The sequence below is a fragment of the Barbus barbus genome (assembly GCF_936440315.1).
Source record: "Barbus barbus genome assembly, chromosome: 23".
NCBI classification, from domain to species: domain Eukaryota; kingdom Metazoa; phylum Chordata; class Actinopteri; order Cypriniformes; family Cyprinidae; genus Barbus; species Barbus barbus.
Genome location: NC_136751.1, coordinates 27,246,358 through 27,365,756, shown reverse-complemented (window position 1 = coordinate 27,365,756; position 119,399 = coordinate 27,246,358). Strand labels below are relative to the sequence as shown.

At 36.5% G+C, this 119,399-nt stretch overlaps 4 protein-coding genes across 6 annotated transcripts; 2 read left to right on the top strand and 2 right to left on the bottom strand.

Moving 5' to 3' along the window:
• Positions 1 to 47,476: 47,476 nt before the first annotated feature.
• Positions 47,477 to 57,393, bottom strand: LOC306842703 (programmed cell death protein 10-A). The gene is made up of 8 exons (XM_079373717.1): positions 57,280 to 57,393; positions 54,129 to 54,298; positions 52,878 to 52,931; positions 51,856 to 51,973; positions 51,141 to 51,267; positions 50,641 to 50,719; positions 50,431 to 50,513; positions 47,477 to 49,520 (listed from the first exon to the last, which is right to left on the bottom strand). Exons 2-8 carry the CDS (start codon positions 54,216 to 54,218, stop codon positions 49,439 to 49,441), a joined length of 633 nt encoding a protein of 210 aa, XP_079229843.1. The 5' UTR covers positions 54,219 to 54,298; positions 57,280 to 57,393; the 3' UTR covers positions 47,477 to 49,438.
• A 420-nt stretch (positions 57,394 to 57,813) lies between these two features.
• LOC306843126 (neuroserpin-like) lies at positions 57,814 to 79,760 on the top strand. Its single transcript, XM_079374412.1, has 9 exons — positions 57,814 to 57,871; positions 69,874 to 70,143; positions 71,040 to 71,270; positions 72,006 to 72,200; positions 74,125 to 74,329; positions 74,432 to 74,541; positions 76,992 to 77,078; positions 77,936 to 78,025; positions 79,076 to 79,760. The coding sequence occupies exons 2-9, from the start codon at positions 69,891 to 69,893 to the stop codon at positions 79,147 to 79,149; spliced, it is 1,245 nt and encodes a 414-aa protein (XP_079230538.1). The 5' UTR covers positions 57,814 to 57,871; positions 69,874 to 69,890; the 3' UTR covers positions 79,150 to 79,760.
• A 7,307-nt stretch (positions 79,761 to 87,067) lies between these two features.
• Positions 87,068 to 102,416, bottom strand: golim4a (golgi integral membrane protein 4a). 3 transcript variants are annotated; one of them, XM_079373695.1, is made up of 17 exons: positions 102,375 to 102,416; positions 101,847 to 102,172; positions 98,898 to 98,972; positions 98,591 to 98,640; positions 98,291 to 98,344; positions 98,011 to 98,161; positions 97,719 to 97,801; positions 95,859 to 95,942; positions 92,901 to 93,056; positions 92,580 to 92,819; positions 91,841 to 92,106; positions 90,741 to 90,817; positions 90,574 to 90,638; positions 90,210 to 90,398; positions 89,960 to 90,028; positions 89,784 to 89,870; positions 87,068 to 88,601 (listed from the first exon to the last, which is right to left on the bottom strand). In XM_079373695.1, the coding sequence occupies exons 2-17, from the start codon at positions 102,127 to 102,129 to the stop codon at positions 88,464 to 88,466; spliced, it is 2,067 nt and encodes a 688-aa protein (XP_079229821.1). In that variant the 5' UTR covers positions 102,130 to 102,172; positions 102,375 to 102,416; the 3' UTR covers positions 87,068 to 88,463. The 3 variants fall into 3 exon arrangements, with proteins under 3 accessions (XP_079229821.1, XP_079229823.1, XP_079229822.1); XM_079373697.1 differs by lacking the exon at positions 102,375 to 102,416 and adding an exon at positions 102,197 to 102,253 and having other exon boundaries at positions 87,075 to 88,601; positions 101,847 to 102,060; XM_079373696.1 differs by lacking the exons at positions 95,859 to 95,942; positions 102,375 to 102,416 and having other exon boundaries at positions 87,075 to 88,601; positions 101,847 to 102,258.
• A 3,134-nt stretch (positions 102,417 to 105,550) lies between these two features.
• LOC306842850 (uncharacterized protein) lies at positions 105,551 to 115,302 on the top strand. Its single transcript, XM_079373991.1, has 13 exons — positions 105,551 to 105,680; positions 106,266 to 106,459; positions 106,730 to 106,867; positions 106,972 to 107,101; positions 107,296 to 107,476; positions 108,624 to 108,765; positions 109,107 to 109,262; positions 109,355 to 109,410; positions 110,232 to 110,407; positions 110,498 to 110,898; positions 113,357 to 113,453; positions 113,533 to 113,707; positions 114,799 to 115,302. The coding sequence occupies exons 1-13, from the start codon at positions 105,555 to 105,557 to the stop codon at positions 114,951 to 114,953; spliced, it is 2,127 nt and encodes a 708-aa protein (XP_079230117.1). The 5' UTR covers positions 105,551 to 105,554; the 3' UTR covers positions 114,954 to 115,302.
• The last annotated feature ends 4,097 nt before the right edge of the window (positions 115,303 to 119,399 follow it).

Genomic DNA, 119,399 nt, shown 5'->3' with positions numbered 1-119,399 from the left:
AGAGAGACCTCTGTTGCTCCTGTAATTATGGACAGCTTGATTTCCCTAATTAAAATCATTTCAGCACTAAAATCAAATTTCATGTGGATGTTTTGATTGCAGTCATAAGAACCCTCATTAAAGCGTCAGCACCGTATGTCTCAATTAGTCTACAAGAATTAGTCTACTGTTTTGTTTTCACAAGAGTTTTGTGTCAGCCATTTTAGCGTTTTGCATTTATTTTCCTTCATCAAATTCAAAAACACTCTCAAATGTATTCATATTTCAAATAATAACACACTTCCATACAATCAACCACACTATATAACCCGTGTAAACAGTGTCACTTTTATTTTAAAATGTCTGCCAATTAATATATGTGTATATATAACTGGCCACTGCCCAAATTATTCAGATGTAATTGAATAAATTGATTGCCAGAATAAATGCTCAGAGCCACATACAGATATTTTGGACCTAGTGTTTATTAAAAATCATTTTCATTCCAAAATATTTTTGCATATTGATGCTAAACTGTATAATTGAGCATCGTCCCAGCAAAATGATTTCTAACACAGCTGTGCTAGTTTCAAGTCTCTCATACCGCTCTGCGCTCTCTTTCTGCTCACATAATAAACTCATTTAAAATCCAATCAATATTTCATGTCCATTTATTTATTTATTTATTTGCAGCCATGTAATAATCACTTGTTATTGAAAACTAAACCCAAGCACGGTGACATGAAGCGTGTGTGTGCAGCCTGCGCCTGCCTTTACAACACAGTCTGTCCTCATTTGTATTCAGCTGCAGTTGAAACTTTCAGATCTGCTATTGCAAAGGTATTCTTCCAGATCTGGTCTTGCCTCTCCGTTCCTCTTTCCTTGCTGCTTCCCTGCCTCTCTCTGTACCAAGACGAAAGAGAGAGGGAAGCGGGCATTGCCCTCCCTTTTTCAAAGCAACACATGAAGGTTGATGGTGGATTTTGCCTTCTCCTTCTCCCTTTCACCTTTCTGCATGAGCCTGACCAAAGAGTTTGTGACACACAGATGGATCCTGTCCTATGATACTGTATATACACAGTATATACACATATATTATGTTATGTAAATGAAATTCCAAAATTGACCAAAAAAAATTCTAAACGCTCTCTGGTCTACAGTAATGAGATTGATTGATTGATTGATTGATTGATTGATTGATTGACTCCTACTTTAGATTATACATCTTCAAATACTATACTTATGAAACATGCAAAACACTTTTGCTGCTGCAGAGGTGGTATTAAGATTATTGGCATTTTTTACATTATTTGGATGACAAAGGTGAAATTCTCTGCAACAAATGGAATTGCAAAAATAATGATTTGTTGTCAGAAAAAAAAAAAAAAAAATAACCCAAGCATTCTCCGGTCTACAGTAATGAGAATGAGATTTATTTATTTATTTATTTAGTAATAAGAAATGGGGGGAATGTGCTGCAATAATGTCACAGTGCAAAACAAAAATCATCATGCTCCTAAAAATTGGCTTCATTCTCTTTAAGCAAAATATAATTTCTTATGAAACAAGACCCAGACATGTTCTTGAGAGTTTTGTGAGATTCACTCTAATATATATTCAAATCTATCCGATGCCACAACTTTGGCTCCAGTCACCAGCAAGATAGTCAGACTAGGACAGCATACAAATGAGCCGGACATCACAATCAGAGAGAGAGAGAGAGAGACAGAGACAGAGAACGACAGAGAGAACGATAGAGAGAGAGAGATTAAAAGCACAGAGGTCATGTGGTGTAACAGTGACAGATGAGAGGTAAAATGTGGCGCATGTGTTGAAATGTCAGGGCTATTTAGTCCATTATGGTGCTCGATCACAGAGGCTGATTCAAATGTCATTTGTTAACTCTGGCTTTCATACGGGACGACTGATTTTAAAATATTGTGAAATCCTCTGAGCTATGACCAGAGGGCGGTTAACAATTTAAAATCATTAGTCTGACTAGGCAGCAATGTACCAAGACGTTCTATTTCTCAGCATTTACACATATTGTGCTGCGCAAATGGTACACATTCACAAAAATGGCAATTATACCTCTTGTTTTAAAAAAGGTCATTAAATAAAAAATATTAAATGAAGTCATGACAGCATTTTAAGGTATCATACAGTTATGCTGCCTTGTAAGATGTGGTCTTTTGGCCACCTTAGTAAGTAATGTACTTTTTGTGGTAAACGTAATCCCAGAAGGAACTGAAAGACTTTTTATTTAAGATAATGCATGAGACAAGAAAAAAATGCTGAAATGAGTACTGTTTAAATACAAAACTTTGTTCACATATTGTTTATTTATTAGAAAAGTATATCTAAAATACAGGAAAGGCATGGATAAAATAGTGAAATATGATTATTTCAACCCATATTTATGCCCGCCATTTATTTTATTTAGAAGTTCATTAAATATATATATATATATATATATATTTATTTTATTTTTTTTATTTTTTTTAGTTATACTAAATAGATTTAGTAAAACTAAATAATATATATTTTAATTATTTAGAAAAGGCTATCCATTTTATCAGATATTTGTGAAAATTATCAAAATTGAAATGTGTACCGAAAAGTATGAATGAAATACTAAAATGTAACTATTTTCTATATAACCATAAATATCAACATTTGTGAATGCTATTTATTTGTTAAAAAAAGTACTTCAAAATAATAAATGCTGAAAATATAAAACTAAATAAAAATGTTCCAGAAAAAAAATGTATGAAATTATTCAGTTAGAGCAACTGTACAGTATGTATTTTTGCGACTTTAGAGGCCCCTATCGTTAAAAGAGTTCATTTACAGTAGATCGCTGTACATGTGCATTTATTTCCGCCGTAAAGCAACCCACCCTTTTCGCGGAATTTCATACCCGCTCACCAAACTTAAATAATCCTAGAACAGACGATTGGAAAGAGACCTTTCGCCCATTCGCCTTATGAGAAGTCAGTGTACCATCAGAATGATTTTAAAACTAACATTTCAAGGTAAAAACTTACATTCAGTTACTTTAAAAACTGACTTTTAACCAATATCTGTGCATGCTATGCATTTCTATGCCTCAGCCATGCAACATTCTAACATCAGTGTCTATGGAAATCAATATGAGGTTTCGTTTCAGTTAGTATGTTGTTTTAGTAGACAGCTGCCTGTGGAGGCAGTAGCCATGTAGCGATGACCTGATCATGGTGCTTATGAAAGGAAAAAGACATACAGACCTTGTAATAGTTGCTGTGGTGACAACATGATGGGTCGATTTGACAAGCTAGTTCATCCCGGTCAGATTTTTCTCACCACTCAGTGACCTCCACCATGCTGTCAGTGAGAAGAGGTCAAGAGGTCGCCAAAGTCCGAGGGTCAGATTGTCAGAAGCGTCAATCTGAGCAGCCAGAGATTAACGTGATATTGGGGCAAAAACGCATGTAGTGCTGACCGCCCCAGGAAAGAAGTGGAAAAAAAGTGACCTCTTCACTCGCAAAGCAGACAGTTCTTTTTGACAGCAGGATTTCCAAACTCACCACTGTTAGCGAGAGGGAGAGAGAGAGCATGGGGTTAGAGAGATAAGCGTGCTATGAGAGATAGACTATAGTAGAGTGAGAGATTATGTTGAGAAATATGAAACTGATGGAAATCAGACAGGCGTGAAAGTTGCTCTGATCAGGGTCTGGCAGCCTGTGGACTGTTGGGCTCCACAAAGCCATGGGCCCAAGCCAAAGCAGCTGTTTGTGACAGGCTACAGCGTTGTAATGATGCTGTCACTGACATCGAAGGGTGTGTTTTCACTCTTCACATTAACACAACACCCTTTCCTGACACTCCTGAAATCTAGAAACACAAACATCAGAGGACATGGTTAAAGTCAATATGAAATCAGAACTGATCCTGTTTACTTTCTTAATACATATTGTGAGCGATTTTGCCTGTATAGTCTTTCATCAAACTTTATCTCTGAAACAACTTTCTTTCTCTGCTGATGTCACTAAGGCCTGTGGTAGTTTTAGGATACTGTTTGTACACTAATGGACTAAAGATTATGACAATAAAAGTAAATAATGATAGATTTGAAAATTAGTGTTACCTTTAATACAAGGAGATGATCTGAAGGGCGAGTTTTGCCTTCAACCTCAACATCCTGGTCAAAAAGCCTCCTAAAAGTACATTCTATTGCATTGAATCAAGTTTGTTGAAAAAAAATAATGGAGGAGATGTGGAAAATGTTTACAGAAAATATAGGAAAATATGGATAAATTAATTACATTAAAATATATTTTAATCTATATTTACTTATTTATTTTTTAAAGGTCATTGAAAAAACATTGATGATAGTGGATTAAATATTTTAAGAAGTATACCAATACATAAAAAAAAGAAAAAAAAAGTGACTATTTTAATATTTATTTATAAAATTAAGGAGGTCACTGAAAAAAAAAACATTGATAGTGGATGGGTCAAATTATTCTGAAAACACAGAAAAATATAGATATTTTTATTAAAATGTGACTATTTTAACCGATAATTATTTATTAACTTAAATGTATTTATTTAAGGTCATTGAACAAAGCATTTAAGAAAGTGGATGAGTTAAGATAAATATTAAAACACAAAGATGATTTTATTAATATTGTAAAATAAAATTTGTTTATTATAATTGAATTATTTGAAAAGGTCATTGAAGAGAATCATTAAAGAGTACTTTTTTTTTTTTTTTTACTTTTTATTTACTTTTAACAAAGGTTTATTTACTGAAACTGAAAAAAAACATTTAAGATAATTTTATATTCTAAACCTATTGTAATTATTAAATCATAAAAGTATACTAAAAATACAGAAAAGTGCTGATAAAATAAATTAAAATGTAATTGATTTACCGTTTGCTTATTTACTTATTTAGAAGGTCATTGAAAAAAATATATATATTTAAGATGGTAGACAAATCGAGAAAAACAGTGTCACATCTCCTAAGGAGTGTCTGCTAAAGCACTGACACAGGGACCTGCCAAAAGTGTCAGGCCTCATCCTGTGTTTCAGAGCTGGCAGACTGACAGACATCTCTTCACCGAAGCCCCAGGACTTTGAGGACACACTTCTGCACTCCAGACAACGTCCATTTCCACCCCGTATAATCTTTTTTAGGGTGTGACCAAACGACTTTGTTATGATGTTCATGAAAATTTATGACGTTCCTATTTCACCTCTGGCGAATTTCAGGTGCTGCTCGGCATCTGAGGGTGTAAATCAGCCCACAGCCCTCGATAAAAGCACTCCGGCACAGCTTCTTCCTCCTGGGATGTTTTCATATGCTGCTCATTATAATCAATGAAAACAACATCATTTGACCTTCAGTAACCTTCCCTTTTCAACCATTTTCTGAGCACTGAACCTGTTTGGGTTACATATAGAGCAATTCAATAGCTTAGAAACAGTCAGATAAATGTACTTCACTGCATTGCTCAGCTAAACTGTTTTAATAACCACACTGCCATCTAGAGGTCACTACTGGAACTAGTAGGACACCATTTGTCTTTAGATCTTAGCAGAAGGACTTCTTCATGGTATCTTTAATGTCCATTTTGCCATTTTTCTAGCCAGAATTGATTAAAAACCTCAAGCCATCCCTTCATTTCTAAGTCAAAGGAGATTAGCATGCGTTTGATCCTGTTTATATATTTATTTGGCCAGCAGGCTGGTTTCTCACCTGAGGTTTGATCTAAGCAGGATTTTTTATTTATTTTTTTCACAACAGAATGAAGATAAGTGTGACGACCTCTTCAGAGTCAGGGCTGCTGTGGGGCGATAAGACACGTGTCCTCATGTGACCAGCGGCCGTAGACGTCTAACACGAGTGACACCATGCACCAGATGCTGATAGTCTAGAAGGTGGGTTTCTTTTAAGAAGTGTGTGACTGTATCTCTCAACTCTCAACTACTCCTTATTAACGTTTACCATGGGTTTACTGTTATAACACTCACTGCAGTTCCTATAGCATTTAGGAAGCAATGTTGAGGCAACAGACATGAACGATTTCTATAACCATGCAGCTTGCTGAGGAGAGGAGACTTATACTGGACGATAAAATGGGAGAATATACATGTGCTACTTATGTGTACAATACAATACTGTCAAATTAAAACTCTAAATAGAACCCAACCACACAGTACAATCTAGTAATCACCTAGCAACGCCCTAGTAACCACTTAGAACACTTGTTTTGTTCTGTAATATAATAATTTTAAATCTGTAATAAACACTAAATTTTTGCACAAAACTAAATTTAGTTTGAGGTTTGATTGTATGAAATTAATTCCAGCAGGAAATACAAATTTCAGATTTTATTAAAAATTATTTATTATAAATAATTTTTTTTTATGTATTTTAAACAAACGAACGAACAAACAAGCAAATAAATAAATGTTATAGCTAGGAAATTACATTTTTCTGGTATTCTCAAAAATATTTATTGGATGGATGGACGGACGGACGGCCGGATGGACGGATGGATGGACGGATGGATGGATGGACGGACGGACGGATGGATGGATGGACGGATGGATGGACGGACGGACGGACGGACGGACGGATGGATGGATGGATGGACGGATGGACGGACGGACGGACGGACGGATGGATGGATGGATGGACGGACGGATGGACGGACGGATGGACGGACGGACGGATGATACTACATTTTCATCATGTTAATTCTTTTGCTAATTAAACTATTCTCTTTTCCTAAGAAAAGCGAGAGAATGTTTTAATTCTATCTCACTGTTTGTGCTGCAATGTATGGTATATTGAAGTTTCAAGCGTCGAGCTGCAATTAAACAGTGAGCCACAATTACTACTAAATCAAGTCTTAGTGGCCCCTGGCACCTCACATTAATTAAAAATGTGTTATGAGTATCAAATGTTCAGTGAGAGAAAAATGTGTTTAGTTTGGAATTGACTATGGAAGCATGCAGCCGTCTCTATCAGCACCGCAGGGCTGCAGCATCCTGCATCTCAACATCCTCTGATGGACCACTAAATGATGCTGTTTTCCTATAAGGTAATTTTTTCATAATGGATGGTTTGAAAAGTGATGAAGTGCCCCTCAAAGGAAAACCTGACACACACCGAGTACTTTTCTCTCGCCTCTGAGCACAGTGATTATTATGGCAAATAAATGGCTTGCATTATTTATAATATGTAATAAAACTTTGGTGATACAATGCATCATTGTAATCTTCTTAGGATAATCTTTTAATTCCCTCATTATGAATTAGCGCAGAGTCTTACCTCAAGAGTAAGCCGGAGGAAACATTAGCTTAGCCCTGTTTTGATGTGTAACTGAGATTTAATTAGTAGAGTATGCATGAGTCAGACTCCCCCACAAGATAAACAAACCCACAATGCTTTGTGCCACATTTAGATGGCTCAACGACAGTGCCGTCCCGCGCAGAGAGCCTCTTGGAGTTTTCAGTCATTCTGATATAAAACCATCTCCCAAAATTTGGAGTCGTTTCTGCCTTGTTGAGTCTAAAATGCTTCGTATTATAAACTTTAAGATAAAGTATGTGGAGAAAACACATTAACAATACAGTGATATACACATTCTCCACAGAGACCATCCACTTTTCCATTAAACTTATGCAGTATAAATGTTTATGATTTCACGGCCGTCTGTGCCGATGGCCTCGTTGGGCAGCATGCCGACATAAGACGCAGTTGTGCTTCAGGTGTCCCGAGTTTGAATCCTGCCTTGTGGACCTTTCCAAATCCTGTTCTCCCCCCCCCCCCCCCTCTCTCTCTCACTTCCTGTCAAATTTCCACTGTCCTATCAAGAAAAAATGGCAAAAAAAAACACAAAAGGCCAAAAAATGTTGATTCCACCCAGTGAAATTTGTTCATTTAGTAGCACATATTTCTATGGAAGCCTGTTTAAGCCTCAGGATAAAAAATAAATAAATAAATAAGGTAATTGTGACTTTCCATTATCTCTTTTTTTCTTGCAGTTCTAAAATTATATTTCAGACAATTCAGACTTTTCTTCCAATTCTGAAAAAAACTCAAAATTCCAAGAATAAAAGTCAGAATTTCGAGATGTTAGCACACAAAAGAAATTCAAAATTAGGAGATATAAACTCTCAAAACAAAAACAAATAAATAAATAAAATACAAAACAGACTTGCGCAATGTAGACTGAGTATTCTGAGGGAAAAAAGTCAGAACTGCGAGAAGTAAACTGAAAACTGCGGGTTTCTATCTTACAGTTCTGACTTTTGTGATAAAGTCTAAATTGAGATAAAGTTACCATTACCTTTTGCATTTTTTATTCTGTGGCAAAAAACGGGCTTCCGTACGTCTCCTCAATAAGCTGTTGAAAAATAATGATAAAGAATAACAAATTACCACTTAACACATGTTGCATTTTACACCTGCAAAACCATCTGAAGTGGAATACATACCAACAATAGACAATTTAAAACACATTTGTCCAAAGATCAAACCCTGGAAAGATCTTCTGTGGCTTTACCACAACACATCGCTATGACAACGGTGAAGCCTGTGTGACACAACATCCCATCAATAGAATAATACAGACATTCAAATACCATTAACAGAAATGAGGTCATAAAATTAATTTGGTTTCGGTTTTTATTTCAAAAAGGGATCCAGTTCTTGATTCCCACTTCTAGTCGCAAAGCAACCGAGACGAGTCGCTTAAAATGAGTGCTTGCTGACAGCACCCTATTTGTGTGCGAGTTTATTATTCAGAGCTCTCCGAGGGTCTCTCCAGGGACTGCGACCGCAGCGGGAACCAGAGGAGAAAGATGGAATGTTCTGTATGCATAACCCTTCTCGTGCCCCTCTGCCCTGTGCCCACAGAAATTGGACAAGGCGAGATATTAGAGCTGAAGTTATATCTGTGGAAGTGGCCGAGGGGCTGCACTGTCACACTGCATTCTGGGTATTTTTCTGGCAGAGGAGGTAAAAGCCATAGCTCTCCTGAATGATTTAACACACTGAAATGACACAGCAGCCACAGAGTAATATCCAGGTGTTAATGCATCTCCTTAATGCTCTCATGTCGTCTGAACGGAAAATGCAGTCTGCTATATCCTCTCTGCTGGCATGAGAGATACACACCGGGCCGCATTATACATTAATGTTGATGCGAAACGTGGTAAACTTGTAGTGCAAAGAGTTCATAGGAAAGTCTCTATTTTCAACTTAACGTGAATGGACGGCATCTGCAGCCCGCTGTCTGTTATCACAGAAAATGATTTCGACTCGTCCCTCAGTGTGTAAAAACAAATGGTAAGCTTTAATGCACAATGCAAGGAGGGTTTAAAAGCCAAAATGTGCCTGCTTGCATTTGTTACATAAAATCTTGAGTAGAAATGTTTATTTAAGCTGTAAAGTGGTTTCATGATCCTTTGGGGACATGAGTAGTTTTTCAAGTGGAACTCTCCACTGCTCTGACTCATTACTGACTCGTGTAAACAATGTTTTACAGACAGTTATATCATGTCCCATTCATGTCTATTTATTATATAATGATATATAAGTTGCTTTAAAAAAGTTAAATAAACTTTATTATTATTAAAATTATTATTATCAGGTAATGCCATCAGAGACAAACAACACGGAAAGGTACAAGTATGCAGACCTGCTAGCTACAAAGTACATGTATTGATATTCATATTGACGTATGAGTTTTAACTTGCCGACTTAGTAAATGTTTTCAGAGAAAAACTGGGCATCATACACTTGAGGATCAAGTCTATCAAAATGACGCACAAACATGTGCCTCGTTACTAGGAAATGCATGACAAAAGAAAATGTATTTGTGTTCAAGATAACATGTTTTATATCCTCCGACTGGATGGAATCATAGTCTGGAGCTATTTAAAAAAAACTGATTCTGAGCCCATCCAGTCTTTGCTAACCATGCCAATATGAACTGAACTGCATGATGGTTGAAAGGCGGCTTTAGATACTAACAAAAAGTATGTAGAAAGATCCATTCCAATGCCCAGTGTTCACAAAATTTAACACATCCCCCAAAATTTGCAAACTCTTTATTTATTTATCCTTACTGTAATTGCATTTCGAAGAGTTCTGCATAAATTCCTCACAGCTCTGCCTAACACATATTATCATATTTCCCCCTTACAGTCAACAGAGAAACTATTACAAAGAGTGTACAGATTCTGTGAAGGGCTAGTTATAACTTTGCACAGCCATGCTTGATAACAGTTATATCATTACCAGTCGCATGCAAACACATGTAATGTTTAATAGTTGCATTATACTTTCAGTAAAACCGTGTAATAGTTGAATATTTTAAACATTCATTTGAGGTGTTTGCGCTGCCTGAGGGCCGAGTTGAAATTATTTTCTTGTTCTCATAATGGACAACATGCCACATAAGTGGTGCATGGAGATTAGCCAGTTTCACACATGAAACCCATTAAATTGTCAGACTACCTTTTCCGGAACGCACCTGTCTTTCCACATTTTTATTGAGATTAGAATTTTTAACAAATTATCTAGAAAACGTATTGTTCAACCAAAAACTCACCATTTACTCATTACTCAGTTATCATTTACTCACCATCATGTGGTCTCAAACCTACATGACTTTCTTCTGTGCAACACAAAAGGAAATCTGGTTGGGTGAATTCAATTCATCTGACAATTAAATGTTTCATATCTGTAATATGAAGAACATAAAAACAGTTAGTCACGAATCCATGACCTTGAAGATGGCTGCTTATGAATGAACCCCATACACACATGCACAATCTATCAATCTCAGCTCACGATTGGTCGGCATAATCATCTGTCACTGTCCTAATGGCCTCTCCCTCACGTCAAAATGATGAAAGTGCCGGGTTGACGAGGGATAGCTTGGGAAAAGAGTGTGTGAGGCTTCGGCTCGGTTTCCCTCCTCATTAACCTCAGTGATGGTCTAACAGACAGCTGTCGACATGAGCAGTTGACTAGTATCTGTAGAAGAAGAATGGCTGGGTGGAAGAATGACAAAGAAGAGATCGAGAGAGAGCAGGGAAAGAGCAATGAGAGACACAGCAGATGAAATCAGCCAGAGAAAGACTGAATAAGCTGCTGACATATGGCTGTACATCATTAGCTTCACAAAAACTATTTATGAAAGTCCAGGTCAAACTCAGCCGACTAATCCCAGAGGCTGCTCTTTCATAACTTACCGACTTAATTGAGTCCTCAATCATCTTTCATTCAAGTATGAAATGTCTCAATGTTCTCTAGACTAGATTTGTTTTGGGGGTGTGCTCTGACTGGTTTTTGTAGTGTGTTGCTAAGTGGCTGTGGTTGGTTACTGTCCAGAGAATGCATCTGAATGGTATTCTGAATTAGATCTACACTTTCCATGAAGAACCTTTAACATCTGTGAAACCTTTTCATTGCACAAAAGGATATTTATAATGAAAAATGGTTCATCAGATTATTAAAATATTCTTACACTAAAGGCATCTTAACACAGCTGAGTTAAAGCATCTCTATGCCTGCTCAAAATTCTGTGTAAAGATATAGTACAGCATAAAAGCCAGACTAAATTAAGCCAGCTCTGACTCAGCCCCTAATATCAAACGCTGTGTAAATGCATGTGTGCCACCTTTGAGCAACATTAAACAGTCTGTGTAAAGACACCTAAATTCTACTTCAGAAGCGCCTCTGTGCCACCTTTGCAGTGTAAATTTGGTATAAGAAAAAAAATGTGCACTAAAAGGTTCTTCTTGCTATAGAATTTCTGCAGGGAACAAATACTTTTGGAACCTTTATGTCTAAGAGTGTAGAAAATTGTTAAAAAAATAAATAATTATAAATGCATACCCAAAATAAATAAACATTTAATGAAAGCTGCTTTGTATAAAATGTACATGTAACAGTACAGTTTGAAATTTCTGCACCTGTTCATCATCCATCAGGAAAAGAACGTACTCAACAATTTAGAGAACATTTTTGAGAAACTGGAGAAATTAGAGAAGTGTTTTTCCTGGATGCCCGTTTCCGCCACTGCATAAAAAAGGTAATTGCGAATTTTAATCTCACAAATCTGACTTCTTTCTCACAAATCTGACTTTTTTTTTCCGAATTGTGTGACAAACTCACAATTGCGAGAAATAAATGTCAGAATTGGGAGATAAAACTTTTTCTCGCAATTCTAAGTTTTAACTCTGAAAAGTCAGAATTGCAAGTTTAAATCTCACAATTAAGAGTTTTTGTTTTTTCTATCACGCAATACTGACTTTATAACCCACAGATACAAGTTTATATCATGCAATTTTGAGAAAAAAAAAAATTTTTATTCAGTGGCAGAAACGGCCTTCCATATTTTTCTTGAGAAACACTTCAGAAGCATAAGATTTAAAAGTAATCATTTGGTTTCCATTTACTGTCATTGAGGTCTAAATCAATAGTTATTAACTATTGGGTCACAATGCCATTATGGGTCACATGGAAAATACAATGTTAGATGTTCTGAATACAACTAACCACATCCATGACATTGATTGTTCCATGAAGAACTTTTAACATTTCATGGAACCTTTCCATGAAAGGTTCTTTAAAGTGGAAAAAGGTTCTTTAAAATGTTCTTCACACTAACACTGTGTCTACACCGGACGCGACGTGTCGTGCCACAACAGCTATAGTCCGTCTACACTGGACGCAACAAAGCAACCTTTGCAAATCAATTTTTTACATCATAAATAGAATGAGGCAGGAGTTTACTGTTGTTGTGTCGCGTCACATCAAGTGTAGACAGCATCACTGATTATAATGAGTCCTATAGTATTTTGTCGCACTATAGTCCAGACAAAATCTGGGTCCTGAGACAAAACCAGATGGGAATCACTAATGTAGGAGAAACAATTGAGATATAATATGGATCTCATATGTGATTTTTAATCCCCACAGGCCAGTCCACTGGGTTCGGCATGAGCGAGTTTCACTGCACACGGTTTCAGACATCTAAGCCGCAGTCCTAATCACTCTGAAGTGTGTGTAAGTAAGTGGGCATACGTGGGCACGGGCGGGCTGTGAGACTCTGGCCACCCCGCAGTAATGAGAGTCAGGAAGAGGGTGATCAGAGACGAGGAATCACATCATTAGGACCACATTCCCTTGCAGTCAAGAGCCAGAGAGAGAAAGAGACAGAGCAGTCAGTCACTCCACCGAACAGATCAAACTCTAATGAGCCTGTCTCTTTGTTCAGCACCGAGACCTCTGATGCACTCCAGCTACACACACACACACACACACACACACAGGGTAATGGCAGAAAGACAAATACTCAAATAAGTCTATACATGAAGAGACTCTCTGTGCATCTTTATTTGTCAGACACTCTGAGCTATGGCAGATTGTATACAAGGAATAATGACTCTGTTCCAAAACCTACTGAGCTGCTTTTGTAGGCAGGATTTTAACATTATAAGTGTGTTCCTGGGGCAAAGTCTGTTCTGAAATGTTGCCAGTAATATTATGCTGTCTCCCTGGCCTGATTCTAAAGTATGTACTTTACCTTCACCAGTAGAGTATGTTTAGTGTGTGAGAAAGTACATTCATTCAATAAAAAATGTTGGGGGTCAGTACAATTTTATTTTCATTTTTTGTTTTGAAAGAAGTCTCTGAGATGTGCACCAATGCTGCATTTATTTGGTCAAAAACACAGTAAAAACAGTAATTGTGAATTATTACAAATTTAAAAAGCTACAGTATTTTATATTTTCATATATTTTAAAACATTTATGTGAACCTTAAATTTAAAAAAAAATGTCTGGATCATAATAAAGTAAAAAATTTAATTAAAAGGCCGAAATTGTTTTGTTTTTTTAATCTATTAAAATCTATTATTTGTTAAAGATAAAACTATGAAGCAGAGCTATATTCATTTCATTGCCGTATACAACATAGTTCAAAGGTTTAGGGTTGGAAATAATTATTTTTAATGTTTTGGGCAATAGGCTATATATTTTTATTTCTATACCAAGGCTATATTTATTTGATAAAAAATACAGTAAAAAATATTGTCCAATATTACTAGAATTTTAATAACTGTTTTTCTATTTTAAAATGTAATTTATTCCTGTGATCAAAACTGAATTTTCAGCATCATTACTCCAGTCTTCAGTGTCACATGATCCTTCAGAAATCATTCTAATACACTGATATGCTGCTCAAGAGAGATTTATTTTAATTATTAATTATCGATGTTGACTAGGTGGGCATTCGGGTCAACACTGATAAAAAAAAGTATTTAAAAAAGCAGATCAATTTGATGATTTTGTCTTTAGAATGGTAGTGTATGCATTTGCAACTTTTATCCAAAATAACTTGCTGTGCATTTTAAGTACACATTATTCGGAATAATAGAACATTCAGTAACTTTGAGTAACTTTGGGATTTAAAGTCTCTAAAATGTCCCACCTGTCATCTCTGAGCTTTGATCCACAGGGTCAAAAAATCCCCCTGACATTCAGGAAAAGCTGAAATGCTAGAAAATAAATGTCAGTTTAAAGCATTTTCATCTGGCAGGTATGCTTATCCAAAGCGAATTACAGTGCTTTTAAAATGATCAGTATATGAATTCACATCCTGCTTTATCAACTGAGCAGCTGGTCTGTACTCATTGCTATCAAAAGTACTACTCTGTTTTGTCCAGACTTCATCAGTGTGCAGGTCACCGCATGAGTACAGCGCGTTTCTCTTTATGCGCCTTCTCCTTGAAAGTGTGTTTTGTTCTTATTACCAGTAAAGGCCATCACTTCATTCCTGAGCCTCTCATCTGCCTCTGCCGGTAGTGAGACGTGAAGAGGCACTTTTGACACCTCATCCCCATCTGTGCTCCCACACAAAAGCCTCCTGAACAAGTTCTCTTCAGATTCCATTTGCTTTCAGTCTGTTTATCTCCCCGATCGCCCGCTGTCCAGGGGAAACCCCGCTCTTATCCGAGTAAAGAGACAGACAAAAAAAAAAGAAGTGTGCTCTGAGAGAAAGAGACAGAGAAGGAAAAGTAGTCTCAGATCTCGTTACCTCTACGCAGAAGTGAGGAAGACAGGCGGCTGAAATATATATCTCTTGACGTCTCACTAATGGACTCCCTCCTCTTTTGTTTCTCCACTATCATTCAGCTTTGCTCTGCGGACCAGAAGCTTGCCAGAAGACTTGCCAGAGCCCCGCTGAGCGTTTACTGTGAAAACGCAAACTGCTGCATGTATTATACCTGAGCTAGTGATCTTCTATGGCTTATAACCTTCGCAGTCTGTAGTTTTTACGCGTGGATGTGTTTCTGTGTGAAATCTCTGGAAAAGATGGCACATACAGGGCCAAAGCAGCCCAAAACAATCCGGTATGGCACCTTTCAAAATCAAAATCAAATCAAATAATAAAAACGTCTTAAACAAGTGTACTTGCTAAAAAAAAAATTAAATTAAATAAAACAATTAAACTTGAAAAATGAAATAATAACATAAAAAATGTCAATAATAAAATAAAAAAGCAGGCCAAAACAATCCAAAATGACACTTTTAAAAATAAAATAAAAACATAAAAATCATTTAAAATAATAAGTTTGTCTTAAACAAGTGTACTTGCTCAGAAAATAAATAAATAAAAATGATTTACAATTTAAATAATAACATTTAAAATTATATTAATAATAAAATTAAAATAAAACTTCCCCAAAAAGTAGGCTGAAAATAGCTAATTACCTTTAAAAAAGTGATAAAAATAAGATTTTAAAAAATATATATATAATTTAAAAAATAAATAATAAAGAATAATAAAATTTAAAAAATAGGGTACTTGTGCAAAAAAAAAAAAAGTTTTCAATTTGAGCGGCAGTCATTCAAAAGCTGCAAAAATCAATGAAAGCATACAAACACACTTTTTGTGTTTGTTTTCCAGCAAACATATCCGTTCTTGACTACAAATAGCACTCTGTGGACTGTTAATAATCAAAAATCCGTATAGGAAATGTATTGGAAAGATTTCATACACCTATTCACAAACAAAGCTCCATTTACGCCTAATTGGTAGAAATCATAGACAGCAATCCTAATATATATATATACACACCAAAATGGCAACTCCATTAGCAACTGCAGTGCAGGAAAGGTTATGTTTACTGGCAATCAAACAGCAAATAAAAATGTGAATCAGCAAACCAATGCTATAGACTTAATGAAGAGCCGTAAGTGCTTTCTGAATTAATTTGCATAAAAAGGGGCAAATGAGGACGACTTAAATGGTCTAATCAGATTATCTTTACATTTACTATAATCTACATCCCTCAGGGGTAATAGACCAGTTGATTTACAAACCACCTCTATGAATTTACACAGTTCACCTTCTTTTTAGTTCATCAATAAAGAAAAACTTGTTTACAGTAATACATTTATAATGGAAGTCAATGAGGTGATTATGCCAGAGGGTTTCAAAGTAGAAATAGTGAGCATGTGCTTATATTTAAAGCATTTAATATTATTTTTGTTTTCAAAGAGGGTAGACTATTGCTTAAGCTTTATAACTGTAATTCCTATAGGGAAAAACAGAATTTAGCTCCATGTGTTAAAGTTGCCGACGTAATTTATGTCATAGATTAAAATGTGAAAATATCTTGAGTTTGTGTTACCACAGACTTTATTTCAGGCATTTATGCCGTATGTAATATTAACAGATAGCGTAAATGCAAATTCAAAATATTGGAAAGCTTTGATTGTCTGACCCCCTACTCCTCAGATTTGAATCTCACACGGGTTGCCAGATTGAGGACGCGCAACAGGAATGAACAGCCATACACTGTTGATGAGCTGATTTATCTGTTTTAATATAATTTTATTTTCATTTTCTGTGAAGATGCTTTGCAACGATTTGTATTTTGAAAAGCGCTATACAAATAAATGTGAACTGAATTGAATTTAAATGTAATATTCTTCTGATCATACAACGCTTGAGATGGATGCTAAGGCTTTTTAGGTCGTGAACAATCTGTGATCTTGTGCTGGCTTCCATGGCTGCAGTACGCTGTGTTTTCCATCAACTGGCAACCTGGTGTGTCGAAATACAATTGGGTAAACTGACAGTGGGCAGAGTCACACAGATCAAAACAAAACCAGACATTCCGACAAAATCAAATAATTTGCTGTAGCATTGTTTTTCAGAGAAACAAGTATGTAAACTTAGCATGTTTCCTAAATATCTGCAGTTTTTATAGACATGGTACTTTTATCCAAAAACCCATTTTGGTAAGATAGAACTGGAAGCTGAAAATGCCAACTCATTTCCAGGTTTTGGCCTACAAAAACATCACTATGCTAGAAGAAAAGAGAGATGATACTGAGATCTACAGTATCTGATTTCCACAGGTTTGCCATTGAAAAAACATCAGCAACTATACAACTGGGCTAAAGAAACAAAACAACTCAACCAATGTGAAACCCGCAGCCCCTTTGAGGAATATCGTCCCAAATAAACTCACAGCTTCGGAGTGTTTTTGACCTCAAATCCCCAGAAAGCTACTGTACATACATATACATGACATTTCACATGAACATTTAATGAAGACATAAATATTCACGCCATTGCATTATACATGCATTGGGATTTCCATATGCACTGTTTTAAACAGAATACTAATATGTGTAAACCCCATGAAAGCTCGGAAATATTTAACATTAAAATGACATTAGGATCCACTGCAGAAATAGAATTGTTCATATACATTTAATTTTCCTGTAGTGCATCTGTGTGCAAAGAATTACATATTCTGTTCCTGTTTGATCATATGCAAGACTAAGTTCCTGGGATTTGTGTGTGTGTGTGTGTGTGTGTGTGTGTGTGTGAGAGAGAGAGAGAGAGAGAGAGAGAGAGAGAGAGAAGCATCTCCTCACACAGAGTAATCTGCATAAATTTCAGCCCCGTCAGCATTGCAGTTGTGATTTGAACAGAAATTCAATTAAAGTATTTTTTTTCTTTCCTTCATATAAAATTGCTTAATAACAAACAACAATAATGGCATCATATCAGCAAGTGCTGTGAGGAATGACAGAGAGTGGGCATTAAAACACCATCTTTGATGCCTCGTTAATGTTGTGACAGTGTAGAGGATCGTTAGGCCTGCAGTAGGCGGAGGAGATCTTCCTAACGTTTATTAATCTTACAGGACATGAAATTTTATTTGCCCAAATGAACCACTTCTGTAATGGGTGTCAGTGGAGAATATTAAAGATGACATGAATTAAAAATGATTTTGTGGTTCTTAGTTCAGGTCTGTTAGCTTTGAGGATAATCTGTATGTTATTGCACACCTTTTGCGTAACTAGTAACTTTAAGAACATATGCATGAATTAAATTTACAACATTTACATCACTATTACAAAATACTGATGACTCACATACCATCGGAATGAGAGTCCAAACAGCTGATAAAAACATCACAATAATCCACAAGTAATGCACACCACTCCAGTCCATAAATTAACATCATGTTAAGCATAAATCTGCATGTTTGTAAAAAACAAATCCATCAAGGCATTTTAACTTCAAAACGTGTTGCTTAAGGCCAAAATACAAGTCCATAATCCATAATAACGCTTCCTCCAGTGGAAAAGTCCATCTCCTGTTGTCCTCTCACATCAAATTCCACAGACACTGATCTGTTTTGTACTGTTTTTGCTTATAAACGGTGCTTGATCTGTGCATCTCTCTCTCCTGATTCAGTCAAGAAGAAAGCAATATTATGGATAGAGGGGTTGTTTAAGGGTCAAAACGTCCTTATTATGGATTTGTTTCTTACAAACATGTAGATTTTCATTTTACAAAACATAATTGATGGACTGGAGTGGTGTGGATCACTTGTGGACTACTGTAATGTTTTCATCAGCTGTTTGGAATCTCATTCTGACGGCACCCATACACTGCAGAGGATCTGTTCTGATAAACAAACAAACTTGAAATGCTAGGACACTTTTGTAAGTGTTCAAACAAACACTGGAGTAAAAAGAGTCCGACTGCAGTTTTACGGTATGCAAGACAAATAGCAGTGGTCTCTTGAAAAGAGCACCAGAAGCGTCTCCACTGCTTGTTTAAGCACGTAACTCAATTTGAAATGCTAATACCGGCACGAGCTCACATGCACAAGACTACAAAATTCCCTTTCAGGCAATTGCTGCTTTTGTATTTCGCCAAAAGCTGTATGCAGGACATATATTATACGCTGTGGATAAAATGAATTGAGAATTTGGGCCTCAAATAATTCGTACAGGGCGAATTTGAAATTCAGATGAGTACAGTGGCGTATTTTCCCCCTTCATGAACATGCTTCTTCAGGCAGCTTGAGGAAGCTCCGAATTTGCAAAAGGGGTGATGTGAGAATGATAATGAGTTTCGCAGCATTCATCCAGCATGCATTACTGAGATCATTTTAGCAGATTAGTTAAAGTGAAACCGCAGCACCCAACAGCCCATCTTATCGGTGGCAAAATGGGGCCAAATGCCAGTGAGTGAGAACGTCATGCGTAATGAGATCGACAAACCCCACGTAATACCTCTTAGAAGAGCCAGAACTGGAAAAAATTCTGACAGTGAACAGAAAATAAGATTAAATGAAGACAAAGGGGTGGTCACATTAGATTTTAGGTGTGTAAAATTATTCGTATTGAATAATAATTATGAATTCAGACTGTTAAAATCAACATCAGTTTATCCACAACTGCAAACCAGTGTCTCTTCTTAATCAAAGTTTGCATCCTTTTAAACTTGTATTGCCAATGCAAGAATTTCATACTTAAGTCTATCTGCTCAAACGTCTTTTTGTTGTGCAAATTTGCAGGTTCGAGTTCAGAAAACTTGAACATAACAATGAATTGGACAAAGTCTAGTGTGATCGTCCATTTGACATGGTTTTTGTTGCCCGTGCAACCTTTAATGGATTTCATGCATTTCATGATGTGAAGATGCAATTAGTCTGGAAATGGTCTTCTTCAAGGGACATTGACTGCATATATAATCTCTCACCTACACAGATGTAGCGCCTTTCAATTTTCATGACTCAGAAAATGGACTAAATCATGGAATGCAGTCAAGAATGGAATTCACTTTATAATGCGGAATGAACTCGGATGAATAAATGAAAGTATGGTTGTACACGCAATCAAATCACAATATGGACTAGCGTTTGTGAATATTAAACTGCAAAAATCGCCAAGGCCCACAGTTCTACTCTATACTGTTCTACTGAAGAAGAAAAGTCACCTACATCTTGGAGTAAATTAACAGCAAATTTTCATTTTTGGGTGAACTATCCCTTTAAAGAACATTTTGTGGAATGTTTGTGGAAGTTTTTCATGGAAGCACAACTGCCAATAAAGGATCTTTATTTTTAAGAGTGTACCCAGCAGGCACAGGACGTCAATATAACATCAAATTGACTTTGGACATGATGTCGGACAGACGTTGCATTTAGGTTGAGAATGAAAATTGGGTTGACGTCAGTTTCTGATGCCAATTTGATGTTGACGTAACGTTGGACTTTGATTAAACAACATAAAAACAACAAATATCAATGTCAGCTTACATCGGTATTGGACATCAAATTAACATTGACATTAGACGTTGAATTGACATTGAATTTTGGTCACCCGACGTCGCAACCAAAATTTAACTAAATATCAATATCTTATGAAGTTGTGTGACTGATGGGTAGCAACATGCTATAATATAGAACATTGTATACTTACATTATATAGAGCATGCATTTACACTGTAGTTGAGTTGTAATCAGCATGCGGGTCATCTCGGGACCGCCTCCCGTCTCTCAGGACTCCAGAAGCAACAGGTGCACACAGCATCTGGAATACATCACACACAGGAATGATTTGGTTAATAATTGGCTTCTATCCTCGTCACTTTTGACTTTTAGCTCCCATCCAAAAGTTCCTCCACTTTAATTGACTCTTCTGCCGGTGGGGGCACAGGCGGCATGTGGCGGCATGGGCGTCTGTCCTCATTTCTCTTGTGGTTATTTAAACCCTCTGTGTCAGCCCAGAGATTAGACGGGTGTACGGAGCCATCAATAACAGCGTTTCTGCACCCGTCTCCCAGGCCGGCACTGATGATGGAGCGAGCGGAACCGTTGCTTGGTAACGGACGGATGGTCTTATTCAAGGCAGAATCACCGCTCTGATGAACTGCGCCCATTTTTTCTCCCACAGACTGGCATACATCCAAACGCCGACCCAATTGCTTCCTGTGCAAAGCCGAGTAGGGGAACTTATCTCGGTTGAGTTTGGTAGCCCAATTGTTTTTTTTTTCTCTTTGCTTTGGAAGCCGTAAAACTCCAGCACCCGAAACCTGCATTGCTTCCTGTTTCAAAAAGATAACTACATTTGTTTCATTGTGCCTGCAGAAAAAAAGACTGTAGTAGCCCCTTTGGATTCCTATATATATTAGAGATCTCCATCCTGAGAACTCATTGCACAATAATGCACAGGTCATTAACTTTATTAATTAACTGCAGAGCTATTATAAATCATTCTAAAGATACTGCAAACAAGTTCTAGTCACAATACAGTTTAATGCTCCGTTCAAATAATTTTAGGGTTACTGTAAGAGTTTCAGACTAGTAAAATCATCCATGTCCAAACCCATAATTACAACTTGGAAACTCTGAATATTTATCAAATCGCTGACTCTATAATGTAAAACCAGCCAAAACGACAGCAGTTTCAACAAAGACCCCATGAAATCAAATCATTCATTTTATTAATCATTTTGTGGCTTTTAATCTAAATCATTAAATCAAATTTGTATAAAGTTTTTTTTATTATTAAGCACAAATATACACATATACGTATGAGTCTAGTAGTAATAATAATAATAATAGTATATAGTATAATATATAATTATTATGTTATACATAAAATTATATAAAGTATAGTATAAAATGTTTAATTTAATAATAATAATAATAATACCCCCACCAGCAACAACAACAAAAATAATAATAGTTATTATTGCTGTTATTATTCCATTACCATGCAAAATAATAATTTAAATAATAAGTGTTTTTGTAGTAGTAGTAATAATAATTATTATTTTATTAATAGTAATATTAATAATAATAATAATAATATCAAGTATTTATTATTAGTATTAGTATTATTATCACTATTAAATGCAAATGGGAAGGTTCCACATAATAATAATAATAATAGTTATTAAAATAGCAAGAATATTAAATAGATAAATGAAAAAAAAGAATTGCTATTTGATTTTGATTTTGATTTCATGGTGGCTTCAAAGCATATAGAGGTGAATTAATGTCACTAATCTCACGCATTTTGTCATCATTACAACAAAGCCACTCATGGATCCATTTTGGCATCATGAGCATCACCACGGAAAGGAATCATTGATGAGTGAGGAATGAACAGATTGGAGTTGACGTGAATGCAGGATAAGCCAAAACCGCTTTCCAACTTATATTAGCATGTCATCTTTACCTGTGTGTTTAGTGAGTGTAAATCAAACTCTAATGCTCACATTACGTGAAAACACTCTCTAAATTGGAATATTACTAATATATGTCATTAAGTCAGCATACCACCAGCACTGGAGATCAGACAGCAACATCCTGATAGCATGAAGCAAATTGCTGCAAGAGGAGCGTTTTAGCAAAGAGGTAAACACACACACACGCACACACACAGAGGACTAGATGGACACTCACACAAACAGCTTGAGAGGAGATCTCAGGAATTCGGTAATGTGCTAACTCAAGGGCAGGGTGATAGCATCACAGTATGCAGAGACACACACACCATGGCATCTGTTTAGCGAGGCTTGCCAAAACACAACACCTGGACACAGACTAAACACACACACACAAACGAACAGAGGAGCCAAGAGGGATGTAAATCTATCCGACGCTGCTGGATTCTCTGCTACTGTTCCACAAAACAACACAATCACTGGAAGCTCGCTCATTCCAAAGAAATATTACCAAAAGTTATTCAACTTTACAAATTGCATATGTGACTACTTCTATAAAACAGCATTTAGGTTGAGCAATGAAATGAAAGTTCTGCATTTGTTGGTTAAAAAAACAATAAAATAATAATAATAATACATTAACCACCAAATGCAGAACTTTCATTCTGGCTCTGACTTAGTCTTTACTTGAAAATAATAGTAAAGCAGAATCCTACATAACCGTCTTGAGTAACCAGGACAAGTGGTAGCCTTGGTATGTGACCTGCATGTCTTGATAATATTCAAATGTGGATTGATGGCTCGACCCGAATGCTCCACATTTTCCAGCATATCTGTCCTCAACGCAGTCAACATACCTGACAGAGGCAAATCAGACATGGAGGACAACACTGAAACTCTCTCACAACGCTTTATGAAGATTTGCTTGATCTCAACGAACAACATTAGTTTAAGTCATCCATCAGTGTGCTGTTCAGCTCTTAAGCACGTACAGTTTACATGAAATACCAAACGGCAGAAATTCACTTCATACTTAAATTCTTAAAACATTTGTACACTCTTAATACATTGCTGGTTGTATTCATAAGTGTACATATTTTTAATATAAAAACCTTCTTCTTTGTAATCTTTCATCAAAATTAAATAACTTTCCTTTCAGCTGATGTCATCAAGGCCACACGGGCTAATTGGTCAAGGTTACCAAAAAGAAAAACGGCTAATTAGACACTGCTTTAATGACTTTGGTATTTAACACTTACGTTTCACAAACAAGCAGGAAAAACAGAAACAGGTGCTCAAGTGTCAGGTTTTTGTTTTTTTTATATCCTTACTTTGAACACTTAACAAGCAGAAAATGAGCAGATACTCAGTTTAGCACGAGCAACAAAATCCCAGATTTATGTAACAGCTAAAGCACAATAACATATGACAAATACATTTAAAAATCAATGATTATTCAGTATTCAGCAACTTTGAAACTTGCCAGTACACAAAACCAATTATAATAGAGGTCATATAAAAACCATATTCTTTAAAATCCTCTTGATTTCTGTCAGCTGCATGTACAGCTAAAACTGAGCAGCTGTTATAGTAACAGACAGAGTATAAAGGACAAACAGGTGACCAGCAGGTCTGTCCAAACATCTGGTGTGACTGAGACACTCATCTGGACAAACCACAGTGCACACAAACACACTTGATTCCTCTAGAGGAGGTACGGATCATTTGGACGCACATATAATACAGTTTGTCTGGGTCTAAGCTGTCTGTCTGTATTAAAGGAATAGTTCACCCAAAAATGAAAATCTGCTGAAACTGTATTCACACTCAGGCCATCCAAGATGTAGATGAGTTTGTTTCTTCATCTGTACAGATTTAGAGAAATGTAGCATTACATTGTTTAGCAATGGATCCTCTGTAGTGAATGGGTGCCGCCAGAATGACAGCTGATAAAAACATCACAATAATCAACAAGTAATCCACACCACTCCAGTCCATAAATTAACATCTTGAGAAGTGAAAAGCTGCACGTTTGTAAGAAAAAAAATCCATCATTAAGACAATCCATAATATTGCTTTCTCCAGTGAAACAGTCATCTTGTTTGAATCAGGAGAGAAATATGCACAGATCAAGCACAGTTACACAAGCCAAAACAGGTTTTAAGAAATACATGGGTGAATTTCGATGTGAGAGGACAACAGAAGATGGACTTTTTTCACTGAAGTGTTATTATGGACTCACATTCTCGCCAGAAGTGATAGTTTAAAGTTACAATGTCTTAATGATGGATTTGTTTGTTACAAACACACATTTCGTGAAGCTTTTGGCTTTAAAAGATATTAACTGATGGACTGGAGTGGTGTGGATTACGTGTAGATTCATGTGATTATTGTGTTTTTATCAGCTGTTTGGACTCTCATTCTGACGGCACCCATTCACTGCAGAGGATCCATTGGTGAGCTAGTGATGGAATGCTACATTTCTACAAATCTGATGAAGAAACAAACTCATCTACATCTTGGATGACCTGAGGGTGAGTAAATGTTCATCAAATTTTCATTTTTGGGTGAACTATTACTTAAGAAAGTTAATTTGGTTTCCATGACAGAGATTAAATGAAAACAGCAGCTACACATATTTAGTATTTGTTCCTGTGATACACACGAAAATCCCTGATTCTCTTACATCTGTCAGAATAATTGATCCTACGGGGATCCTCAGGGAGTTATTAACCCTGATGTAGTTCTCAAGTTGCGAGACGTTCCTCAAATCCGCTGGAAATCACATAAATCTGAGCGATCCATTACCTTCTGCTCCGTCTGCGCGAGAAAGAACTTTAAATGTCACAAAAGTCTCTGCAATCAAACCCGAGATGAGATGAGGCCACTGGATCAAAGGATAAAAGGGGAATATAAATATATATCCAAACGTTGCTGAAGTTACCAGCTTCACATAATGAATCTGGAGGTCATCCTGAATGCTGACTTAAGCTTCCGGCCCCTTATTAAAAATGCATCTGCATTTCAAGTGCACATATTCGGCTCAGCATGATGTAGGAGGTTAATCTCACTATTTGTCAAAAGCAGATTACCACATTTCTCACATCCAGCGCATTTACAGCTTGTCCTGACTCCATATGCGTGTTCTCCAATGCAATGCGTGATGTAAATAAACTCTTCTATATTTCATCACACAGATTATTAACAGGAAATGTACAATTATAAATAATATATGCATTTGAAACAGAAAGCATGAATCTTGCTGTGCTCTAAGTACTCTTAAATTCATTCAGGTAATATCATGGACTGCCCTTTTCTGTAAATTATGGATAAGTAATCTCCTGATGTAAACTTGGTTTGACCGAAACCTACATTTCTGCAAATAATACTCAAAAGTGTTTAATGTGGTTCTTTCAAGAAATGAAACTAGGGGATTTAAAATGCAGTTTACACACAAACAAATAAAATTAAGTTTGTAATTACTTTTTGTAATAAATAAATAAAATGCTGCAGCAAGATATTCCATTCACATGTGTAAATGTTTACAATTAAGAGCAAAATAAATAAAAAATAAATATTTTTAAGCTAAAATTATTAAGTTGCTATATTATTGTATGCAATTTTTTTTTTAAATGCTTCAACCAAATGATTGGTTCACTTGTAAATGTTTACAATTAAGAGCAATAAATAAATAATATTTGTAAACTAAAATAAAGTTGCAAAAGTATTGTATGTAAAAAAAGCAAGCCTAAATATAATAAAATAATCCATTCACATGTGTTAATGTTTGCAATTAATATTTGTAAAGTAAAATGAATTTGCAAAATTGTTGTAGGTAAAAACGTTATTTAAAAAATATATAAAATACTGCTGTAAAATGATCCATTCACATGTAAACGTGTACATTTATTAGCAAAATAAATTTAAAAAATAAAAACAACAAAAATACATTATTATTTGCATAGCAAAAAATAAAATAAAATAAAATTAAATTAAATTAAATTAAATTAAATTAAATTAAATTAAATTAAATTAAATTAAATTAAAATACACACCTCTTTTAACTGGCCATCAAAAGAGAAAAACTAACTTTTTGCTCACAAAATTTTGAATCTAACATGCAAAGACAAAGTATCTATAAAATTCAATAAATAAAAAACGATTTTAAAATAAAATGTTTTGGTTCTATTCAGTTAGCACATATACTACGACATATGAAGCTGTGGTGTGTAATAAAAACAAATTGCTCTACTACAGTTGTCAGACCAAAAACAAACTTTGTAACAAAAATATTATTCTATGTTACTTATGCAAGAAATTTGGTGTAAAGAAAACATGCTGTCAAAGCAATTTACGGTTGCATATTACAGTAGTGGAGAGCACCAACAAACCAGCTTGACCTTTGGCCCCTGTCCACAAAGTTAAGTTTATAAAAGGCAAATAAGTTTGAAACAGGACTTTGTATCTCATCAAAGAGAGACAGACGGGTATTTGAACCGCTGCCACATTCTCCTGGAGAGATACGGTAGTAATCCATTACATGGTCTGTTAAGCCATTACATCAAACAAGCGTGCTGTCAAACAGCTAAATGTGAGGCCACAAATTATCATGAGTTGTTAAAGCAGTAAAATGAGAATGAATATCCAATCCATCCTCATTGGAAGGAGCCGTTATATTTCGGCAAAAGTTATGAGGAATTGACAAACACCCCGCTCTGGAGTCATCAATCACCCTATTGTGATGTCATGCCCGCTTTGTCTCTCAAGGACAAAAGGGTACATCCGACAGTAACGCCGAGGAGCGGGAACATTTCTCTCCCGAAAATATCACCCGTCATGAAGATGGTAATGATTTTTTTTGAGTTGTGCTTACAAGCAGAATCGATGGATTTAACTGAGAGGGAGGTTTATGGTTAACGTGAGAGACGTGCATCAGCTTTCACTATTATCATTCATTCAGCTGACACTTGAAGCAACTTAAAGTAACAATCTCCTGAAGCAACCTGGAGTCAAAGGGACAGTTCACCCCAAAATATGACATGATTTATTTAGTGGGACTCAAAAGAAGATATTTCCTCCACTGGAACTGCACTCCTCTGCAGGTACAACTTTTAGGACTAAGAATTATGGTTATGGTATAAGCTAACTACTAAAAATAGTTGGTCATACAACAGTTTTTGAACATTTACCATGGTAATACCACGGTATTATATGACGTACACTACCGTTTCAAAAGTTTGGAGTCAGTAAGATTTTATTATGTTTTTTTGAAAACAGACGTATTATAGTTAACTAAAACTAAATGATAAAATAAAATAAACATTTCATATTTTCATTTTGTTTAACTACTTAAAACTAAACCTAAAACTGATATAAAAACTAAACAGATATATTTTAAAATGTCTATATAATTAATAAATAACTAATACAAAATGTCTAACCATTTACCTAAAATTAAAATTAAAACAAAAAATAATAATTAAAAACAAATTCAAAATACTAGAAAAAAATCTCAATTATACTAAAATAACACTTTTTATTTGATTTATTTGGCTGCATTTATTTGATTAAAAATAAAGTAAAAAATCCCTGAGGGAATTTTCCATTTTGGTTTTTCTTCATGACTATAACGTCGAAGCACCAGTCGATGTATTCCTGAAGAGTTTCCAAATTTTCCTCGTTGTCCTCGCTGTTCATTCAGTTTTTCTGCCAAGTCTCCAGCGTCTGACGTCACCTACAGGTCACCTACACGTCACCTACAAATCAGGTCAATTCCTAGCGAACCAGTTAAAAATAAATAAAGAAAAAACAACTATATGTGCTGTTAAAGATTTAACTGGGGATACAGTATATGACCCTGAAAGAATAAACAACACTTTCAGGGACTTTTACAAATCTTTATATTCTCCACAGATAAACCCATCTAAAGACGAAATTGACCAATTTCTTGACAATATAACTCTTCCGAAATTATCAGAAAATCAAGCGATGACATTGGATTCTCCACTGACATCAGATGAACTTCAGGAAGCCTTGAACAGTATGCCCAATAAAAAGGCTTCAGGTCCAGATGGCTTTCCAGCAGAATTCTATAAAGAATTCTGGGTAATTCTGTCACCAACATTCTACAGAATGTTGCAGGAAACCAAGGAAAATGGTAGACTTCCACCAAATATGAATTCTGCCAACATTAGTCTCTTGCTAAAACCAGGCAAAGACCCTGTATTGCCTACCAGCTATCGTCCAATATCCCTTATTAATGTGGACACTAAAATAATCTGCAAAGCTATCTCAAAAAGAATAGAGAAGATAACCCCTCTCATAATTCATTCCGACCAAACTGGTTTCATAAAAGGGAGGCACTCCTCAACAAATACACATAGGTTACTTAACTTGATAGACTATTCATGCAATAGAAACCTTCAAATTACAATATTGTCTCTAGATGCAGAAAAAGCTTTTGATAGGGTTAACTGGAATTTTCTATTTGCAACTTTACACAAATTTGGTTTTGGAAACTCTTTCATAAACTGGTTAAAAATATTATATAACTCTCCAACAGCATGTGTCAGGACAAATGGCCAAACATCCTCTAGCTTCTATCTTAAGAGGGGCACCAGGCAGGGATGCCCCCTCTCCCCCTCACTGTTTGCAGTTTTTATTGAACCACTAGCAGCAGCAATTAGACAGGCTACAGTGATTAAAGGCATTAAATGCAAGAATGTAGAACATAAAGTTAGTCTTTACGCAGATGATGTGTTACTTTTTCTTCAGCATTCACAAACCACTCTCTCTGAGGTAATTACATTAATAAACTCTTTCTCAAGAGTCTCAGATTATTCAATAAACTGGTTAAAATCAACAGTTCTTCCAATTAATTGCTCCTTCCAGAATTCCTCCACTCCACTGCAATCTGGAAATATTAAATATTTAGGTATTACTGTTTCTCCTAGGCTGGCAGATTTGATTAAATTAAACCACATCCCACTTTTAAAGACGGTAGAAGATGATCTAACCAGATGGAAGTCTCTACCCATATCACTCATGGGAAGAGTCGCCTCAATAAAAATGATGGTTTTGCCAAGAATTAATTATTTATTTGCAATGATCCCGAGCAAACCATCACCTGACTGGTTTAGATCTCTGGACTCCTCCATCTCTAAATTCCTTTGGAAAGGTAAACCCCCGCGTATTATCTTAAAAGACCTGCAAAAGACCAAGGATAAAGGAGGACTAGATCTACCTAACTTTCACCACTATTTCTTAGCCAACAGGCTTCAACACATTTCAGGGTGGTTAAAACACACCCTCTTAGATGAGCCTTGGCTAGATGTAGAACAGGCATTATGCAATAATATAGAGATTTCGGATCTGCCATTCATTAGCTTGATCATCAAACGACACGTATGCTTCAAAAGCATCAGTATCAGCTCTTCTCTGACAGCATGGTGGGAGTTTCTAAAAATGACTGAGTCTTCACTAATCCCATGCAAACGTACCCCCATCTGGAACAATCCTGACATATTGCTAAACAATAATATGATGAACCTCACAGATTGGAGTTGTAAAGGTATTAAATACCTGGAACATATATTAGAAGGGACAGACTTTATTCCCTTTGACAAATTAGTTAAACAATATGGGATTAACAAAAACAGATTTTTATAATATCAACAAATTAAATCTATTGTAAAAGGGAAATTTAAATCTAATCATATCAAATTACAAATACCACCAAGTGTGGCAGATTTTCTTAATCTCAAAACCCCCAAATTAATGTCTAAAATATACAGGACACTTTCCAAAATAGATGAATCAGTATCACTTCCTATTGCAAAATGGGAGGCAGATCTAGCAGTAAACTGGGACCATAATTTCTGGTCTCAGATATGTTTAAAAACCTTTGAACTGATTAGAAATCCTGGTTTACAATTAATACAATACAAAATCCTGCATAGAGTGCACTACACAGGTCATCGGATGTTCAGGATGGGTCTTACAGCTTCTAACAACTGCTCACACTGTCAAGGCAATACACCTGACAATTACATCCACGCTCTATGGTTCTGTCCACCTGTTCAGAGGTACTGGTACAGGATTTGTGAAGATTTATCAAAGTGTCTTAAATGCTCTATTCCAGCCTCTCCTTCAGTCTGCTTGTTGGGCGACCTAGATGGTGTCACTACAGAAGGTAACACAATCCACATGGCTTTCACTGCCCTATGCATTGCTAAGAAGACTGTCCTCATGAACTGGAAAAATAAAAATAATCTTAATATCAACCAATATAGAAATCATTTGTGGGATTATATTAGTCTTGACACAGCTTCTGCTGCCACATTAGATCAATCTCTCTGGGCTCCTTTGATCAGCTCCATCACCTAGTGTGAGTGGGGGTCCCGATTCTGTCCGGCTGTGGTTTTTGCTGTTGGGGTGGCCATATGGGCTTGGGGCATCTGGGCGTTCCCTGGGGGTGGGTTTCTTGGGGGGTTCGGCGCTGGGGCTGCGATCTTGGCCTGGATGGGGTATTGGTGACTCTTGGGTGCTGTTTTTCTGGCGGCTGCATGCGGCGCTACTGGGGATGCCTGTGCCGGCGGACGTAGGTTGCCGGCCTGGCGGCTGCACTGTTCCAGGGTTGGTCCGGGGGGGGCTTGGGGTTCTGGGGGCGCTCTGCCTCCCGGTTGGGGTTACGGCTGGGCCTGGGGGGCTTGGGTCCTGGTTGGTGTGCCGCCGGGAGCATGGGTTGGTGCATGCGCTTGGGCCCGGCCCTGGTGTGGGGGTCTTCGATACATCGGTGCCTCCGCGGGGGGGATCCAATAGAGGCAGGGAAAACGGGCTTAACCTGGGTGTCTTATTGTCTTATGTAGTCTGGGAGTTGAATGAGTGATGGGGTGGGGTAGTTTTTCCTCTGCTGTGGGGTCTGGTGGGCCGCCCCGGGCTGCCATGGGCCCTGGTCTGGATGGGCCTGGGCCCCCCGCCCTGGGCAGATTTGGGGTAATGGGGGTGCCTATGGGGGTCAGCGGGGGAGCTGGCTCCAAAGGGGGGGTATTTTGCCCCCTCTGATGCTTTCCTCCCCATCCCTAAGGCTTCACTTCTCCCGCTCCATCACACCAACACATAGGTAGGGTTTTGAGGTGCGGGTGTGTCGCTGGGATGCGGGGGAGGTGGTACTCCTCTGTCTCCTCGTGGCCACCTGCATCTCAATCACACATTACAGTTTAGACATTCTCATTACTTACTGTCACATGACACATACATATAGGGCCTTGGGGGTGGGCACACTGAATGGCATCCGGAGGGCAGTCTGTTCATTCAGCCTTCCCTCTGGTGCCAGTGCCCACTTCTCAATTTTAAGTTGCACATAGACATTGAGGGCTCTAGGGAGGGGACGAGCTGACACAAGCTTGTGGAGGGTGCCCCTCCCCTGTTTTAAAGCACCCCTGTTTTAAAGCACCTTAGAACAACACACACCAACACTACATTTGAGCGGGTGAGGTGAAGCATGGGGTCTTTTTTTTTTTTTTTCTTTTATCTCACACCCCTGTTCTCTGTTCTCTGTCCGGGGCCGGGGGCTGTGAGGATGAGCTGGCCGCCCGGTCGGGGTCTGGGCTGGTGGTCTTCTCTGCTGCTGCGGGGACCGGGGTGGTCTTCCTGTCCCCACGCCAGAGCGAAGGGGGTTCAGCTCCGGGATCGGGCGCTGATTACCCCTCTGGGGATGGTGGTGCCTGGATCTAGGAGTATAGAGTGCATATAGGGAGTGTGAGTGTGGGTACCATGTCCATTTTTGTGTGTCTACATGTGGGGCGAGGGTGAGAATATTCGTTGCGTGCATGAGGGTGGGAACGTATGCTTGTGTATATGTGTGCTTGTTCGTCTACGTCTATGTGTCAGGTCGGGCCTTAGACTCCACCTCACTCATCATCTCAGTCGACCCCCACCCCACCACCATGCCCTGCCGGTGGAGGATGCCGCCGGTGCGTTGGTGGTTTCTCGCGCCGGGGCAGGATGCTCGGGTGAGCGCTGGCCCACTCTCGGCGGTCGCTTGGCGGGGCCTGGCCCTACTGGCCTTGCTGGGCCCCGGTTGGGGGGTGGGGGGCCCTTGGATCTCCGGGCCCAGGGCTCGGTCTGCCCTGGTGTGGTCGGCTGCCGGCGGAGCCTGCGGGCTTGCCGCCACGGCACCCTGGGGTGTCTATACTGTGGCTGTCGGATGTCCCACCTTCGGGCTCTCCTCTGCCCTTTTCTGGGTGGGGGCCGCAGTTGTCCCTGCGGTGGTTCCCCTGGGGGTCCCGTGCCCTGGGGGGCCTCCGGATGTTTGGGGCCTGGGTCTCTTCCATGCCTGCTTCATGCCTTGCGGGATGGGGCTGTTGTAATAATTATAATTATTATTATTATTATTTTTATTTTTTTTCTTTCTCTCTCTTGTTTTCTCTGTCCCCTGGTCTTGTCGGTCATAGTATGGTTAAATAAAAGGGTATATAAAATTTAATTAATTAATTAATTAAAAAAAATAAAAAATAAAAAAAATAAATATATAAAAAAAAAAAAAAGGTTGTGAATGATGATAGCATAGCTACACATATGTACTGTCATGTGTTATCTGTGTTACTGACAGGCCGGGTAAAAAAAAAAAAGTAAAAACTGATATTATTTTATATTTTATTTTATTGCACAATATACAACAGCATTGTGGATATTAAATAATGTGAATAAAATACATTTTTTTTATATTTAAATATTTTTAAACAAATTCTTATTAAAATCAATTTTGGAAACAATGCTGGTCAATACAGTTGTGGAAACATGATACTGTTTGTTTATTGCTTGGAGGATTCACTGATGAATATAAAGTCTGAAAGAACAGAATGTATTTGAATCGGAAGTCTTTTGTAACATTATAGGAAGGAAAGGAAAGGACGTGACATGTGGCCAAGTATGTTGACCCATACTCAGAATTTGTGCTCTGCATGTAACCCATCCAAGTGCACACACAAAGCAGTGAGTAGTGAACAAACACACACACACACATACACACACACCGTGAACACACACCCGGAGCAGTGGGCAGCTATTTATGCTGCGGCGCCCAGGGAGCAGTTGGGGGTGTTGAGGGTGGAGAGAGCGCTGGACACTCCCTCCCCCCACGACAATCCCTGCCAGACCTGAGACTCGAACCCTCGGGTTACAAGTCCGACTCTCTATCCATTAGGCCATGAATGCCCCTGAAGCAGGGCATGTCTTTACTATCACTTTTGACCAATATAATGCATACTTGCTGAATAAAAGTGTAAATTTCTTTCAAAAAAGAACAAAAATCTTCTGACCCCAAACTTTTGAGCGGGTAGTGTTTCGTACCAACTTAACACTACGATTTTTAAAATAAAAATACTTTAATTGTACCTTCATCATCTGTGTTCATCTTGATGCTGCTACAGCTTTGTGCTCCTCCATGAAAAAGCTCTGAAGTCCTTCACACTACAGTCCAGGATGAATCAAATAAATGAGCAAAATGAGGACTTGATGAATGGTGCATTCAAGTCACGTCGGAATGATTGTATTTACAAGTTAAGCACGAATTAACGAGACCATAAAGACATAATGAGCACAGGATTTTCTTCAAGCACTGAATATGAAAAATTAAAGAATCATGTCAGAAGCAAATTAGTATCAATCATAAGTTTTAAAATGTGATTGTTGTACTCATTTTAAGTACTTTTAATGAAGAATAGCAATGAAGCTTGCCAGAATACACTACTCATTTAGTCAGTTTATGTACAAGCAAACAACATTTCTCCTCGTTCTCTGTGGCTGATGATAAAATACACAAACAAAGATTCAATTACACACCTAATGTGCATCCTTTGCTCTTCAGTTTGTTAAAGTGCTGCTAAAAAGCTTTCTGGGTTTGTTAGTAACTGATGGAGAGAGAGAGAAAGAAATATGAAATTGTGTCCATAGGTTCTGACCAAAATCACCTCTTAAAGGAATAGTTCACCCAAAAAAATGTGCTGAAATGTCCTCACCCTCAGGCCATCCAAGTTTGTGCCTTCATCAGAAGAGATTCAGAGAAATGTAGCATTACATCACTTGCTCACCAATGGATCCTCTGCAGTGAATGGGTGCCGTCAGAATGAGAGTCCAAACAGCTGATAAAAATATCACAATAATTCACAGTCCATCAATTAAAGGAATAGTTCACCCAAAAATGAAAATTGTGTCATCATTTACTCACCCTCAAGTAGTTCCAAACCTGTATGAATGTCTTTGTTCTGCTGAACACAGAATGTGGGAAACGGAGCAGTTCTGGGGCACCATTGACTTCCATAGTAATATGTCTGTGTTGCGTCTTCTGGTGCGGAGAAAATGAGCCACAGCACTCAACTTCCATTATTCATCTGCCCACTGGCCATATACTTATTCAAGGTCCTGAACAACTGTCCCGTACACACTAGTCATGCATTCTAATCAGTGTGCTAATGCAGTCGCTGAGGTGTGCAGAAAGGCAGTGGCTGGCATCTCAACTCTCCTGAGTGAATATCATACACCAAACCTTGTGCTTCACAATGGTGCGATTGAAGGAGTAGTTTATCTTAAAATAAAAATTCAGTCATTTGCTCAAACTAATGCCCTCGGTCTGAGATCTTAAGATTTTTCTGAATAAAACTAGTTGGTCTTTTAACATGCAATAACAATGAATGGAAAATGGAGCTATAAGCTTAAAAAAGGATGAACAAGCACCGTAAAATGATCCTGCATGATGTATATTTCAAGTCTTTTTAAGTAATAAGACAGCTTTGTGTGACAAACAGATGATAAGATCACTGATCACTTTGACAGTCCGATTTATGAATGATTCACAGATTAGTTTTGTGAACTGGATCAAGAGAATTATTGATCAAATCTGACTCAAAAGAATGATTCGGTCACAAATTGTATAAACGAACTAGCATTCAAAAGTTTGTAAGTGTTTTATTTTATTATTTTATTTTAAAATATTTTCATTCAGCAGTTATGCATTAAACTGACCAAAAGTGACAGCAAAGTCATTTATAGTGTTACAAAAGATTCCTACTTCAAATAAATGCTATTTTTCAAATTTACCATTAATGAAAGAATCCTAAAAAATGCATCAAATGTTCAATAAAAATATGAAGCAGCACAACTATTTTCAAAACTACTAAGAAATATATCTAAAGCAGGGTCATGTGACACTGAAAATTTCGCTTTCAATCACATGAATAAATTACATTTTAAAATATTTTGACAAAAAAAACAGATATTTTAATTTATAATAATATTTTACAGTTTTTACTGTATTTTTGATCAAATAAATGCAGCCTTGATGAGCATAAAAGGCAGTAAAAATCTTTTTGACAACAAACTTTTGAATGACACAGTATGGACTACTTTCATGGCTTTTTATTATGCTTTTTTTGTTTTAATTAAATTAAAAAATACAGAAAAACGCAATTTACAGGGGTTGGAATGAAAGGAAGTAAATAATGACAATTCTCATTTTTGGTTGAACTACTTTAATAGTTCAGACATGGGTCTTTGAGCATTGCTTTTGTGATTTTCATGCCCTCATGGGTCTGAAATTTGGTTATGAAACTTAGAAAAGCTACAAATGCAGATGGACAGAGTGTTTTTTCGCAAGCATAATCATGGAGTCTGATTTACAGTAGAGTCAATGAACACTTGAAGAGCAGTGGAAAAAATGTGTGCGTGTTTGTGTAAAAAAAACTCACTACGGCGGGCAGCCACAGTCCTGATTTGCGCCTGCATCTGTGTGAGAGAAAAAGCCAGTGAGTTTGAATATTGATGAGGAGAGGAACAGTCAAAAGAGGCTTCTCTCTTATGCAGATTCACTGCGCCGCCGTCCATGCCTGGGACGCTCCAGTAAACATAATTTAATTTGAGCATCAGGATAATCCAGACAGGAGGAATGTTTCAAATAGCTTGTTAGTTATGCTCTGTTCACACTGCAGTGCATCCTCTCTTTCAGATGCACACACACAATGTTTTGCATGCTTCTTCGTCTCCACTTTATCACCCTCTAATTGTCCCCTCAGTGTTCGGTGAAGTTTTCAATTGCAGGACAGACTGAACCCTGGTGCATCTTTCTACGGCTTTCAAAACACTATAGCGTGCAGGATATACATGGTTCATTCATTTATGAAAAATATAATGCTGTTAAAACTAGATTTATGAAGAAAATGTGAGTGGTGCTTACCAGTGCAAAACCTGGCAACATGATGTAAGTCTGCTTATAAAAAGCAAAACAAAAATAACAATAATAAAAACATCTCTCTAGACAGACAGACAGACAGATAGACGACAGACAGACAGATAGACGACAGACAGACAGACAGACAGATAGACGACAGACAGACAGATAGACGACAGACAGACAGACAGACAGATAGACGACAGACAGACAGACAGACAGATAGACGACAGACAGACAGATAGACGACAGACAGACAGACAGACAGATAGACGACAGACAGACAGACAGACAGATAGACGACAGACAGACAGACAGACAGATAGACGACAGACAGACAGACAGACAGATAGACGACAGACAGACAGACAGACAGATAGACGACAGACAGACAGACGACAGACAGACAGATAGACGACAGACAGACAGACAGACAGACAGATAGACGACAGACAGACAGACAGATAGACGACAGACAGACAGACAGACAGACAGACAGACAGACAGATAGACGACAGACAGACACACAGACAGACAGACACACGACAGACAGACAGACAGACGACAGACAGATAGACGACAGACAGATAGACGACAGACAGACAGATAGACGACAGACAGACAGATAGACGACAGACAGACAGACAGACAGATAGACGACAGACAGACACACAGACAGACAGACACACGACAGACAGACAGACAGACAGACGACAGACAGACACACAGACAGACAGACACACGACAGACAGACAGACAGACGACAGACAGACACACAGACAGACAGACAGACAGACGACAGACAGACAGACGACAGACACACAGACAGACAGACAGACAGATAGACGACAGACAGACAGACGACAGACAGACAGACAAAATTTGTAAATAAAAAAAAAAAACTACAAAATATTTAATGAAAATAAAATACATAAAACAATAATAAAATAAATAAACAAAACACAACATAAAAAAATAAATTAAATTAAAAATATGTAAAACAACGATAAAAAACAAAACATAATACATAATATAAAGACAATGTAAGCAAATCAAGAAATAAAACACTAAACAAAAATAAATAATTGAATAACAATCAACAACAAAATAAATACATAAAAAAAAAAAAATAACATAAGCAAAGAATGAAATAAAAAAAACACAAAAATAACACCAAAAATGGTCACACTTTAGAATAGGTAACACTTGTTAACTATTAACTACGACTTTTCCCTCAATAAATTCTTAATTTGCTGCTTAATAGTTAGTAAGGTAGTTGTTAAATTTAGGTATTGGGTAGGATTAGGGATGTAGAATAAGGTCATGTACAATAAGGCATTAATATGTGCTTAATTAGCACTAATACATGGCTAATATTCTAGTAATATGCATGCTAATAAGCAACTAATAGATGTAACTGTAAAATAAACTGTTACCCCAAAGATAAACTAATACATAAAACAAATAGAACAAAAACATAAATATCAATTTGAGTTTTATTTTATTTTATCATGCACGAGTTGCAGAAGTTGCAGCTGGCCAATCAGAATAGTACCATTTCCTTCAGTCTATGTAGTCTAAAGGCCCCAAAACCCCAAACCATTGAGCCACAAATGCTTTCGCCTCCTGATACGACAGTGTAGTCCTAGTTAACTTGCATTATTAAAGCCAGCGTGGGTGTTTGTGTGCATTCGTGGAGTTGAACCGGAGTTCATTACGCCGTGGAATATGTATTGTTTCCTTTGGAGGAAGGCAACATGCATTTCAGCATCACAGGGAGGAAGTGAACACACAAACACACAGCCAGCTTTGATAAAACAAGAGCAGCTACTAACGAAGCTTTTATCATTCCCAGATTCTTTTTCAGCGCCCTGGCCAATTGGTTTGAGATCATCTTTGATGAGCGCGAGCGTTCGACACAGACGCATACACGCAGACAGACAGACAGACTTTCATTTACATAAACGCAAACTGTTCCCTGTCTTTCTGAGACACCCGGACAGAGATAAAAGCGAGCGGTTTTGATTTTCTCTTTGATGAGTCTTGGACAGAGACAAGCACATTATGTTAAGATGCCAAATAACACTGGTGAAACAGATGAAGCCTCTTCAAACACCCCCTGCTGGTTATATCTTCCAGAAAATGAGGCTGAGCGAGACGAGAGGGCCATAGGGCACAGGAGGACCGCGGGACACGGGCGGAATGAGAGATGAGAGGCCCTTATGATTGCAAGGAGCGTCACTGCAGTGACATTCGCCACGTCAAAAATAAAAATAAAAATAACCTCAACACTGGGCCCTAAAACCTGCTGGACATAAACAGTATAATTGATGCTATAATGATATTCAGAACAGGAATTACTAAAGGCTGGGATACACTACAAAACCTTTCAAATCTGAACAAATCATTCACTTACAGACTTTGTAAGCAGTCACAAAGGAAAACTGCCCATCATACACTAAATCACACACTACAAGACTTCAAAAACTTTAAACTTACACCTTGTTGCTAGGAGACAAATGAAAACAATCCTCTTTATTCTTCCCGTAAAAATGGGCCATATGTAAATTTCATGGGTCTCGCTTCCAGGCTCATTAGCTTCCAGCAATTTTTAGCTGTACAAAACCACTCATTTTGCTGCTCGATACTGCAAATTGGTGTGTCTTACCATTATTTTAATGTATTATCTTAATTATGAACACACTGGTTTGTAGAGCAAACAGTTTAACCATTTACTGCACGTTGTAATTCTTAGAATTACTAAATATTTTTGTAATTTTTTGCAGATTGCAAGTTTTGTGATTTTGTTTTTTAAAGAAATTAATACTTTTATTCAGCAAGGATGCATTCAATTGATTAAAATTGACAGCAAAGACATTTATAACATTACAAAAGACATTTGAAATAAATTTGAAATATGTTCTTTTGAACGTTCATCAAATAAAATAATTATCCTTAAAAAATTGTTTCATGGTTTCCACAAAAATCTGAAGCTGTTTTCAACAATGATAATAATAAGAAGAAAAGCAAATCAGCATATTAGAGTGATTTCTGAAGGATCATTAGCTTTGATCACAGAAATAAAACCACATTTTAAAACATATTAAAATAGAAAACAGGTATTTTAAATTGCAATATTTCACAAAACTACAATTTTTTTAAATGTATTTTTTGATCAAATAAATGCATCATTGATGAGAATAGAAAACATCTTTTCAAAAACGTTACTGACATTAAACTTTTTTTTACTGAAACTAAACGTTGGTAGTTTTCCCAACATATCTTTACTTAATAGGGTTTCAGAATGACCTTGCAGTGAGAAAATAATGATCTTTTTCATATAAACTATTCTTTAGGAGAGTCAGCTATATTGAAAAGGAGGGAAAAACAGTTCGAGAAAAGAAATAAAGCGAGACACAGAGACAAATAATGCAGATACAGAAGAAAACTGTGTTTGGAGGAGATGATGAGATGGGATTTGCCTCAGGAAGAAGCAACACCCTGTGTGTGTGTTTGTGTGTGTGTGTGTGTTTGTTTGCATGTGTGTGTGTGTATGTGTGTGTGCATGTTTATGTGGTTTATGAGGACACAAATGTGTATAATGACATGGGTATGACAGAGGTATTACAATATGAAGGTGGTTTATGAGGACACTGCCTATGTCCCCGTAATTCAAAAGGCTTTAAAAACATACTAAATGGTGTTTTTTTTGAAAATCTAAAAATGCACAAAGTTTCCTGTGAGGGCTAAGTTTAGGTGTAGGGTTGGTGTAGGGCAATAGCACACACAGTTTGTTCAGTATAAAAACCATTACGCCTATGGAGAATCCCCATAAACCAACGTGTGTGTGTGTGTGTGTGTGTGTGTGTGTGTGTGTGAGAGAGAGTCACAGGCAAAAGACAAGCCCAAATAAACGTATGTGTGTGTGTGTGTGTGTGTGTGTGTGAGAGAGAGAGAGAGTCACAGGCAAAAGACAAGCCCAAATAAACGTGTGTGTGTGTGTGTGTGTGTGTGTGTGTGTCACAGGCAAAAGACAAGCCCAAATAAACATTTCACTCTCACCTTCATCACATCTGCTGCTCTACCTGTTCTTCTCCCCACAACCCACCGAGCTAACGGTGTCGCGACAATAAAAGTGATTTAACCAACAACAAATGACTTTGTTCCATCAGTGTGAGAGAAAAACTGAAAGATGAAGCTGCTGTCAGACACTGACACACAGAAAACAAATGTTCAGAGAAAAAAAGAAAAAAGGCAAACACAGTCCTTTTCAGATGAGATGATGTCGACTTCCTGCTCACAGCCTGCAATTAGAAGACCAAACACTATTTAAATGGCTTATATATATTTAATAGTTTTCTAGAATTAAATAGTATAATATAGCTTTAGCATGTGACACTGCAGAACATTTCACCTACCCATATATGATTGACCTCTGACCTCCCGCGTCTGCAGTGAACCCATGTGCCATCCAGCACTGTGGTCGAAACCTCTGTGCTGCCATGACAACGGGTAAATTGGCTGACCTTTTGACCTGCATCCCTCAGCCAACATGTCACTGGGAACCCCATGAATGACCTTAGAGGAGAAGCAGGACGAGAGCATCACGAATTACATGATACTGCGGTGTTTCAGTCAAGTATTCAGTTAGTGTTAGACTGGAATAACAGTCTAGAGAACTGACAAGTTACTGTCCTCTGGGTTTTCACTCATATTCCCAGAGGAAAATTATGAAACTCTCCTGTTTCGTTTAGGTATCAGCTTTATCTTTGATGTTCCTCCTAGAACTAATTAGACAAACTGGTGCAAATAAGACAATTGTTGTCATACAAGGAGGAAGCTATAAAGATAATATCAGATAAATGTAAGATCTTTGAATTTTGACTGCAAACCAAAGTTATCTAAAATTAAAACCTGTTACTTAAAACATGTTCATTTTATTTAACATGTTAACTGCATATTTAAAAAATTAATAATTTTTTATAATTATATTATTTCTCATCTTCATTTAGTTAAAGTACTGATTTTTTTTTTAAGAGAAAACTAATTCGAAATATTTGCAAAAACTGTATCAATGATATTTGAAAACAGGAAATATATATCGATATCAATAATACAAAAAGACCACTGCAGCTGAAATGTGTGTCTTGGCAAGTCTGAGATGACTAGGATTTCTTTATGCTCAAACAGACTTGAATAAAACCCTGTAGCTGATCTCTCTTTAATCTCAGAATTAACAAGTGCTAGGCCTATATTAAAGAAATCTCATTTCCAATTCTACTTACTTTTAAATAGCATTTTATTGAAAAACTCAAAATCATTATGTAAACATTTCATTCAATGCAATGCAGTGGAATTCACTCAAACATCACAAAGGTTTGAGAAAGTCAACAAGAGGGGGATATGATGCGCAGCTCCACACTGCCCCCTCCAGTCTGAACACGCTCTCGAGAGACTACAGCAACATGTGCAAACCATAACTAACTTGTTCATTTTTCCAGCTGATAATGGGCAAAATAACTCTAGCGGCACTGGAGAAGGGGTAAGAGAGAACTCCACAGCCCAAACATTTCCTCTACAGTCACATTTCCTCTACAGTCACCTTTCTCACAGCTCTCACGTTGACACTTGTGTTTGACGCCTATTCCTCAGTTCTTCGACACCTCGACAGTCTCATTCCCTCCTTCAGCATCTCTCAGTTCTGTCATCTTCCTATTTGTTTTTCCGTCCTTTGGAGAAACTGAACAGATTTTTAGTTTATTTTGTCTATCATCATGAAGCTTAACTTAACATACATGCATGTGTGATAAATAAGAACGGGCCATTGCATCTTCTCTCTCCAGGAAGAGGAAAATCAGCAGTAAACGAGAAGAGGAGGAAGAAAATGACACAACTGAGAGGAAGTAGGAGGGAGCAGCAGGTGTAGAGTGATCCAGTGAGTGGAGACAAACAAACTCAATTCTAACACAGGTAGAGATGATGGCAGCGACTCCAGACTTGCCTTCAAACTGAAACCCTAGAACCTAGAACTAATGAGACAGGAGAGGGGAAAAACAGCAGATAAAATAATGCAAAATACAAATAATAAACTGCATCTAAACGTGATACCCAAATATTTTGCAGCAATGCCATTAGGGACTATTTTTGGTTTTCCCAAAGAACCTTTCAGTGATCAGTTCGTAAAATAACTATTTTTCTTAGTTTAAAGAATGTTTGGATAATCTAAAATAGAATCCTTTTCCATAAAGAGTCTTTTGTGGAATGGAAAGGTTCTATAATTTTTGGGATTTTCATTAAAGCAAAGTTGCCAATAAAGAACCTTTATTTTTAAGAGAGGAATAGTCCATATCACATCAAATGCCATGTGTCCAACCAACAGTATCAACAGTATTTTTGGGTTAAATATTCATCCACTTGGTGGAAGCTAATCAAATCCATGTGGACCACATCTTTTGTGCAGTATAGTTTTCATGTTTTCAAAGTAAAATTCATAAATGTGCAAAAACAGATTTCTTGCGCACCATAAATACACTAAAAAAAATAAAAAGTTGAGAAAACTTTAGCAACTAAGCAGATTTTCGCGTTTTCTCAACCTGTTTTGTAGGAGATTTTTGAGTTCTCAACTTGTTGTTGTATAAATTGAAAACAACAATTTGAGAAAACTCAAAAATCTGCTGAAGCTGGTTGCCTTAAAATTGAGTTCTCTTTTTATTTTTACAGTGTAGCTTGAGAAACTTTGTTTAAACTTTGATTCAATAAGGTTATTCTTAATTCTTATGCAATTAAGCATGCAATCAATCACCAGTTGCAAAGTGTACTTGCTTATTAACATGAATAATTATATGAATATTAATTAACATAGAAATGCTGTTTTAGTGGTAACACTTTACAATGCTGTTCAATTTGTTAGCATTAGTTAAAGAAGAATATTTATACAGCATTCATGAATCTTAATTTCTATTTATACATTTTTTACATTTCAAGTCATATAAATTGACATTGTTTACCATTGTATTGGATATCCAATGTAAAATCTGCATCTTGAAGCACTGACCAAGAGCTGAGAGATGCACTGGCTCTTGGTGAGTATCAGATTGATGTTATACAGTGAAATCAGGACGTGCATGTAACAAACAAAACACTCCAAACTGAAGAAAATCAAACGCTGACGCCGTATACTCAAGAGCTACTGAGGGATTGTGGGAAATAGCATCTATCAGGCCAGAGCGCCAACGGGATTGGGACTGTGCACACACACAGAGACGTGCCGCGTGTCTAATCCCAAACACTAGACGATTCCCCAAGGAGGTGAGACTTCAAAAAGTATCCCGCCCACAGCTATAGAGATAAAGCACCACACAATTTTCAATTAACCAGTCTTTTTCATGTTCCGTTGCGTTCTCTCGGTTTGTTTGTCTTGTTTGCTTCAAATTCCATTCTTTCCGTCATTCCTCTCGCTATCTTCCAGGGCAAAGGTACCCACACACGGAGAAATGAACGCACATTGCCTTCTTCACGCTGTGAGGTGCATATCAAGCGCCGAGTTATGGCCCCTTAGCGTAACGATGACAAATAACGATAATGGCCTGCATCAGAGCGTTTGCATCCTGGCTTCAGGCTACAGGCCCACAATACTCACTGTCGACTTCTAGTTGTGCGTGTCTGTCAATAACATCTACAGAAAACCCCCGGAAAATGCTTCTCCCTGGAAAGTATATGCCTCGGGCTGTGATTTCCGTGGACTGGGAAAGGTCTGGTATTAAACGAAATTATAAAAAGAAAGTAAAAGGAGTCAACAACTCATCTACATGTTTGCTGAAGATGGGAGGTGATATCTCAAGCGCACATTTGATGACAAGGCCGAATCGAGAGGCAAAAAAGAAGAGCTGACAGCTATACCGACACACTGAAGTGAGCAATCGCTCGAGGGCCTTCATCAGGAAAAGCGTCGGATGAGTGACAAGGTGGAAGCCTGCTGGAAAAATTAGTGCTTCTAATTCAACATGAGGGCATGTATGAGCGCTTATACGGGAACAAGATGATCTTTCATATTAGTGAGGCGTTAAAACGTCTAATTGCCCTGTTGAAACTCATTGGGTGTGACATCAAAAAGACATAAAAGGAAAAAAAAAAAGGCCAGTGAGGCATCTACTTGATTGCCTTGAGTAAAACACCACTGATTTACATATTAATTGATTTGCAGGTAATGGAGAACGGCGGCGATGCAAGATGCAGCGTCCTTCAAACTCCCCGTCCACATAAACGCGAGTCAGCACGTCGCTAGATATTTAGACGCTTAGACAGTGATGAGTTCATTACTTGCAGCTCTGTGAAAGAAAACAAGAAAATCTCAGGAAGTTGAAATACGTTGTGTTGGAGTTTACCTGGAATACGGTCAAACTCCAAATGACTATCAAGTTCCACTGTGGAGCAGCCGTATCTGATGGTGTGAACCAAGTCCTGTTGAAAACCAAGGAGTAATTAAAAGCCACTGAAAACAAATCCCATGAATCTACAAAACAAACTAAATTAAATTTAAAAAAAAATAATTCAAACTAAATTAAATTAAAATGAGGGGTTTGTACTCACAGGACATACTGCATAAAAAGTGTGGCCTGTAATTAAATGAGTTTGTACCATATTAATGCATTTACACATTTTAAAATACTCGCTAAGCCATTAAAAGCATAATGTTTGATTATTACTGGTGCATAATAAAAATTAAAAATTCTGCTAATTTTTTTCTTAGGTTTAAATTAACTTATTTTTAATGCATTTTAATGAAAATGAGCATAGCACTGTTTTAATGCATTATGCTTTACAATTCTTGCAAAGCCAGTTAAATAACTTTTAATGCATGTTTTTTTTTTTCACAAAAATCAGTTTTGAGGTCAAACAATAACTGCTGATGACCATACACTAAAGACTCAAGGTAAATTGTACAAAATTATTGCCTTATTCAAAACATGATAAATACTGATCAATTTTACTTCTATGAAAACAAAAAGGATCTAATTTAATAAAATGGAATAATAAAAGTCAATGTGCACGCTTTTGTTTATTAGTAAATATACACACTATGTTGCTTGCAAAGCCAATAAAACAATCCATTTGTGCATATTTATTATTATATATTATTTTTTGCGTGCGAGACAATTAAACTTTTCATGAACTTCAGTTTAGGTTGAAGTGAACTTATTTAAAAGTATATTGTACAAAAATATCACCTTGATTAAAATGTATTAATATTTTTATTAATATTATTTACGAATTCAAAAAAAATAAAAAGTTGATCATTTCTGAAGAATTTTGTGCAAAAGTCAATCAGGAAGCTTTTTCTGACTCAGTCTTCCTCTGTGAACTTCACTTAATTTATGCAAATCTGCTGTACGGCCTTGTGTTGTTTATTTAGAGGATTGGTGGAAACTCAAAACTCTTCAATGCTGGTGTCAAAAATGATATTCAACACTTCAGTGCCAAAGCATAAGTTTAAAGTTTCGCACATCATGGCAGAAACAAGACTCCCGTAAACACTGAGATCAGACGTCACCTATAAAAGCCACATAATGCATTCTGAGCTGGAATGGAGAGCTTTAAAACTCAAACATGCTCTATCAAAGTGGACTTCAAAAGCCCTGCCGCTCATGTTAAAATATTCCCTCTCACGAGAAAAGCCTTTGCATGTTCACAAGGTCCTCTGCAGTCAGCAGATAATCCAAACACTCACGGTCTCCATGGTTTCGGTCCGTAACAGCTGTCAATCAAAGTGCACTGGAGAAGGAAGAGGTTGCTTTGGGACATGAAGCCTAGAGTTCATACGGGGAGAACATGCATTATGCATTACAGCATTAGGGTGAACACCTGTGGAGAAGCAGTAGGACATGTGAATAAGGCATGATCCTGATGCACTGCAGTCTGGCTACAGAGGAGAGAACCTCAAGACAAGAGGAACGACAAAACCCCTCCACTGCAGGAGACTAAAAGCATATAATGGGTACATCTATAGTATATTCACACCGATGTCTACAGACGTTCGTATTTCAGAAATGTGCAAGTATTGGAGAATCTCTAAGTGGCCTTTAAAAAGTCAAAGTTCTCAAAGTGTTGAGATCATGAAAGAAATGAAGAAACACGCTATACAATCAAAAACATAACTTTGTTAGACCATAGCTATGTGCAGAATCTCTAGGCACTCTTTAAAAAGTGATTGAACCCTTTGAAGAATCCCTGGAAGTTCTCAAGGTATCGATGATCATAAAGTGAAAGAAGAAACATCATAAAAATGAAAAGATAACTTGAGGGACCATATAGAGTCTTCAGATTTCAACTTGGCAGAAATCTTTAGAGAACCTCTAAGAATAAAAAATATATATATTTTTAAATGATTCGAATCATAAAGGGGAAAAAAAAAGCACTATAAAAATAAAAACAACTTTGTTGGACGATTGGAGGGTGTTCAGAATACCATACTGATGGAAACCTTCAGAAAATCTCTGCTGCCCTTTAAAAAGTCAAGTTCTCAGAGTGTTGAGATTAGAAAGGAAAATAAAAAAAACACTTTAAACAAAAACAACCTGAAGGACCATTCAAGTTTTTTTATATATAGTGGAAAAGGTTTCTTCCGATTATTAAAATGGTTCATTTAAGAACTGTTCACTGAAAGGTTCTTTGGTGAACCCAAAATGATTCTTCTATTACACTGCTATGAAAACCCCGTATTGGAAACTTTATTTTTAAGAGTAGAAGAACATCCAGGCATGCTTTCAAATAGGGCTGTTTCTGTAGAACTTACAAAAAGGAACCCATAAGACTGTTTATGATTCCCTCGGTAATCCAGTCATAAGAAAACTGGTTTGTGGCACTTGAAATATATTGACGTATATTGTAAACAGCATTTGAAGCACCCTCTAATGCGCTAATGCTGTAATTCATACAGTAACATCTAAGGTCATGGGTTCAGTTCCAAGGCTGAATGCAATGCAATGCTAAATTACTTGGATAAAAGCGTTCATCCAATGCATTAATGAAAATGTAATTTTTTTTTTTTTTTCAGTTTTACAATAAATATAACTAATAAAACAGAGGCACCTTGTTGGGTGGCAAGAAAAGCACCTACCTAACCAAGTCCAACCAAATTAAGTGGTACTAAAAATAAAATACAAAACTGGTCTAAAACAGCCTACCTATCATCCAATGCCTCCAAAACCCAATCTTTACAGATTTCTGCATTGCTGTGAATTTCAACTTCATGCACCTGGAGTAAGAAGAGCACTTCTATGAGTAAGCCAGGCATGAGAAGAAGTAAGTCCAGAAAGTAAGAGGGAACTGTCAGCAATGTCAATGCCCACACATATTACGCTTTCTCTTTCAAAGCCTCAGGTATGTCTCATGGCAACCAAGATGTGAGAGAGGACTGTGTATGAGTCCAGACATCTGATGCTGGAGAAAAGCATGTTAGAGACAAGAGCACAATACTCCCAACACATACGAAAGGCTAAGAAAAGTATTTTACTGTTACAGGTAAAGCAAAAGTTCCAAATCCTTTTTTCACTGTAAAGAACCTTTTTTGTGTTTGAAGGTTCCATGGATGTTCAAGGTTCTTCATAGAACCATTGATGCCAATAAAGGACCTTTATTTTTAATATTGCAGATGCAAAATTCATTGTGGGAAAAGCAATCCCAAAATGCATTGTGACAAATACAGTGATTATCAACTTATCCAAAATTAGCAGCAGAGTCTAGAAATTATAAAGTGGTTTCTTTGGCTTTTTTTTTTTTTTTTTTTCAAGGTAAGTAACAAGATAAAATACTATAAAACAGCAATTTTAAAACCTATATAAGCTATTAAAGTTTGCTTTAGGTAAAAAAAACTCTAAAATGGGTTAAGGTTTCATTCCAGTAAAAGACAAAACAAGACAAAAACATAACTCATTTTTGTGCATGCATATGTCCCATAGACCGTCTATGTTTGTTTTGTTTTTTTTCCCATCTGATTTATAATTCACCAGGCAAAACCCCAACCGAAGTATCAATTACTCCCAATGTGCAACCGAAGTTTATAACTTGAGGTTAGGGATTTTAAAAAATCCTTAACCCAAAGTAGGAGCAACAGTAATAGTTATGTTTACCTTAGCATATCTTCAGGCTGAAATTGGGACAAAAAATTAAGTAAAAACCCCAAAAACATGAGTTTGACATGTGCTGTGTTTATTTGAACAATTCTGTTACCAAATATCTATTAAATATACATCTCTCATTCAAGTTCAAAGCATCAGAGGAGACTGCTAAACCCCAACATTTACAAGCACATCTGGACACCCCATGTCCCGTCCCGTTAAGGCCCCCCAGGCATTTGGCTTTCTCTTGGACTGACCGGACAGAACGAAAACACGTCGGAAGCTGAGACAGAGGGAGAAAGCAAGCAAGAGTGTCTCCACAGCGATAGCGTGACTGTAAAGCGCAGGATATGAGAAACGCTGGACGGTCGCTCCAGCTCATGAAGAAGATTAGATTTAGATGGGGTTAGAAACCATAATAGAAGCCATCCAGCCTTAAGTGTTACAGCCAGGAGACAAAAATCATAAATTACAGTCCAAAGGATTTTTTTTTTTTTTTACATTGTTCATATAAAGGTTATTTAAAAAAAAAAAAATACACTTCTATGACTCCTACGCGACAGTTTTGAAGGTCTGCAGTATCAAGTTGGTTTGGTGGATGAGCCGGTTGGCACTGGCAAACACGTTTATTGCCCTGGAACAAAGGTGGAGAGGGAAGGAATACAAATTAGATCAGAACACATTTTAATGTTATAAAGGAAATTTCAAGGTGCTTCAGGCAAAGAGTCGCTTTAAGTTAACACTTAATTGAAAATTACCAAAAAGTTGTGTGTGTGGGTGAAATGCCCATTTCCAAAAGATGGAAGAAATAAAAGTACACAAATTATGAGTTCATAAACTATTATCATTTTCGCCTGTGCTCTACAATGATTCAAACTTTTAAAGCCATGTGATGATAATATCCATTGTTCAAACGTTTATGGTCGGTAAGATTTTAAAGATGCATTAATTTCCACAAAAAAATGAAGCAGCACAACTGGTTTAAACAGTGATAATAATCAGAAATGTTTCTTGAGTAAATCAGCATATTAGAATGATTCCTAAAGGGTCATGTGACACTGAAGACTGGAGTAATTCAGTTTTGAATAAACCACAGGAATATATTACATTTTAAAATAGAAAACAGTTTTTAAAACTGCAATAACTTCACAATATTAATGTTTTACCACAATTTTTGATCAATTAAATCAAATAAATGCAGGCTTCATGGGCATAAGAGACTTATTTCAAAAAAAGTTTAAAAATGTTACAGAGCCCAAAGTTATATTTTTATTTAAATATTCCACATTTACAAAATAATGAGTTATGTTGAAGCTGGTTGTCAATATGCATGTATGTATATATATATATATATATATATATATATATATATTTATCTGTTAGTTAATTTCCAAATCAAACTCCATTTACTGTTTTATGTTTTTGTTATGTTGAAAACTTTCTAATAAGAACTATCCATTACAAATGTGTATGAAAATTTTTTTTGGAAAGAAAATATGCAAATAATGAAGGTGACAATGAGGTAGTTCTTCAAATTTCCATACTTTCCGTCTTTGAAGTATGTTTTCAGAGTGTCGCTGAAGCTTTTCGAGTGTTTCACAAACTCTTTCTTCTGATGCTCAAGTGCCTGGAAAACACAAAACCATTTTCAGTAAGTGAGGGATAGAGATGAAGTTATACAGTACACTGACTGCATCCATCTCATAATGACAGTGCATGTGTGTGTGTGTGTGTGTGTGTGTGCGGTCACTCACTCTTCTGTTCTGGTACTGGTATTTCTTAAAGACGTTGTTCACCGTGTCCAGTAGTTCTTTTATGGCACTGGCTATATCTCTGTAAACACCAATTAAACCAATTCAAAATGTTTAGAAATACTATATGAACATCTCAGTCATGTGATTTTTATGCTTTTTATCAACCATATTTATGACCTCGAGCAGGGAAAAGTTGTTACCCTTACTGCGTTTTACATGACAAAACTGTCAAAAAATGGCTGAGTGAAATTTCATTCCATAAATATATGAAAGAAGGATAACGAATACAAAATCCTACTTGAAGTCTTCATTATCTGTTTTTCTTATGGTTTGGGGGTGAAATAAGAACCAGACATTTCTTCAAATATTAAATAAATACTTCAAAAAGAAACTCTATCAGGGCACACTGGCGTAATGAAACGCAAGCCATGATGCAAAAGAGACAAGGGGAATTTTTGGTTAGTATTTGTGTGCGATTGTGGGCATAATAACGTTCTCACTTGATTGTCTGCAGGAAACGGACTCGGTCGTTGATTTCGTCAGGGATTTTGCTAAGGATCTGTTTCAGAGCGCGAGCTCTTTCATTCAGGTCCTGGAACTCCCGCTCAGGCCTGTCAATCATGTACTCTGCACACAAAGAACACACCCACAGGAAACTCTCAATCACCATAGCAACAACAGATGACTTGCCTCTAATAACCTGTCATTAAAATGCGATGCACTTAAATACATAAAGGAACTTGACAACATTTAATGGCCAATCATAATCGACAACCATCTGAGAAACCGCAATACATTCCATTGAACAAAAGTACAGAAACTTCTACATTATCCTGTGAAGTACGTTAACACAGTCAGACACCTCAGCGTATACAAGGATAGATTACAGCAGGAAGAGCAAAATGAGGATTTTACAATGGGCTTGGATTCAATTTGGAAGTACATTTATTATTCTTTACATTTCAAATAAACACAAATGAGCATTACCCGGAAACCCGATGCGTGTTTGCGCATTCATTAGCAGTATAAATCTGAACATGTCAAAAACACTTGCAAAAAGCACAGAATTAAATTATGAGGGGAAATACATTCCGTTTGTTACTGGGTTTTGATTCATGAGGAAACAGCTCCCCCTAGAGGCGCGAGGCTGCATGGTTAACAACACTTTGCATTGCAAACAAACCGCTGTTCAAAAATATGGAAAATCATACACACCCTCAACATCGTCGGCAGCCATGCGTAATAAAGACTCGGTGAAGTTGATCTCCACGTTCTTCTTCTCCAGAATTTTCATGATAATATCCTGAGTCAGTCCTGGGTTCTCCTTCTCTGCCTGACAACAACAAACCCAGAGCACAAGTCAATCCAACACAACCACAAATAACGCAAACAGCATTTATGATATTTAACAAATAAATTCACTTTAGAAAGATTTGACATGTGCTGAATTATGAAGAGGTAAACAATCAATATATCAAACTTCTCATCTTCAAACCGGAGACATCATTTCAGTAAATAATTGATTTTATTATGTATGTGTATTACTACCATTAGGAAAAGATCAATGAAAATGTCAAAGTGCATTAGGATTTATATGACTGTTACACAACAGTATTAGAAAGCCATGAGCGGAAATGGGGCTGCTGAGACAGCAAAAGCTGATTTTCTTGCTGAAATCTCATGGTAAGTGAGATATTTCAGGAAAGATGGAAAAACCCCAGAAGACTCTGAATAAAAACTGCACTTTTGGAGAATAATTTTTCTCCCCTGTGATCCACTTATAATGTTACCCAAGGTTTTCGTGATTAACCAAGAACAGTTACTCATAACTAACTTTCTCTGGTCCTTATAATTAAAACGTCTGTTTTGTTACAGCATGTTTAAAATGTAATCTTTATATGCAAATGACCTCTTGCTGTTTAGATTCCACCTTTAAAACAAAAACCACTGCCTATATAGCCATTTGAGTTTTGACAAATATTATGTTCTATGACACCTGCAGAAAAGGAAAGTTGTTTTAGGGGTGAAGAATGTTAATGATAAAAGATTATGAATACATATTCTTTATTTGGAAGTACATGCACTGATGAATCAAGCACAAGTAAATGGGATCCATTTTTGATTTCTACTTGATGTAGATTAAATTCGGATGGACTGAAGGTGATTTTCTGACACATTAAAAAAAATAAATCAAGATGAAGAAAAGATAAAGACTGAATTATGTCATATTTACTCACCTTTATGAAAGCTGCTCTCAGAGTCTGTGCCGCAGACATATTTACTCTCTCCAGCTGTAAAACACACAAAAGCCATTTTAATTTACTGCAAGATAAAGCAGGCTGTTTGGTTTTAGTGTTGTGCAAATTATACACAGTCGTTATCACCACATTAAAATTCAAATATAGTTGATTGTAGGTGTAGATTTTGCCTCTAATTAAATAGAAACATCAGTGAATCCACAAAAGCACGTGTAGGCTGTTAACTGTGCTCATATGTGAGTATGCAGATTAGTAATGGTACAAAATAAAAAATTTCTTAAGAAGCAAATCAGCATATTAGAATGGTTTCTGAAGGATCATGTGACACTGAAGACTGGAAAAATTCAGCTTTACATCAGAGAAATAAATTACACTTGAAAATATATTACTATGGAAAAAAGCTTTGTTCACATTGAAATAATATTTCTCTATATTACTGTTTTTAATTTATTTTTAATCAAACAAATGCAGCCTTGGTGAGCATTAAAAGGCTTCTTGAAAAAACACAAAAAAATCTTACCAACCCTACATTTTTGAAAAGTTGTGTAACAATCTAGTAACTAAATATAAATATTACATACTATATTTTAAAAATAAAAGTGCATTTCTTAGAACTTGGACACAAAATAATATATACAGTATAAACCTAAAAGAAAAAAGTGATACCACCAAATAAATGTTAGTGAAGTTACAAAACAAAGCAGCTAATTTTGTAGGCCTAATTAGTTACAGAACCGTACTAATGAAACTATTTCCTGAATAAATTAGTCACTTTAGAGGAGATTGTTTTATTATTGCCTAATTTTTAGCATTGACTACAATGAAATGTTGTTGTTTTCATTTTTACATGGCCAAGTTAGCAAAGTTCCTTCTTTTAGTTTTTAACTTCCCAATGCGGATGCCATTCTCATATCATCATGAAGCTAAACTTTAATTCTCATCTTAAGCTGGTTCTTAAATCAGGTTCTAAAAATGAAAGAGAAATTCGTATTTATTTAAAACAAATCCAAAGATGTAGGCTAGGCCAGCCAGATAACAACTTCAGCATCATAACTGTCTGATCAAATAATGTTACGGCAACCAGAACTAGTCATCTCAGTCTTCAACAGAGAGCAGTGGGACTGTATGAGACCACACTACCTCAGAGCGTGAGGGTGTGCATCATTTGCATCTGAACTTCAGTCTGTGTCAACACAACCATAACTGAACACTCTCCTATGACCACCGTACCTCATTGAAGACAGGGTACATGACGGCGTAGAGCGTCATGGATACCATCGAGGTTGCGTCTGCTTCATTCTTCATCTCTTCCATTGTCATCCTCGTCAGGGCACGGGAAGGGATGGGGGGAGCGTCATTCACTCCTGGGGGGCTCGCGATGAGGGGGGCCCAGACGATCGCTGAAAGGGAAACCAATGAGGAAGAGATTATAAAAGGGTAGCGGGATTTCATTTCACAGGTAAGGAAATGACATTTTCAACCTGCGTTCAAAAGGTAGACGTGATAGCCATGGGAAAACGCCAAGATTTCAGTGAGATTTAGGCAATTCAGGCCCCTCAAGATTAAAGGAATGAGACACGTGGCCAGGACAAGAAAAATAAAGGAGCTGTTTCCTGGCTGGTACGCCCTTGCCTTATGGTTAGATTTTAAATTAGACTTTTGGGTTGTACGGACCAAAGACAATACTGACTGTAAGGAAAACTATAGTCATAACTAAAAAAACGTAGACATAACTAAATTCAACAGTTTAGTGTCCATTCACGCAAAGAATCAGAACAAATTAACATCCACACCAATGTACAATAGTGTTCTGTTTATTATAAGCACATGCTGCATAATACTGTAATAGGAATTTATATATTTGTGACAGGAAAATTTATTTAAAAATATATATATATTTTTGGTATAACACTTCAAATGTCACAGAAACCTCCATTTTTGTAATATCAGCTTTAAATTTGGAACATAAATGATTTTAGATGGCAAAACATTTTTTATTTTTTTATATCTGTAACAGGAACATAGCATCCAAAAAAAAAAAAAAAAATTATTATAACACTGAAATAAAATGTAACTATCCCTCAGTTTTTGGAACTTCAAATTTGGAACAAATTTTTAGAGCAATTTTAGATTGTAAAATATTTTGAAAAATGTATGCATTTGAGACTGGCAAATTAATTAAAAAAAAAAAATTGGTAGAACAAACTAAATATCACAGGTACTTCAAATTTTGTAAAATCAACTTCAAATTTGGAACAAATTTTGAAAAGTACTTATTTTATATAATATAAAAAATAAACAGTACATTTTCTTTACAATATTACAAATAAAATTCAACAAATAAAGGCTTGTTAATACCAATAACCATCCCAATGTATCATACGGTTCTGTTTATTATAAGCATGCACTATGTCTTTTGCCACTTTAAACGACTGAGTGGATTCTGATTGGCTGTCATTGTTTTTATCATTCATCAGCTGGAAAAAATAAAGAAATACAAATAAAAAGATTCCAATAAAATCATTCCTCAGTTTTATTTTCGTTATAGTTATAATCTAGGTTTCCCTGTTTGCATAGGATTAGAATGGTTTTACAGCTTTATAGTCACGTTATCTTTATAGCTTTGTTGCGAACAGGCCTCAAGTCACCTTATTTCTTCTCAACATCCACAACAACATGCCAAAGTGTTTATTCCTTCACCCAACACGTGTGAAAGAATAGCGCTTGTTGTTATCTGCAGAAGGTCACGGTTCCTCTCAAGCTACAAGGAACATTACAAACCATTGAGAGCGAGGCACGCTTATCTGAATGCCGTCGATTCAGACTAATGGACAGGAGGCCGTGAGTCATTCCCACCTGATCGGAAGGCCTTTGGCCCCCACGGTGGGAGGCGGCCTTATCTGGGTGACATTCACAGGGATCGCTGTGATGTCGTCACATAGAGCAGGTTTATGGTTGGAAATACCAGCACTCCTCTTATAAAACACGGTTGCCAGGTTACATATGCATTATAATGACTCATTTTCCTCCTGACAAAGGCCAACCAACACCTGATTCCTGTAGTGTCTCTAGTCAGAGTCTGACCTTGGCACTGAAACGGGTAACGCCCTAATGCAGGTGAATCCTGAATTAAATCCACCTATACTACTGCATTTTTAACTTATAATGCAAAAAAAGATTAATTAAGCTAGAGAAAGTGAATCAACATATTTGGTGTCAATTATTAAACCACATCATCATAAAATAATGCATTACAATGGTATATTTCATTTATTGCAGTGTTTGAGTAATTAGTACTTCCTTCAAAAATGTATTTCTCATCACATGTAACTATATAAATACCACCATCATGGAAGCCAGCTTGTTTGAAAAACTCATCAGCTGACCACTGAAATCAGCTTTCATGAATAAATATGACTGGTAACGTCAAAACATGATGATTTTTCAATCTGATGTTGATCAGGCTCAATACATATTACTCCCGCTCAATATTTTAGTAAAGACACCAACAAAAACCTTGAAAATGCCAAACATTTCATCCACCAAAGATTTAAAAAAAATGCTTATACATTAGAAATGCCATGAAAATGTTTCTATATTCTGTAAATATATTCACCAAGCAACTCTCCTTCCATTTTCCAAACAACATTTTACATCACTCTGCCTCACAATATAAACGGCTCATTATACATTGAACTTTATATGATTCTTACACAAGTGGACATAATAACCATTTTGAGGATTATATAAGCATATAAAAAATTCAGCTCAATTTCATTCATTACAGAGATCTGAAGATCGGCAGAAGAACAAGCTCAGGGACAGCTGGGCTATATTGTTAAACCATTTATCAAATAAAACAACTGCCAGACTGATTCAAGATGTCAAATATGTTTAAGGTTTACACCCAACCGTGACGTCATCATATTTATCAAAACTGCAGTTGTGTGAAACACCGTAACAACAGCCTGATCTGAAACAGATCTGTCATATCAACATGTGTCTGATTCTGACGGCTGATTGGTATACGATCAAAAGCCATTTCATAGTACAGTTAGTCATTTTAAACCTGATTTAGACTAATTATATTTAGTCTCAGTCTTCAGCAGGCCTTAAAACTGATTTACTCTCCATTACAACTTGAGGCCTGGAAAACACTAATCTAAGATGGGCTTCCTGACATTAAATAAAACATAAAATCAAATTTAAACGTTATTACGTTTCTGATATATTGTGAAGATTTGATTAGCTGGATTGCTAACGTGTATGTTAGCTAGGTGACTGCTAGTCCCAACACAAATTATTTTCATAGAAATCCCAGCGAAATGAACGCCGTTGATTACAAGTTAAAGTTAAAAAGTGTGTTTTCAGCTTATCTTACCTGTGTGAAGCTCGTTTAGGTGTTTATTTGAATGCTGATTAGCTCGGTAACTCTTTTGAATATTTTCCTTTCTGTGTGGAATCGCTCGCCAAAGACGGAAGTTTTCTGCATGACCAATCTAAAGAACGGGGGCGGGGCTACGTGTCGGTGAGAGCCAATCAGCGAACAGCAAGGGGATAGAACGAGGCGACGTCTGACGTTTTGTAGTTCTCAAAACGACCTCAAACGGTGCAAAACTGCACGCAGAGGCTAGGCAAAGAACTACAACTCCCAAAATCTTCACGACGTGCCGTCAAAAGACTGGCATCTGTTTCGCCATATCGCAGTTTTCATATAAATTCTTGGTTAATATTTATTTCTGTATTTTAAACGTTACTTTGAATGCAACAATATTAGTTTAATACAAAATTAGGACGCGTAATATAAACATAAAAAAGACAAAATAACGGAAAAGAATGTCAAAAATAACATCGATTTAAAGCCTGACCAATCAGAAGAGAAAAGGGGCAGGACTGCTTCTCATAATAAAGGTGTGTGAGGGCGCAGAGACGAGCAGCATCCCAGAGCATCAGCATCTCTCTGACATCTCACGGTAAGAGAAATCCACGCATCGTCTATTCGTGTTATCCCAATGACATCTATCCGAAATGTATTCTGCAAGTGTTATAATTCATGTTACATCTGGTTTATTCTCTACAAGAGAGGGTGTGCAGATGTGACTGTCCTTTAATAACAAGTGATGGTTCTATACATTTTCCATTTAACCTCCCTTTTTATGTTTTTCTGCTCAAATTTTACATTCATAACAACATTTCTTTAATTGTATTAGAGGCTTTCGCAGTTTTACATGCCATTCACACAAATATATTCTGCACAAAACAATTTAATTAGGAAGAAATTACCAAAAACAGCAACATAAACCATCACAATGCTTCCTGAAGAAAATTCAGGATAATTCTGCTTTTTAATATTATTCATCCATTTGTTTTCTTTGTTGTCTTGATAAGTGTTGTTGCTAATTCTTGGCTTTTTTCTTCATTTTCTATTTTTAAACCCTGGATTCAATAATTAAAATGTTTGTATTGAATGTGGATACCGCAGACAGCATTGCATGCCCACATCTGGGCGTATCTGGGGATGCGTAAATCATCTCCTTTAAGAAAATCCTATTTCATGTTTCTGTAAATGAGACATGCGGGGAGAGCAGAATGGAGGACGCACCTCCTTTCCAAACCCCCTCTCGCTCCTGCTGGTGTAAAATAGCTGGTTTGTTCTGTGGGACGCATTCACGTGGAGATTAGGTGTGCTGGAGAGCGTGTGTAATGTGGACTATATGAGAGAGAGAGAGAGAGAGAGAGAGAGAGAGAGACCGAGGAGGCCACTGAAGAGAGGGGAGGGAAAATGAGGTGTTAAAGTGCAATCGGTTTGAGTAGGGAGGCAATGAAAGCGAGGGATCGATAGGAGAAGGACGAGGAAAGAGAGAAGACTAGAAAGCAATAGTGAAAAAACAAACTGCATGAAGGTGCAAAGGAGTTGGAATGGAATCGCAGCACGTTTCAGGTCTAGAACACACACACACACACACATGTGGACTCCATGGTGGTCACCTCCAAGCAGTGCATATCGATTCCCTGATTGATTGCTGGTTTGCAGGCGTGCATGAGCCATTCATTTGAAAGCATGAATAACAGTGACAGTTTGAGTGCTTTCTCAAATGTATCGACACAGTTAGCAACACAAGATATGAAATATTGCACAATGTTTTCTAAAAAATGATGTGAATAACACAAGCATCGGTTACTATTGCTTATACCAATAGTTAATAAAATCCGTAAGCCAACGGCTTGTAAATCTACCTGCAACCTTTGTGCAAAAATGATCTCAAATCACACTGCTTATTGATGAAAACTTTTGCTTTGTTCAGCTATTTATTTATTTTTATTTTATGCTATGTAAGATTTTATTTTATTTTGCATGGTGGATTATAAAATATTTGTAAAATAAGTTTTGTTTCCAAACAAATTTATTTGATCAATGCTTTGGCTGATGTATGTGATTTTTGAAGAAAATTAATAATATTTAAAAAAAAATTTTGCTGTTATTTTCACAAGCAGTTTTTCTAAAACTTGATTTTTAAAACTTTATTTTATTTTATTTTGCATGGTGGATGATACGATTGTTTTAAAATTGGTATAGCATGTTTTTTTTGTCCAAACAAATTAATTTAATTCAATTCAGTTGAATTGAATTTAATTTTATTAATTTTTTTATTTTATTTTGCATGGTGGATGATAACATTGTTTTAAAAATAGGTATAGCAGGTTTTTGTGTCCAAACCATATTTGTAAGACTATTTTATTTTCAAATAAATTCTTAAGTTCATTTGATTGATGCTTTGGCTGATGTTTTCCATTTTTGAGAACACTGATGGATTAGTATGTATTTTTAAATTTTTATTTTTATATTTTAAAGTTTACAATACAATATAGCTTAAATGAGATGGTTCATTGTCAGATTTCAGCATGAGCAAGGCCGACATAAACCCAGGGATTTTTTTCCAGGTCTGACTTAGCTGTGTCTTCCCGCTAACACTCATCTCTTGGCCTCGGGACTGCACAGATGGCATAAAGAGTATTAAAAACATCTGCGTTCTCTCAAAGGCTGTGTCACTAAATGTGCAGAATATATTGAACTTCACTGTTGCTCTCTGAACATGTTCCTTGAGCATCTGTGGTGGCCTTTCTAAACATATGCAAAGCTCCTGGTATTGATTGCTGTTCAATTATGTGTCAAGCCCCTGAACTGCATCTGCTAAATGTGCCCTATAGGAGAAAGCAGACTGGGTCAGAACAGCAGACCAACATGGACCAATTAATTATCTGCTTCTGAGACGATCATCAGATTCCATCCATAATAATCAGTCGATTTGTGCAATACTAAGGAGATTCGCAGGTAGATGGGAAGCTAAAGCAGGACAGACTAAATTCACACTCCACTGTGTGGATGAATTGTAGAAGAAACGATCACACTCAATAAATACATGTTTGTGTGTGTGTGTGTGTGTACAAGTGTATAAAATTAAGGCTGTTTTCCTTGAATTTAATATATTTATTCAAAGTAATTGCTATGATATCCTTGCATAAATCATCTAAAGGTTATCAGGTTTTTAAGGTTGGTGTGCAATTGTATCATACATTCTCAGAAAAAGGTACAAAAGCTGTCACTGGGTCAGTACCTTTTCAAAAGGTACACTTTTGTACCTTTTAGGTACCAATATGCACCAATATGGACCCTTTAGGTACAAAGGTGTACCTTTTGAAAAGGTACTGCCCCAGTGACAGCTTTTGTACCTTCATTTCTGAGAGTGTAGACTTATGTGCATATACTATATATTAAGTACAGTCAAAATTATTTAACAGTTTTAAAATCTAGGTTATAATTAGGCTAAATTTTATATTTTTTATTAATATTTTATATTATTTTTATTTAATTATTTTTTATAGCATTCTTTTTCATTATTTTAAATAAGCTGAAGTTAGTAGTTAGTAGTTTTATGTTTATTTTAAACATTTGTTATATATTTTTATTTTATATATATATATATATATAAATAATAAAACATTATATTTAAACATTTAAAATATTTGAATATTATTTAATTATTATTATTTTTTTAATTATTTTTTAATTATTTAAGTTCTAGTGAAGCCATAATTTAATACTATTTCATTTAATACTATTTTCTCCATGTTTTTATTTAAAAAATTTATTGAAATATTCAAAGTATTTTATACATTTTAAAATAATTTTTAATAGATAGCTGTTATGAACCTAGATTATTTTAACACTTTAAGTGGTTTCATGTTTCTGTTACGGATCTGTTATTTATGGATCTGTTATATCTGTTTTTTTTGTTGTTGTTTTTTAACTAAGCAGTTTAAATTTAAGGACTTTTCAGGTAATTAATATAGAAGCATTGCTGATTATAGGCTGCTTCTGCTGCTGATCAACAGTTGATGAGGAGATTTGAAGCGTCAGAGCATTGGCAGCTCATGAGCGATTGTGTTTGGCCCTCTCGGGGGGTGATTTTGAAGGACGTCTGCATTTCTGAGTCACGTCTTCTCTCGTCAGTCGTGGTGGAAGTGACTCTGCCTTTGAACTCGGGAAGGATAAAAGAAGGTTTTTAACTCTGGGTTGGGAGACGTAAAGCCAAACTCAGGTAATCTGCAGTCTTAAAGAAGCAGTTCACTTGAAAATTATAATTCTGTATTCATCTCTTTCCAAACCTCTCTTCTGTGGAACCAAAAATATGCATGTTAAAGAACAGGTATTAATTAGTCAAGATGTGGAATATATAACAACTTCTATGATGCTTTTTTTATCATTATGTGGTCATTATAAATTGCAGTATGCTATGCAAGCTAATTGCTTGATTTTTGCTGGAAAACATATCATGACAGAAATTATATTTTTGGGTGAACTGTTCCTTTAAGGAAGTGCAAGCATAGGTCAGATGGAAATGACTTTCAAATGACTTGGACATAGGCAAAGAGAGATGTGTGGCTAGCATAAGAAAGCGAAGATGCCTCGTTTATAACAGAGCAGTGTGCATCAGTCTGGTGGTCTCTATGGTGGCAGCGATTTCTGGCCCAGCTTTGTTTATTTTCCAGCGGTGGGCAATGCAGTTGGACAGCTGTGCCAGTGCAGACTGAAGGAGATCATATCACACACACACACATAAACACAAGAGGTAAAGCCTCTTACGCTGTCAGGGCGAGCCAGATGCTAACCCTCTAATGATAGATGCATGCTGTCATGTGTTGACCTGGGTGGTACAGGACTGCTGGCAGGATGAGAGCTTGCCTAAACCCATACAATCTGTGTATGTGAACTTTTTTAGACTGGACTGGGATGTGAACCATAAATAATTAAGTTTAGATTTCTCTTAATGACTCTGCATCCTTAATGGGTTCATTAATAATTCTGTAAGTACTTAAATGTTTGGATAATAGAAATGCTGTTTCATTGTTAAGTATTGTTATCACACTCTCCTCTCCACCTGTAGCTGGTGTGTGGTGAGCGCCGTTGTGCTGTGGCTGCCGTCGCATCATCCAAGTGGATGCTGCACACTGGTGGTGGTTGAGGAGAGACCCCCACATGATTGTAAAGCGCTTTGGGTGTACGGCAATACACAATAAATGCGCTATATAAATGCATCATTCATTCATTCATTAAGTGGTAATTTTAATAATAAATAAATTGTAAACAGTTCTTGCAAAAGGTGTGTACACAGACTTTTTACAAACTGGCAAGGGAACAACCTACTAAACAAACAGAAATGTAGCAACATATTTTATTTACGTGTTATAAAATGCTACTCATGTGCAAATCTTCAACTGCATGTTGTCATATAAACAACCAGTCAGAAATATACTGTTTTGAGTCTGGCAGTTACAATTATTTCTGTAATCTGACAACAAACACAAAGTCTTTTTACAGTCTTTTCAAAGGTGGCAATCCTACAAACTACTAAACCAAGAGTCAGGAAACGTTTTGGACCAAAGAGGCTTTTAATGCATTTTTCCAAAAGAGCCACAGTAAAAAAATATATGTATTATTATTAGGGCCGGGACTCGATTAAAAAAATTAATCTAATTAATTAGAGGCTTTGTAATTAATTAATCGAAATTAATCGCATTTTAATCGCATATAAATATTTGACCTGAGAACAGTGAGAAGTAAGTTTTTTTATATGGATTTTTACATTTCCCATCCCGTCCATGTTCACTGCGGTTTGTTTTTGGCTGTTTCTCAATATGCGTTCTTCAGCGATTTTTTTTTTTTTTTTTTTTTTTTTTTTTGGATTCTTGCTGAATTTTTCTCTGGGTTTTTTTTTTTATTTTTATTTTTTTATTATGAAAATCAAAAAATGCACAAGCAAAATAGGCTTTAACTGAACAAACTTAAGACATAGAAAAAAATCACAATTTCAGATACAAGGCAGACACAACTAAGTTATATACATTGTACATCATTAACATCAATAATTAAATATGATTTAGAAATAAACTAAATAAATAAATAAATAAAAAGAAAATACAGAAGGGGTTACAATATATTATGAGTCACTAAATTGGTTGAAAAAATTAGCTAATGTAATAGCTTTATTACTTTCAAGTGTATGTAGAGAAGAAGCAATAATTCTAAGCTCATTTATGAAATGAGGTATGCGTTCTTCAGCGATCTTGCGTCCTTGTGTTCTCGTTCTACGTCATCATTAACCGTCGAAGTTCAGTTCCAATTCTCAAGAACGCAAGCATAGATATATATAGAATGACAACGCAAGTACAGAGGATGCATGAAAGTGCCCGGATATGTTCTTGAAACTGAGCATGCATCGAGTGCAGACTTGAGAGAATCGAGCCGTTAGAAATCCCAGAAAACGCTGTGGGTGGCCGGTGTACGGAAGCCTGTAAGCTTTAAAGTCGCTCTCACAAATACTTAACGGCTCTTCAAGTTGAAAGTAAACATTTATCGTTTTGTTTTGGTTAATTTTAATAAAGTTATAAGACCCGGAGAAAGTCTGCATTTTTATTGGCATATTAAAATGAATCTGAACAGTAAAACATATAACGCTGTAAAATAAAACACAATACAATTATATGAAAGTAATATCTATAATAGTATGAAATGTTTTAATAAGTTATGACATTTTGTAATATTTATTGTTCATTGGCCGTTTCTTATGCTGAGACTATGCGGTCAGTTAAGCAGGACATCTCAGTTCTCATAAGTGTGCGTTCTGTGTTCTCGCGTCCTTCCGAGTTCGTTCTTCCAAGGAAGCCTGGCAAGACCGGTCTCCACGAGAACGCAAGTCCGTTCTTTGCGTTCTCCAGTATAATCGGTCCGCCGAAACTCATCCAGTGAGAAACGTTCCGTGGTGCAAAAATAAGTGCGATTAAAATGCGTTAAAAAAAATTAACGCGTTATTTTTGTGTAATTAATTAATCTAAATTAACGCGATAAAGTCCCGGCCCTAATTATTATGAAAAACATGTTTGTTTGTTTTTCTCTCAGTAAAGGCCTATATCAATAAATGATCTATTTATTGGTCTGTTTTAATATAGAACTTTGTCTATTTCAGTTATATTTGGGTATATTCAGTTATGTTTGCATTTATGTTGTGGAAGGGGCCGGCTTCACGTGTTTGCCTGGGGGTCCTGAGCACCGTTACACCCAGTCCAAGCGTGCGCTGGCACCTCACCCCAGGCTGTGCACGAGCAAACCAGGTGCCAATCCGTGCCGGTAACCAGATGCTGATCCGCGGCACAACTGAAGCAGCAGACACGTCAAGTCCTTTGTGGGAATTGCGTTTAGCATACGCAACCTGGGAAGTCCTAAACACAGACTCGCCGAATGAAGCTTCACTAGGAAACTTCGCTCAACCGTTGGTATTGAACTTACCATGACACACTACTGAGCTCGAGAAGAATTCAAAGAAAAATGAGACTGAAGGCGCACGTCTTTAGAACGCGTGTCATTGTGACGTCACTGAGACTAGCTGTTTGTATTTGACATTTAGGCACGCTTAAAAAAAAAAAAAAAGTTATTAATTTGATTTACCCAGTATGTTAGGATATTGGACTTTAGTTCTGTCTTTTTCTTTTTAGTTTGCCTTTTCCTGTGTTGCCTTATTTGGTTTTGTTCCTAACGCTTTAATTCATCTGCCTCGTTAGGTTATTATTAGTTAAAACCCTTCACCTAAGTTGCTGCCTATTTTAAGTCTCCGTTCAGTTCAGTTCAGTTGGTGTTGGTTATTGTTGATGTTACACGTTTCAAGTTCTTTGTGATTAAAGCCTATTGTTTGGATATTCCTGCCTGCCCTGTCCTTGTCTGCCTGCCTGGATTATACGTAACACAGTGAGAAAGAAAAGTTGAGCCAACTTAAAATTTTAAGCTTGTTGTTTTAAGTTTATACAAAAATAAGTTGAGAGAATTCAAAAATCTGCTGAAGCTGGTTGCCTTAAAATTTTAAGTTGGCTCAATTTTTTTTTTTTTTTTTACAGTGTAGTTGCAAAATGTTTTAGAAACATGGAGAATGCATACATCTTTTGTAACTTAGAGGAAGAATCTATAAAACACTTGTTTTATGAAATATTTTGGATTTATATTGATATCTAATAGACCAAGGCATAGGCCTATTTAAATTTATAAAATTAAAGATTTGATTCTCTGGTAAAGATATTTATTTTTTTGAATAAAAATAAAAGTTAGGAGCAAAATTTGGTGACTAATTTAATAATTATGAATGGGAAATACCATATACACAAACAAAAATGGTCTACTAATAAACCAAGCATTACATTATTTAAAATTGAACTTAAGCATCACATTGAAGCATTAAAAGATCTTAGAAATAAAAAGGCAAAAAGGATGTATAGAATTAGTTTTTTTAATCTGAAAAAAGTCATAATCAGGCTGCACTGTATGTATTTGATGTAGGCCTACTAAAAAGAACCAATTCATAAGAGTCATTCGTCTAACAATTAAGTTGCATGTGTTCGATTCATTTAAAAAAATCAACTCAGAGTCATTCTTTCTGTAATTTGACTATCAATCACATTTTATGGTCTTTTTTTGCAAAATAGTTTTTCATAAGATGCTATGCAAAAAGTAAAATAAACATAAAATATTTAAAAAGTAAATGATAAAAAATAATAAAATGCTTCGTTATCATAATGAATGCCCAGCTGAGAAGTATAAATATCCCTATTGCACTTGAAGGCAGTAAAAACTTGTCTGAAGTCTTCATATGTCTGTTTAGCTCAGTTTTAGCATCTATTCTCTATCTGAGGATGAAGATCAGAGTGATAACAGTGTTTTGTCTTGTACAACAGTGCTCAGCAGGTTCCTGTGGGTGTTGATCGCTTTAATAGAGTTTAATTAAAGCTGACCCATGTCTTGCTCTTCTCCAGTCTCCAGTGGAGTTGCCACACCACTGCGCTGTCACTGCATGGCTCTTTAACTCCTCAACTAGTGTCTTCTCCAGCCTTCCATCTAAACATTTGGTCTCATTCCGAATCCTCAATGTATGCTCGACATTTCACCCGCAGTCAAATCCTGCTCCGCTCCGTCCTCTTTTTCCGTGTCCCCTTCTAAACAACACTGCACCACTGGGTCTGTCCTCTGGAGGCCTTTGGAGCCAGGAGGGGAGAGAGATGGCAGTTTACCCAGCATGCTCTGCTCTATCTGGGCCATCCTGTCAGGAAAAAGGAGGCTGATGGATGTAGATGGAGTGTTCTGGTGCCACCAGTTTCTCTCTCTGATGATGATAGATCCGTCTGTAGGAATGAAGGATCATCTTTGGGAAATAAGAGCTCCATTCCAAACTTGATGGAAAACCATGTTTGTTTGCTTAGATTTGCCTCCATTGTAGAAAATGAAAAATATCAAATATTGCTCTGCTTAGAAAAGAAAAATGAACATGGAAATCTCTGTAATACATCAGTTGTTTCCTCTAGACAGCATATATATATTAATAATTTTTACATTTTCTCATTCCTTTTTAAGGTTTTCTTAAAAAATAATGAGTTATGAAAAAGTGACCTCTGAGTAATATTATACTTTTTATTTTTATTATAATATATATATATATATATATATATATATATATATATATATTTTTTTTTTTCTCTCTCTCTGGGTTTTTGACTAATGAACACATGAAATATTCACACTTTAAATAAATAAACTAAAATTGTCATAATTTTCTGCCAGGACATTATCCATTATTTTTTACTGATATTTCCATTACCCCTAAAACACAATGCGACGCATTGCACAATTCAAAATACAGGTAAAACACCTGTAAAAAATGCATATGGAAAATTCCTTAATATGAATACATTAATGTAACTCAAAACCTGGAAAATCAAGTATATGGTCAAGTTCAATCTCACTTCTCGTTGCTGAACTTTTTGATCACTGGTTGCGTAACACCTTTTTTTTTTCATACTGGTGTTTTCACTTGGCCTTTTATTTACTTTACCAGCAAGACATACTTGCTCAACTTCACTAGAAACACCATGCATCAATTAAATTACGATGGTTATTTGCATGGCTGTCCAGCATGGAAATTCACGGTGCTCTTAGCTGGTTTAACAGACTATCTTCTTTCTCTGTCCTTCTGCTCTCTTGTGTTTCAGCTCCGTCTCAAAATGAAAAGCGCTAAAAACTAAGAGCTAGAAAGGGTCGCCTACGCTGCCCCCATTTCAGAAACGTCTTGACTGTGCGCTTGTTAGTGCAGTTTGAAGGAGGTTGGGAGGATATTGGACATATTTAGAGCAATTTCTCTGTGCTTGTGTGAAAGGAATCGAAAAGAGTTTTGTGGCACTTTGAAGCTTGATTTTACTTGAACCGATTCTGACAAGTTTGACTAAACTTTGCTTTATATGTGTACCAGATATCAGTGCTTTGAGGTGATAAAAACACTGTTAGTTTCTTGAAGAAAAATATTCAACTTTTCTCATTCCTCACTTTTTATGTTATAAATTATACCTCATTAATTGTATCTCAAATTGTGCGGCATATTATTTTTATGATTTTCACCTGGCAGACTAGAAAGGACAGCTCAGGATTTCTTTGTCGATAATTTCTTTCTGGTTGGGCTTAGTGTAGTTGGTGGTCTCGTTGACTTTTCCCAGGTGGCCATCAAACCTTTGTCCCGAATCCAGCACGGGTGAGCGAAAGGTCAGGCAGGTCTGGTGCTGTTTTCACGTGTACCTTCTCTTGTCCCCAGCATTCACAAGTGGCCATCTGTTTTTCAGCCCAGACCTCGGTCACCAGGGTCAGGTCCAGTTACACGAGCCTGTGCGCATGAGTCTGAAACCGAGAGAATCCGAGATACAGCGTTCAGGTCATGAGAGATCGGGAAAGCTCACGGAATGAGGACAGATGAATATTCTGTGGATTGTTGGCCAGGCTTTTTGAATCGGTTGCTTGTTTTGCTTGAATTCCATGAGCTGAAAAGATGCATGTGAAATATAGTTTTGACTGCTGTTTCAGATGTTTTTAAGATTAAAACAACATCCCAGATCGCCCTAGCACATTTCAACTCACTGTATGTCGCTCTGGATAAAAGAAAATGTAAATGCATTGCAATGCACTAAAAACCACTGCACTATTTTATTGCTTCAGGATAATCTGTCAAGTTATAAAAAATTCTGTTGTTAGCTTAATTTATATATCTGGATTTTATGTTTACCTATTTCTGTTTAAATGTGTATGTTCAGTGTATGATGCATTTCTGCCATCATCTGTTCAATAACAAACTGAATGAATAATAAAGTATGTGGCAGCAAGCTTTGCATGGGTAAACACAAACAGTAAGAATTTTCTTCATGTAAAATATAGAAACAGCTTTTTATTCTTGGGTCCAGGGTCACTGCTGTGAGTAAGGTTGAAATTCAGAGCTTGAGGGTGAGTAAATGATGGCAGATTTTTAATTTTTGGGTGAACTGTCACTTTAATTGCTGTCTATTATAGACCAAATACCATAAACTGCACTGTAGCTTTACGCAGTGCATGCTTGTTCCTTACACTGCATACACACATACTCGAGCCCAACCTGTCTACTCTCTCTCTCTATAACACACAATGGCACAAGGCCACATTCTCCCCAGCATTCTTAGCTTGTGTGGAAAACACTGTTGCCAGGCAACGACTAAAGCAGGGAGACTGTGCCATGCGAGGATGAAGGTAGAGCTATATCTGTGCATATGTGGGTTTGTTCGCTTGCATGAGCAGGTATATGCTGGTGTATTGAGCGGTGGCTGCACAGTCAGAGGCATTAACCCCGTGTTGAAGTGAGACTGTTTACACTATTGCATCTGAACCCCTTTTTAACTTCCATTATGCAGAGTGAAACAGGTTATTCTCAAACTCAATACATTTTTAATGTAAAACTGCACCGATTCATTACACTTTTTTTCAGTGTACACAGATAAACTGTACACAATGAGGAATGAATGAATTTTCAGATGTCTGTATGCAAACTACCTCTCTTTTGATTGGCTAACATTTGTGAATGTGAAGTGAGTGACATTTGATTAGGCCGTTTTTAACTGCTTAAAGGGACAGTCCGCCCAAAAAATAAACTTCTGTTATGATTTACTCACCCTCCAAACCTGTATGAGTTTCTTCTGTTGAGCACAAAAGAAGATATTTTGAAGAATGCTGGTAACCAAACCTTTGACGGCAGCCATTGACTTCCACGGTTCTTTATAAGTCTTTAACCTCTAATCTTTAAGGCGGAAGAAACAACACGACTTCTGAACAGATTGCAATAAAAATGAAAACAATGTGTTCTAAAATTGGCTCAAAATATCTGAATTGAATTGAATCATAGTCTGAAGCTTAAAAAATTGGAGTTAGTGGCTATCATGCACTATGAAATTTATTGTGAAATGTCAACTCGACTTCTGAAAATCTGCAAACTGGCTCTTACTTCAGGCAACTATCGCCAGCTCTTCCAGTCTGCAAAAATGGGTTGTATTTACCATGTCCTTCACTCTGGCTCACTCTTTCTCTCGTCAGCTCGTCCCTCGTTTACCATGTTGCTGCTCGGACTCTTGCCGCTGATGTTGCTACGGGGGTGCGGTTGCCAGGCGGCAGACGTTCCCGAGGATGTGACGGCAGAGTTCTCGGTCAGACTGTACCACCAGCTCCAGATCACAGGGGGAGAGGAGAACATCATCTTCTCGCCCCTGAGCGTGGCTCTGGCTCTGGGCATGGTGGAGCTGGGCGCCCGCGGCTCTTCTTTAGAGGAGATCAGACAGGCCATGGGCTACAGTCATTTCAGAGAAGGTACAGTTATCTGTAAAACAGCACGAGGGGTTACCTGTTCTCTTTCATCTTTAACTTTTGAGTCATTTTCCCAATTGGCTGAAGCGGTGACCACCTACTGTTTCCCATAAATTTTCTCCATAGGCTTTTAAAAAAAACAGCTTTGAAAGAAATCATAGCAGTACAACATTTGATGTTGTAGGAATCATTCTAGGTTTGTCTTGAAAGGTTTAAGAAATAAGAAATTCTCATAAAAACATGTCCAAGTCACATTTCACCCACAAAACAAAATTAATACATGAATATTTTGCATAAAATAAAAATGAAGGCTATTTTAACTATTTTTTTATTTGATATTTTAATATAAGCCTTCTTTTCATATAAAAATATTTGATTACAATTAAGCTCATTTTCCACACAGATTTTGGATTCCCAATATTCTTTATAGTGATTCTATATCAGTTAAAGGCAGTACAATAAATGGTTTAAGTAATACATTTTGTTTAAAATGTAAAGATTTATTTGTTTATTTTGTATTGCATTCATGAGAAAATTTGAATGTTGTTTAGTCTAAAAGTTTTTGAGGTTATACAGGCATGATCCCAACAGTCCCAATTGTAGTAATTGTAAAAACAGACTATATCGGTATATAAATAGTTTAAAGTATTAATTTTAAAAAATAATACAATGTATTGGCATTACAGAAGTATCACTAAAGTATTATTTAAATTAATTTAGTAATTTTTTTGCATTAAAATAATGAAGAATTTACTTTTTTCTTTTGATTTTTGCAGTGAATTTTGACCCAGACACATACTCTTGTGAGATTCTGAATTTTGCATGGGATTATTATTTCCATGACTGTAATATTGCACATTATTACAGAAGTGTTGTCTTCTTGTCTGCACCTGCTTCAGATGAGGAGTTCTCTCTGCTGAGCAACCTGACCCAGGCCCTGTCCACAGATGAAGAGCAGTACGTGGTACGGCTGGCCAACTCCCTCTTTCTGCAGACGGGGGTTCACTTCAACGAGGACTTCCTGCAGCTCATGAAGAAGTACTTCAAAGCAGAGGTAGAGACGGTGGACTTCAGCCAATCAGCAGCCGTGGCTGAACGCATCAACTCTTGGGTGCTGAACCACACGGAGAGTAAGTCATCTATCATCACTGAGGAAGGAATATATTCAAACTGGATGCGTGCTCTTATGTATTTGAAATAGTAACTACATTTGTAATAGCAAGTTCAAAAGAACAGTATGTATTTGAAATAGAAATATGTTATAAATGTAATTACTGTCATTTTTCAGCAATGTAATGCATCCTTGAAGGGTGCTGGATATATATATATATATATATATATCCAGCAAATGATATACTATATATTATAGAAATTATATACAATGGCTTATAATTTAACCTAAAAGGTAAACATGAAGCCATATATATATATATATATATATATATATATATATATGAGCCTTCATGTTTACCTTTTAGATTAAATTATATGCCATTTAACCAATGAATATAGTCATAGTTTATAATCCCATTTAAAATTATTTTACTTTCAAGTAAAACCCTCTTCAAAATGAATAGATCGTGTTAAGAGGAACTACTGTCCTTAACTAAAGTAAAGTAGATAACGGCAGATCAGTCATATTCTGCATGATAATGACTTTCCCAAGCCATTTCCAGGCAGATCCATTTTCTCACAGTCAGCTTTTGCCTTTGCAGGAGGACTGTCAGATAGCAGCAAATCCCAGAGCTTTGGAAATGAGATGATTTTATGCCACTGAAGAGATCATGCTGTCTTTCCTGTTCTGAGAAAGAGAGGATTGTGACGTGCAGCGTTTATTTCAATCCGGGTTTTTGTTGTTGTTGCAGGCAAAATCCAGAACCTGGTGTCTGCGGACGACTTCAGCAGCTCCACCATGATCATGTTAGCGAATGCGGTGTACTTCAGAGGCAACTGGAAGAACCAGTTCAGACCAGAAAACACCAGAACCTTCTCCTTCACCAAGGACGATGGCAGTGAAGTTCAGACCCTGATGATGTACCAGCAGGGAGATTTCTACTACGGTACGGACAGGTTTGAACAGGTTAAGTGTAGATTCGGTAGTTTTTCTATGTACAAGTTTCCTACAGAATGATTGCAGAGGGTTTAAGCTGACAAGGAAAGCTAGTCAAGACAAAATTTGAAGTTAACTGAAATAAAATATTTTTTTTAAAATTATATTTTACTTCAGCTAGTTGCCAAGGCAACATCCCTCATGTTTTTTAGTTTATTTTTATTTTTTTTACTAAATGAATTAGACTAAATAACCTAAAAATAATACATAAAAATTATTTAAAAATTATATAGACATATTTAAATAAATTAAAAATTACAAAAACTCAAACAAATACTAAAACTGTAAAAAATCTAAGGTTATTATATAGGCCTGACCATTGCTCCCTCCAGCTGTACAAATAATTATTTTAATATTTTATTCTATTCAGCTACACAAACACAACCGTTCAAAATTTTTGGGTTAGTACATTTTTATTTTATTTTTTTAAAGAAATTAAATTGATCAAAAGTAAGAGTAAAGACAATTATAATGTTTTAAAATAATTCAAATAAATGCTGTTCTTTTAAACTTTTTATTATCAAAGAATTCTGAAAAAATAAACGTATCACGGTTTCCACAAAAATATAAGGCAGCACAACCGTTTTTACCATTGACAGAAAGAAATGTTCCTTGAGCATTCTAATAGAAAACTGTTATTTTAAATTGTAATAGTATTTCACAATATCACTCTTTTTAAGCAGAGCATAAGAGACTTCTTTCACAAACGGTAGTGTATATATAGTTTCTGCATGGCTCACTGCTGATTGGTCAGACTGAGTCTTTCAGATCCTGCAGAATAACTGCAGTGCGCTTGTCTCATCCATCTCTCTGACAAACAGAGAAAGAGAAAGACAGATGAGGGGAAATGTGGAGCAGGGAGACACTGAAGGAGTAAACCGAGCAACAGCACAAACTGAGTGGGAAAACGCAAGAGTAGCATCTGTGAAAAGTGAGAAGTAAGAGATGCAGTACAGAGTCTTCTTCCTCAGAGACACAGAGCTGTCTTCAACATTTGCATCAGTAGCGCTTGAAAATGGAAAAACCAGCGTTACATGAATGAGGACATTCACAATGGAGGGATACAGAACCTTAACTCATGGCTAAAAACCTAATGTCATAATTAGCTGTTAAGATAAGATTTTTCCATACAAATAGAGAGTCAATTCAGAAAATTGTCCTACTTGGCCAAATTATGTATTAACACTCCAGGGTTATTACAGTTAACTTAAACTTGAAATGAAATAAATGTTCAAAATAAAATATAAAAAACTCAAACAAAAAAAAGTTTCAAGAGCAACATTTTTTTTAGACTTGATGTGCTAAAATAACTAAACCTGAAATTAAAATTAATAAAAACTACATCAACATATAATTTAAAAACAACAAAAATAAGTAAAAATGATAAATTATTATTTAAAAAAAATGATAAAAACACAGAACAAAATGACCAGAAACTATAAAAACAAAATCTAATTCAAAATATTAACAAAAAAAATACAACAGAAGTAATAAAATAACAGTCACACTAATTCTGTTGTCCATCTCAGGGTTATTGTTATTGGTTATTGTAACTAAAACTAAAACCAGAAAAAATAATTAAAAGAATTAGACTGAATAACCTAAAAATAATACATAAAAAATAATCACAACTATATAGAAACTATATATATTTAAATAAATTAAAAATGACAAAAACTCAAACATTTACTAAAACTGTACAAATTAAAGTTAAAACAGAAAATACAGAAATAAATCTAATTCAAAATATTAACAAAAACTCAAAGAATACATTACATAACCCTGACCCACCTTCATCTTACTGAAGTCCTCTCCATCCTCTGAAACATGCAGTGTATAGTTATCGCTAACCTCATGATGTTCTTCATCCTCAGGAGAGTTCAGCGATGGCACCACAGAGGCGGGTGGAGTGTACCAGGTGCTGGAGATGCTCTATGAAGGTGAAGACATGAGCATGATGATGGTTCTGCCCCGTCAGGAGGTTCCTCTGGCCTCCCTGGAGCCCATCATCAAAGCGCAGCTGCTGGAGGAGTGGGCCAACAACGTCAAGAGGCAGAAGGTGGAGGTCTACCTGCCCAGGTGAGACACAGTGTTTTCATTTCATTTAGCAACACTTTTGCTTTTAGATTTGATTCATGTAAAACCTGGATAACGCTGACCTGATCATTCGGATATATTTAGGTTCAAGGTGGAGCAAAAGATTGATCTGAGAGACACTCTGCAGCAGCTGGGCATCAAGAACATCTTCACTGAAGATGCCGATCTGTCAGCCATGACAGCCGAGATGACAGGTAATCGATAAACACACGCACTGACCTGTGGGAACGCTTCGTTATTCCGCACACGCACACAGATGCTCAGGATGTGATTGACAGCTCAAGGACGGGATGTAACGCACTTGTTCTGCCCTGGCAACCAGCCAGCATTGTGGTGCTGATTTTTGCTTGCACAAGCACCACTCACATTTTCCCCAGCAAATCTATCTATTTACCTATTATCTATTTACATATACTTTATAATAATAATAATAAAATATGTTTCTGTGTTGCATGTGGTGAAAATGACAGTTGTTGTTTTTTTTTAGAATCAAAGAAAAAATATCTTACTGTCAATTTTGAGGGTCTGTGTGGAAATGTGATACCATTTCCTGTTTTGTTTTTTCTTTGTTTGATTGTTTTTTTTCTTTCATTTTTTAAAATATCAGTATTTCAAAACAAAAGGTCATATCAAACAAGGATTTATTGTGACTTTAACACCACCTAGACATTTTAAACCCACCAAAAATAGTAATATCAATTAAAACACACTTTTTAAAAATACTGAAATAGCTTACTGACAATTTTTCAAGTTTAATATTATTTTATACATTTTTCTTGTTCTATTCATTATTTTATTTGACACATTAAAAATTGAAGTCAGTCACAGAATCCATTTCCAAAGACACCCCTTATACAACTGACTCAATTGTTCATTTGATGTCAGCTGACTCTGCTCACTCAACATACTCTCTTTCTGCTTTTACTCTCACTACTTCTGCTGCCACAAGAGATCTAATTGTGAATGCAAATTCTACATCCTGCCAGATTGATCCTACACCTACTGTTTTGCTTAAGATGTGTGTTCATGAGGTTGAACCTTTCATAACACATATGATTAACTGTAGTTTAGCATCTGCCATTGTTCCAGCAGAATTAAACATGGTTGCGGTGACCCCCATACTTCAAAAAACAGTTTCTTGACCATCTAGACATGAAAAATTATAGGCCAATCTCAAATTTACCACTCTTAAGTAAAATTCTTGAAAAAGTTGTGGCTTCACAATTAAGATCTTACTTAAATGCTAATGGCCTTTTTTAAACCTTTTCAGTCAGGATTTCGTTCATCACATAGAACTGAAACTGCTCTTCTTTGTATGGTTAATGACACATGACAATTCTTCTGTCCATGGATTCTGGGTTAATAAACATCTTGATTCTTCTCGATCTAAGCTATGCATTTGACACAGTCTGCCATGAAATACTCATCTCTCGTCTTTCTGATATCAGTATCACTAGCTCTTTCCTGGCTCATTTCCTACATTAGCAATGGAAAATATTATATCACCATACAAGGGTACAAATCTGCCACTGCTCCAGTTTCACAGGGTGTTCCTCAAGGTTCAGTTCTTGGTCCACTTTTGTTTATCATTTACATATATCCACTTGGTGACATCATACACAAGCATGGACTACAATTTCATTGCTATGCTGATGACATTCAAATTTACCTAACCACCAGCTCTGATAGGTCATCACTGCCCGACTCACTTACTGCATGCATCAGGGATATCAAGCATTGGTTGTCCTTGAATTTCCTTAAGCTAAATAAGAACAAAACTGAAATATTGATGATTGGCTCTGCTACCTCAGTCAAAAGGATGGACCTGTCCTTTGAAATCGACAGGGTTCATCTTAAGCCTTCTTCATCTGTCCGTAATCTTGGTGTCTTATTTGGTGTCTCTTCTCTATCTTTTGCCTCTCACATTTCTTCTGTTGTTAATACCTTCTAAAATCTTCGTAATATTGCACATCTTCGTTTTCTTCACATCTGGATTATTGCAATGCTCTATTTCTTGGTCTGCCTAAAAAACTTATTGCAAGGTTACAGTATGTCCAAAACTCAGCAGCAAGACTTGCCTCCACCAGGCGTTCTGCTTGTATTACTCCTCTACTGCATGATCTTCACTGGCTAACTGTGGCATCTCATATACATTTTAAGATATTACTTCTAACATTTAAGGCATTAAATGGTCTTGCGCCTCCATATCTGTCTGACCTACTGTACTCCTACTCTCCACCCCGGTCCCTCAGATCATCTGAGCTTGGTCTTTTGTCCATTCCTCGTTATCGGCTGTCCACTGTAGGTGGTAGGTCATTCAGTGTTAATGCTCCTAAATTATGGAATTCGCTACCCCTTACACTTCATAATTTATCTTCTTTGTCTACATTCAAGACAGGATAATGTGGCTTTATTTGGCCTTATGTGTTTGTATTGTCTTTTGGGGTATGTAAATGTTTTGTATAGCACTATGTAAAGTGATCTTGAGCAATGGAAAGGCGCTATATAAATAAAACTTCTTCTTCTGCTCTGCATCTCTGATTACACCAGCTCATAAATACATGTAAATAACTTGATAATCATATTCAGTCTTTTTTTTCATATTCTGTAATCTTCTTCATTTACATTTTCTGCTTGTCTACAGACGGACAGGATCTGTTTATCGGGAAGGCTGTGCAGAAGGCTTACCTGGAGGTGACGGAGGAAGGGGCAGAGGGGGCAGCAGGATCAGGTGACGTTTATTATCTATTTTACTGCCACATTTTACTATAATTGCATTCTCACTCTGTCCCCCTCCACACTTCAATCATCTTTTGCATTTCTAATTAAAATGGTCCTTTCAAGCTCTCTTGATCATTAACTCAGTTTTACCTTTTGTGCTCCTTTACTTTCCTCCCTGTCCTTCTTTATTTTTTGTGCTTTTTCTCACTGCAGTAAATTGCTTTGTGAACATTCACACATACTGAAGCGCCCCCTCCTGTTCAACATGTCTTTTTAATTAAGGTTTATGAAAGGTTAACTCAGTCATCACTTAGTGTTGGTTAACTACTTTTAATATTATATTTTAGCTCTGCATTGACATCAAAAACAAATAAAGAGGTGTGAGATTATGAAAAGGAATTAAAAATAACCCAAGCCAATTTCTTAGATATGTCAAATCTTTGTATTCATTGGTTTCATATTATGCCTATACCATTTTAGATCAAATTAATTACTAAATTAGTGTACCTTTTAATCAGCAAATGTATTCATCTATTTATATATTCTATATTATTAGTAGTATTGTTATTAATAAAAATAAGCCTAGTTTTGAAGATCATATAAATGAATACAGAATGCTTTTTATATAGCTGAAATTCTCTTGTTTTCTGTGTTGGGTGTGGTGAAATTGAAGTAGTTTTTATTTATTTTATAAATTTTTAAAATAGTAAAAAAAAAAAGAAAGAACGAAAGAAAGAAAGAAAAAATTGAACCTAACTGCCAATTAAAAAAAATAATTCAATCATTTTAAGCCTACCAAAAAAAATAGCACAATGCATTTTCATTTAAAAAATTCGCACTGAGCCACTATTGTTTGCCCTTCTACAGGCATGATTGCATTGACGAGGACGCTGGTGCTGTACCCACAGGTCATGGCTGACCACCCCTTCTTCTTCGTCATCAGAAACAGAAAAACAGGTACATGCCATCTTCAAAAACCTATATATACTCTACTGTTCAAACTAGTGCTGTCAAACTATTAATTGCATCCAAAATAAAAGTTTTTGTTTACATAATATATGTACGTGTGCTGTGTATATTTATTATGCATATATAAATGCACACACGTGCATGTATATATTTCAGAAAAATATGTTGTTTATATATTAAATATATTTATTTATAATATAAATTATATGAATATATAGACATGTAAATATTTTCTAAATATGTACTGTGTGTGTGTATTTATATATACATAATAAATATACACAGAGGTCACACACATATGTGACCATGGACCACAAAACCAGTCATAAGTGTCAATTGAGATGTATACGTCATCTGAAAGCTGAATAAATAAGCTTTGCATTGATGTATGGATTGTTAGGATCGGACAATATTTGGCCGAGATACAACTATTTGAAAATCTGGAATCTGAGGGTGCAAAAAAATCTAAATATTGAGAAAAACACCTTTAAAGTTGTCCAAATGAAGTTCTTAGCAATGCATATTACTAATCAAAAATAAAGTTTTGATATATTTAAGGTAGGAAATTTACAAAATATCTTCATGGAACATGATCTTCACTTAATACCCTAATGATTTTTGGCATAAAATAAAATCTATAATTTTGACCCATGCAATGTATTTTTGGCTATTGCTACAAATATACCCCAGCGACTTAAGACTGCTTTTGTGGTCCAGGGTCACATTTTGTATGCGATTAATCGTTTCTTATCATTATCAATGTTGAAAACCGTTGTGCTGCTTAATATTTTTGTGGAAACCTTGATACATTTTTCCAGGTTCAGAATTACACCATTTATTTAACATTATAAATGTTGTTACTGTCACTTTCAATCAATTTCATTCTTCCTTTGCTGAATAAAAATATAAAAGTAAAATAATTTCTTTTAAAAAAATCTTATTGACCTCATATTTGAGTAATGTGTGTTATCTTGATATTTTTCTGTGAATGTATCAGATTTGATGTTAAATAATGGTGTTTATTTTGTTTTCTCATAGGATCCATCCTCTTCATGGGCAGAGTTATGAACCCTGAAGTCATCGAGCCCTTCGACAGCAACTTTGACATGTAAACGCCCAGCAATCGCAATGTGACACTCAACCGAGTTAACGCTTATTTTCAACATCATCACGGAAAGCAAGCTCGTAACGTCACCGTGGTTTTCTAAACACACGAGAAAATATTATATAAATGGGATATTTATATGATAAAAGTGATTGTGTTTTGATACTCGTAAGCTTAAACCGCACCTGGAAGTACAGAGCTGTAAATGTTTGAAGTCTCTGCAATCACTCCATTCACGTTCGATCCCGTCTTATTCCACACCAGCATCGTTCGTTCCTGTATTTCTTCTCTTGTATATTTGCTATTGTGTTCTGTAGGAAAAAAAAGTTGATATTTATTGCAAGGATGTGAGCACTTCTCTATATGTAGACTTACTTAATGTCTTTTAATTTCTTTTCCCTGTTTTTGGTTTTGTACATGGCTGAAGTACTGCTGACATACTAATATGCCTTATTATATAAATATGAGATTTTGATTTAATGAAAGGTTGTGAATGTACAGGTAGTGGAGCGCTGTTGCCACGGAGACTCAGGCGAACCGGGAGAGAGTGCATTTGGTATAAGTGATGAAAAAATACCAGCTGTATTCTCGATTTCAGAAATAAAGATGAATGTCTTCAACTTGTCATCTTGTGCTCAATTTTAGATACAGAAAAGGCCTCTATGCTGTTTTGTGCACTGTCAGCACATGGGTTTGATGTCCAAAATAACCTCTATTAAAAACTATAAATGTGCACCTCACAGACAGACAATAATTTCTTAATTTACTGACGATAGATGCACTTGATCATAACAGTTTTTGTAAAATTATTGTTAAAGGAAGTTGTAGGGAAAATGCACACTGAATCAGGTTGGTAATATTCATAAAGTGTCTGTTTTGCATGGTAAATGTGAGTCAGATTATATTTACCCTTTGCCAAAGCATGAGAAGATGAAGTGTTCAAACAGAGCAAAGTGCCTATGGTAATTCATCTCTTCTAAAACTAGAAGAGATGCTTGCAGTGAAATACTTACATAATAACTATAAAGGTGCTGCTGCAGAAGATAAGACTCAAGCCATGATGAAGACCATCCGTTCTTGTCAAGTCCAAGCACATTCTGCTGATTAATGATCACTGCCTTGACCTGCGTAATTGAAGCTGGAGCTCTGTTTGGTTCATTTCTGAAACACAACATTGATCTTAACCTGTAGAGAGGAATACAGTAGCTTAGGCAAATAAATCTATAAAAAACTTTGTTTGTTTGGCCTTTTGTGAATAATATGCTCCTTAATTAGTTGCTGTTAATTCTGTTTTTCTAGCAAAATGTAAATAATAAAACAAAAAATGTAATGACTTCATATTATAAAAATTTAACTATAAGCATTTTAATGTCTGACAAGCCCCAATATAGGTTACACCACTGCCCGAGGAAACAATTGTTTATGTAACTGAGTCAAAACTAATATATACATATATACTTTGAAATAATAATAATCTCATATTCTAGTAGCAATATCACTTGAGCAAGTGTGCTTAAAATCAGCAATCAGCAACTATTAAATTAAATAAATAGAAAAATATTTATTTATTTGACCCTGTGGTGAGACAAATGTATTTTTAAAAGTATAACTTTAAGTTGTACGTTTTGCTTCTACTGAAAGTGGTTCTTATTTCTTTCTTTCAGTTATTTAAATGGACTTGTGATGTGACAAAGAAGTACAAATAGTCTCTCAATTTGATCTGTACAGTACAGTAACTATGCTAAATATTCTGTATATACAGTATAAAGGGATACATCTATATTAACATATCACAGCTATACACTGCATTTTCCAAGAGTCACTGAAGTGCAACCTTAGACACACTGATGCCCTGACTGACCTCCGTGCGCATGCGCAGATCTCACACTCACCTGTCGCACTTTAGCACACCATTCATCCAGCATCAATGGGAAACCGCACTATATTCCTTGTAAATAACTCACTTCACTGCGTGTCAAATGCCAAAGGGATCTGCCAGAACCAACGGACATGTCCGAAAGGTAGGAACAGTTTTGAACAATAGGCTATCTCCTAATATGAAGCACGTTTTATTTTTGAACCGAAAAGGAACGCGCACTCATATGGCTTTTAATTTAGATGTCTCTCTGCTTTAGTGCTGATATACTTTTCTGCATCATTTATGGAAATTGGGCTACCACTGGAACAGATCGACCTTTACGGCTAATTTATTCATGGATTAAAAATAAATGACTACGATATTGCCACAGTTATAAAGACATTATATAAACGACTGCCATGTTACAACTATTATATTAGGCTACTTTGCAAAATAATGTGCATTTATAGGCATGCGTTAAGATGTGAGCTGAAATTGTAAAATGTTCTGATATACTGTGCCGGTGTGCTCGGGTGTCGTGGGTGACTTTAATCCGGATCAGGGTGCAGAGTTCATGGTAATCTACACCAGAACCTCAGTCCAGCGGATGTAAGCACGCGCTGGCTCTCCTTACACACAGGCTGTGTTTCAAAACCTGCTGAGCGCCCTACTTAGGCAGCACACTGGGGCAGCCAACGCTTTTAACATCTTGAATTTTATCAACATTTTCATGTAATATGTTACACTCTCCTAATGCCTTCTACATAGTCAGCTCACTAGGTTTTGGGATACAAACAAGGACCTGTCTCTGTGCAAGTGTATTTAAATTTGTTGGTTACACTCCATTATAAATGAGCATTCACTAATAGCTAGAAATATACTGAAACTGTGATTAAAATGCTTAAGATTTCTGACTGTGATCTGATCCGTTAAGCATTAGGCCTCTGTAATGTTTGTTAATGGCTCTCGCTCTAGTTCCTCTGGAGTGAACACCAGCAGTGAAAGTTTTCCCAAGTCTCACTCGCACTACTCTGAGTTAAGCGACACACACACTCCTTTCTCTGTGGAACTGACTCCAGACTCTGGCATTGTTGCCACTCCAGTAAGTCAATTCAAAGTCATTCATGAAGTGTCGCGTGTGGTTTGATTGACAGCTCACGTGTCTATAGGAACACTGAATGCTGTCATTGTGTTTGTTCCATGCAGTTGCCGTCCAGTCGGTTCAGGTTTGCCTCGTGGCACTGGCTAGAGGAGAATGATGTGCGTGGAGACCAGCTCGCCTGCCCCAGGGTCAGAGAGGGTGAGAGGTCATTGGGGGTCACCCTCCTTTTATATATTTTTTCAGTGTTACCATAAAGCAATCACAGAACACACATCAATCGTCAAACAGGGCCTGCCGAAGACGAGCTGTCTGTTACAAGTGAAGACATATTTCTCAGAGGCGGAAGGAGGAAGAGGAGGGAAGATGAAGGACAGAAATGGGAGGAGAGACTCCAGGAGAACTGGGAGAACTGTGTGGTGAGACAACAAACTATCTATCTATCTATCTGTCTGTTTTATAGTAATTCATACTTTTATTCAGCAAGGATCAAACTGATCAAAAGGGACAGTAAAGGGATTTAAAATCTTACAAAAGATTTCTATTAAAAATAAATGTCATTCATGTATATCCACAAAAATATGAAGCAGCACAATTATTTTCAACATTGATACTAATCAGAAATGTTTTTTGAGCAGCAAGTCAGCATATTAGTATGATTTCTGAAGGATCATGTGACACTGAAGACTGGAGTAATGATGCAGGAAATTTAGCTTTGCATCACAGGAATAAATTACACTTGAAAACATATTAATTTAAATATATTAATATATTCAAAAACAGTTATTTTAAATTGTAATAATATTTCGCAATATTCCTGTTTTTACTGTATTTTTTAACAAATAAAGGAAGACTTGGTGAGCATAAAAGCCTTTCAAAAACACCAAAAAATCTCACAGACCCTAAAGTATCTAGATATCACTCCAGCGACCAGCTGGTTATCTTCGTATTGCGTTTACGGTTCTGTCTCTGTGACCACAGGTGCTGAACTTGTCTTATCAGGACTTGGGAGATCCGTACCAGCTGGAGAACTTCATCCGCATCCTGAGGAGACTGATCCGGGTGGAGCGTCTGCAGCTGGTGGATAACGCACTGAGAGATCTCAGCTCTGTCAGACTGCCAAGGTGCCAAACTAACCTCTACACTATAACAGCTGAAACATGTTCTCATTTGAGTGCACATGAACATCATTCTGAACGCTGCTGACACTGTAAGTGAGTTTACATGGAGATCTGGTTTGTGGTCTGTGGACCATATAACACAAACTCCCGCTTGATCTTGATCCATGGAGGCTGTCCTATTATATTGCATTGGTTGTTTTGTAACAGTATGTGTATGGCTGTGTAAAAATACATGTAGTGCAACTTTAGCTGCATGCTGTAATCTCATATGACGAGTTTATTTTACAGTAAGAAGGAAGCTGTTAATTATGTATTAAACAGCCTTAATCACATCATTTTTTTCTGAATATGAGTCTTACTGACAGATGGTTAAATTTGCATTGCAAATCTTCTAATAATTTGAAATTCTGTGAGGTTTTGTGGGAAAAAAGGTCAAATTTCAGGATTTTATTTATTTATTTAATTGCCCTTCATATATTCAAGACAGTTTCTGGAATGTTTTTTTTTTGCAAAAACTAAATATGAAAAATGTATTTTTCTTAGTAAATTACAGTGGCTATTTGGACACTAGATAATTAGACATGAATCCTGCTTGCTTTACTGTTTTGTCATCTAGACAATAATACAATTTCAGATGAGTTCAGTGAATATGAGGTAGACATATTACAATCACTAGCAAATCTTGATTGAGAATGTGCATTTGTTATAGATGTAAAATCCTGAATCTTCACCGGAACAACTTGACGTCCCTTCGTCAGCTGCCAAAGGTTCCTGAGATCCAGCACTTGTGCCTGTCTGAAAACAGTATTTCCTCTCTGGGCGAGCTGTCCCTGCTGAGGAGCACGCCGCTCCGATCTCTGACCCTCAAACGCAACCCCTGCCAGTTTCTGGAGGACTACCGCTCACGGTGAGAGGAATACAGAGATAAATGATGAGTTATGCCCTTTTGAAAAAAAAAGTATGTGTCAGCATGCTTTTAAAAAGAGTACTTATTACAAAAATTATATTTTTAAGAGCAAACTGAATGTAATCCTTTCAGACACGTGATTGCATGTTATTAGCTATTAAAATAAAATGCATGATACTTTGCAAACGTGTTCTATGTACACTTAAGTGGCCTTTTATTTAATTAATATTATATTATCTGCAAGTAGTTTTTTTTTTATATATATACTTTTAAGATTTGAAGTGCACATTCAAGGCAGTTGAGTGCACTTTTTTCACAAGGGTATATAAAAGAACACCACTGAGCTTTTAATAACTTGCTGTCAAAAAGCAGACTGATTAAAATGAATCAGCTAATTACAGCTTTTAATTAATCTAAAAAGCCATACAGCGTCTGTCTCCAAAATCACATTATGTCCCAAGTTAATAGCTATGGCAGAAGATAATATCATAATTTACTTAAAAAAAGAGCTGACTGAAAATGTACTAGATCTTTCCAAGGGTTCAAAGAGAGAATAATTCGGTCTAATCTAACCTTGCAATTTGTTTCCTCTGCAGTGTGTTCTCCTGTTTGCCAAAACTCCAAGTTCTGGATGGCATCCCAAAGCTACCGGAAGATTCCGTGCCTCCCTCTTCTCCGGCAGCGTCCAGATTTTGTACCATTCTCTGATGTTGAAACAGCTGAACCTGAAGCCAAGTTCCAGTGTACTGTACTGTCAGAGTGAACCGAAAGCTCCATAAATGCACTTGTACATAGTTGTGTACATACACATTTAGGCTGTTAAAAATGTATTTAGATGACTTATTAAAGCTATTTTTGTACCTTTACTTCACATTTCATGTATTCAAAATAAACCTGCACTGACTTCAGACAGCAGCAGCCAAGATATAAATGAGAAAAGATGTTAAAAACATTTTTAACAGCTACTCACAGAATGGATCACAGCGCATCTGTTCAGGTCACATTGCGTGTAATTCAGGATATTTGGTTGCTCAATGACCAGCCAAACCCTGGGCTTTGTTAGGTTCACACTTTGTCCTGAGGACTGTTTTGACAGACGAGTCTGTTCTTGGGTGGTATCACCTGATGCCCGGCTGACATTGTGTGAAGAAGGAGCACAGAGATTAAATCAGATATAGTCATGTGACACTGTTAGCAGCAGATTACTGATGATGTCACAGCACGTGTTGGCTCAAAGTTCCATGTTCTCATGGACTGAGCCACATAGGATTGATATCTTATGCTGGGTACACACCACAAGATAATCGGGCTGATTTTGGGCCGATTTCTCCCCTTTTGACAATCCTAGGTAATGTTTATCCTGGTGGTTCTAAAGATTATTTTATCAGATTTTCCTGTGGTGTGAGGTGTGTTAAGAGTGACTGAATTTGCTCGGAAGAACGTCGGCGGCGCCCCGATCCAGAATCGTAAATATTCAACATGTTATTGCTATATCTTGGTTGAAAATCTGTTGGTGTGTGGTGTGCTGTCTTTGTCACATCGCAGCACACCACACGCTATAGGAGCAAAACGGTTAAATCTAGGATTTTTTTTTGTTTGTGGTCTCACATTTTGAAGATCTTATAAGATTTAAAAATCTTTTAGTGTGTACCCAGCATTAGATTGAATTTAAAAACTGTGGTTGAGTAGGAAAAAAAATGTGGCCTTGTTTTGTACATTGTGGTGGGACATTATTAAACGCTTAGCGTGGCTTAATGCATTAAAACAGTGTGTTTAAAAGGCCAAACTCAGTAAACACATTATTAATAAAACATATTTACAGACAAGCAGATGAGCCCAAAATGCAAAGGCAATGTGTGTAATTACACGTTAAGGACTTAACATGGCTAAATGATTTATTAATAATGTTTGAGTTTGGTATTTTAAAAAAACACTGTTTTATTGCAATAAGCCACGATAAGCGTTTTCCTTATAACTGTTTTCTATGGGGGGGGGGGGGGGGGGGTCGATTCTAAGGATCAGTATTTCTTTATCAGATCTTGCAGACGTACGTGTGCTATCTGGGATGCATTGAGTGCAACATAAACCTTGATCGACTGCAATATATTAAGGCATTAAATGCAAAAAAAATATATCTTGCAAGACTCTTCATAATTCACGCACTGGCTATATAACCACCGCATATGTTTATGGCTTAATACACATTCAGTAGCCATTCATGACCCGCCATTGTCCTGTGAAGTTCAGCACATCCTTTCAGCGGCGATCACTAATTCATATGCGCTTCAGTGTTTTGTTTTAATTTTGGTGTCAATTTCAGTGCCGCTGAAACCCGAGCTGAGGAGAAACGAGAGATCTGACAAAATTATACAGCTTATTAAATCTGTGAAGCGGCTTTGTTTGTCTGCAGCAGAACCCCACTTCCCTACGGAGATCATTTTTTGCAGCGTTTCCAAAAGGACTCTTTATAGCTGCCTGACAAACAAAATGAACACAGTGCAGATATGCTAGTAGCACTGAACACCAGAAAACCAAAAAGGCTATATATAAATATATATGAAATCAATAACAGCAGAGGATACATAGAGCCAACGGTACACAAAATACAACCATTTTTTTTTTTTTTTACTTTTTATGATGAATGGGAGGCAGAAAAGTTTTTGGGATAATCTCAGTTTATCTTGTTGTTGGACTATTTCATCTAAAGCTCTCATTCTTCTGACTGAAGAACTGCGGCCTGAATCTACACTGTCCCTCTGTGTCGCTTACTGCAGCTTCTCATCAGCCTTCCAGAAACTGCAGGATGAAAGCAGTGTTATTTTGCTTTGGATTCATTTTTACATTTATGTCAGACAAAGAGATTTTTCCTCTCTGCTCAAGGTCACCAAACATCAAAACATCAGTGCGCCCGCCAGACTTTGTGCATGATTAAAAGAGGATGAGCATTAAATCCTTCACCAATTTTTATTCCACTCACATGGCCATTATCAACAAAACGGCACAAAAATATTTCTCTCAACGGTTATATTTGACTTCCTTTTACAAAAAAAAAAAAAAAAAAAAAAAAAAAAAAACTATACACACATAGATATTTATATTAAATATAAATTATTAAAGCTGAACACTTAACAGAAAAGCTTATTACCAATATTACATCAGCTAATAAATCTAAAAATCCTATGCGTCCCAGAAAATTAAAAAAGTGACAAAAGATTTTTTATAATGTATATAAAAAAGTCAATACAAAACAAAAATACAAATTTTCAATATTGTAGTGATTTAGCATACATTCAGAACAAATCATTTTGAGTAAGCTAATCCAGCAATTTTGTTTACTCATCGCATATTAAAAATTTACATCTGAATATTGTCTCCTTAATTCTCATTACAATGTGGCATTCATTTCTCTGATGTCTCATGTTAAAGTCTAACAGTGACAATAAGACTTGGAGGACCAGGTCCAGTAGCACTAGTACTAGTTTATACTAGAATAGTAGTTCTTAGATCAAAAACAAATAAACAAACCAAAAAAATGTGTTTCCATAACGGAGACATTCAACAAAGATTTAAGGAACGGATTCATCCTGGCGAGATAGGCGACGTTTTTTACTTATAAACTCTACGAGGCACTTGGTGAAAAGCAGATGAATTTTTGGGTGATTTTGGTTCATGTCTAGGCAGCATATAATTAAACTACGGTAAATAAACACATACAGTAACTTTATAAAAACTTGAGCTTTAGACAGCTACAGCTTGAATTATGTAAACATTCATGTAGTGACATCTATTGACCCAAGCATCTTGCCAAACCCATCCTGAATTATTCATCGACAAGATGGATGAATTAACACCATAAGTTTGGGCGGGGCCAGGTGAGGATTCAATGCTGATTGGAGACTTCAGCCTGTCCATCAAAATCAGTCTTAACTATTAAAATAAGGCGGTTTTACTTCAAAGATGGAATATTTCTTGCATATGGAGCACAAGTAACCCAAAAAATGGCACTTGGCAAAACTTTCAGTGCAAGAGTCTCTGGTGGTTAAAATCTGTGCTTTCAGATTCATCGTCCAGTCGAAGAAATCAAATGCAAAATATATGAGCATTTAAATGGAACTTATTCACAAGAAACGATAGACAGACGTACAGTAAAGGCAGACAGCAGGGCGTTTGGTCTGGGTGGTACCTCAGTTTCAGAGTTACACAGACCGGAAGTGAAACCGGTTTACTATTCATCAGGACCCAACAGAACCGTTTCCGGCACAATGTTTAATAATATCGGGTGGGAAACCCAATCCAAACAGCTGGCAGCGATTGGCTGTCCTTCTTTCCAATCACCTCACATTTCTGCCCTGCGATTGGGCGGTTTATCGCCGTTGCCTTCTTCCTCCTCCTCATCTTCGTAGTTCTCCTCATTGGGATGCTGGGCGAGCTGATTATCTTGCTTCACCGCTACATCCTGATCTCTGGCCTCATCCTGGTCAGACACACAGAGACAAAGAGAAAATATTCAAAAATGGTTGCTTGCTACTAACCATTTCAAATTTCTGTTTAACTGAAAAAAGTGATGAGTTTGGACCAACATGAGGTTGAGTGCATATTTTATGTTTATAAAATGACATTTTAATTATTGGGTGACATTTCTATTTAAAAGTGCACAGATATGAATAAACATTCCCTGTATCTAAGAGATGAGGTGAAAATGGAGGATGGACTCATGGCAGTAACTGGACACCATTGAGGACACTGCAATCGATCTGACTCACCCAACTGTGGCGCTGCCACCAGTCTACAGTTACAGCGGCAGCTTGTACAAAAGAATAAGTGAAAACGTCCACACATAAGCAATACATAACTACCTGCGATATAATATAGTGGCAGAGACCATGAAATGTTTGAACGGTCTTGGAACAAACTGCTTTTTTGACAAGAAACAAAATTATTGCTCATTTTTATACTCAAATAAGTTGGTAATTTATGTCATTAACAATTATATACAATCTTTCAAAGATAGTTATGTACTTGATGTATTTAAATATACATATACCACCACTTAAAATTTTCGAGGCTGGTAAGATTTTCTTATGTTTTTGAAGTCTCTTATGCTCATCAAGGCTGCATTTATTTGCTCAAATACAGTAGAAGCAGTAATACTGTGAAAAATTATCATCTAAAATAACTGTCTTCTATTTTAATATATTTGCATTTATTCCTGCGACGCAAAGCTGAATTTTCAGTATCATTACTCAAGTAACGGAGTCACTTGATCCTTCAGAAATCATTCTGATATATGCTGATTTGCTGCTCAAGATTCTTTTTTTTTTTTTTTTTTTTTTTTTTTTGTCAGTGTTGAAAATCTTGTGATCCTTAATATTTGTGTGAAAACATATTTCTGAGGATTTTTTAATGAATCAAAAGTTCAAATTTTGAAACTGGTAAACATTGTAAATATCTTTGTCACTTTTGATCAATTTAATGCATCCCTGCAGAAAAAATATAGTATATATAATATGTGATGTAATCAACATAACTAGAGTTGTTAAGGTGTGCTTTTATAATGAAGTTGCCTTGCATTGTTGCGAGGTGTAAATCTGATGACTTAGAAACTTAACAGCACACCTGTACTCAACAAGCCTTAAAATATATACATGCTTCGTACCTGTTCTCCATTTTCCTCATTATACGGGTCTCCCTCTTCCTCCCGCACCGCCTCATGCTTCTGATTATCTACCAGCTCATCCTGAGCCTGGAGAGAGAAAGCAATTACAGTTAGAGAACAAATAACAACTCTTATTTGTTCAAGGATTGTGTGTGCATTTGCATTTATTATCCGACCTCATCATCTCCATCCTCCTGGTACTGCTCATCCAGAGCATCTTCCTGTTGGTCTGGGTGTCCAGCCATCTGCACAAAACACACACAACTCATTTCAGACTTTCTAAGCTGCATAATAAATCATGTCAACAACAGTGAAAATCTCAAAACTAAATCAAATCCTAAGTGTTTTTGATACACAAAAGCATGGAACGTCACCACAGACAAATATCAATATTGCTCCAAATGCATATTGCACACGGTCGCTTACCACCAGCTGTTCATCGGCGGGCGGCTGGTGCAGATTCTCTACAGCCAGGTGCATGTCAGGGTGGCCAACAGGTGCTGCCTCTTCCTCCTCCTCTTCCTCATGGGGCTGCGGTTGCTCCGCCACCTCAAACTCATCCTCCCCCTGGTTGTTGGGGTCGTCCTCCGGATCCACATCTGCCTCTACAGGATGCTGTGAGATTAATGTATTTATCATCAGTACACGCATTCACACACACTGGGTTAAAACAAAATACAGTTAGTGAAAAAGCAAAAAGAAACATTTTTTCAGTGTCCGTATTAAACCTAGCCCTATTTTTGAACACTGGTGCATGTATACGCATTTACAATAACATAAGGTAACATACCTCATCTTCATGATGAACATGCTCTGCTTCATCTTGCCTCAGCTCCTCATGGTGCACATTCTCCTCTACAAATAACAGAGAAACAATAAAATTGCACCAAACATTGAAGAAGTCCTTTTTTGAGTAAAAGTAGCACTGCTATGACATCAAAGCACATGAATGGTCACCTTTCTCCTCAGCTATCTGTGGCTCTTCTTCTCCCTGGACTATATCAGCATCTATGTTTTCATACTGTGCCTTTTTCCTGATTAATACAAAAAAACAAAAAATAAATAAACCACTTCAGTTTCCTGGTTTGGATATCTGTGAAATGAACTGTAAAAATGCACACACAACCATTATTCATTAATGCAGAAGGAAGCTTACTGGATCAGTTTTTGCTCATTTTGTTAAAAATAAATGTAATTATTTACCAATTATCATAGACGAAAAGGGGTTTTCAAGCATCAAAATAAAAAAAAATCCAGCTTGAATTTTCTTTTTCATACATTAGAATGTGTAAGGTTTAATTCATTTTTTTTATGAGCAAAAAATATAAATTATTATACATTTCTACCATAATTTGCAGAAGACAAATGTCATTCAGAAAAATGTCATTCAGTGTAACAATAGTTCATCCACTAAAAATCCTGTCAGGCATATTTAGATCAAGAATGATTAGATGGCATTAAAAGACTCTAATTAAGGACCACAGTGGAGCCCCCAAATACTGTCATTTTAAATCTTTACCAATCTTTGCCATTATCCGCCATTATCCTTCAAAACACTAGGTTTTACCCATTTGTCAGAAAGACGTTTTTAATTATTTAAAATATAATGAAATTCAGTATGATAATTTTTCTGTTATACATTTTAGCAAGCACAGGACAGAAGAAATATGTTGTTGAATTTTTACATAAATTTATCTGTTGCATGAATGACGATGGAATATTATTTCACCGATATTTTGCCAAGTTATTTGAAACATTAAAGTAGACGCCTTACTTGCATTTAATATACTTTTATGTGTGTGAAATCACTTTTGTAAATTTGATTTGATGTGGACACCAAAATGAGACGTCTCGTGTTTGACCCATTGAATGTATATTATTTAAACAATAAATTGCTGTTGCAACCATTTCAGTGATTGGATGCCCACAACCCATAAACTGTGGTAAAATCACTGCAACAAATAATCTCTCATAGGTTTTTTGCTTTATTTAAATATTCATATTAATGGTTTTTAAAATATATTCATAACTGCATAGCTTAAGGGAGTGTGTCTGACCGGAGCATTTCTTGCCGGAGTTGTTGCTCTTTGAGATCAGCTTCTCTGTTCTGCTGTTCCTCCCTCTCTCTCTGCAGACGCAGCCTCTCCTCTCTCTCCTTCTGCTGCTCCAGCTGCTGTTTCTGAAGGGCCTCCTGACGCAGGTGCAGCTGTCTGCGCTCCTCCGCCAGCTGTGCAGCCAGACGCTGCTGCTCCTTCTGCTGTTCGTACGCTGACTTCACCCGCTCCACCTGCGCATGCTGTGCGTGAGCCTCAGCTGGTGCCACCTGGGTGAAGAACAGAAGAGTGAGGGCATTACGGTCAGAAAGAGAATGCAGACTGAACTGAAGGATAATGCAGGAATGGAATATTGGCATTGGTCGGTAACAGCTCAATATTCATAACTAATAAAAACTTAATAACTAATAATATAACTAATAAAAACTAATAACAAAAATTGCAGAAATACATCACAAAATTACTAAAACAAACAAAAATTAAAAACTAAAAATTCATAAAAATAAAAGCTAATTTACAATACTAATACTGAAATGCCACCACTGCCAACCAGTGGACTGTTTACTTACTAATTATTGCAAATTATCAGGTTACATTTCCAAGTATTTGCAAATGCATTCACACAGGTCAGTTAATTATTTGTTTCCTATTTTCCCCCCTTTTGAAATTTAGCCAAATCAAAGGTCATTGTGGGTCTTGATTTGGGCATCTGTGCTCTAATGTTTGCTTTCGGAGTTCTGACCTCATGACCGTGATGTTGCTCCCTCTCCAGCGCGTTTTCATCTGGCTGGTTGGCCTGTGGCTCCTCCTCCTCCACTTCATTATGCGCCACATCAAACTCCTCCTCCAATTTCTGTGGCTGCCCGGCCTGCTCCATCTCCTCCTCTGCCAGCTCTTTCCTCCTCTCCTCGGCTCCTCCCATTTCTCCATCCTCCTCTCTGTGGTGTGGCTGAGGCTTCTCAACCTCGTCATGTTTCCCCACCTGACGAGATCCACATGAGACAGACGTTCAAACTAATGACATGAATGGGATAAATGCATGATGGGTAAACAGCTTTAATACCTCTGGCTGAGCGTCTTGGGGTTGATGGAGCTCTTCTGCGTTCCCGTTCTGGATGGGCTGAGCATCTACATGCGGCTGAGGCTGTCCTGCAGCATGTCTCAGAGTGGGCATCTTATTGAGCGTTTCCTTCAGCTGTTTATATTCATCCACCTGAACCTGGAACCCATCGAGACCAACCACATTTAGTACAACATCACACATTAGAATGAAGGCCTCATACATACTGCCGAAATGTTTGGAGGTTAACTGAAACAGGCAACAAACGCAGCAAGCTGAAATCAAGAACCTGACACAAGGCAGAAGAGAAAGAGAAAGAGAGATTAAAGACCATTATCAGTGAAAGACACCAAGAACAGAGAGAAAACCAGAGCAAGCTACAGAAATAATTATTTGAATAATTAATTGAGAGCTTAAAGCAAACTGTATTTAACACTAGAAAACTATATTCAATGGTTTTAAATTTACTTCATTGTTTATTTTGTGATTAAATATGTGATGCATATTTCATCAAGTAATGTATATATATATATATATATATATATATATATATATATATATATATATATATATATATATATATATATATATATTTTATTTTTATTTTTTTATGAATTATTTAATACATATTTAATCATTTAATATTTATACTTTTTAAAATGAAAGTGTGTTCAAAAGCCTATTATTTAGAAAGCAGCATTTATGTAATTGCAAAAATAGCATAAAACTACCTGATTTATTTAATACATGCATACATATATAATTTATTTTATTTTTTCGCACTGTTTCAAAATTAGTATTAATTTAAATGTAAAAGTCTGAAAAGATTCAGCCTTAATTAAACATTAAAAAAGATGCAATGCTACATCTGATGTCACGGACACCAAACTTTCCAATTTTTTGAGCATGAGATAAACAATCATGACATGCAACGTTTCAATAGATGCAAAAACAAATTAGAGGGAAGATCTACACAGGAGGTAAATAACTCATATTTTATTGGCACAATGCTAATGTATGATATCAAAACGTCATTCTTTTAAACCACACTAATGTTTTCTCAACCCTCAATACCCGCAATCCTAATCTAACCTATACAAACCTAATCAGCCAGTTATCCTTCACTAGGTAACCTGTTTTTTCTTTTCTAGTTAAATGCCAAGTGTTGGCTGCATATGGAAGGAAAATAACACACTGGATGTGTGGGTTTGAAAGGAGAACAAGTGCAAACACACACACGCTAAACCCACTGCCTCCCAGCATGCTTTCCTAACATCCTGAGAAAGCAGATAGTGACAGTCCTAATTAACGAGCATCTGTACATCTGCTTTCCCAAAGCCGGAGAGACAGAGCGAGTAAACAGGAAGCACAGCATGTTTGCTTATCAGAGTCATGCACATTTTAGCATACTAAACCAGGACAAGAATTTCTGTAGAAATGAGTGAAAGAAAGAGTGTGTGCGAGAGATCACAATGGCCTAGTGGAATGCGACCGGACTTGAAATGCAGGCTTAGGCCTGTTTGACACAGCTCACGCAAGCAGCGCTGCAGTCTAACTACATCAGCAGGATCAGGTGCTGCTTTCACACTGACAGCATTTTTGCTGCATAATTGATATGCGGTGCTATGCAGAAAATAAAATGATTTCTGGGTTAGCATATTAGCTCCGATTCAAAACCTAGCGAGTTGCCTTGCTGCCTACTAAGGCAGCATCCTAATTGCCAAAGAACCACATAGGCAACTGATTTGGGATGAAGCCATACAAATAAAATTACTCATGTAAATTGCACAACTTAATTGTTGCAGCCTACAGTAAATGTGAGTTTGGTATATGTTGTTAAGTACGAAAATACATAGCACACACAAATATTGTGTAAAGGAATAAATAAATCTTTAGTGCAATAGTGTAATATAATAGTGTAAATAGTGTAAAACGATTTAAAGTTAATTACATCAAACTATTTGGACATTTATTTTGGATATGGACAGAACAAAATGATTCCAGCCATGATTACAAAAAAAAGGCTGAAAAATACGCCCTGGAGATAAAGAGTATAGCATACAATAATTTGCATCTCATATTTATTACATTAATATAATCAGTTTCTTCCTTGTAAAGAAAACAACTTTTCTTTGAAAAATAATAAGAGATAATAAACAGTTATTACAGTCAACTAAAACCATCAAGAAAATGCATTTAATGTAATACTATAAAATAAATATAATAAATATAAAACAAAAACAAACAAAAAACATTATTTTATTAATTTCTCATTTTAATAACTTGATGTACTAAAATAACTAATACAGAAAAAAAGGCATATAACCCAAATGAACAAAATGAATAAACAATTAACTACAATTAAAATGAAAACTGAGCAAATAAAAACTGATATTAATAAAAAAAAAAAAAAACACTTCTAAAAACTATAATAGTATCTTAATGATACTAAAATAACATTATAATAAAAGTTTGTTGACTTAAAATATTAAAATGACGCGTGTACAAAAAATACAATATTTTCCATTTGATTCAATGATAATTAAATTTCAAAGCGTGCAAATAATAAAACATATTGCGTGTAGACTTGACCGAAATATGTGTGGTATAATGGCAGTGGCAACTATAAAGGTAATTATTAAAGTGCAAAACACTGCAAATGATCATGCTGATAAGTAGGTTTGCAGCTCATGTTCACCATATTTTCTGCCAAATTTAATTTTCTTTGTGCAGAAAAAACTGATTCAGTCCTGAATTGCTACTTTCAGCTATGACCTGCTAGTATGGGTTCAGAAATAAATATAAACCATCTGCAAGCTGCTTACACGAGCTGAGTATAACTGGACTTGTATTTCCCACAGGATGTGCTCTGCACCGTGTTTGATCGGTCAGTAAGATGCATGCACAGCAAACACATACTACACCTGATTAAAGCACATTTACACACACACCCACTCTAACCTGGGCAGCAGCTAGCGCACTCTTGTGGTCCTCCAGGGTCAACACAAGCTGGTCATGGGAAGATTTTAAGTTCTTGTGCTGTTGCTACAAGAAGGACCATCAAATGCTCAGATACAAGCATTCAGGACAACCACACTGAATATTTGTATGGATAGTGTGTATAAATACAACTGAATGATGTGCAAAAAGATTGATCATGGAACCGTGGATCCTAAATAAATATGAATATAATTCGGGTGAATTTCATGAAAATTGTCAAAAACATTTGCAGGTAATTTCCCTCAAAAACCAAAAGAAAAAATAGGAGTATATACAGGTGCATCTCAATAAATTAGAATGTCGTGAAAAAGTTTCTTGTAAGTTATTTCAAAAAGTGAAACTTTCATATGTTTTAGATTCATTGCATGTAAAGTAAAACATTTCAAAAGTTTTTTTGTTTTAATTTTGATGATTAGAGCTTACAGCTGATGAAAGTCAAAAATCAGTATCTCAAAATATTAGAATACTGACATTTGAGTTTCAATTATTGACCATCCCTACAGTATAAAGTCCGGGTATCTCTTGTTCTTTGAAACCACAATAATGGAGAAGACTGCTGACTTGGCAATGATCCAGATGACGAACATTGACGCCCTCCACAAAGAAGGTAAGTCACAGAGGGTCATTACTGAAAGCTGTGGCTGTTCACAGAGTGCTGTATCAAAGCATATTAAATGCAAAGTTGACTGGAAGGAAGAATTTGGATAGGAAAAGGTGCACAAGCAACAGGGATGACCGCAAGCTTGAGAATACTGTCAAGCAAAGCGGATTCAAACACTTGTGAGAGCTTCACAAGGAGTGGACTGAAGCTGGAGTCAGTGCATCAAGAGTCACCACGCTCAGACGTCTTCAGGAAAAGGACTATCAAGCCACTTCTGAACCAGAAACAACATCAGAAGCGTCTTACCTGGGCTGTGGAGAAAAAGAACTGGACTGTTGCTCAGTGGTCCAAAGTCCTCTTTTCAGATGAAAGTAAATGTTGCATTTCATTTGGAAATGAAGGTCCCAGAGTCTGGAGGAAGAGTGGAGAGGCACATAATCCATGTTGTTTGAAGTCCAGTGTGAAGTTTCCACAGTCAGAGATGATTTGGGCTGCCATGTCATCTGCTGGTGTTGGTCCACTGTGTTTTCTGAAGTCCACAGTCAACGCAGCCGTCTACCAGGAAATTTTAGAGCACTTCATGCTTCCTTCTGCTGACAAGCTTTATGGAGATGCCGATTTCATTTTCCAGCAGGACTTGGCACCTGCCCACACTGCCAAAAATACCAAAAGCTGGTTCAATGACCATGGTGTTACTGTGCTTGATTGGCCAGCAAACTCGCCTGACCTGAACTATTGTCAAGAGGAAGATGAGAGACACCAGACCCAACAATGCAGATGACCTGAAGGCCACTATCAAAGCAACCTGGGCTTCCATACCACCTCAGCAGTGCCACAAACTGATCACCTCTATGCCACGCCGAATTGAGGCAGAAATTAAAGCAAAAGGAGCCCCTACCAAGTATTGAGTACATATACAGAGTTGAATTACTGAAATAAATGAACTTTTCCACGACATTCTAATTTATCGAGATGCACCTGTATGTGGCACAAAGAAAAAAGTCTTTGGAAAACAGTAATATTTTTTGCGATGTGAATTTATACATTTTTGGTGAATTTTAGTGCCGCCATAACAGACATATTTTCACAAGATTCACCCATTCATCTTAATTATACCAATAACCATTTGTGCTATTCCTCTAAAAAGAGCTGAAGCATTTTATTTTAGAGTTGAAGCATTGTGCAGTATAAAGCAAAACCCATAGCGTTTTTGGCATTACCCTGGTGTCCTGAAGCTGCACATAGACTTCCTGATGAGCTTTTCTCAGCTGCTTGTTCTCCTCACGTAGATTATATACATTATCTGCAGAAGAAAAGAGAGACAGTTGAAATGACTGCAGCTTGTAATTCCACCATATAGACACCAGTAGATGACAAAAACAACTATGGGTAGTACAGGTCAAATTAAATTTTCACATTCCCTGCCTGTGCAAAACACACCACCGTGATTCTTTTAGGATGCAAGGGTGTTGCTATGTGATTGCTAAGAGTAAGATGGTGAGAACATAATACCTTTGAGCTTAGAAATCTCAGACTCTTTAGTCTGATGAAGCTGGTCGAGTTTCTGTTTATGTTCATCTAATGCCTTGTTGTGTTCATCATCTTGTAGTTGATGTTGCTCTTGTAGTTCATAATACTGCTTTTTTAGGTCATCATGCTGGTTCTGATGGTACACACACACACACACACACAACAATGAAATATCTGTGTTTGCTGTGGGACGAAAAGGCATGCATATTTTACAGTACGTCACAAACTATCATTTTTGTGTAGATGCATTTTCCCCACTGACCTTCAAAATCTGATGCTGGGAATGCAGAGAATTGAACCTGACGCTGGCTTCTTGCTGTAAGCAAATAAATACAAACAAACCTGGTCATTTTGTAAGCACACCATCAGTGCACATCTAAATGCCATGCCAGAGAGCGACAGGCCGTGATATCCGAGAAACATATGAGTCATTCGCATACAAACAACCAGATGAGTATTTGACTGCAGGGCAAGAGCATGTTCTCTTTAAAAACTTCTCCTGCAGTTTCACAACTCAAGTTTTTACTCCATCCCTTATGCTGCAGCTCTCAAAACAACATACCTTTTCTTTGTTGAGAGATTGCTGAGCCTCTGTTTTATACATAAGATAATCTGTGAGGAAAAGGCAAAAACAAGTGTTACAGGTATTACGTATTACAGGTATTAGTCATGCATTAAAAGTTTGGCTTAAGAGTGTCCGAATACTCTTAGGATCTTATTAACTTTGACACTTGGCATAACACAGCGGCTTTGGGCTGCACCAGTTTATCCATCCTGCAAACTACAGGATGTCATTACTCTTCAGAATTTCCTCTTCATCTATTAGTCATGGATGTTGTCATATATTATAAAAAAAAAAAAAAACTTGCCATCTTTGGCTTTTTTATGCTCCAGCCGCTCCTTCTGAAGAGACTTCTCCAACCTGGAGCGATGCTCGTACACAACTGAGAGGAAGAAAGAGAGAAAATAAGACTTGGTATTGGTATGCTGACATAGCTATTCTCAAACTTCAGTGTAAAATGCAACTTTTTAGCAACACTGTTCTGTAAGGCATTGTAAGCAAGTTGCATCTCTAAATTCATCCTCTCTAATGCAGCGCAGCTACAGCCATCAAAGCACTGCTTATGTAACACTCATTCACCATTAGCTGTCAGATTTCTTATCATCAGGTGTGGCTAGCATTAACGTTTAAATGCATCCGACAGTTCTGTGCAATAAAAGGTCATTTAGATATGTTTTGGTTATCTTTTAGCTACAGTTGGAGATATTTTTAACTGCTGGCCTATGCAAAACTGCAAACAAAGGTGTTCGCTGTCATATCATGTGTTATTTTTTTGTATAGCACCACGAGTCTCTTGAAACCTTTGTGCTGTGCACCATGTGCTATTTTTGGACACAATAATGTGTTCTATGTGAACATCAATAAATCAGCTGAATCACACCACGTAAATAAATAAAAAAAAATCCATCGAGGCATTTTAACTTTAAACTCTCGGTTTTGACCAAAATGCCAGTCTTTAATCCATAATAATGCTTCCTCTTACATCAAAATCCCCCGACCCATTGGTTTAGTGGATGAAGAAACAAATATGATACATGACACAAAAACATCTGTATGAATGCCTATGACTGTAGTGGCCATATTTAAAAAAAATAATAATAATTTAAATATTTATTTATTTTAAATTTAGCAATGCAAATAAGGATTTTACTGTGCAAATTACAAAGTAAAGTATCTGTTAGCATGCAAATAATGTGCTAAAAATAACACAACTGAAAAAAGAAAATCTAGATACTTTTGCAGAATCACAGTCAGAAAGTAAAGTGAGCTGATCTATTTTTGAACAATTTCTCCACTGTGTGATCCACTGACCCGTTGAGTGCCACATTCGACCCTCTTAATTTCTCTCTAATGGCATCAGAATGAAAGATTGCCCCTGCTGCTCTCAGAGTGCTTTTTATACGTAACATGAGCTGTGTATGTGCACAGCACCCTTCCTCCAAAATCTGAAATGCCACAGGAAATGAAGCCTGACTGAGCCTTCGCTCCCCATATTTGTGTTTCTTCAGCAGTGTAGGTTGCTTCTCGAACAGTGATGTCATAGTCTGCGTCCTCCGACCCCTTGCGTCTGGTCTTGTATCCTCCCATTACAATCATCATTACATTACTGACATATCAAGTACTGATTATACTGATTAAAGAGGCTGTGTGGTGATTATGACTCGAAGGCAGCAATCACAGTTGACTCTCAAACACAGTCTCAACATAAGACCTCCCAGTGGTACAATAAAGACAAAATAGTTTGTGTGATGGGAAGCACATATGCTCAGGATGTAAAAGACCTGTGAGGTTATAGATCTCACGTCCCAAAGCCCATAATAAAAATCTTTTAATATTTTAACTTTTTTAAAATATAAAATAAGCATTAAAAATTACTTTTATAAATTATTATGCATAATTTAGCATAAAGAATTCTATAATAATTACACATCTAAATTATAAAAGTCTTTATAGCAGGGAAATAAACAATGTTACATTTTATTTAATATTTACATTTTTGTTTAGCAAATACAAAAAAGTTTATAGTAATAACTATTGTAAACATACGTAAATGTCATGCCAAAATAAATATATTATAGAACAATTAAAAATGACTTATAAATCATAATTATTCTGAAATAATAATAATAATAATAATAATAATAACTAAAAAAATCTAAATATCTTAAAGTTAAATAAAAATATTTTGTAAAAATAATTATTAATCATCATATTTGTTGTCAATACAAAATTATAAACTATATAAATAATACATATAAAACAGTTTATTGTTCATTTATAAAATTTATATACATGTTCCTGGGGTAAAAGATTGACTAATTGTATTTAATTTTTTTTTATCATATTTGCTGTTGTTAAAAAAAAAAAAATTGTTGAGCCCTGAGCATTTAAATGAATTAAATTGTGTCCATATATGGCAAAGCAACAAAACTACAGTTTACTCTCCAGCAGTTTAACATAGATCTGCTTGTGATCTAAAGACAAAGGCCATTTCTTCTTGCCCTTTCAGCAACAAGCATACTGAGCTTGGACAGGCAGACAAACAGCAAATCCCATCTCTGTGGGACAATAGAATAAAAGCCTGTGATTTTAGGCACAGGTTGAAACAAGCTGGCTGCCAACAAAATGTTCTGCATAAAAATGAGCATCTTCAGCAGCAGCTGCCTGCAGGGAATCACTGCAGTAGCTACACACAAAAAAAACAATCATACATTTCTTGATCAGTTTCAAATTCACCTCACTGTGAATTACAGCAAAATATGGTTTGCATGAAATGGGTTGCAAACTCAAATCTTTAAATATGCATCAGTGTCGTGCAAAAGATGAAATTTCTGCATTGCCATATGGAATCATTTTAAATGGTTTGAATTCTTAGGTTATCTTTTAAAAGTGTGCAACATCCCCCCACTCTGCTAAACTATTCTAAAGACAAATGTGTAAAACATGGAAAAAAGTGCCAGCAAATTAACAACTTGTGGATCCATTATTTGACTTTTTGGTTACCGACCTAGAGCTTTCTCAACTACTAGACATTCTATGAAAAGGTGTTGAAACTTTCAGAAAGGTGAGAGAACTCAAAAAATGTCATCCATCATGTCATGTGACATTCCATTCTTTTATGTGATTTACACCTAAAACTTTTTGATGACCTCTCTAGAGCTTTAACCACTAACAGGACGGCCACTCACAGGAAATAATGTTTCAGAGCTCGCTTGCCAAAGTTTCAATGTTTTGTTACAATGTTTCTTTGTTTTACCTTGAAGCTGAGCGGAAAGAGACTCCTGGTGCTGCTGGTATTTCACGGCCATCTCTTCTGTCCTCTTCAGCTGTTTGTGCATCTCGTAAGAAAACATCCCTCCATAGATCATCCCAAACACCACCGTGACCAGCAACAGAGACTGGAAAATCTTCTTCTGCTTCCTGGAGCACACGCCGTTGCCCATGTTTCCTCTCCTAGATCCCACAGAAACCTTCCAGGGAATGATTTTCTCTTCACTCTTCAGTATAGAAACAACTCCGTCCTCTCCGAGATACCTCATGAAACATTATATTCGTGGACAGTTGCTCGTGCGACCTGTGTATCTGAAATGTTTACAAAAGTCTCACCTTTAGCCAAGTTTTCCAAAGACATTCAACAGATTGAAAAAGTGACGAATACGGTTGTAGTCGGTCCTCAGGCTTAGTCGAAGCTCTCTTAAATTTTTCACATAATGAAAAGCAGTGTTTTTATTAATTATCTGAAGTTTAGAGGGCCTAATCGCACCTTTCGTTACGTGTCACCTACCGCTGTAGCAGATCATCCAGCGATGAAGCTGAAGGAAATCCCGCCCCTCGCAAACATTCGGTTGCTGTGATTGGTCAAAGTTCATGTCACTCAAAAGAGATTCGCTCTGATGGGAGGGGCGTGTGCCTGAGAATGTATCCAATGATGTCCAGAACAGTCGAGGAAATTCCTGATTTGGATCAAATGCATATGAAAAACTATTTTGTTTTTTAAAACTGTGAAAAAATAGCATTAAGTTTTGAACACCGTTCAAATTAATAATTTTATCCAGCAAGGAGGCATTCATTTGACAGTAAAGACATTTATATAATGTTACAAAAGATTTATGATTCAAATAAATGCTGTTCTTTTGATTTTTCTTTTCATCAAAAAATCACAGCAAAATACATCACACAAACAAATCACTGAAGACTGGAGAATTTACTGCTTAAAATAAGGCTTAACCATAGCTGTAATAAATTAATTTCATACCCCTTCATTAAAAAAAAAAAAACATTTTGTTATGTTGCCGCCTAATGTAAAACTGCTTTAAATAGCTTTTTTTTTTTTCTTTCTTTTTTTCTTTTTTTTTTGCATAAATCTCCCCTCCATAGGCTGAACCATAATGACAAAGCACAAAACAGGTTGCAAATTTATTAGAAATAAAATAAAAATAAAAACCTGAAATGATTGCATAAGTAATTTTACAGGACCTTTTCCAGGACAATTTAGCTCAGGAGTACTCCTGTTGCTTGTAGATGTTACTACACTTCGAGCAGAGTTAACCTGTGGCATATTCAATTGAATGAGTATGATTTGGAAAGGCACACACGTCTTAATAAAGGTCTAACTGCTGAAAACGCATATCAGAGCAAAACCCAAGCCATGAGATCAAAGGAACTGCCTGTAGAGCTCAGAAACATGATTCTATCAAGCCACATATCTGGGGAAGAGTTCAGAAAAAAAAACAAAAAAATTCAGCAGCATTGAAGTTTCATAGAAGCATGTAGTCTCTGTTACCCTTAATGGAAGAAATCTGAAACAACCAGGACTCTTCCTAGAGCTGGCCTCCTGGCCTAATTGATCAATTGATGGAGAAGGGCCTTGGTTAGTGTGGTGACTAAGAAGCTGATGGTCGACAGTTGAGCTCCATGAGGAGATAGGAGAAATCTACAGAAGGACAAACATCACTGCAGCACTCCACCAATCCAGTCTTTATGGTGGTGTGACTAAACTCAATCCTCTTCTCAGTGAAGACACATAAAAACCAACTTGGAATTTGAAACCTGAAAATGTGCGTCTGCCCCATCCAACCTGACAGAGCCTGAGAGGCGAAGAGGCGAGGAGAAGAATGGTAGATAATTGCCAGATGCTGATGTGCAAAATATGTTGCATCATACCCAAAAAGAGGCTGTAAAGGTGCGCCTGCTGAGTTAAGGGCATGAATACTTATGCAATGTACTTATTTCAGTGTTTTATTTTTAATAAATTTGCAAAGTTGTCACAAATCTGCTTTGTGCTTCGTCATTATGGTGTATGGAGTGTAGATTAATGTGGGAAAAAAGCAGTTTGGCATAAGGCTGCAACATAAAACAAAACAAAAAATATGAAGGGGTATGAATACCTTTGTAAGGCACTTTATATAATCATATACAAAGATGAAATAATATTCAGTCATTTATTATTACATTCACACACACATACTGTAAATGGTAGTGATTTTCTGAATCTGAAATATCAGAAAAACTTAAATATTTGTTATCATGTCTGAGGAATGTGAATTTCCTCTTGATTGGAATGCAGACTGCAAACAAAAATATTTCTAAACTGTATTTTAATGTTGTTGAACAGGAAGAAAAATAATTCAACATGCATTAATTCATTTTTAAAAATACAGATTATATATATATATATAATTATTATTATTATTATAAGATCAAGTGGATGTTAATGATAATGTTTTTACAGCCCAACAGGTTTTTCATCGGGTAAATGCATAGAATGTGTCTGTTTTAAACCTTGTAAGTCATATACAGTCACAGAAGACGTTGAAACTGTCTCCAGGAGTGTGATGTCAAACAACGCTTTGACTGTTTAGACAAACGCAGCAGGAGGCAAATTTGCTGGGGATGTTCTGCATTACACAAAACCCTTTTGTTCACTTCAGCTGTTTCTTATTAATCAATTTGAAAACAAAAATTACTAGCTCTTTGTTAAATTCTCTCACACTCTTTTCCTCTCCACTCTTTCATATGAAATGTGATCAAAGGTGTCCAAAGCTACTGTTTCTATGAGTAAACAAGTCTATTAAAAGGCAATTGGCTCTTTTAAATTCAAAGGCAACTTAACACAATCACCTTATTGTACATTAGGATAATAAATCAGCGCTGACTCGTGAGGTGGAGAAAAGTCAACATTCCCCTTCAACATTATTAACCTCATGTTGCTCAAAGATCGCAACCTACCCCTAAAGGAAAGGCTGATCTAAAAGTGTTTTTACAAACCTGTATGACTTCTTCTTTCTGCCTTTGATCACAAAAAGAGATTTTGGGGAATGTTAGGGTCTGACTGCTTAGGTGTCTGTTTATTTTTATGGAAATATTCACACATGAAATGCAAGACCATTGTCATTCTGCTTAACATCTTTTGCATTCCATGCAAAAAAGAAAGTATATCATTTAAAAATGACATAACGTTGAGTAAACAATGGCCTAATTTTCAGTTTTATCAAATGGTAGTGATTTTCTGAATCTGAAATATCATCAGAAAAACTTTTAAATATTTGGTGTCATGTCTGAGGAATGTGAATTACCTCTTGATTGGAATGCAGACTGCAAAAAAATTATTTCTAAACTGTATTTTAATGTTGTTGAACACTAAGAAAAATAATTCAACATGCATTAATTAATTTTTTTAAATACAGATGATATATATATATATATATATATATATATATATATATATGCATATATATATTTAGACATATATAAAATTGTTTGCATAATAGGAAGTCAATACTAATACAATAAATGGATAAAAATAATCCATGTGTATGTTGCTTTTCAAGGAAGCTGATTCCTGTCATTCATCACATGCATGTATTCAGCTGGTGGAACAACTCAAACAATAACCTGGAAACAGAAAGTATCCACCCATCTCTCAGTATATGGCATTGCTCACCGTGCGATTCCATCAGACACAATGGCACACGGCGCGATGCTGCTGCTGCTGATCAGCTTGGCTCTTGCTCTGGGACCAGCCGTAGGTTTCTATGGGGGTTCCATGACGTTCACGCCTGGAAACAGATTTCCAGATGGATCAGTGGAGGTAAATCCAGTTTGAAATGAAATTTTGCATTGTATTTGTATTATGTTTAGTTGTTTTGCTTGTGCTATTTCTGTGTGTTAGTCATGCAAAGTATGTAAAATTAAGCAATCTAAACTTAGATCATGAATAGTTAATTTCCTGAAGTTTCTCAGCTTGTTGTTGTGCAAAGCAATATTATTCTGTTATTATTAATTGTTATATTATGTATTTATAATATTATAGTGTTTATTCATATTTTACATTTGTGTTGATATGTATATTTCCAGTTTTCCCATTTTTAATTTTAATAGTAAATTTGTTATGTGCTTTCATCATTTTTTTATATATATATATATATATACATTTCAATATAGCTTTAATTTATTCTCAGTTTTAGTCATTATAATTCTTTAATTTAAACTTATTTATTTCAGTTAGATGCCAAGTCAACATTTCTAATTTTCATTTAAGATTTTTTTTAAGTCCAAGACGTAACAAAAATAAACATTTCCTGATAAAAAAAAATAAAAATTCATATAAAACATATAATGTAATTTATGTAAATCATGTGACAACTAGCCCCGGTCTCATCTATGTTTTTGGCAGATGCACTTTTACTACAGAGAGTCCAGTAGGGGTCCCTGTGGTTCTCAGGTTGACTGGATCTGTGAGAGTGGATCATGTGGAATCCTCACTAAAACCGAACCTGTGGTGACAGACAGCGCAGCTGAAAATCTGTGGTGCCAATCAGAGGCTCACATGGCCACCAATGTCACTAGTAATGGCCCATTCATTCTGAGGTCATTCTGATGCTGTTTTTATATAACAGAAGTATTATGCTCTGCCTTAAGTTATTGATAGATGTACATTATAATCACAAAATACACATAATAGATACAAATAAATAAATACAGTCCCAAATTGCACATACTAATGATCTGAAAAAGATGTATATGTTAAAGGATTAAGTCATATTAAGCTCTGTAGTTAATGCATAAAGTGAATTATTCTCATGTTTTTAAAAACATAAAAATAAATGCACATGCATTTTATGAAATATCTCTTATCAGTTCCTCTGGTTGCTGCTGGGAGGATAATGTTCATGGTGTCGGTGGATGGACGCTTCGCACTCATGTTGACGCTGGACGACGATCTGACACTCAGTCTCCAAACAGATCCCCTGTTTCAGCAGCAATTCCAAACATAAGGTGTGCGCTTTTTCAGATGACATGAAAATGTGTTTATACATATATTTTACATTTGCATTTTCATTAACAGACTAATCTTGCTCCATCGTCTTAATAATACACAGGATTCCTCAGAATTGCTTCCAGAGCATTCATTTGCTGGCACATGATCCAGATGACGATGTTGTGAGATGCAGGTTTAATGATGCCAACTGCACAGTTTGCCATCAACATCCAAACATTCATCTTCAAGAGGTAATGTTTTCTAATGCCAAACATTTCAGCTTGAAAAAAAAAACTTCAAACTGGAAGGGCAAATGCTTGAATTAGTTCAAAAATATACATAAAATGTTCAGAAAAATTATGATCCCTGACCCTTTTCACATTTTGACCTTTTAATATATATTTTGGTGCATTAAAATGTGCATGGTTTATTCTGTTTTTTGTAGGAATCGTGCACTTTGCACAGAGAAAATTCTCTGGACGTGGGTGTGCATGTGTTTGAGCTCATGCTGGAGGATTATCCAGTTTCAAACATAACTGTGACTGACGATAGCGGGGTCTCCTCAGTCAGTGACAGCAGTAACCCAACCGCTCTCAGTCAAGTGCCTCTGCAGTTTGCCGTGGAAAGTGAGTGAAAATCACATTATCTGCTTTGAGTCAAACCAATACTCTCCCTCGTGCAATAAAATAACTTAGGAAGCTTATATAGCTTTTCAGAAGAAATTTGAAGAAATTCCCAAAAAAATGTATTCAAAAGTATAAAAACATTAAAAGCAATATATTTTAACAATTCTTTTAACATACAAAGTCTCACAAATGAATTGAAACAGAAGTATCAGTTTTGAAAAGTACACTAAAAATTTGGTGTAGAAACAACTTTCATTCATAAATTGCTAGTACTATATAATTTACAAACAATTACAAAGAAATGGCAAGTTACACATTGTTTTAAATGTGAAATTTTGAAAAACTGAATTAGAATTATCTTGTAAAATACTAGTTAGTTTTATTTCCAACTTTGAAAAAAAATTATAATTTTACAGCGTAAGAAATATTCAGAGCAATAAACTGTTTTATAATAATTCTAATGCAGTAATCACAAACAACTGGAAAAGTCATGGAAATATATATATATTTATATTTATAGAAGGTGTCAAATATATAATCAGTTAATAAGTTTCTTTAAATCCAAAGAAAGAAAAATGGAAATCAAAAGTGCATGGGAAAGAGTGTAAACTAGATCTACAGTATAATACCACTGATATTCAAGACATCGATCACCCCCATAACAAAAATAGACATTCATTTGTGTTTAATTGACCTGAACGACCAGTTTTTGTCATTTGAGAGAATGTAAAAGCCAAAACAATGCAAGACATGTCAAAAGAAAAATTGTGGATGAACAGGTTCTGTGGTGAATGATTAGAACATGCAATTGAAAGTAGAAGTGAACTTATGCTCCACTTACAATAAGTGTTTCAAAGTATTGCCACAGATTACACTCAAAAGGGGCTTATACAGAAGAAGCATTTTTGGGTTCCCCAAATAACTTTTCAATGAACAGTTCTTAAAAGAACCATTTTCCCCAGCTTTTTCTACTATAAAAAACCTTTTGTTCACTGAAAAGCTTTTGTGGATGTTAAAGGTTCTTCATGGAGCCACAGATACCAATAAAATAGCATTTAGTTTTATGAGTGTATGAGATGCTTTTATAGTGCTGATACTGTGTTTGTGCATTTCTGTGTATTTAAACACGATCTACACCATCTTGCAGTTCTTCCACCGTCTCAGGGTTGTGTCCCAGGCGTGAACAAACCAAGTTTCTTGACACCAACGCCTCTGCATGGAGACGTGCATCATGCTGCTGTGGGAGAGGCGCACGAGATCACCCTCCGAGCACAGATCTCAGACAGCAGGTCTGAAAAATGTTTTGTATTTCTCACACAAAACTAGAATAACAATATTTCTCTTATATAGCTATTTGTTAAACCAACATTTTGCAATCTGCAGATTCCAGATTTGATTGAATTTTGCATACTGGTGGCAGTCATAATAGATTTTTAATCAGTTATCATTTGATTTCCAAGTGACGTGATTTTGATGAGAAGATGAATTGAACTGAATTCCTTTTTTATCAGTAGGAAAGAATAACCTGACATGCTCAAATGCCAATGTTTGCCGAAGCAGGTTGTTCATGTGTCTGCCGATCGAGTTACAGTAATGTTATCTGATCTTTCTTTTCCTCCTGTCTGTGTAGCATCTATGACTTCCAGGTCAGTGGCCCCTCTAATATGTCAAAGACCCTGACAAGTGAGAGTAATGGGGTTTTGGTGGCAACACTGACCTGGACTCCACAGGAGACGGATCTGTATCGTCGTGTACCTGTGTGTTTCGCAGCAGACACACTTCACAGGTAAAATGGGGTCTGTATTTAAATTGATCACTGATTATTTATGTTCTCTGTATAGTTTCTTATGAGTTCTTGTCTGTCTTTTTCTTTATCAGTCAATCAGAAATGAGGTGCATCATTGTGGCTGTGGCAAAAGCAAGGATTCTTTCAGGTAAAAACAATAGCAGGAACTACTTTTATGTAAATATTTGAATACAGATGCGAATGCATAGAAAATACCGGATTTGTTTGCGAACGAATGCACTTTTCGAAGTACCCAATGATTTATTTCATTCACTCAAATTTCTTCTATTTGAAGGACATGACTGCCAAATGTTCGAAGGGACACCTGTTGTGAGAACGTTAAAGTCATAATTTCTTTAGGCTGCTTTGTTATAATTTGTGAAGAAAACAGTGCTTTAACCTTCTTAATAGAGTACTTTAACGAATTTTGTGACACGCATATGTAGCCTAATAAAATTCAAAATTACTGGTTGTCAACATCTCAACGGCTGTAAACTATTTTAATGGATCAGTTGAGTGAATGATTCTATAACCTGCTCACAAAAATTAAACCAAAATTTTTATTTATCGCCACCTACTGACATAACGATGTAACTTACAGAAAGAGCCACTGAACATTTCAGTGAACAGCCCTTTTTGGTGAGTGACTGCAGATAAATCAAATTTCTACCACTAAAAACAAAGTTCTGGCTGTACCAAACAAACCTCAGTACTCAAGCGAGTTTCCGTTAAATTGATTAAACCTGGTGTGATATGGTTAGATAAACAGTCAAACACTAATGTCCACTAGAATGCAGTGAGTCGGTCAGTCACTGTGCAAATCTTTAACGCTTAGGTAGAAACATCTGCATTCATATAATTGTGTAAAATTTAATGCCTTGATCTTTTGTGTGTGTGTGTGTGTGATTTAAATACAGCTTACATAAAAAAATACACCAGGGACTAATTGAATGAATCATATCTTTCAAGGTGAAGCAAAAGTCATTTGTGATGATAACAGTATCAGCATTGTAGTCAGTAAAGCCTCCATGGATGGCATTGACCAGAACTGGCTCCAACTGCGAGACCCCACCTGCTCCCTTACCTCCAATGACACCCACATCCTGGGCACAATGTCCCTCAACACCTGTGGCACTACCATGGATGTATGCCAACTAATATGTTAAATATTTGAGTGTTGCATTACATTCTCTTTATTTTTTCTCTCTTTTTTCTTTGTTTTCAACACCAATCAGGACTCTGGAGATTCCATTGTCTTCAAAAATGAGATCAACTCCTTTGAGAACTCGAATGCTGTTATCACCAGACGCAATCAAGTTAAATTTGGCTTCTCCTGCCAGTATCCCAAAATGGCCATTGTCTCCAACCGCTACGTCAACCATAAATCTGACTACATCTTCACTGAATCCAGCTTTGGCACGTTTGGTTACTCGTTTGAAGTTTTCACCGACAGCAGCTTCAACAGTCAGGTAGATCCCAGCCTGTATCCAGTGCAGGTTGAGTTGATGGAGCAGATCTACATGGGCATTGAAGCTCATACTGCTCTACCAGAGGTCACTCTCTTCGTTGAGTCCTGCAGAGCCACTCCTGAAGACAATCCATTCAGTGCTGTCTTTTATGACATCATCAAAGATGGGTAAGACTTTATCATGAACCAGATTTGGACAATTTTAGAAGAAGAGAATAGGATGTTGCCCATTTTATGGTCCTCCAGCCATACGTATGAGCAATAGAATGCATTAATGATAGCATAAGTAGGCCTTTAATGAGTCCCAGAAGTCTATTCATTATATTCCAAGCTTATCATTGGTAATGCTTAAAACACTGCAGGAACTTTGCAAAATTATACGTTTGCTAGATTAAGCTTTTGGGCTACTAACGAAAAGGTTTCAGGTTCAAGCCCTTGTAAAAAGTAGGTGGCCTCCTTTAAATACACGCTCAGCCTTCAAGGCTTTGTTGAACCTCACAATGGCTTTTCTCAGAACCATTTATCATTACTGTGGCTGCTTGTGTGGTTTAGTAATGCGAAAAACAAATGTGAAGCTAAAGACTGATGATTGTATTTGTGCACCTGAAGCTTTTTTCAGTGCTAAACACACTTGTCTACTGTATTACTTAATCTGCTGAGAGATCTCAAAATAGTCATTAATACTTTTATTCAGGCAGGACGCATGAAATTGCTCAAAAGTGTCACTAGAGACATTCAGAATGTAACAAATGATTCTATTTCAAATAAATGCTGTTTTTTAAACTCTCTATTCATCAAAAAATCCTGAAAAAATATGATTTTTCTACAAAAAGATGAAGCAGCACAACCGTTTTCAAAATTGATAATAATAAATGATTCTTGAGCAGCAAATCAGTATATTAGAATGATTTCAGAAGGATCATGTGGCACTGAAGACTGGAGTAATGATGCTGAAAATTCAGCTTTGCATCACAGAAATAAATTATATTTGAAAACATTTTCAAATAGAAAACGTCTCGGGTTACTCGCATAACCCTTGTTCTCTGAATAGGGAACGAGACGCTGCGTAAGCTAATACGCTTTGGGGAACGTCCCTGGGCGTGCCGATTGTCTGAAGCCCTTATAGAATCACAGCAATTCATTGGCTGATGGCGTGGATGCCGTCTTCGACGTTCTTACGTCGCCATCTGCTCATCAGTTTTCTCTGCCGAAAAGGCCCCTGTCGGCAGCGTGAGGAGCTTGGCAGCAAACGCAGCGTCTCGTTCCCTATTCAGAGAACAAGGGTTACGCGAGTACCCCGAGACGTTCTCTTTCATAGGTTCACTCAACGCTGCATAATCTAAGACGCTTTGGGAACGATATACTGTACCAAACACGGCAAGCTAAAAACGCTGCCCTATCTGGCCCGTTTACGAACCAGACAGCATACATGGCTGGTTCAAGCAGATTAAATCTGGGAACCCGGAGCCATGTCAAGATCCAAGTTATAGAACCTGATAAAAGTGTGCGGAGAGGACCATCCTGCTGCTACACAAATATCCTCACGGGGAACGCTCTAAAAAGAGCTTGAGAGGAAGCCACACTTCTAGTAGAATGCGCCCAAACGCTGAGAGGTGAAGAAAGACCACGCACCTCATAAGCCAGTGAAATAGCGCCCCACACCCAGTGAGAAATGCTGTGCTTCGATGTGGCAAGCCCACGGCGGCCAGCACCAAAACATACCAACAACTGGGGAGATTTCCTCCAATGGCTGGAGCGGTCCACATAGATCTTCAAAGCTCGGACAGGACAGAGCATGTGAAGCCTTTCATCCTCACCTGAAGCAAAGGGAGGAGGATGGAAAGAGTGAAGTGTGACCACCTGAGAGCGGAACGATGCGGATAAAACCTTGGGAACATAGTCAGGCCTAGGCCGTAAGGTCACCTTGACTAGACCCGGGGCGAAGTCCATACACATCTCACTGACAAAGAGAGCTTGCAAGTACCCAACTCTTTTTTAAAGACGTTAGCACAAACAAAAGATTAACCTTGAGAGTCAGAATGCGTTCTGGAGCTGACTCTAAGGGCTCAAATGGGGCTACCATTAGACCCTCAAGGATGACAGATAAGTCCCAAGAAGGAACTCCAATGGGGCGTACTGGTCTCAGACGCCGGACACCACGCATAAACGCAGAGACCATCCGATGTCTCCCCAGGGGAATCTCATCCAGCTCTCTTTCTCTTTCTCTCAGAGCTTGTGAAAATGTCGGCTACACAAATACTCAAATATTCGTTCAACTTAACATCCAGAATAGCAGGCTTTAAACATGATTGTGTTTAAATAAGATGAACTAATGCTAAACCAAAGCACCACATGTGACAAAAACTTTGGGTATTTTTTATTAGCGTTATAAAACATTAACCGTTAAAACAAAAGCACAAATAGCTGCACCTCAGTTTTTAAAAGTAAATAACTTATATTTTTGAGCAAATAATTGCAGCCTTGGTGAGCAAAGACTATTCAGTAGTGTACATGGACTATTCACAGTTCAAGGCACAATGATTGTGTCACATTTTAATGCACAATTCCAAATTTCCTGATATAGACAATAATAATGTCATTCGGTTCCTCGATTGTGTTATTTCAGGTGTGTTATGGATGATACAGTCATGGTTTACCCAAGTGCCTCCACAAAGTATGACTTTCAGATCCAAGCTTTCAAGTTCACAGGAGGCTTCGATGAGGTACAACACATTTGCATAACAATTGTGTTTGTGTTTAGCAGGAACATTTCACTTTAATACTCTAAAATCATATTGACAGGTGTACATCAGCTGCTCCGTGATCCTGTGTGCAAGAGACAGCTTAAACTCAAGATGTGCCCAAGGCTGCCTAGGCCAAGCCGCACGCAGACGTAGGCGAGATGCGAGCCAAGAAACTGCCAGGCACTACATCAGCCAGGGTCCCTTGCGAGTGGCGAGACAGACTCATAATGCTGGTATATGAATATGTTTTAACCGAATAGTTCATTGAAAGTATGATCAATTTATTCTCATTTGTTGGCAGAATTATTCTTTTAAACAGTGAATGTGATTTGATTTCGGTAACACTTTGATTTCATTATTAACATTAGTTCATGCATTAACTAACAATGAGGAATATATTTCTTGTGGTATTTTTTCATCTCTGTTAATATTTGTTAAAGGAATAGTCCACCCAATAATTTGCAGAAAATGTAACCATGCTCAGGCCATCTAAGATGTGAGCTGTTTCTTCATAGGAGCAGATTTGGAGAAATTTAGCCTTGCATCACTATAATGGATCCTCTGCAGTGAATGGGTGCCGTCAGAATGAGAGTCCAAACAGCTGATAAAAACATCACAATAATCCACAAGCTACCCACACCACTCCAGTCCATCAGTTAACATCTTGTGAAGTGAAAAGCTTCATGTTTGTAAGAAACAAATCCACCATCCACTTTGTTTTAACTTTAAAACCATTGCTTCTGGCCAAAAAAGTCCCCTGTCGCCCTCTCGCATCAAAATCCACCAACATATTTGTTTAGAGCTGTTTCGGACAGTTTTCACTTATACACGGTGCTTGATCTGTTCATATTTCTCTCCTGATTCGGATGAGTCGACTTTTTTCAAGAAAGAAATATTATAGATAAAGGACTTTTAGCCGGAAACAATTTGAAGCTATTGTAATGATGGATTTGTTTCTTACTAAAATGCAGCTTTTCACTTCTCAAAATGTTAACTGATGGACTGGAGTTATGTGGATCACTTGTGGATTGTTGTGATGTATTTATCAGCTATTTGTACTCTTTCTGACGGCACCCATTCACTGCAGAGGATCCATTGGTGAGCAAATGATATAATGCTAAATTTCTCCAAATCTGTTCTAATGAAGAAATAAACTCATCTACATTGTGGATGGACTGAGGATGGGTAAATGTTTAGCTAAATTTCATTTTTGGGTGAACTATTCCTTTAACTAATGTTCATGAATGGAACCTTATTGTAAAGTGTTGCCATGATTTCTATGTCATGGTCTTTGATGTAATTCTGTTGCTCTTTCATTTTGTAGCCTCAAAGGACGGTGGATTTCTACACATGAGCACAAGCACCGGGGTCTTTGTAGGACTCTTTGTTGTCTCCATTGTGGTGGTGGTGGGAATACTGATATATAATTCCAGAAGAACAAGACCTATTGACCGCATGCATCTACTGTCCACTTTCTGAGATCCTTTAGTGACCGGTTTGAGTAGACGCACAAAGAACTACATCCTTTCAGACTATGAATTGCAGTTAAAGTCTTTTCAGTTTCTCATACATGAGCAGTAAATGAAAAGTTTTTTAAGTAAATGGTATAAACGCACAACAATGACCTTTGGAGTGGCTGGTATTATCCTAATTCTTTCATTATTTTTTTTTCCACTTTTTTCCTTCTTCACTTTCACTTATCGGGGTATATAATTATAGAAAGCATGAACTCAGTCTTACTGAGAATGAGATGGCATTCCAGAGCTGTTGGAAGAACAAACATTTATTAATGAATGTTGGTTTTAAAATAAAATGTACATTAAGTATTTATTGTGTTGGTGTGTGGTCATTTGCAAAAATACCCTCCTTGGTCAATTTTGTGTGCAGAAAGGGTTTATTCAAGCATTATTGTATGTACTGCTTTACTTTAGTCATTATAAGAAATAAAGTATTGGTATCAGTAGAGAAGCAGTTCACATATAAAACTAACAGATTCCGATTCAGACTAAGATTGATGAGGTTAAAGTGTTTTGTTTTTTTTCAGTCACATACTTTCCCCTCTTGATATAAATCACGTGTCAGATGCTTTTAATATTCTTGCATAACATTAAAAGATTATATTTCATGGGACTTGCCGGCCTATATGAAAGTACATCTTCATAAATTCAGCCCTGTTAAATTCTCACACTGCCTAATGATTTTATGGAAACAATGCATACATACACACACATACATATATATATATATATATATATATATATATACATATATATATATATATATATATACATATATATATATATATATATATACATATATATATATATATATATATACATATATATATATATATATATATATATATATATATATATATATATATATATATTGTGACGAGTCGGCTGCCTCCCCCCTGTCCATCATCACCACCCCGTCCCGTGTTCGCCGCCCTTCACCAGGCTCCCGACGGGAGTGGGTGTGTGAGAGAGGAGGGGCGCTGAACACCTAGGGCTGGCGGCGTGTGATGAGGCGCACCTGATGTGAATAGAGCCTCATCACCGCCGCCGTTTAAACGCCGAGCGCGCCTCTCCTCGGGAGACCGGTCTCTTCCCCGTGCATGCACGCTGGTGTCCTCATGGGTCCAGGAAGGGAGCGTCGAGGAGGACTGCCGCACCCGTTAGGCGGCTGACGGGCCAGGATGCCGGGCCGCCGAATCCCCCAGAAGCGCCGGGAACCCAGGAGATGGACGAAGCCGCGCAAGAGACGCCGCCGCCACTCGCTCCCGGCCCCGAGAGGGGAGCGCGTGCGGCCTCCGGACTCCGCCCCTTCCTGGACCTTTCCCTGACGAACACTACCCTCCTTCACTAGCCCCGCGGCACAACGAGGACACCAGATTCCCCGTTTATTTGGACACTTTTCCCCTTTGGACACTTTTGTACATTTTATTGTTTAATAAAAACCTCTCCTAGGCTTGACGCCACACCCACTGTGTCTGTCGTTGGCTCCTCCCGCCACAATATGTAGATACAACTTATACAACTTTAGTAATAAAAATACTAAAACTTTATCTAAAATTATAATGAAAACAGAAAATATTTTTAAAAAAAACTATTCCAAAATATTAATAAAAACTGTAATAGAATTTAAATTATACTAAAATAAAATAAACCAATTGACAATAGTAAAAAACAATAATATTTAATCTAGGTCAATTTAATTTAGAAAAAAGGGCACATTATAATAAAATGACTTTAGTTTGAATAATGATATATGATATATATTATGTATAAAATGCAACGAAAATCTACCAAGTTAATCTACATGATAACGATAAATTATCATCATCTCAAAAATACTGAAGCATTTCCAGTCACCATTAGTCATCATGACTGTGTTTTTTTTTATATTATTATTATTATTTATTTTTTTATGTAGAAGGTTATAAAAGAAAAATCAAAACTAGGCCAACATTAATTATTCTTAGCAGCAAACCTGCTTATAAGCTTAGTGAGGAAATGCTCTAATAATAATAAGTAATCTCAAAAATGATCTTGCATTCATGTCACCTACATCAGATGATTTACGGGAAAGCAAAACTTCCTGATGCAAAAAAAAAAAAGAGTTGCAGGGCAGGAAGTGCATGCTTATTTTTATAAGTAAGACTTCAGAAAAATTACATGTCCTTAAGATGAGTTTCACTTTTTTCATACAGATCCACTTTATCTCAGCAGATTAGAGAACACAATTTTAAATGTCAGATAAAGTCATAAAATGATTGACTGCAATATGCAAAATTACACAAGCATTATAATGATCTGCTAGTGAAAGTAGAAGGGAAACATATGTCTTAATGTAAATTAAATAGATTCTAATGGTATCTGCAAGATTATTTAAATATAACAATTCTAAAATACTTTTTTGTGTCATTTATAATTACATTTTCATTGACTGTCTGTCTACACATTCCAGTTCAAACTGTTTTTCCAATTATTTTATAATGAATTCAGTTGACATTTCACTGATAAACTGTTGTTAGTTAATACACAGCGAGACATGCATTTACAAATAAATACATTTGATAAAAACATTTTGTTGTTGTTGTTGTTAGTTGATTTATGAGGAAGAAAACCAACTGTCACTGTTGCCGTAAAGGGCAACATCATTTATCTTTAGTCAGGTGTTTTGAGATAATTATATGTAATTAAACAAGTACATTTATGAATTACTGAAAATGCTCATAATAAACCTGCTCATTCAGTATAATTTATAAGCTATTTTCCTCATGGAGACCAAAAATGACCCCATGAGGTAAAAATGTCTGGTATTACTATTTTTGTGGGGGCATTTGATCCCTATAATGTACAGAATATCAGGTACACACACACACACACAAAACTGGGTATTTTTTAATACATATAAAAACATCTGCAAAAACATTCGAAAACACAGTTTCATGTTTCAGTGGTTCATTTGATGTGGCTAGAAGATAGGTGTGATTTGTTGTCATTCACCTGTCATTTGGTAGTTTGTCTGAAAACAATCCAGGATATCAAAAGTGTTTTTTGAGAGAAGTGTGAGCACATGATTGAGTATCATCTAACATGAAAAGGAAAGGAAAAACAGCAGAACAAACTCATGAGTGAGAAGTGATCTGCCATGAACCCTTAGGCATTTAATTAAGCGTGGCATGAGCAATAAACAGATTTCATGCACACAGATTACACGTAAACTAGTCTTATTTTTGTAACATTGAGACATTATTATAGTTTTTGTACATATTTTTCCTGTTTTCACTGAAATTATTGGGTGCAGAAACTATTTTTACTTGGAAATTGCTATACTAAACTTCAGAAATAGTTACAAAAAATAGCAAGTAACATTTAATTAAGCATGAAATTTTGAAGTAGAAAGACTGATATTGTAACGGAGTGACAGAAGCGTGAGGCGTGCGGATCCATCTGCAAAGCTTTATTAAAAGGCATGGTCATAAACCAGCATTGGTCGATACACAACAAACAGACATAGACGTGCCAAGACAAAGAGTATTCCTTGGACAAGCGTGGGTCTTCGATCGGCGAACAGTATCCAACAGGGCAAGGCAAAGAGAGATAATCCAGGTAAACGAGCAATAATCCAGGCAGGGGCAAACACAATCCGAAACAGCAGGGCAAAGGGTTAAACCAAGATACACAGGCTAGAATCAAAACAGGCAAGGCAAGGCAAGACTATGACTATGACTATGACTATGACTATGACTAGGACTAGGACTAGGACTAGGACTAGGACTAGGACTATGACTATGACTATGACTATGACTAGGACTAGGACTAGGACTATGACTAGGACTATGACTAGGACTATGAAAACTACGAAAGGTAAGGTAAGGTAGCTATCAGCTAGGGTAGCGATAAGTGCATACAATACTCGGCAATGACAGAGAGGATGTCCAATGCTTATAAAGCCTGTCTGTTGAGATCAGCTGTGTAATCAGTGCAATGTGTGATTGGTGACAGCTGTAATCAGTGCAATGTGTGATTGGTGACAGCTGTGATCAGTGCAATGGATGATGGGAAATGCAGTCCAGGGGTAACATGCAATAGTAGTGTAGTGCAAGAGTCAATGTGGTGAGCGAGTGACCTCTGGTGGTGAGTAAATGGTTCATAGACCGGATTTGTGACAGATATTAGTATGTTCTTGTAAAATCTACTTCAGTCGTCATACTCTTAAGTAACTCTTAACTTAGGAAAAAATTTACAGTGTAGTTCTATTTCATTTTTTTGTTATTTCAGAGCAAACTGTAGTTACACTAAATGAAAATAAGAAATGTTTATAGGCAACTAAATAAAATAGTATAACTAAATCATTCTAATATGCTTATTTGCTGTTCAAGAAACTTTTTATTATTATGTTAAAAACAGCTGAGTA

What these genes read in the sequence shown, in the direction of transcription:
- golim4a (XM_079373695.1), bottom strand. Translation starts at nt 102,129, where the DNA reads ATGAGGTATCTCGGAGAGGACGGAGTTGTTTCTATACTGAAGAGTGAA. An exon ending in AATCTCTCAACAAAGAAAAG is followed by an intron (nt 98,345 to 98,590) that starts GTATGTTGTTTT and finishes ATTTGCTTACAG; the next exon opens with CAAGAAGCCAGCGTCAGGTT. An exon ending in AGCAACATCACGGTCATGAG is followed by an intron (nt 92,107 to 92,579) that starts GTCAGAACTCCG and finishes TTCTTCACCCAG; the next exon opens with GTGGCACCAGCTGAGGCTCA.
- LOC306843126 (XM_079374412.1), top strand. Translation starts at nt 69,891, where the DNA reads ATGTTGCTGCTCGGACTCTTGCCGCTGATGTTGCTACGGGGGTGCGGT. An exon ending in GGTGCTGAACCACACGGAGA is followed by an intron (nt 71,271 to 72,005) that starts GTAAGTCATCTA and finishes TTGTTGTTGCAG; the next exon opens with GCAAAATCCAGAACCTGGTG. An exon ending in CATCAGAAACAGAAAAACAG is followed by an intron (nt 78,026 to 79,075) that starts GTACATGCCATC and finishes GTTTTCTCATAG; the next exon opens with GATCCATCCTCTTCATGGGC.
- LOC306842850 (XM_079373991.1), top strand. Translation starts at nt 105,555, where the DNA reads ATGGCACACGGCGCGATGCTGCTGCTGCTGATCAGCTTGGCTCTTGCT. An exon ending in CCTGTGGCACTACCATGGAT is followed by an intron (nt 110,408 to 110,497) that starts GTATGCCAACTA and finishes AACACCAATCAG; the next exon opens with GACTCTGGAGATTCCATTGT. An exon ending in TATGACATCATCAAAGATGG is followed by an intron (nt 110,899 to 113,356) that starts GTAAGACTTTAT and finishes GTGTTATTTCAG; the next exon opens with GTGTGTTATGGATGATACAG.
- LOC306842703 (XM_079373717.1), bottom strand. Translation starts at nt 54,218, where the DNA reads ATGACAATGGAAGAGATGAAGAATGAAGCAGACGCAACCTCGATGGTA. An exon ending in TGTACCCTGTCTTCAATGAG is followed by an intron (nt 52,932 to 54,128) that starts GTACGGTGGTCA and finishes TGTGTTTTACAG; the next exon opens with CTGGAGAGAGTAAATATGTC. An exon ending in TGAGAGCAGCTTTCATAAAG is followed by an intron (nt 51,974 to 52,877) that starts GTGAGTAAATAT and finishes TGTTGTTGTCAG; the next exon opens with GCAGAGAAGGAGAACCCAGG.